The sequence below is a fragment of the Mus musculus genome, chromosome 7 (assembly GCF_000001635.26).
Source record: "Mus musculus strain C57BL/6J chromosome 7, GRCm38.p6 C57BL/6J".
Classification (NCBI taxonomy): domain Eukaryota; kingdom Metazoa; phylum Chordata; class Mammalia; order Rodentia; family Muridae; genus Mus; species Mus musculus.
The window spans coordinates 141,419,260-141,553,916 of record NC_000073.6 but is presented as its reverse complement, the minus strand read 5'-3'; the positions used below and the strand labels follow the sequence as shown (position 1 = coordinate 141,553,916).

The window sequence follows — 134,657 nt, the reverse complement described above, 5'->3', positions numbered from 1 at the left end:
AGGACAGCCAGGGCTACACGGAGAAACCCTGTCTGGAAAAAACAAAACAAAACAAAAAACAAAACAAACAAACAAACAAACAAAACCCAGAACATTGCCTAACATGTATGAGGCTCTGAGTTTGATTTCCAGCACTGTAGAAATTAAAGTCAGCATTTATCATGTATGGTGTCAAATATATGCAATCCAGCACTGGGGAGATGGAGGCAAGACTCTGAAGATCAGGACTCTGAAGGCTAGCTTCAGTTAAGCAGAAAGTTCAAGGCCAGACCAAGTTACCACAAACCCTGTCTCAGAAAACAAACACAGGAGCTGGGCATGGTGGCACAGGCCTTTTAATCCCAGCATTCGGGAGGCAGAGGCAGGCAGATTTCTGAGTTCGAGGCCAGCCTGGTCTACAGAGTGAGTTCCAGGACAGCCAGGGCTATAAACCCTGTCTCAAAAAACCAAAAAAAAAAAAAAAGAAAGAAAGAAAGAAAGAAAGAAAGAAAGAAAGAAAGAAAGAAAGAAAGAAAGAACAAACAAACACAGAGCTGGGGAAAGCTGTGTTCAGTTGGACATTTGTTGAGCTAGCCCCTGGGTTTCAATCTCTAGAAACCATATGAAGAAGCTAGGCATGGTGGCATCCATAATCCTAGTACTGAAGGGGCTGTCTTAGACAGAGTGACTATTTCTGTGATAAAACACCGTGACCAAATGCATCTTGAAGAGAAAAGGGTTTATTTGCCATACACTTCCATATCACAGTTCATCACAGAAGAGAGTCAGGACAGGCACTCAAGCAGATCAAGAACCTGGAAGCAGAAGCTGATGCAGAGGCCATAAAGGAGTGCTGCTTACTGGCTTGCTCCTCATGGCTTGCTCAGTCTGCTTTCTTTTCTTTTTTTTTTTTTAAAGATTTATTTATTTTATTATGTGTGAGTACACTGTAGCTGTCTTCAGACACTCCAGAAGAGGGCGTCAGATCTTGTTACAGATGGTTGTGAGCCACCATGTGGTTGCTGGGACTTGAACTCAGGACCTTTGGAAGAGCAGTTGGTGCTCTTAACCACTGAGCTATCTCACGAACCCTCAGTCTGCTTTCTTAAAGAATCCAAGACCACCAATCCAGGATGACACCACCCACAGTGATGGGTGGGGGAACTTTCTACATCAATCACTAATTTTAACAATACCCTAGGGGCTGGAGAGATGGCTTAGCGGTTAAGAGCACTGACTGCTCTTCCGAAAGTTCTGAGTTCAAATCCCAGCAGCCACATGGTGGCTTACAACCATCTTTAACGACATCTGACTCCCTCTCCTGGTGTGTCTGAAGACAGCTACAGTGTACTTACATATAAAATAAATAATAAATAAAATCTTTTTAAAAAATACCCTATAGGCTTGCCTACAACCCAATCTTGTACAGGCATTTTCTCAATTGGTGGTCCTTTCTTTTGTGTCAAGTTGACATAAAACTAGCCAGACAGAGGTGAAGATAGGGTGATCCCTTGGGGTCACTGGAGAACAAGTCTAGCCTAATTAGTGAGCTATGGGCTGATGAGACCCTTCCTCAAAGGAATTAGCTTGAGTTTCTGAGGTTCAAGGTTTTCCTCTGACTTCTATACACACACACACACATTCACCAACACAGACACACACACATACACTCACACATGCATAAAAATATACAAAAACAAACAAACAAACAAACAGATAAATACCAAGAGATCAAACCTTGTTAAAGGACATAAGATTGCCTACAGGTTGGCCAAACCTAAACTAGAAAACAACAAAACCTACAGTTATACAAATCAACAATCCTATCATGACTCTTCCCCACATCCTCCCCCCAAAACAGGGTTTCTCTGTATAGCCCTGGCTGTCCTGGAACTCACACTGTAGACCAGGCTGGCCTGGAACTCAGAAATCTGCCTGCCTGCGCCTCCCAAATGCTGGGATTAAAGGCATGCACCACCACGCCCAGCTGTTTAGATTTTATAACAAATAAAAATATACAGTTGTGGGAAGCCACATGTGCCATTGCAGAGTGGCACTGACTACTGCTGGCCACCATGCATAAGTTTGGACAAACAACCAATGTGTACATATGCAGTAAAGTTTTTTGCAAAGACACTGCCTGGCCTGGGCATGATAATGAGGCTTTGAGAGTATAACCAATCAGATGTGAGACGTGCAAATGAGGTATGATAATGAGGCTCTGTGAGGTACAGAGAGAGAGTAGCCAATCAGATGAGGAACATGCAAATGAGGCGTAGTGCATAACCAATCCGGGTGTGAGACACACCTCTCCTAGGCCTATATAAGCAGCACCAGTCCTGGGCTTGGGGTCTCTTCGCCTCTGCAATCAAGCTCTCCCAATAAATGTGTGCAGAAGGATCCTGTTGCAGCGTCGTTACTGCTGGCCAGTCCGGCGCACGCAAGATACAGTATGACTGGGCAGTGGTGGCACCTGCCTTTAATCCCAACACTTGGAAGGCAGAGGCAGGCGGATTTCTGAGTTCAAGGCCAGCCTGGTCTACAGGGCTACACAGAGAAACCTTGTCTCAAAAAAACCAATATATATATATATATATATATATGTATGTATATATATATATATATAGTATTACTTTTTGACATCTGGTTTATTTCTCCTAGTATGATCTGCTCAGTCCATTTATCTATGTTGTTAAGACAACAAAACCTTCATTTCTCTCCACCTTTCCTAGAGCACTCTTACAGTTTTTTATTATGAGTATGTATACCTGTTTTTATGTATCCATGTTTGTGTGTGTGTGTGTGTGTGTCTACATGCACATGCATGTGGAGGCCAATGGAAGACTTTGGGTGTCATCCTCGGGAATGCCATACACCTTCTTCTAAACAGGGTCTGACAATGACCTGGAACTCATTAATTAAGCTAGCCAGGCAGACCAATAAGTCCAAGCCATCCTCCTGCCTCTTACCTCCTCAGTATTGAGCTTATAAGCAAGCCAGTTTTGTATTTTACATAGATAGCTGTGTCAAGGAAAGGTCCTCAGACAAGCTATTTAGTGACTGAGCTATGGCCCCAGTCCCTCAATCTTATAGTTTACAGAAAAGAAATGAAACAAACAGAAGTATGTAAAATCAGCCATGAGACAAATCGATGCCTCTTCCTGGGGAAGGACAGCTCTTCCTGTGGTCATGTCCCAGGCTGCCCCACTATCAGCAGGGATGTTAGGTTTCACTGCTAAAATTCTCCATAGATCAGCAGTAGTTTCCTTGCTGGGAACTCCAAGAAAACATTCTTCTTCAGCAGCAAACCTCATCAGCTCAGGCCCACACCCATAGCTGTTGACGTGGCTAAAAGCCTTTTGTTTCCTCAAATGCATGAGAACAGAGGCCAAGCTAATAAACAAGGAAACTTCAGATAGAGTGACTTAAATAAGAAGCATGTTATTGTTCCCTTATGGAATGTCCACTGGTCCACATGGCAGGGCTAGGGCTAGCAGAGGGTTCCGTGTTCCCCAACACACATCACTTGTCTTCTAGATAGAAGTTTCACTGGTTGTTCTCAGACAGCCGAAAAGGATAGAGCTGGGGGTTTGCAGATCGTGCACAAGGCTCCAGGATGATCCTTAGCACTATGTACACAAAACTGCACTCGTGGGCACAGTAGTGTAAGTCTGCAATCTCAGCAGTTAAGTCAGGAGGACTTGTCACAGATTCAAAGCTTGTCTGGCTACCTGAGATCCTCTCTAAACAGAACGGGAGGGCTGGAGAAATGGCTCAGGGGTTAAGATTACTTGCTTTTCCAAGGACCCAGAATTGATTCGCAGTGCTCACAAGGTGGTTTATAACCATCTAGTTCCAGGGAATCCAATGTCCTCTACTGGCGTCTATGGGCACCAGGCATACATATGGTGCACAGACATTACCTGGAGGCAAAATACCCATACATGTAAAATAATTTTAGAAAGAAAAAGAAAAGAAAAGACAGAAGAGATGGAGAGATGACTCAGCAGTTGAGAGTGAGTGGCGTTCTTACAAGGAACCCAAGTTAGGTTTCCATTCCCCATACTGGTAGGCTCACAGCAGCTCTGGGGGATCTGACACCCTCTTCTGACCTCTAAGAGCATCTGCATGCACATACACATTCACACACACACACACACACACTCAGGAAAGTGTGTGCACACACATTAAAATAAAAATTTTTTTGTAAGAAAAAGTTCCCTCAGAGCCACAGAAGAGCCACTCCTGAGGCCTCTCTGCAGAGTTGAGTTACTGAGATATTTGTTTGTTGCATCACCCCACAGCCATTACACAAAGAGGACCTGCTGAGCAGGAAGTAACGCCAGAGCCCTGGGGAGTCTTGCACACCAATGGTGGATATTATAGTTGATTCCTAACACTAGATTGTCCTCTTTGCAATAAGTGAACTCCAGAGCCTAACCCTAGGTGGACATGCCACCACCCAGAATGGAGACTTCCCTGTCTTCTCTGCATCTAGGCATTGCCAGGTAATAACAGAGCACGAAGGATGATATTAATTTCTTGTGCTTTCATAACTAGTGGTACAATGGGTTAGATTAAATATAGCAAGCCCTGCTTCTTGCACAGTCCTGGAGTTCTTTCACACGGTTAGAATTCCAAGATAAAAAAACTGGCTCCTCCCAGGGCTTCTCTCTTTGGTCTGTAAGTAGCATCTTTTCCACGTGCTCTCACATGGTATTGTTCTGTTCATTTGTATCCTGTTCCCTCTTCTTATAAGAATTCTACCAGGAAAAAGGAAAAAAAGAACTCTACCATGGCTAGTAAGATAGGTCAGTGGTTAAGAGCATGGCTAAGGGTTCACTTCCCAACACCCATATGGCAACTCACAACTCTCCATAACCCAGTTCCAAGGGATCTGATACCCTCTTCTGGCCTCCATGGGCAACAAGCATGTACATCATACACATGCATACATGCAGGGAAATACTCACATACTCAAAAGTGAATAAATCTTAGTTCTACCATATATGACAAGGAACCGTCTTTCCGAGTAGATTCATTTGAAATAGTTCTGCCTGCCGTAATCCTGTCCCCTCATTCTGCAGTACTAAGACAGGAGCTCAACACGGGCCATGAGAGAGGTGCTGTGTGAATATTTGGAGACATGATTTGAGCGCCTAACCTTTCTTTCTCCTAACCCCCTCTTAAAAACCTGATGCTTAAGACTGGCTTGCTTGTGTTTAACATTTAATTAACTAATAAATTATTTTGTGTAGTGGGGCAAGTTTGTAGGGGAGCCACAGCACACGTGTGGAGGTCAGTGGACAACCTTCAGGAGCCAGTTCTCTCCTTCTGCCGTGTGGTGCTGGGAATTGAGCAAGGGTCCAGCAAGTGCCTTGACCTATAGAGCCTTCTAAACCAACCCTGCTTGGCTTTTTAAAAAATATATTATTTATTTTTATTTACGTGTATGGGTGTTTTGTCTGCATGCAAGTCAATGCACCATATGTACACAGCGTCCTTGGAGGTCAGAAGAGGGCAGCTGATCCCCAGATCCTCTGGGAGAGAGGGCAACCAACCCCGAGCCAGCTCTTCAGCCCCCAGGTTGGTTGGGTTGGTTAGTTAGTTTGTTTGTTTGTTTGTTGAAATAAGGTCTTATGTTGTATCTCAGATTGCCCTAAACTCACTATGTAGCTCAGACTGGCCTCAAATATTTGGTAATCTCCTTTCTCAGGTAGACTGAACTTCAACTTCTGATCCTCCTGTCTCTACCTCCAAAGTGCTGGGTTTGTGTGAGTCAGCATGGTTAAAAGCTCGCTCTTTTTGTGGTTGCTGGGAATCAAACTCAGGACCTCTGGAAAAGCAATCAGTGCTCTTAACCACTGAACCATGTCCCTAGCCCTTAAAACCTTTTCTTACAAGAAGGAACTACCACGAGAGAGAGAGAGAGAGAGAGAGAGAGAGAGAGAGAGAGAGAGAGGAGAGAGAGAGAGAGAATCTTCAGGCCTCCTCATTTCCATAGAGCAGAGACCCAGGTCTCTGGGACCCTGGAGAAACTTATCTAGAAATATTCCATTTGACCTCAAGGGCAGGCCCCTATGTCTGGCTCTCTTCGGGCCCAATCAGGGCCAGCTAATAGACTCATTTTAAGATTGACCTGAGAAAAGGTGCTTCTGGAAAGAACACAGAAAGGTATCTAAGTATCTTGCTAAGGTTCCTTTCTTTTCTTTTTTCTTCCTTTCCTTTCCCTTTCTTTCTCTCTTTCTCTCTTTCTTTCTTTCTTTCTTTCTTTCTTTCTTTCTTTCTTCCTTTCTTCCTTCCTTCCTTCCTTTCTTTCTTTCTTTCTTTCTTTCTTTCTTTCTTTCTTTCTTTCTTTCTTCTTTCTTCTTTTTGAGACTGGGTCTCTCTTTTATGTAGCTCTTGCTGTCCCGGAGCTTGCTTTGTAGACCAGGCTGTTTTCAAACTCACAAAGATCTATCTGCCTCTGCCTCCTGAAAGAAAGAAAACTAAATTCCTGGAATTAAAGGCATGTGCTACCACACCTGGCTAATTGGGTTTTTTGCTTGTTTGTTTTTTGGCTTTTCGAGACAGGGTTTCTCTGTAGCCCTGGATGTCCTGGAACTCACTCTGTAGACCAGGCTGGCTTCGAACTAAGAAATCCGCCTGCCTTTGCCTCTGAAGTGCTGGGATTAAAGGTGTGTGCCATCACACCCTGCCTAATTGGGGTTTCTATTGCTGTGATAAAATACCATAACCAAAAGCAATTTGGGAGTAAGGGGTATATTTCATCATACAATTTATAGGTAATCATGAAAGGGTGTCAAGGCAGGAACGAGAGGCAATAAATAAATAAATAAATAAACAAACAAACAGAAGTAAAGAACCTGGAAGGATGATGCCTTCTGGATTGCTCCCATAGCTTGCTCAGCATGATTTCTTACATACACCAGACCCACCTTTCCAGAGCAAGGGTGACACCACTCACAGTGGGCTGACTCTCACACATTAATCACTAATTAGGAAAATGTCCCATGGGCTTGCCTGAGGTATTTTCTTAATTGTGTTTCTTTTGTTTGTTGGTTGGTTGGTTGTGGTTTTTGTTTGTTTGCTTGTTTTGTTTTGTCTTGTTTTGTTTTGTTTTTTGAGACAGGATTTCTTTGTATAGCCCCGCTGTCCTGGAACTCACTCTGTAGACCAGAATGTGGCCTCAAACTCAGAAATCTACCTGCCTCTGCCTCCCAAGTGCTGGAATTAAAGGGGTGTGCCACCACTGCTCAGCCTTAATTGTGGTTCTTTCTCAGATAACTCTAGCTTGTGTCGAGTTCACATATAAATAACAACAACAAGAACAAGAAAACGCCAAGACACTGGGAATAGTGCTTTCTGCCTTTTTTGTTGTTTTGTTTTTCGAGACAGGGTTTCTCTGTATAGTTCTGGCTGTCCTGGGGCTCACTTGGTAGACCAGGCTGGCCTCGAACTCAGAAATCCACCTGCCTCTGCCTACCGAGTGCTGGGATTAAAGGCGTGCGCCACCATGCCTGGCTCTCTTTGTGCCTTTCAACACCACTGAATGATTTCCTGGAGCTGTTGAGATACGGACACCAAATTGGATGGGAAGGCCTCCATGGGCTTCTATGCTTGAATATTTGGTCCCCGGTTAATAGAACCCTTTGGGAAGGCTCAGGAGGAGTGGCTTCCTTGAAGAAGCTGTGTCACTGGGAGTGAGCTTTGAGGTTTGAAAAGACAGTGTTCTCTTTCTCTCTGCATTTTGGTTGTGAATCAGCAAGTGAACTCTAACTGTTCCTCACTCCACCATTAGGGGCTCTAACCCTCTGAAGCTGTAAACCAAATAAAAACTTTCCATTTCTAAGCTGCCTTGGTCATGGTGTTTTATCGCAAAAATAGAAAACTAAGTTAAGACTGAAGTTGGTACTAGGTGTTGGCTGTTGCTGTGACAGACCTGACCATGTAGGATGGGTTGTTTGTTTGTTTGTTTTGTGGAAAAGTAGAAGACTTTTCAACTTTGGATTAGAAAAGCAATTGAATACTGTAAACAGATCTTAATGCCCACCCCAACCCCCTTTTAGGCTTGGAAGACAGCAGTGCTGAGATCTACGTAAACTGTGGAGGCCCACCTGGAGAGGTTTCAGATGAGAACAATATTAGTAATTAGGCTAGAGACATTCTTGAGATATTTTGGCCAAAAAACAAAAAACCATGTAATTGCCTTTTGCCAATGTCCTAATACTTTGCCTGAAGCTTAACTGAAAATTAATGGACTGATTTCTTTAGAGGAGATTTCAAGGCAGCTTAATATCAAGTCTGTTGCGTGGCTCCTAGTAATCCCTCTTATGCAGATCTACCATGAAAAAAGAGCAGGTTGGGTGAAAAGAAATACAAAATGTACAATTTGAGAAGGAAAATAGTACCAGGAAATTCAATGTTGAAACCAAGGTTTATGCTGAAAGGGGTGATGAAATCAGAGAGAGGCCTGACTCAAAATGGAAGAGAGGACATGGTGCTCTCAGGGTATGACCCCAGCCAGCTAACCCTGTGATGGCGAGAGGAAAAGGACCTAAGGACCTAAGGAAATGTATATATACTCCTAAAAAGCAATAAATCAAAGCCTTTGCAAATGCGATTCGAGGGGTCCAGAGTTCACTCCAAGTCTCTTGTCAAACTTGGCAGTGTCTTCTTTTTTTTTTTTTTAAAGATTTATTTATTAATTATATGTAAGTACACTGTAGCTGTCTTCAGACACTCCAGAAGAGGGAGTCAGATCTCGTTACAGATGGTTGTGAGCCACCAGGTGGTTGCTGGGATTTGAACTCTGGACCTTCGGAAGAGCAGTCTGGTGCTCTTACCCACTGAGCCATCTCGCCAGCCCTTGGCAGTGTCTTCTAAGTGGCTCAGGCCTTAGGGCCATGAAAGATATGTGAGTAAAGGAGTCGTCCCTTCACAGTTCAGGAGAGCCACTGAGGCCAGGTGGATGGCGGGGGAGTCCTGCATGGAGGCTCTGAAGGGCCATTGTGTGAAGCTGCGAAACTGAAGCCTGGATTGTGTTGGAAATCTAAGGTGTTAGAAGTTCCAGAGCTGTGGGATGCCTGCCAAGTGGAGCTGCACACAGTGGGTGGAACTGGCTGGAAAGAGAGCAAAGCTGGAAAAGAGCCATCTAATAAGCCCTTTGATATTGAGTATATAGGCACAGTAAGAGAGTTTGCCTTGCTAGGTTTCGGTTTTACTTTGGCCCAGTTTTTTCTCATTAGGCCTCAATTCCTCCCTTTAGGAATGGTAATGTATATTCTGTATACCATGGTAAGTCGGAAGTACATAATTTGCTTTTTTGGTTTTACCGGGGGTTTCAATGAAAAGATTTCCATCCACCTCTGAAGATACTTGGACTTTGGGCATTAAAAGGGTGTTGAGACTGAGAAAGACTATGGGGACTTTGGAGTTGGGCTAAATGCATTTTGCCTTCTGATTTATATGGCCACGAACTGATGGGGACAGGGAGTGGAATGTGGTGGTTTGAATGAGAAGGCTCCCCTCAGGTTTCTACGGTTGAACACTTGGTCCTCCGTTGCTTAGATTGTTTGAGAAGGATTAGAAGGTATGGTCTTGTTAGAGGAGGTATGTCACTAGAGGAAGGCTTTGAGGTTACAAACCCGTGTGTGGGTTCTAGTGCTTGCTCTGGCTGAGCCTTGTGGCTGTGGATCAGATTCGATCTCTCCGCTCTTCTTTCACTCTGCCATCATGGACTGTGTGTCTTGGTCACGGTGTTTTATTACAGCGACAGAACAGTAACTAAGATAGAATGCTTACAAACAACAGGAGTTGTTTGGAGGCCAGAGTCTAAAATAAAGCTAGCTACAGCTGGGGTTCTCCTGGAGGTCTTGAGGTAGCTGCAAGTGGCTGTTGGGCATTCCTGGCCTTGGAATTGTGTTACTCCCTTCTGTCCTCACCCTTCCAGAGCTTTCAGTCAGCCTCAAATCTCCCTCTCATCCTCTTATAAGGACAGCCTCTCCTCACAACACTGGATTTAGGGTCTACCCTAATCCTTAATTTAAGATTCTTAATTTAATTATATGTGCATAGTTCTTATTGACAAATAAGGTCTCGCTGAAAAGTCATAAGAGTTAGGACTTGTACAGTGTTTTGAGGAGGGGGCACCATTCAACATAACCATCCAGTAAGAGGTTTGCCTACGGTTGCTACCCAGCCTCCACTTCTCTTTAGTTTGGGGTTTTAAGCTAGTTTTAGAATACTAAGAAGCATAGAAAGTCCCCTGCAAGCATGTTGAGGCAGCAGCTCTTTGCAAAGCCCAAATGCTGTAGGTATAGAGCTACATGGATCCCAGATGGCTGCCCAGCTGCTGACACCTATACACAGCAACCATCATGGCCAAGGTCAGCCAGGCCAGCCGTGTGGGACACAAACAATTTGCTGTGCTGGCCCTGGAGCTCTTTCCAGAAGCTTCCTCCTTCCTTCTTTCCTGGAATTGCTTATTCCAGCACTGAGAGAGGATGTCTCTGTCCACAGTGGGAGAGGGATCTGCAACACAGAGTGCTGGGATGCATCCATCCTTCTGAACTTCTACCCTTTGCACAGGGATGTCTCTAGATCCAGGCATGGTATGAAACACATACCTTCTAGATGACCCAGGCCAAGGACTTTGGTTAGAACATAGCAGAGACGTGGGTCTCACTGTCAGGCAGGGGCTTGTTGGTGCTGATTTGGCAAATGAGTGGCACAGAGCCACTTTTAAAAAAAATTTATTATATGTAAGTACATTGTAGCTGTCTTCAGACACTCCAGAAGAGGGCTTCAGATCTCATTACAGATGGTTGTGAACCACCATGTGGTTGCTGGGATTTGAACTCAGGACCTTTGGAAGAGCATTCAGTGCTTTTACCCGCTGAGCCACCTCACCAGCCCACAGAGCCATTTTCAAGACTAGGACTGTACCTTCACCCCACTGGGATGCTGTTGAGGACACCTCTTAGGTTGTCCCCAGGAAGCAGGCTTAGGCTGAAGATCCTTAGCTGCCCATGTGCATGAGGGTGGTATGTTCCCAGAACAAGACCAGAGATCCCATTGGTAACAGAAAGCCCACTGGGTGGACAGCAACTGCCCTGCTCTTGCCCACTTTCCAGTGCCAACTGCAGACAGATGGTGGCTCAAGACAAACAGCGTCATAATACCAGCCTGGGACCCACGGCTCAGGGTCAGAGCTTGGACCTTGGTCAGGACATCCCACATTGCTGTGGTAACAAAGACTGAGAAACTGACTAAGGTCTGGTTTAGTGCTCTGGCCAGGGGAGTTATACTCAGATTTACACTAAAGTTAAAAGAACTAGGAACAGGGGCTGGAGAGATGGCTCAACGGTTAAGAGCACTGACTGCTCTTCCGAAGGTCCTGAGTTCAAATCCCAGCAACCACATGGTGGCTCACAACCATCCATAACAAGATCTGACACCCTTTTCTGGCATGTCTGAAGACAGCTACAATGTATTTACATATAACAACAAATAAATCTTTTTTAAAAATTAAAAAAAAAAGAACTAGGAACTAAGATTCAGTTTGCTTGTTTATTTATAGGCAGGGTCTCAGTTAGCCCAGGCTGGCTTTGAATTTATTGACTATCAGATTTCAGTTATGAGCCACCATGCCCACATTTTTACAGTGACATTTTTACAGTCACTTTTAGATGCCTTTGTATAATATTTTACTCCACTTCAAACACAATTAAATAAGCATTTTCAAACTCTTTCTCTCTCTCTTTCTCTAAATATATACATATACATATATATGTAGATAGATAGATAGATAGATAGATAGAGTGTGTATGTTGCTATATAACCCAGGCTTGCCTTGCACTTATGGCCATCTTCCTTTTAAGTGCTGATATTATAGCGCCATGCATCATCACATCTGGCTTCAATTTCTAAAATGCCCCGCATTTTAGTACTTTGTTTAAATGAGCAACAATATCTCAGGAATCCCAAGAATTTGAATTTTTAAAAACATTAATTCCTTGGGCCAAGGGGCTGACTCACTGGGTAAAGGCACTTGATTAGAAACCTGACAGTCTGAGCTGGATCCCCAGAAACCACATGGAGAAAGGAGCGCCAATTCCCAGAAGTGGTCCTTTGACCTCCACATGCCTCCTACTGCTGCTTGCTACACACACACACACACACACACACACACACACACGCACACCATATAATAGATAAGTAAATAAATAAAAATTTAAAACATCTTTTTCAAACAAAAATAAATAAATGCAGAAAATCTAAAGTTACCTCAAATACTGCAGAAACATTAAAATTGGAATGGATTCACTAATACGGAGTGTTAATGCTTTAGTTCTGATTCTCTTGGTCTTTTCTATCCATCTTTCTGTATTTTCTGTGTGACTAAAAGGTGGCTAAACACTTGAAATCAGTTTGGGGCTGGAAACATAGTTCATTGGTAGAGTGTTGGCCAAGTAGGTGTTTAGTCCTGAGTTCACTCCTAATACCGTGGAGGGGAGAGAAGCCAGTGTTCACCTACACACACATACCAGAGATCTGGGGCACCCTTTGTCAGGCTGTGCAGGTGAGGGCAGGGCAGACTTTGTGGGTACAGCTCAACAGGCTCCTGAGCATCTGTCTAATGGAACCCTGAAAGGGGCTGGTCTTGAGTTCTGTTTTTCTCTCCTTTCTGTTCTTAAGAGTCTGCAACACAGACTGGGAGTGGAATCCTTAGTGGACTTTGCCAAGTCTTTAGCTCAAAGACCTCTTACATCAGTCAGATCCAAATGCCTTCGCTGGTTTAAAAGAATGATGGTCTCTTTAGTATTGCTTGGACTGAACAATTCTCAGGACATCCACCTCTCCAGAGTTCTGCCCACTTGGAATCACTGTTCTGGGCATTTGTTCCTAGTAGGGTGCTGAGCTGGATGCCAGGAAAGCAGATGGTGATGCACAGCATGCCTTAGCATACACACCCAGCCCCGCCCCTGTAGAAAGGCTTGGGGGACAGCTGGCAGAAAATATGGGGAAGAGAAAGGAGGAAACGTGATTCGGAAGGAAGAACACGAAGCTCAGCTCAGTGAGAAACCTCTGCAGCAGCAGGAATGGGGAAACAGCCGCACTGCAAATCCTGGAACAGACCATAGTGGAGTGGGCCAGAGGGTTTAACTGGGTGTGGACAGGCCAAATGTGGTTTCTGCAGGAAACTGCTGGGAACAGCAAGGGATGGGGGTGGGGACTAGTCAGCTTGATGAAAAATAAAAATGCTGGTCACGTGTGCTTTCAACCCACTCGAAGAAGTGTCTGGGCTCCTCTTGCTAAAGCTGAGATGGGGGTGGGGAGCGTGGTGTCTGCCTCTGTGGGTTCTAGCTCCTACAATTTGCAAGACCAAAAACGAGGACCAAGACAGCTCTGGGATTTAGGCAGATAGAATGTTCGCTGTGCTAGGCCATCTGGAGAAGGATGTTATATTGCCTGGAGCAGTGTCTCTACTGGAGACAGTGTAGTGGGCACTGCAAACCTATAGATAGTGACAGAAATGTGGCAACTGGGATAATGTGGAGGTTCAAAGACTTGGCGCACAGTCTGTCCTGACACATCTGGGAGACTACGGAACTGACTATGCGCATAGTGACCCACGTCCCCCATACTTGACAGGGATGGGTTCCCAAGACCCTAAAGGCCTTGGTGGTCACATAAGTGGACGTAATGTAGACTTCAGCACAGTGCTGAGGCAGCCAGCCATCAATCCCGGAGAGGGGATGTTCAACATCACCACCAACTTCTCTGGGAGGATTTCGGGATCTGACCCCACTATTCTGCTGTACGACAGGCCCTTGATCAATAGAGGGACTGGCTGCAGGAGCGGAAACAGCACCTACGGCTACGAAGTACACGTTCCGCACACTCAGCTCTGTCTTCATCCAACTGACGGTCCCGATCCACTCTCAGCCCTTCTCCAGCTCGCCGGTCGCTACGAGGCTCCACCTCTAACTCCGCCCTCCAGCCATCTCGGTCCCGCCCCATCCCAGCGTGCCGTGCGCAAGGCATCTAGGAAGCTGGCGTGGCGCAGCGGGAGCTTGTGGAGGCCAGTGGGCGGGACTTCCGGTTGATTAAATCGTCTTCCGGCCGTGCTTGATGGGTCTGGCCGGTCTCCTGACATGAAGGTGAGCCCGGCTGTGGCGGCAATGGGACTGCTTCATCTTCCGCGTCACAATGCGGGAACGTCGGGCAGCGAGGCTCTCCCCGGACAGAACGGGCAGAGTGTGAGCGGGAAGGAGAGGGCACGGATGAGAGCAATATGGGAGCTATGAATGTGAGGGCGAGGAAGTGAGTGAGGATGAGAGGGTTTGAGGGGGAGAGCGATCGTGTCAGTGTGAGAAGAAACAGATGTGAGGGTGAGTGGGAGCTCGTGCGGAATAAGCAGATGTGAGGGTGAGCTGGTGGAAGAAACAGATGTGAGGGTGAGTAGGTGTCAGAAAGCAGGTGTGTCAGCCTGAGAGTAAGGGCGTATGTGAGAGAGCGAGCGGGTGTGAGGGCCCGAATGGGTGAGGGGAGATGTGAGAACATGGACTTTATTAGGGGTGAGAAAGCGAGTGGGGATGAGTATGAGCAAGGGTGAGAGAGTGTTAGGGTGAGAGCAGGTATGGGAGAGAGTGTGACATTGTTCTTTAGTAGAAGTGTGAGCGCCAAGTGTGTGACTGTGAGGAAGCTTTCGAGCCAACAGTAATCTGAGAATATGAGCGAGCACAGGCCGTTGCATAAAATCAAGAGAGCCCGTAGCGATGGCTTTAATCCTAGCACCCGGGAGGCAAAGGCTGGCAGATGGATCTCTGTGAGTCCGAGGCCACCCTGGTCTATAGAGTGAGTTTCAGGTCAGCCAGGGCCACATAGCAAGACCCTGTCTCCAAAAAAGAGTTTGGGGGTGGGGCAAAAGAAGCCGCAGGAAGCACGTGTGAACAGCACAGTAGTGAATGTGTTAAGTTTATGTATGTGCCAGTGTAGCTGGATATGAAGAAACATGGGTGAGTGGTGTATAAAGGAGTATAAACATGAACCAGGATGTAAGATAACGAAGTCAGAGATTTCAGATATGTGAGTTAGTGTGCATAGCTTGTGGAGCCACAAATGAACGAACGATGACATGAGTGTGCAAACGAGTTAGCAAGGCCAGAGTGGCTGTCGGGCATAGAGAATGAGCTCTATGTGGAGGGCCCAGCCTCAGGTAGGAGGGTATACAGCAAGTTGTATGGGTTCCTTCAAGTTTGCTAGGTACATGAGGCCTTACCCTCAGCGCAGCCTCAAATCTTGAACACTCTGTGATGGAAAATTTCCAAAGAACTTTCCACAGATCTCTAGACTGGAGCCCAGGGAGGCCCAGAGACAGTGTGCTGGTGACAGAACTATAACTTGAGCCATCTTATCACAGTCCTGTTTGCATTGCATTGTATAGTTGGGATGGGATGGTAGCCACGTGCCCCATGGCTTGGTGGGCTGCCCCCTGTGTTGGTTTCCTTATCTGTAAATGGGAATAACATTTATGCCTGCCTGAGTCCTGGTCTGTGGAGAGAACTTGTGGATAATTCACCAGGTTTGGCATGCAACATATGGTCAATAAATGTCACCTGGGGTTGTGATCATCCTGCTTCTTACGTCACCTTCATTTCCAACCATACACTCACCCACCTCCTCATATGAACAGTTCACTCCAAAATGTGTTCTCAAAAATGAAAATGTAGGCTGACCATCATACTTGCTGTAAGAGCAGTGAATCTATTAGAACTGAAGGCTGAAAGTATGGCCCAGTATTTTCTTAGTATATGGAAAGCCATGAGTTCTAATTCCCTGCTCCTACAAAACCGATATTAGGCAGCAATAGTAAAAGGTGCTCAGGATACATCAATCGGCATCCCACAAATCCTGCAATACCAAAGCAGGAGCTTAGTGTGAGAGCCAAAGACCATCTCTGTTGTTATTGTTGTTTTGAGATAGGGTCTCCTGTAGCCCAGCATGGCCTTGAACTCAACTACATCGCTAGAAATGTACAACTACATAACTGAGAAATGACCTTGAACTCTTAATTTACCTACTTCTACCTTCCAAGTGCTGGGATCACAAATGTGATCCACTATGCCCCATTTAAAACTTGTTCTTTTAATTTTTAAAAAATTGTTTTTTATTTTATGTTCACTGGTGTTTTGCTCAAAAGTATGTCTATGTGAAGGTGTCATCTCCTGGAACTGGAGTTGTAGACAGTATGTTACACACATAAATGACCTTGAACTCCAGTCCTCTGGAAGAATAATCACTCTTAATCACTGAGCGATCTCTCCAGAGTCCCTCGTCCCCATTTAATGTTTTCACCAACTTATTTTTATATGTATGTGGTTTTTGCCTGAATGTATTTATGTGCTCACAGAAGCCAGAAGAGGGTGGTGAGCTGCCATGTAAGTGCTAGGAGTTAAACCCAGATCCTCTGGAAAAGTAGCCAGTGCTCTTAACCGATGACCATCCCTTTGGCCCCCACAGTTAATTCTTGTTTTTTTTTTTTTGTTGTTGTTGTTGTTTTTGTTTTTTGTTTTTTGTTTTTTGTTTTCTTCGAGGCAGAGTTTCTCTGTATAGCCCTGGCTGTCCTGGAACTCACTTTGTAGACCAGGCTGGCCTCGAACTCAGAAATCCGCCTGTCTCTGCCTCCCAAGTGCTAGGATTAAAGGCATGGGCCACTACCGCCCGGCAGTTAGTTCTTGAGAGAGAGCTGAAGTGGACAGTGCACCACAAAATTAACACCAATTCGATTCTTTAACTCTGCACATGCACAGCAGATTGTACACATAATTTATACACATTAATGCATTTCTTTGTAAAAAGCACCTGACATGTCTTGCTTTGAGTCTGCTTGAGAAACATTTGAAAGCTTCTCCTATGACTTGTCAGCCTCACTAAGACAGTCCTTCCAGTGGGGAATGATTTGTAACCCCAGAGTTACGAGAAGTATAGCATGTTCTCCGTTGTTAGCTTGGTATAAGCAGAAGCCAAGACTCAAGTAGGCCGAATTTATAACATTCCACCCTGTGTACAGGGTGTGCTGCCCAAAGGACAGCCATTAATGCTGGAAGACAAAACACATTTTGATGTAAGAATGCTATGAGACCCTAGGAGTCTGCTATGTGAAGAACATGACAGAGAATGTGCCCTAATGGTCGTTTGGGCAGTGGGAGCCATGGAAGGTGCAGTAGCTTGGACACCCTTTATATCATTATACATGCCTCACCCTTGTATACCCTTAGTAGTCTAGAAAGTTGGGTCACCCCACCCCTTCTTTTTAACAGGGTTTCTTTGTGTAGCCTTGGCTGTCTTGGAACTTGATCTGTAGACCCAGCCTTGGAGATCCACATTTATGAGCGTCTAGGAACATGGTGGTAGCATTGATTTTTGTTCTGCTCCACTTCAGACACAACCCAACGAACCTATCTTCCTCTATGTGTCCAGAGAGACCCCCACCTTTTTGGTATTTTGGGGTTTTGTTTCTGGGTTTTTTTGAGATAGGGTTTCTCTGTGTAATTGCCCTGGCTGTCCTGGAACTCACTCTGTAGACCAGGCTGGCCTCAAACTCAGAAATTTGCCTGCCTCTGCCTTCCAAGAGCTGGGATTAAAGGTGTGTGCCACCACACCCAGCTAAAAGGATTTATTTTTTTAAAGCACGCGTATATGTTTGTGTCTCTGTATGAGCATCTAAGTGTAGGTATTTATAGAAATAAGAATGGAGCATTGGATCCCCTGGAACTGGGGTTATAGGTGATTGTGAGTACCTAACGTGTGCTGGCAACCTATCTCTGGTCCTCTACAAGAGTCGTATGTACTCTTATTTGCTGAGCCATCTCCTCAGCACATCCCACCTCTCTTTGGTCAGTGGGTATTTGGGGTAGTGCCCAGGGCCTCATGCGTTCTAGAAAAGTGGATTACTGAAAGAAATTCCCAGCCCTTCCCCCCCACCCCTTTTATTTTGAGAAAGGGTCTTGATAAGTAGCCCAGGCTGGCTTAGAACTCTGTAGTACAGACAGACCTTAAACTTCAAGTTCCACGTGGGATTATAGGCCTGGGCTACCAGGCTAGGCCTTCCTTCACCCTTTCTGCCTGTAGGTATAAAGTCACAGGTCAGGGAATAAGGAAGTGTTTGGCAGAGGGACTTTAGACTATGTGAACAGTGAGCAGCTGCAAGTCTAGGCAACAGATAGATCAGTAGAGACTCAAGATCACAGGCACCTGGACATACTCTCAGTCCTGGACAACTTACATCAAGTTTCTTACTTCTTTCCTTCTGTGACCCAGTTTTTCACCCAAGGGACAGAAGCCTTGCTTATGTAGGAGCTAAGGCTAACAACATCCCTGTGAGCTAGGATAATCATAGTCCCACTGGCCAGGCAAGGTGTGGGTGGGTTTTTCTGGGTTACTGATCTCAACCTCATACTGTGGTTAGGATTTCCCATTCCCTGGGGGTATGGGCCACATAATCTAAGCGTCACAATTGTGAGGGCCAAGTGGTAAGCTTGGGTAAAGTGAGATACAGGGAGTTATTTTCTCTTATTTCTCATTTTGTTGTAGGAGAGAAGCTGGTGGGGTGGGAGACTAGGGTGAGAGAGTCCTGGATCTTACTCCTCTAACCAGCCAGCTTTTATAACAATCACTGCCTTTGCTGGAGGCATCAACCATCCAGCATTATTTTATATATAGTTTTTTTAAGTTCTCAGAGCCTCAAGTCTAGGCTTTCTTGTGGTCTGCCCATCTTCTAGTAGAATCTTCCTGGCTTGCCTTACTCAAAGACCACTTGTTAGTCATAGCTTCATACATGTGTGTTGGTGTTCTGGAGTGTCAAAACTTGGAGGCTTATTGCCACAATCCCAGCTTTCCTCAGGTCGCACCAGGAGCAGCGTCAGGGAAGTGACAGCAAAAGGAAACAGGAGGCCATGGGAACAGGCAGTGGGGCATCAGGGTGGACCTGCCTCTATGCTGCAGCTAATGGCTCATACCCTGCCTGGCTGGGCTTTCTGGAGGCTTTCAGCGTAGGCTCTGGCATCCCTAGGTGCTCTTGACCACAGGGGAAAGCTTTATTGCTCATCTGTTGGGCAGTGGTCTGGGTCAGCCTCCACAGAATGTTCCTGGGCTTTTGCAGCTCCCTCACTTGATCTAGTAGACTATGTGTTACGAGGGACACGAAACTAGGTGGATACACTTCTGCACACCTTATCTTGAAGTCCCATTGAGGGAATGACAGCCCACCTGGGCAGTGTCTATCCAGAATTTCCTAAGATCTAAAAGTGAATTATGCAACTAAAAAGAAATGACCAATAGTTCCCTATCTGCTTCTGGTTTTGCTCCTTAGATACTTTCCTGTGTGAACATATGGGCATAAAAACAAGGCTGTTAGGCTTAGGAGGCTGCAGCAGGAGGATCTTGAGTTGGAGGCCAGCTGAGATGTTCCTAGCACGATCCTGTCTCAAACAAACGAAAACCGACTCTTCTGCGGAAATGCAGTTGTGTGGTGTTTTTTACCTTGGTTGCAGACACCTCCATGCTTGTCTGTGTTCCAGTATCAGAAGTGCCCAGTCCCTAAGCTCAGTTCCTGTGTGTGGGACATCCTTGAAGTGGAACTTGTAATAGGAAGGAAGTGTATGGTGGACACTGTGTTTATGGCCACATTGTCATTCAAAAAAAAAAAAAAAAAAAACCCTTTCCCAGCTGGAATTCCCACTTAGCCCAAGAGTTAGTTTTCCCAGTTAACCCTTCACACACTGATTGGAGACACCATCGTCTGTGTTTGCTTCTTTCATTTCTGGGGCTCTAAGTATCTCAGTATTTGAAACCTGTTCTTGTTTTTATAGTGGGGTCTTGTTTCCTGGGATGTCTTTGTTTATTTGTTTGCTTATTTATTTTTGAGACGGAGTTTCACGTGGCAGGCTGGCTTCCATATCCACATGTGGCCTTGGGACTCCTGATCCTCTTGCCTCTAACTACATCAAGTTCTGGGTCACAGACATGTGCCACCACACCTGGCTTTTTTTATTTGTACTGTTTCTTTGAACATTGTGGATAGGAATTTGTCAAATGTGTCCCAAGTTAAGTTTTTCTGACTAACTTGTCTTTAAATTTGCCTTTTATCTCCTAAATAAACATTTTACTTTAAATATTTTTAAAATTTGAAACAGAGTCTTGCTATGTTGCCTCAGCTCTAAGCTCCTTGGGATCAAGTGAGCTTTTTGTTCCAGTCTCTCCAGCAGCTAAGGTTATAAGCACTTAACACAGTACCCAACTTTGAAAGTTACACATTTTAAAATTTTTATTTCTTTTTATTTCATGTGCATTGGTGTTTTGACTGCAGGTATGTCTGTGTGAGGGTGTCAGATCTCTTGGAACTGGTTTAACAGCTATGAGCTGCCGTGTGGGTTCTAGGAATTGAACCTGGGACCTCTGGAAGAGAAGGCAATCCTCTTAACCTCTGGGCTAACTTTCCAGCCTCAAAAAGTTAAACATGTTTAAATATTAAACTTTGATAATACTCTCTTTTTTATTCTCTCCTTATTGATATACTTGAAAAAGACTTTTCTACCCTGGGATTACATAAATAGTTGCCCATCGTATGTTTGAGTACCTTCTGTGGCTTCATTATTTTACACTTCAGCCCCATTGTTGCTGAGGTTTCTTTTGTTTTGAGGGGAATGTGGGAGCCAATTTTCCTAGATGGATGGCTGCTTATGGTCGGAAGGATATCTTTGGACTGCCTTTGGTTGTCTGAGGGGACCTGGTGATCCAGGCAGAGAAGCCTAGAAGTGATAGAGATTTGACTTCAGTAACCAGGGCTGGCCTAAGGGCCCTAAGGACTCAAGCCCTATTAGCATAAATATACTTGTCTGGTTCATGCCACACGTCTGTGCTAATCATCTGCCTTCGTGTATGTCTTTCTTTCTGCAGCCCCCCTAGGCCCAGAGGTTGGTTCCTGCTGTGACATGCCTGCCATGTGGCCACTTCTTCATGTCCTCTGGCTTGCTCTGGTCTGTGGCTCTGTTCACACCACCCTGTCAAAGTCAGATGCCAAAAAAGCTGCCTCAAAGATGCTGCTGGAAAAGGTAGGGAACTCAAGGTGACCACAGAGGCCACAACTTAACCTGTCCTTTCTGGCTAGGATCTTTGTGAGTCAGAACATAGGAGGGGCTTGGCTCCTTACACAGTTTTCTTTTTACTTACTTATTAATTAATTAATTGAATGTATGTACACTGTAGCTGTCTTCAGACACACCAGGAAGAGGGCATCAGATCCCATTACAGATGGTTATGAGCTACCATGTGGTTGCTGGGAATTAAACTCAGGACCTCTGGAAGAGTAGTCAGTGCTCTTAACCACTGAGCCATCTCACCAGCCCTCTTATACAGCTTTCTGAGAAGCTAGCGGTGTCTCAGCAGGCAGCCTGTGTGGCTCTGGAGATGGATCTTGCTAAAACTGTGGGTTTACAGCCATTACCTTCCCTGCTCAGACTCTGTGTCCTGTGACAATTTCCATCTATCTGCCTTTCCTATCCCATGGTTGTTGAATTCTCTCATCTTTACAGCCCAACTTGTGTTTTCATCAGAGCCCTTGTTCTGTTCTTTTGGGATATTCCCAGGGATTGCAAACCCAAGGTTAGGTCCCCATCCAGCTTACTCCTTAGGCCCAACAGTCCCCATACTGCTGGGCAGGCTGCTGACTTAGAACCATACCTATAACTCAGATCTGGACTTAGAGATGCTCTGTTCCTTGGGGCAGAGAACCCATACAGTGGGCATCTCTGTATGTGCTAGGTGGTTTTATGTCAATTTGACACAAGCTAAAGTCATCTGACAGGAGGGAATCAATTAAGAAAATGCCTCCACACCAGGATGGTGGCGGTACACACCTTTAATGCCAGCACTTGGGAAAAAGAGGTAGAAGGATCTTTATGAGTTTGAGATCGGCCTAGACTACAGAGTGAGTTCCAGAGGCTACACAGAGAAACCTTGTCTTTAAAAGAAAAAAAAAAAAAAAAAAAAGCCTCTATAAAATGGGTTGTAAGCAAGCTTGTAGGGCATTTTCTTTCTTTCTTTCTTTCTTTCTTTCTTTCTCTCTCTCTCTCTCTCTCTCTCTCTCTCTTTCTCTCTTTCTCTCTCTCTCTCTCTCTCTCTCTCTCTCTCTTTCTGCACAAAGTCAATTCACTGTGTTTACAGCTTTTGGGAAGCTCCTTGCTCCAAAACCTTGAGCACCTGACCCTGTCAAAGGGCCTTTGGTCACTCTGCTTGGCTATACGGCTCCTTCAGTGGTGGCCAGGCTTGCAGGCTGCCTTTGTTAGAGTACACCCTTAAGTTCTTCTCTGGGAAGAGCCTGCTGCTGCCTAAGTAATTGCCTATTTCCGCATTTTCTTATTTATTGTGGATGGTGCCATTCCTGGGTTCTATAAGAAAGCAGGCTAAACGCTGGAGAAGGTTAAGAGCACTGACTGCTCTTCCAGAGGTTCTGAGTTCAATTCCCAGCACCCACATGGTGGCTCACAGCCATCTGTAATGGGATCTGATGCCTTCTTCTGATGTGTCTGAAAACAGTTATAGTGTATTCATATACCTAAAATTAATTAATTAACTAACTAATTACTTTTAAAAAAAGAAGCAAGAAAGCAGGCTGAGCAAGCCTTGATGAGCAAGCCAGTAAACAGCACCCCTCCATGGCTTCTGCATCAGCTCCAGCCTCCAGGTTCCTGCCCTGTTTGAGTTTCTGCCCTGTCTTCCTTCAGTGGTGAACAGTGATGTGGAATTGTAAGCCAAATAAACTCCTTCCTCCCCAAGTTGCTTTTGGTTCTGATGTTTCATCACTGCAGTTAGAAACCCTAAGACAGTGTCTCTTGAGAAATGACCAGGGAACCAAATGCTAGTAGGGAAGTCTGAGCCAAGCCCCCAAAGAGTGGACAGAACTGGTGAGGTGACCTGCTGGAGGTCATCTAGAGCAGGTCAGGGAGAAGCAGACATACCAGCTTCCTGGTCAGGGGACTCAGGGTGTGGCTAGTAGTATAGCATGTACTTGACATGTCCTCAGTGTAGGACCTGGGGTACCTTGACGAGTATCCAGTGGTGTGAGTACTAAATATCAAACTTCAGATGTAGAAGGAACCACTTCTGTCATATCTCCAGCCCAAATTAAGGGCCGAATAGCCCCTGGAAAATGCTACTGTCTTACTGGGTGCTAGAACCCTTCTGAAATAAATCACCTACTGGGCTGGAGAGATGGCTCAGTGGTTAAGAGCACTGACTGCTCTTCCAAAGGTCCTGAGTCCAAATCCCAGCAACTACATGGTGGCTCACAACCATCCGTAGTGAGATCTGACGCCCTCTTCTGGTGGATTTGAAGACAGCTACAGTGTATTTAGATATAATGATAAATAAATCTTTAAAAAATAAAATAAATCAGCTACTATGGCCTTAATCCTCTACCTACAAGGGTAGATCAGCAGTGCCATGTTAATCTAGAGACACAGTCCATCGGTGGCTGAATGAAACAGACTTGCTGCTGTCACTGTTGCCTCGAATGCCACATTCCGCACTGAGAAGAGAGGTCAGATGGCCTGTTTCTCTCCCTTTGTCTCAGACTCAGTTTTCAGATAAACCTGTCCAAGATCGGGGTCTGGTGGTGACGGACATCAAAGCTGAGGATGTGGTTCTTGAACATCGTAGCTACTGCTCATCAAGGGCTCGGGAGAGAAACTTTGCTGGAGAGGTCCTAGGCTACGTCACTCCAGTAAGTCAAGAGTTTTGTGGTGCAGAACAGGGCTGTCCTTGTGGCTCTTGTTCTGCTCTCCGTGGCTGCTGCTAATATGAAACTGTAGGAGAGATACTGACATGAAGATGTCAGAGGGAAGGGTACCAGGGTTTTCTTGGGGCTTGCTCCTTAATGATTTCAGGCGACCCTCATCAATGCTTCCTGATGTAGAGGAGAGCTCTAGTGCTGTCTAGTTCATGGTGGGGGCTTGTAGAACCCTGGAGAAGGGACATCAGCCCCGATCCCAGGCAGTGGACTGCAGAGTGGAAGAGGGAAGCCCAGGCAGGGGACTGGTGGCAGCTCAAGTCCAGCACTGTGATACTGACGACTGTCCTGGGCATGTCCAGAGCATCAGGTGACAGCATCACAGCAGTGCAGGTGACATGTATTTACTTGTTCTCTGTCTGCCCTCTCCTTCCTCTGCCAGTGGAACAGCCATGGCTACGATGTTGCCAAGGTCTTTGGGAGCAAGTTCACACAGATCTCACCAGTCTGGTTGCAACTGAAGAGACGTGGTCGTGAGATGTTTGAAATTACAGGCCTCCATGATGTGGACCAAGGTTTTTCCACTTCCTTTTTATCTATACGCCCCCTGAGGGCTGAATATGGTAGTGTGAGTGTGTCTTTGTGTCTGTGTGTGTGTGTGTGTCTGTCTGTCTGCCTTCTCCCAAGTGCTGACATTAAAGGTGTGAGCCACCACAGCTAGCCAGGTTGTGTATTATGACTAATGAGTAGCAGTGTGAATGTATATAAATATATCAATTGTGACTCTGTTAATAGGCCTGTAATCTCTGCTGCTCAGGAGGCTGTAGCAGTAGAATTAATTACAAGATCAAGGTCTGTCTGTGTGTGACTCTGGATATGATTGTAGGGGTGTGATGGTGAGAGATATCACGTGTGACTAGGTTTGTAACTGAGTGTGAATATGATAGACATGTAGTTTGCTGTCTCACACCACACCGCTGGGCTCAGAGTGGATCTAGGTGTACAGAGTGTGAAGAATGGCCTGCCAGGTAAAGACAGTCCCTGGGGCAGTCACCACCGTGAAGTCTGCAAGGCTGGTCAGCTACAGGGGGTAAGATACTGTCCTAGGGATGACAGATTGAAGGGCACTGGGGATTGGTGCCGTCTCCTTTCTTTTCTGTCTCTAGTGCCAGGAGCTGTTCAACGTTCCTTCTCTTTAATGTCAGGGCTGCGTGTGAGTGGAAGGCAGGCAGGCTCCGAGAGACTTGTGCATCTGGGCAGTGACTGGTCGGCTCTCCCTTTTCTCTCTTCCCTGGTGCTCTGCATTTGGTGTCCAAAGAAGAAAATAGGCTGGGTCAGGGCACGTCACTGATGACACACACTGGGACTAGATAAGCTACAGGGCTGAACCATATTTGGCCTCTGACAGAATTAACAGGGTTGACTGGGTTTAGAGTTCTGAGACCAGGAGTGTTCTTTCCCGATGCTGTGAAGATCTGGGAAAGCTGATGGGAGAAGGGACCAGGACAGGAAGAGGGAGTGGAATATAGAGTGGAAGGGGGATAGGAATGACTGCAAGGTCGCCCTGGGCCAGGAGAGGAGTGAGGAATGGTCTGGACATATGCCCTCTACTGACTGTCCCTTTCATCTCTGACAGGGTGGATGCGAGCTGTCAAGAAGCATGCCAAAGGTGTGCGCATAGGTGAGTTCAGCGGGCCTGGGGATGGTCAGAAGAGCAGCCGTAGCCATACCGTGTAGATGTACAACTTTGCTGTGGGTAGACAGGTACCCTAGGTCCTTGCATGTTCCTTCCAATCTCAGATGTGCTACTTGAGGGTATATCTCTCCCCTGAATGCTCTGAGCAGTCAGTTGAACTTGGTCACCAACACCTCCCTCCGTGGCTGGTGGTTTTCCTGCATACTGCTCCCTTTTCCTTCTTTCTTCCTGTCTTGCAAGCGTTACCGAGTTTCCTGGTGCCAGACCCCCCTAGGCTGGACCTGAGGGTGATGTTGCCCCTACCCTGCCTGTGCCTCTGAGGCTCATAGCTGGTATGGGAAGGAAAAATTTCCCAAGGGACAGCAGGAACCTGAGGGCAACAGAGGAGCCTATGGAGCTCAGGGGAAGCTACTGGAGGCTCAAAAGCAACGACAAGAGAGGACCTATCATTCCACCCTTGTGGTACAGGAGTGGAAGCCATCAGGTCAGATTGAGATAGACAAGGTAGTAGCAGCAAAGATCCAGATGAACTGGGGGTCTAGCCCAGCCATTTTCCCAAAATCTGGGCCCTAGGGATATTTGACAAGTTAGTGTCTCCTTATTCCTTCCTTCCTTCTGCTAGGCTGTGTGGGTATAGAATGTCTGCACTGAATAGATCCATGACTGCCTCGGTGGCCTCCCTGCTGGTCCCTGCTCATGCAGACAAGCCATGATCTTTCTGTGTGTTCTCTCCTGCCATCAGTGCCTCGACTTCTGTTTGAAGACTGGACTTATGATGATTTCCGAAACGTCTTAGACAGTGAGGATGAGATAGAAGAGCTCAGCAAGACTGTGGCACAGGTGGCAAAGGTGAGACCTGTGTGCTCCTGAGGACCTCAAGGCTCAGACAGAGCTTGGAGCACCAGCCACCAGACCCCCTCTCCTCAGACAGGCTGTACAGTCTACTCCCAACTTTCCTCCTTGTCTTGCTTTGCTTTCTTCTCTGACTCAGGCTCCCAAAGGTCCCCACCTGCAGCCTTCATTTGTTTCTTTTTCAAGACAAGTTTTCTCTGTGTAGCCTTGGCTGTCCTAGAACTCGCTCTGTAGACCAGGACGGCTTCAAACTCATTGAGATCCACCTGCCTTTGCCCTCAGAGTGCTGGGACTAAAAGTGTGTGCCACCACTGCCTGGCTTCTCCTCTTTTTTCTTTAACATTATTTTTGTGTGCATGTGTGTAGAGGAGGAAATGATGTAACATGTGTGTAGAGGGCAGAGGACAGCTTGCTGGAGTTATCCTTTCCTACCATGGGAATTCCAGGAATCAAACTCAGGTTTTCAAACTTGGCAGAAAGCCCCCTTACCTACTAAGCTATCTCGGTGGCTTTTTTTATTTAAATTTTTTTTGAGACACAATCTCACAATACCCAGATTGATGTCTGAATTTATTATGTAGCTGAGGCTAGACTTGAACTTCTGACCCACCAGCCTCTACCTCCCAAGTGCTGAGATTACAGGTACTATGACCTGGCTCCTCTTGCTTGACTTTTTTCTTGGGTATCTTCTTATTCAAACCATGTCTTCCAGGGTGGATAGCATAAACCCCACTCAGGCTGTACCACCTCTTGCTGGTAGCTTTGGGAGTTCCAGAGGTGGGAAAGTTTTTATCTCTGGGGCCAGAAAACTTCCTTTGGCTAAAACTCTATAACTTCCAGAGGTGAGACCATCCCTGCTGGCCATCAGGATGCCTGGGCTACTGCAGGGGTGGAGAAGTGTGGGCAACTGAGCACCTCTGCCCTCTGGCTGCTATGGCATACCCCCTCCCCCTGCTGCCTACTTCAGAAGAACTAGTGCAGACTGGAGTCTTGCCTCATAAGTGACTGGGCTACTTTGCCATGTGCCGAGCCAGTGCCGCCTCTTCTGTCTTGCCCAATCCTCCTAGATTCCCATTTCTCCTCACCTGCCCATTTCTTTCAGAACCAGCATTTTGACGGTTTTGTGGTGGAGGTCTGGAGCCAGTTGCTGAGCCAGAAACATGTGTGAGTGGGGATGTGGGCAGCTGCTTAGTTCTCTTTCTGGCCCCTATGTTTGGAGAAGCCAGAGGAAGAACCAAGGGAGAGAGAATCTGCCTGGAAAGGCCTTCCTTCCCCAGCCTCTGGGCTCTGGGTTGGAGATGGGACCCTATAAAAGGTGGAGGCCTACCCAGAGAAGCCATGAATAGCCACAGGGCAGACAGCTTGTCCTGACCACATCACTGTGCTAGTCTGGAGGTCCCTCTAGGATGGCTAAAGGAAATGGGGGATCCTCACCCAGGAGGACTGAATGAGAGAAGGGTGGCTGGGTCTACGCTATAGATGATCAGCTTAAACCCAAGTAGATTTCCTCACTGAGCACAAAGGAGACTTCCTGGGACATTAAAAAGAGGCTGATTGAGTGTGGCCAACACCTGGGGTGTGATGGTCACAATGTTTCCCGGGGAAGGAATGTCCAAGTGCATATGAGCAGTCTGCTGGGAGGAGGCCGCAGAAGGCCTCATGTCTCCTTGCTGCCACCGTCCCAGCCAGCAGCCAACGCATCTGAGACTCACAGGAGTGAGACCAGGAAGGAGGGACTTGTGCAAAGTGCCAGCAGCTCACACAGCCTAAGGCTGGCTGCTGAGGAATGAGCCTTCCTGATCTTTAGCTCAGGGTCCTGAAGCAGGGACCTCTGCCACATTGGGAGTTCTACCCTAGAGAAGGTGACACAAAAACATTTTTCCCTGCATAGGACTGACGCTGTCTGGGTACACCCTCAGTAGAGGTTTACACAGTTCATAGCAGATGTTTCGGATAGTAGAGGCTCTGGAATCAGCTCCATCTCCTTTTCTTGCATAAAGGAGTTTGTTTGTTCTTTTTTAGCCACAGCTCAGAATTGGCTCCGCCAATTCTCCTGTCATTTACTGTCTCAGAGGTTCCTCCTTCCCCTTTGTTACCCTTAGAGACTTTGCTATTTGCAGAGACTGTAGGCCTCAACTCTGTCCACTTGGAGGCAGCATCCCCACACGAATCTCTTGTAGCCTGTGAAGGAGGTTCTGGTGCACTCACTGTAGGGGTGGGAATGAGGAAGTCATTTGATGAAGGGATGTTCATTCTGGGAGCCAGAGGGTGTACCTAGTGCCAGGTGTGCCTGGGCCTTGCCCTTGATGAAAGACCCCAATCAGAGGCCACAACAGGGGAGAAGTGTGCCCGTGAGTTAGTAGGGAATCTTCTGCCTGCAATACCCCTGAAAGGACCACAGCTCTGGTCTGTGAGTTAGGCCAGAGACTGCCCCAGACTCTTAGCCATGTTATATCTCCAGACCCAGCTTTGTGTCCTTGCTGGGCAGAGGGCCCACCAAAGCTGACTGTGCTGCCAGACATCCTTTCTTTTAATTCTGGAGACTACAGATCTATTAATCAGAGATTTGCTATAATTTATTTGTGTTTCAGCACATTAAGTAGGCAGCGAGACACAGCTGCATTGTGTCTAGGCTCCCAACGGATCATTAATATCAGATGGGGAGGTCTAGGGGTGGGAGGCTCAAGAGCCTGCAGTAGGAGACGTGGCAGTAGGAGCAGCCTCCATGAACCTTTGTGCTCAGGGAACAGTGCAGAGCTCTTTGCAGAGCAGGAATGGGACTGAGGCATAGGTAGTGGCCAGGCTCCTGAGCCCCAAAGTCCATCTAGTTTATGATTCCTTTGGACACTGCCCCAGGAGGAGCCTGGTTGCTGTAAGACACAATAGAAATATAGAAGGAGAGCACTGCTCTGGTTGCCGTTCCCTGCCTCTCAATATTGTAAGTATCTGTGTGGATTTGAAGAGCTAAGTCACATGTTTGACACATACATGTTTACCCTTAGTCTAAGGTGATGGTAGGGCCCATGACTCTTGGTTTCAGGAGACAGCCTTTTCTCCAGCTTTCCCAGAGTGTAGTGGATGTGTCGAGGGACTGTGACTCATCTCTCGGGACTTTTCTTCAGATTGCCATGTCGAAATATTTGCCCTTAGGCAGAAGCTGCTAGTCATGGTAGGAGATGCTATGCAGGCAGCCTTTAGGGCCTCCTGGTCTTAGGGTCCTATGAGAGCAGGTCCCGCCAAATATCCTGGTCTGCTTGGGCTCCCCATCAAAGGCTCTTCTTCAGGGCTTTAGCCAGCCTTATTCAGGATAAATTCCATTTACTGGGCTCATCCCAGCAAACACCACAGGTCTTGTAGTAGTAACCTCTCTAAAATGTGGATGGCAGCAGTGGCAGGGAAGTGATGGCTGCTGGAAACAGTAGATTTTTTTGGGTAACCTTGTGTAACCTTGTCCCTGGAAGATACTGGTCCCTCAGTGGAAGAGAGACTGCTAATCAAGAGCCTATATTCTCTGCCCCCATTGCTGTCTCATCCCAGTGGCTTCTGGTCACATGCATTGGCTACTTGGCACAGGCTTGGAGATATGCTGCCTGCAGGATCTGTTGGCTAAGTCTTTTATGGGCTAAGTCTACTGCCAGTCCCACTAAAACTCTGTCTGGGGTACTCGTATAGAATCCCTATGTCTAGAGTGGCTGTAGTGTGGGCCCTTGAGAGGAATGAGGTAGGCGCGTACTTGTCTTCTGAAAGCCCCTGGAATGATCTTAGACATCTCTGAGTCCTTAGGTCTCATATGCCCTGGGGAAAAGATCATCCTGCTGCTGTCCTGCAGCCCAGCAGAAGGGTCTTCCTTTGGTGGGCTTGGCTTTCCACATTACTTCAGCACATGGGCAGCATTCTTCTGGTTCACCTGCACAAGAGATGTATTGCCTGCAACCTGCAAAGTGTATACCAGACCAAAGAAGGACAGACAACTGGGACTTACTGCCCTTTAGCCCCTCATTGCTAGAGTTGTTACACTGGAATCCCTGATACTCAGGTTGAAAAGTTATAGCTCAATTTGGGTCACATCAGGAGAGTGAAGCCAATGCTGTCCAGAGCTGGCCACTGAGAGGACTCTAGACTGTCCCCAGAGATGTACTAGGGGCAAGTCTTGCAGCCAGTAGGGTACTCAGCTTTGGCTGAGCAAATGTAGGACTTGTCAACCTGTCTGCAGATGGAGCTGTTCCTGAAGGTCCAGGTGTATAGGGAGGGAAGACTTTCTTTACAGCAGTAGCAGAGCCTCCTTGAGTGAGCATAACATAACAGACCTGACCTCACAGCCGTTGCATTGGGCCAACTCCTTAGGACGGCCACCTGCAGGGAAACAGCTGGTGTAGAACATGCTACGGGCAGTCCACTAGAGGGGGAAGGGGAGGGCGGGCTCCCAGGCCATGTGGGGAGAGAAGCTGACATTTGTCCTTGAGGTATACCACCAGCTGTCTTCTCTGCCTTGTCTGATTTCCCCATCTCTTGCCCCCCTGCTCTCTCTTAGTATCTTCTCCAAGTATTCTGCCCCATCTTCCTTCCCTATCTGGTATGTTGCTCAAAGTGTTTTGTGGTATTCCAAAGCTTGAAGGTGACTAGGATTCTCTGGGTCAGTGCTTGGCCCTTCAGTTCCCTGAAAACACCACTTTCCTGGGTATCCCCAAGTATGAGGAAAGGCAGGCTCAACTGGGGTACAGAGTCTCCTTTCCCTCAGCTTCCCTCATGGATTCACACGAAGAGCAGTACAGAAAACCCTGTGAAGGGCTTGTAGTTCTGCAACAGGGCCTAAGGCTGGGGCTCCATCTGGTATGTTCTTGATGCAGTGGGTGCCACAGTGCTCTGGGCTAACCTTGCTTCTTGCGTCTTACAGAGGCCTCATTCACATGCTTACTCACTTGGCTGAGGCGCTGCACCAGGCCAGGCTGCTGGTCATTCTGGTCATCCCACCTGCTGTCACGCCGGGGTAAGTGCACTCTTAGGGTGGAAAACAGTTAGTCAAGGGCCCAGACCCTCTCTTATCAACATGGGCTCCTCATTCAAAAAAAAAAAAAAAAGGTTGTAGGGGAGGGGAAAGCTGACCTACAGTTCTGACCTATCTTGTCCCTCAGTATAGACATCTACTGAGGAATTCATCATCATGAGAATCCACAAGTTTAGACTCATTATCTAATGTCCCTGGGGCTCTGAGGTACCTAGTTCAGTTCTTAGGCTATCAATACTTAATTGCCTATAGCATATTGCACTATAGCTGGGCAAGCTGCTGCCAACTGGAGCCACCGAAGGGATCTGGGCCTTTGTTCCAGACTCTGGCTCTTTCCCATTCCCAGCCATGTGAGGCAGCTCTTTTGGAACCTTTGGGACAAGATGTAATGACCTAGGTACAACTGGAGCCAAGGCATTTGGACTCCCATGTCTACCCTGCCTAGAGCCTCTCTTAGAAATCACCAGTGTTTGACTTAGAAATAACAATACTGTGAAGTAGGAGACTCAGAGTCACCCAGGGATAGACCTGGAGTACAGCAGGCAGGAACAGGTATGGAAGGCAGGTAGAACTATTGGGTAGTAGTCCTAGGAATCTTCCTGGTGTTTAAGCTTCCAAGGGCAGCCCTATCTATTTGGCCTTCAAACTCTCTGATGGATGCTAAGCTCCCTGGTCTACACAGTAGAAGAAAGTGTCCTTCTCTCTGGTCATCTCTGAGCCTTCAGCTCTTTGAAATGATAGTAGCTGGATATAGTTGGCTATGCCTCCAGGGCTTGAGGTGCATTGGCAACTCGATGGATCCTTATGAAAGAAATTACTTTTCTGTGAATTTAGACTAGCCTGATCTACATAGCAACTTCTGGGCCAGTCAGGGCTACATGGTGAGACCATTGTCTCATATAAAGGTGAAAAGCCGAGTGGGGTGTATATATCTTTAATTCCAGCAATCATGGGGCTGAGGAAGGTGGATCTCTGTGAGTTTGAAGCCAGCCTGATCAATATGATGAGTTTCAGGCCAGCCAGAGTTACGCTGAGATGTTGTCTCAAAAAAACCCAAAACAAACAAAGAAAAGAAAAACCCGAGTTAGCCGGGCGTGGTGGCGCACACGTTTAATCCCAGCACTCAGGAGGCAGAGGCAGGCGGATTTCTAAGTTCGAGGCCAGCCTGGTCTACAAAGTGAGCTCCAGGACAGCCAGGGCTATACAGAGAAACCCTATCTCGAAAAACCAAAAAAAGAAAAACCCGAGTTAATATAGCACCTGCAAGGTGCTTGGGCAGCTGACAGGGACGCTAGTTGCTGAAGACCTACTCTGTGTCACTTAGTGTCACCTGTCACTACAGGTGCTACTATAGAGGCAGTTCAAAGCTTAAGACCCACCAGCTCAAGGTAGTTTTCCCATCCCAACCTTGAGTGTGCCAAGGCCCCTGTGTATGGTGTGGATGTCTGCCTGCTGTCTGAGCTTTCTCAGTAAACTTCCTCGGCTCTCAGCCCATTAGTAGGGACTGCTGAGCACAACAGCAGGCCCTGCACATTGATTTCAGGCCTAGCCTGCTGCAGAGAGTATGCCGTGGGGTCTGGTGCCTCTAGGTAGGAACCTGGAAAGTAGAAAGCATGAGAGTTGTGTGCCACTCTGCTCAGGGGGAGCTCTAGAAGTGCTAGGTGACACAGGGTAGGTCTCAGCAGCTAGTGTCTGTGACAGCTGGCTGCTCAAGTACCTTACAGGTGCTAAATTAGCTCAAGTCACTTTTGTTGTTGTTTTGTTTTGTTTTATTTGACAACATCTCACAGTATCCCTGATTGGCCTGGAATTCACTGTGTAGACTAGGTTACGTTTTAATGTGTGGGGCCTGTGTGTGTAGTGAGGCTCCGTTCTATACTTTTTCTTCCTCAGCTGACCAAACAGTCTTGCAGACCTAGGTGGAAGAGACAGCAAGGGGGTCACATACTTCCAGAAGGGCCTCCAGAATTGTGGTATCAGCTGCCTCTGCCGGGTGCTCATTTCTGGATCTCTTGGTATACAGTGTTGGCTGGGGTGCTATAGCTAGGCGGAAACTTGGAGTGGACAGTTCAGAAACCTGTGGCAGGTTTTGGTTCTGTAGAAGCTGCTCTCAGATTCTGGTCAGGCTTGGGGTGTCATATTTTGCAGAGGACCTCTCTGTCCAAGCATCTCCTCCCAAACTCCCAGCCCTTTGCCTGAAGTGGATCTTAGAAGCAAGCCAAGGCCAAGTCTGTCACTCACTTTGCAGTGACTGAGGCACATAGTTCACCTTATGCAGCCATGAGGAGAGGGATTCTGGAGGGTACCCAGAGTGGGGGTAGGGGACGCATCTGCAGTGGCTGGAAGAAGGACCAAGAGTGGCAAGAGTCTGAGGGGAAGCAGGGCCCTTAGCTGGTTGAGGCCTTGTGGGATTGGGGATGACCCTTCTGCCTTGAGTGTAGTGGGGCTCTGTTGACACTGCTCCAGGGCATGGGGTGCTTACTGTCCTCCTTGTTTGTCCTCCCCAACCCTTAGTAGAGAGCCACCTCTGCAAGGGAGCCAAAACAGCAACTGTGCCCTGCATCTTCAGCAGGACATAGTCATGTTGTCATTTGCCTCATAAAGGCTGCTCTAGGAAGACAGCTGTGGTGTGTGGGGGTGGGGAGTAGGGGTGGCTTCTAGTCATCAAATGAAAATTCACTTATGTCCTTTGTCACCAAAGGCAGGTTAAGTCAGAGCTGCTACAGAAAGGGCTGCCACAGCACTGCAGACCCTCGGGGTCCTGCCCTAGAACTGGGCAGCTATTCAGCCATGCTGACCTTGAACACTTCTTCCAAGGTTACTTGCATACACTCAGCAATATAAAAACCAGGGCAGAGTGGCAGCCTTGAAGATGTAGTTTAATTAGATCCCCATACCTACTGGGGCTAGCAACATATCATCTTAGGGACATAGGAGATATCAGGTTTGCTTCTAGCCAACCTCTTGGGTTTCTCAAAAGCCAGTAACATACAATCCAGAATGGCAGTGAGGGATGTGACAAGTTAAAGTCAGGTCAATCTCTAACCTGCCTTTCACATTTCCTTGGCCTCACTAGCTCTTAGGGACCTCTTAGGTTGGTGACAGAGATCACAGGAACAACAAGGCCAGGCAAGATGGGCAACAGAGACTTAACTGTAGGGTAAACTGGCAACCCATTCTGTTGTCCTGGAAGAAGTAGGGGCCTGGCTTCACCCAGGGGCACGGAGAGAGGAGTCAGAGGAAGCGAGAGTCATAGGGACAAAGGCATAAAGCTTCAGAGGAAAGCTGTGGGACAGTGCCAGGAAGGGTTGTCTTTAAGTCTGGGTACCTTCTATCTGGCTGTAACTCCAATACTATGGTGCCGTCAGCTATAGCTGGTGTTAATTGTGGACTGGAGGAGGGAGGCACACACCCTGTGGGCTGAGGACAGGGAGTTAAAGTTTGTGTGTTGGCATCCCCAGGGTAGGAAAGAATGCTGCATTGCTGAGATAAGGTAGCCCTAGGGTATGCACGGTTAAGAGTTGACAGCTTCATTGACCTCCCTGAGGTTGCAGGTGGTGAGGCTGCTGGGCCCATAACTCTCCCCACGTTCATCAGTATTTTCTGCAGGCTATAGCTGCACAGTGTGCCCTGGCACCATCTGGGCATTTTTCCTAGCTATAGGGTGTCTGGATAAAGGACCACATGGCTGGAGGGCCCCAGCCCAGTGTCATTACAGTTCTGCTCTCTGGAAAAGAGGGTCTCATCATTGGAAAGGATGGGTAGCCTGGGCTATGAGCATTGCCCCATTTTAGCCCTCAGTGGGCACTTAAAAGTGTCTCCCTGCCTGGGCTAGGTACTTTCTTCTTTGCCATGGGAAGGCCCCAGCTGCATGGGGCCTGTCCAAGACCCAGGCACTGAGTAATGTGTTTTGTTATATTGTTTTCCTCCCTCAGAAATTAATTCAGAACATGAGGTTTTCAGCATGAACAGTAATTTCTGTTTATTGGAAGTCATGCCATGTGTGGCCTATTGGCAAGCTGTTTTTATGTCTCTCGCGCATGGACTCATTTTATCCTGGTGCTGTGGGACAAAGAGAAACAGCTCAGTGGCCGGGCTCCCCAGAGGTTTGGGGCAGGAGCAGGGCAGGCTGGGAGGGTTGGCTTTAGCAACAGCTTCTGCATAGCCTTTCTTCCTCAAAGACAGAAGGACAAAGGACATATTCCCAGAGAAACCCCAAGGACATAGCCGGGAGGATGGAAGTAGGGAGGATAGTAAGAGGCCCAGTAGTGTCCCGTCTTTCCTGTTGATGGCTACCACCCTAGAAGGTTGCTCCATTTCAGGAAAGTGTTGGCTGTGTTCCTGTTTGTCTTCATTTTGTCTTAGGCTGACCACTTAAGAATAAGGCCATTCTGACATGTGGGCTGTTCTTAATGGCTCAGCCTGTGGAACTGGGTTGCATCAGTGAGAAGCTGAATATGGGAACCTCTGGGAATAATGTATGCTTCAGGAAAATAGGCCCCACAGGGTCCATGGTCTTCCCAAAGTTCCCACCCACGCCTGTCCCTGTATTCTGTCTCTCCCACCTTGCACCCTCTCCTATGGTGTCAGAATCTCTGACCTGCCCTGTTTTTCAGGTGCTCGAGCCTCTGCCCACAGCCCTCATTATCTCCCCGTTCATGCCTGCCCTGCTCGGTGTTCCAGTAACACAGTGAGGGCAAGTGCTATGGCAGCCTGCCTGGAGGAGCTAAAGGTGACCATGGGGATCTGTGCCTAGAGACAGGGAACCCAAAGGTCAGATGATAGCAAACAACACTGTGTACTGGGGCCAGCTGTGCCTGGGCAGAATTGTGTGGTGATCAGATCTTTGTAACCTACCTTGAACTCACAGCATGCCCTCTGGCCTGCCCGCTCCTCTGGGTGAGGTCTAGCTGATAGGTGAGCTGGTCCAAGAATCACAACTAGTAGGGAATACCGTTTGAGGTCTCAGGACTCCAGGCAGTGGGCAGTGCTGTTACCTAGAGATGGTAGATACTGTCTGCTTTGACTAGTCCTGTCTACAGTTCCCTCTGAGCTTCTGGCCTGGGGTCAGAGGGTGCTTACAGCCTGGCCAGTGGGGTTTAGCAGAAGAAGTTTTTCTGGGAGCCTTCAGATAGGATCTGTGCCCGCTCCCTGTGCAAGGTCTGTGCAGATTTATCTTGCCGTTGGGAGATGTGTGCTTTTTCTTCACTGTATCTGGGCATTGAGTGACACTGACGTAAGTCTTCAGGGAGAAGTGTTCTTCCCCAGCCTGGAGTGAGGCCACAGGGTGGGACTTTGCCAGGTGTAGCTACTCTGCTTGGAACTTTCTAGGCCCCAGGAGCTTCTTCTTGCCCAAAGGCTTCAGCCACACCTTTCTGAACCTTTCTGAGCCTTCTTCCTGCACTTGTGCTGAATCCATAACACAAGGTGGGACTAAGAAAGGCTGCTCCTCTGCCAGCCTCTAGCTATAGCTCATGCCTTTCTTGATGAGCAATCAGATCTAGAAACAGCAGGGCCTGACATACTAGGAGTCTATAAACATTGGCAGGTTTAGATGAGGGTCCACCTAGGAGCAGGCAAGCTTTTGCCATAGAAGCCCATCTTAGTCTTGGTTTCTATTGCACTTCTGTAAAGAGATAGTATGACCTGGGGGCTGGAGAGATGGCTCAGCAGTTAAAGAGCATTGACTACTCTTCCAGAGGCCCTGAGTTCAGTTCCCAATAACCACGTGGTGACTCACAACCATCCGTAATGGGCTTGCTTCTAGTTTTAGGTTAGGCTGTGATAATAGTTGTGAGAAGCAAACAGTCATGGAGCTAGAATAGTAGTAGCTGGGATCTTTATATCCTTACCCATAGGCAGAGGGGGATCAGGGACTGGACCTGGTATTGGCTTTTGAAACCTCAAAGCCTGGGAGCTGGTGAGATGGCTTAGCGGGTAAGAACACTGACTGCTCTTCCGAAAGTCCTGAGTTCAAATCCCAGCAACCACATGGTGGCTTACAACCACCCATAATGAGATCTGATGCCTTCTTCCGGCGCATCTGAAGACAGCTACAGTGTACTTATGTATAATAATAAATCTTTGGGCCGAAACTAGTGGAGTTGACCTGAGCAAGCAGAGGCCCTAAAAATTCAATTCTTAACAACCACATGAAGGCTCACAACCATCTGTACAGCTACAGTGTATTTATATACATAAAATAAATAAATCTTTAAAAAAAGACTTTCAAATCCTACTCCTAATGACAAACCTCCTCCAAGACCACACCTTCTAATTCTTCTGAAACAATTCAACTAACTGTTGACTTACTATTCAAATGAATGAGCCTATATATGAGTGAACCCTTCTCACTCTAAGGACACCACAGAGCCACAGTTCTAGATTGAATGATTGGGCTCCATTTGGGAGCAGGAGTAGGAAGAACTGTTCTATTATGGGGCCAAGATAATATGTTTCGGAGGCCGGGGCCCTGGGGACACAGGGAAATGGTTCAGCCATGTCTGGGCAACTGGGACCTCTATGAGTCTGTCCTCTTCTATGTTCCCACTGTGGAATGGTTCTGGAACAGGGCGGAGTGCTAGGTAAGCTGTACAGCTCTTACCCCTCTTTCTCTCAGGACCTTCCAGGGGGAAGGAAAGAGGGACATCTTTGTTTGACTTTGGCCCTCATCCTAGCACCCAAAGTATGTATGACCCCAGCCAAATAGCACACTACTGAGGGAAAGTAGCCTGGGGTCCTCCTAGAGCAACAGTTCTCACCCATGGGGGGTGTCAAACAACCAACCTTTCCATGGGTGTCACCTGAGACCATCAGAAAACACAGGTATTTATATTACAATTCATAACAGTAGCAAAACTATAGTTATGAAGTAACAACCTAAATAATTTTATTGTTGGAGGTCACCACAACATAGAGAACTGTATTAAAGGGCCATAGCATTAGGAAGGTTGAGAACCACTGTCTTAGAGGAAGGAGAAGGGGTACAGGCTGGGAACCCAGACAGCATGCTTGTTCTGACTCTTAGTGAGGAAGGCCAGCCATCCATACATAGTAGCTCAAAGTAGGTATGCTTGCCTTGTCACAGGACTGACCAGCTGGGCATGTTTACACACAAGGAGTTTGAGCAACTGGCCCCCATACTAGATGGCTTCAGCCTCATGACATATGACTATTCCACGTCACAACAGTGAGTATGGGCTGGTAGGGCACTGTATGTACAGTGGGTCCTCAGGAAGATATAGACCTGCACCTTGGTCTCTTAAGCTGACATCTGCCTATGGGCTCTATGGCTCAACACCAATGGGCAGTCACTTTCTTCACACCAGATGCTGCCAGATGGAAGCTAATGGTGTTCCTGCCCCTTTCTCAGGAGAGCTGATTCTTTGAGAAGACCCTGCCTAGGTGGAACTTTGTCACCAGTGACATAGGCACAGTCTGCCACTTCTGTTTCCCTTGGGCATTGGTCCCAGCTGCATGTCTGCTGACCCTTCCTTGCTCAGTATTTTAGACCTGTTCCTAATTCTCTAGGGATGGGGAGGTTACAAGTAAGTACTTGCCCCATGCAAGGCACCTGTGGGTCCCCTCAAAAGGTGCTAAGACCACTTTGTCTACAGTACTTAAATGAGGTTTCTGGTTGTGCCCCTTTTAAAACAATTTTGTGATGTGTTCAGTGTCTCATTTTTCTAAGATTTATCTTATAATTTTTAATTATACATGTATGGGTCTCATGTGGGGGTATATGCATGTGTATGGGCTCTCAAGGAAGCCAGAGGTGTTGGATTCCCCCGAGGCTGGAGTTACAGCTAGGTGTGAGCTTCTGTGTGTAGATGCTGAGAACTGAACTCAGGTTTTCTGCAATCTTTCCAGCCCTTTTTTTATTTTTATTTTTTATTTATTTTTTTTTAAGTATAAGCCCTCACTCTGTAACCCAGACTGGTCTGGAACTCACTTTATAGTCAAGGCTGGGCTTATACTTGTAGCAGATGTGTGTCACAATGCTCAACTTCTTCCCAACTCTATTTTTTTTTAAGATTTATTTATTTATTTATTATATGTAAGTACACTGTAGCTGTCTTCAGACACACCAGAAGAGGGCATCAGATCTCATTACGGGTGGTTGTGAGCCACCATGTGGTTGCTGGAATTTGAACTCGGGACCTTTGGAAGAGCAGTCGGCACTCTTAACCACTGAGCCATCTCCCAGCCACCCCCCCCCCCTTTTAACTTTTGTTTTATCTTCATTGGTGTTTGACTATATGTATATCTGTGTGAGGGTGTTAGATCCCCTGGAACAGGGACAGTTGTGAGTGGTCATGTGGGTGCTAGGAACTGAACCCAAGTCCTCTGCAAGAGCAGTTAGTGCTCTTAACTGCTGGACTATCTCTCCAGCCCTCAGCTCCCATCCCTTTTTTTGTTTGTTTGTATGAGACAGGGTTTCTCTATGTATTCTTGGCTATCCTGGAGCTCACTATATGTAGACCAGACAGACTGGCCTTGAGCTCAAAGATCTCCTGCATCTGCCTCCCAGGTGCTGAGTTTAAAGATGTGTGCCATTAACCTGGTTTCCCAATTCTTGAGAGGTATTTGCCATAACACTGAAGGAAATGGGCCCAAGTAGATGACCTAGAGGACCAAACTAGAGTCAGACGCAGGACTTCCTGCCTTCACAGAGTGGCTCCATTTCCCATTGAACTTGCAGGCCTGGCCCTAATGCTCCCTTGTCATGGATTCGAGCCTGTGTCCAGGTCCTAGACCCCAAGTCACAGTGGCGAAGCAAGATCCTCCTGGGCTTGAACTTCTATGGCATGGATTATGCAGCCTCCAAGGATGCCCGTGAGCCTGTCATTGGAGCCAGGTGAGCCCAGGGCCCTCCTGGTCACATTCCAGGTGTGGCCAGTCAGAGATGTGGGTTTCAGTCCCTGGGAAAGGGAGGGAAAGTTGGGGCTGAGAAGGTTGGGGTAGCTCCTTTTGGGCTTTTCGAACTGTGGAGTCTGTGATATGGGTTGGGTAGAAAGCTCCAGTCCTCTGTTGGACACCCCCCAGGCCCTTGAGGGTTAGCACCTCACCCACAGTGTTGTTGCCTTAGCCAAGATCTGCATCCATGGTGCAGTTGTCCTGTACTGGGGAGAGGTTTGGACATGGCTGGCTGGATTTGACATGCTTACATATTTCCTCTGGGCAGCTCCTGTGTCTAGTGGACTTGTCTAGGACTGCTCTTCTTTTCTGGCCCTATCATTTCCTCCACTGAGGGTCTCCTCCAGTGTCTTGGCTCTGGTTTTAATAGTGTGAACCCAAGCACCTCTGTGGGTTTTTTTGTTTTGTTTTATGTTTTGTTTTTTAATTTTTCGAGACAGGGTTTCTCTGTGTATGTAGCCCTGGCTGTCCTGGAACTCACTCTGTAGACCAGGCTGGCCTCGAACTCGAAATCCGCCTGCCTCTGCCTCCCAAGTGCTGGGATTAAAGGCGTGTGCCACCACGCCTGGCCACACCTGTCTTTTAAAGCATTGTTTCTACTTCCTCTCTCTGCTTTTCCTGTTTATAAATCTCCTGACTGCCTCCAAGCTTCAGTGCTAGCTGTTGGGTCTCAGCAGTTTGATGACTTCAGTCACCTGTGCTCAGTGTTCATCCAGCTCTCCGTGGGCTGTGTGCTCACTTTTTACTATGATTGGGAGACATTCGGAAGTTTCCTCAGCTCTCATCCTCAGCTGTGTGGTGTGTGCCGGCCTGATGAGGAGCCCTGGGCTCCTGAGATGTGATTTTCTTTTGATTTTAGTTATTTTCTGTTGCTGTCTCCAGGAGACTGGTTTCTTTCCCATTCCTTCTCCTCTGTTAACCCCACCCAGGTTCTTTTCTTCTCACATCTACAAGTTTTCTAATTCGTGATTTACCTTTCCGTGGATTCAGTTGTGGTGCTGCTCAAAGTCTGCCTCTGCAGGTTCTGACATCTGGGTCAGTTCTCTGGCCTCCACATGAGGGAGTGGGGGCTGTTGTGGAGCCCCATCTGAGGATGTTAGATGTAGTGAAGTTCACTTTGTTTTAAGATGTATTTATTTATATGAGGGCATTGTAGCTGTCTTCAGACACACCAGAAGAGGGCACTGGATCCCATTACAGATGGTTGTTGTGGTTTCTGGGAACTAAACTCAGGACCTCTGGAAGAGCAGTCAGTGCTCTTAACTGCTGAGTCATCTCTCCAGCCCATGAAGTTCACTATTAAGTGCTAGATATTTTAACATTCATACAAATCTGGGGTCTTTATTCCGGGTTAGTTGCTTAGAAGCCTAACTAGGCATGATGGTAGATACTTTTAGTTACAGTACTTGGAAGGCTGAGGCAGGTAGATTTCTGTGAGTTTCAAGACAGCCTGGTCTGTATATCAAGTTCCAGGCCAGCCAGGAATACATACTGAGACCCTGTTTCAAAATAAATAAATAAATAAGCATTTAAGCTGCCCATTTTCCTAGTGGCTTTCCATGGAGAATGGCATCCAGAAACAGAGATTTGGGTGTTGTTGCCCACTGAGTGCGGCCGTTTCTTTCTGACCCGTAGGCAGGTGCAGTCTATGGAAGGTGCCATGCATGCATCACCCAGGGCAAGTGAGCCGAGGCCAGGCCGCCCAGCCTGTACTAAATGCTGATGTTCAGTTCTATCGACGCTTCAAGATTCTCTCCGTCTGGGCCCAGACAAAGCCAGAGCTGACTTACTTGCCCCTTAACGGAGCTTGTATTTGAGTGGGAAGGTTGGGACCCGTCTCTGTGGCCCTGGTTGTTTGTAGTCTGTGAAGGTACACTCATCAGAGCTGAGACCACCTCTCATTCAAGTCTTCCATTGGTCCTTCCATGGTGGGGCATTAGGGTGGGCCATGCTTCAAAGCCATGGATGTGAATTCTGTCTTCCCTACACATCTGCACTCTTCAGGATCCACACAGCTTGTTCCAGCGTCTGGGGTTCATCACAGACTTGAGTTAATAGCTGTTGTAGCCCACAGTGCTGCTGCCTTGCTTTGTCATGAGCCTTTGGTCTAACATCAGACAAGGGAGGGCAGGCTTACTGACCGAGAAGGACCCAACATGGGGCAGACAGGGTGGGACGCTATTAAGGCTTTGGGATCTGGCCACCTGCTGTTTTCCAGGAGACTGTTAAGGGTCCTGTCAGTCTCTTACAGCTGTCCTGTGCCTGAAGATGTATGTGGCAGGAACTAGACATGGGGGTGCCACACAGGTGAAGGTACTTCTGCTCCACTCGGGAGCACACATATCCACACAGGCTGTTCTTAGTCTCCTGGCCTTTCTGAATTTTCCCAGCTAGGGAAGGAAGGCTGTGCCTCTCAATCCTCATTTCGCTAATGATTCCTATGGGGCGAGATGAGGGCATGCATGCTCCAGCCTGGACATGGGCCCACCCAAGGGAGACAATTAGATGGAGAAAGTCGCTTTCCTGGGGCGAGGCCTGGCAAGCTGATCGATTTTGCCAGCCCGTCCATGCTCACCTTGTCAGGGCTGCAGAATAGATGCCCACTCAGCAGGGACACTTCCTTCCCCAGGACTGGAACAGATCAGCAGCCAGGCTTCTCATGGCTGTAGAGCCAGCCAGCATTAACCCTGCTTCAAGGGTAGGCATCAAGGAGCATGCACTCCTCACCTTGGTCCTGGCCTGGGGCTGCCCTGCAAGGAGAGAGACTTAGGAGGACACAGCAGGAGCCCACAGGCACTGCTGCCTGCCTGCCGGCCATCTGATGCTTGGTGACTGCTAGAGTCTTTTCTTGGCAGGTCTCTGGCTCAGGAATGCTGACGTTTCCCTGAGTGAGCACAGCGCCTGCTCACAGTTGTTGCTAGGCCTTCAGATCCACAGAGTGCTTTCCCAGACCCTACCTCAACTCCAGTGACGTCTGACCTCTCCCTGCAGACAAGCTTCCTGTGCTCTTTCCTTACTTCACCATTAGACCTTTCCCCTTACACCCCCATGGGCAAGCCTCAGCTGTGTGGTGTCCACTCTTGACTTAGAATTCAGCTTTCTAAGAGCACAAGGTAAGATAGGCCTCCTATTTGGGGGTGTCCTGTAGGGTCTTCGCCTCCAGTGCCTGAACCCGGGGCTAATCGTCCTGATTTCTGGAAGCACTTATGCTTTCAGCTCAGAGCCTTTCCTCAGTCTCCACCTACGCCTTCTGTTGTTGGCACCAAATTTCTGTTTCTCACTGATACCTCTGTCAACTGCAGTTGGACCTATGCCTTGGGTAAAGCAAATTGCTACTCCCAGCTCACCCTTCACACTGTGTATGCTGCTGGGTGACATTGTTTATCGGGTCCCCTCTCAGGCCATGTCTTTCCAAAGTGAAGAGCTCTCATCCTTTCATCCTGTTTGTCTTCTCAGACAAATGGGATGTGTGTAAAGCAGGTGGCAAGACAGGACAGATCCAGTACTGTGGTTCTTCTTTGTCCCTGCTGCCAAAATTCACAGAAACTACCTGTTTTCTTCCTTATCTCATTCTTACTACTTTTGTTTTCTTTTGTTTGGAGACAGTCATACTCTGTAGTTCAGGCTGGCCTAGAATTTATTGCCCTGGAACTTACTCTGTAGCCCAGGGTGGCCTCTGTCTCATAATAATCCTCTTATCTCAGTGAGCTAGCTCCAGCTTCCAGATCTTATGCCTTCTATTTAGTTTCTAAGTATTATCTGACAAGCAGTGATGTGGATGAAGGATTCCCTTCCCCTCAAGGTCCCCAAGTTGTTATTTTGGGCACCCTGGCATTAAGTGGCTTTCACTGACCAAGTATAGACTTCAGGCATGAGCCCCTCTGCCAGAACAGGTCTGATAGCTCAGGCTTGTCAGCAGTTTTTGTCTCCATTGAATGGAATGGGATAGCACTCCATGGGGACCCCCATACCAGAGGCATGAGAAACCCCCAGAGGACGCTGTGCCTCTGCTGAGAAGCCAGTAGAGATCCACCTTGAGCTGAGAAAGACCTTTAAACCTATGAAGCCTTGGTTGTCTGACCTAAGGTTTTGTTGTTCCCAGGGGAGGTTTGGAGGTGGCTCTGCCATCAGCCATCTCCTCCAGTAGTTCTGAGCATTGGAAAGAGGAGGGTCTTGCTAGTGCCCTACCCCAGCAGGTCTGGGTCTGGATTCAGAGCTCTGGACAGAGCTAGGAGGCGCCAAAGAAGAGCCTCTTATATACAATTTGAGCCCAAAAACTAGCACTGGGTAGGGGTAACTAAGTATAACATAAGTATAAATATAACAGTACAAGGTGTCTTCATACCTATATCCCAGTGAGTGTGCTCAGCCCACAGGCCTGAACATGCCCTGTTTTCAATGATGGGTCTCATGAGGAAGCACCAGTTCTAGCTGCAGTGCATCCTCATATGCCAGGGCCACATTTGATTAGCTTTGGCCATAGGTAGACATAGGTAGTAGGAGGTCAGGCAAGTCTATCATCTGCACCTGCTGGCTTTACTCAGTGTTAATCCCTGCACTATGAAAGCAGTACCCCACTGAGCATCTCAGCTTTGCTCCTGAGGATGCCAAACCTCACCTTGCCTTGTAATCACCCAGTGACAGCAACCATTTGACATTGCCAACAAAATTCTTCCTTCCTTCTAGGGCTCAACCCTGCCTGCTGCTCACAAAGTGAGTTCCCATAGATCTCCATATGGAATCAAAGGGCCTCTCACAGACAGGGCCTCTCAAACACAGGGCCTCTCATATATAACCCCTCCATAGACAGGGCCTTTCACAGACAGGGCCTCTCACAGACAGGACCTCCATAAAAAGAGCCTCTCACAGACAGGGACTCTCACAGACAGGGCCTCTCACAGACAGGACCTCCATAAAAAGAGCCTCTCACAGACAGGGACTCTCACAGATAGGCCCATTCACAGACAGGTACTCAGACACAGCCTCTCACAGACAGGGCCTCTCACAAAAAAGGCCTCTCAAACACAGGGCCTCTCACAGACAGGGCCTCCATAGACAGGGTCTCTACAGACAGGGCCTCTCACAGAGAGGGCCATTCAGACAGAGCCTTTCAGAGACAGGGCCTCTCACAAAAAGGGCCTCTCACAGACAGGGCCTCTCACAGAAAGGGCCTTCACAGACAGGGCCTCTCTCAGACAGGGTCACTCTCAGACATGGTGTCTCACAGACAAGGCCTCTCACATACAGGGCCTCTTATAGGCAAGGCCTCCATAGACAGGGCCTCTTATAGGCAAGGCCTCCATAGACAGGGCCTCTCACAGATATGGCCTCTCATAAACAAGGCCTCCACAGACAGGGCCTCTCACAGACAGTGCCTCAATAGACATGGCCTCTCACAGACAGGGCCTCTCACAGAAAGGGCCTCTCACAGACAGGGACTCTCACAGATAGGGCCCCTCACAGAAAGGGCCTCAAACAGACAGGCCCATTCACAGACAGGGCCTCTCACAAACAGGGCCTCTCACAGAAAAGGCCTCTCACAGACAGGGCCTCTCACAGACAGGACCTCTCACAGACAGGACCTCTCACAGACAGGGCCTCTCACAGAAAAGTCCTGTCACAGACAGGGCCCACATAGAAAGGGCTTCTCACAGGCAGGGCCTCCATAGACAGGGCATTTCACAGACAGGGCCTCCATAGAAAGTGACTCTCACAGAGAGGGACTCTCACAGATGGGCTTCTCACGGACAGGGTCTCCATAGAAAGGGTCTCTCATAGACAGGGCCTCTCACAGACAGGGCCTCCATAGAAAGGAAGGGCCTTTCACAGACAGGGCCTCTCACAGAGTGGCCCTCCATAGAAAGGGCCTCTTACAGACAGGGCCATTCAGACAGGGCCTTTCACAGACAGGAGCTCTCTCACAGAAAGGGCCTCTCACAGACAGGGCCTCCCATAGAAAGGGCCATTCACAGACAGGGCCTCTCACAGACAGGCCCATTCACAGACAGGACCTTTGTCACAGAAAGGGCCTCTCAGCCAGGCGTGGTGACGCATGCCTTTAATCCCAGCACTCGGGAGGCAGAGGCAGGTGGATTTCTGAGTTCGAGGCCAGCCTGGTCTACAAAGTGAGCTCCAGGACAGCCAGAGCTATAAAAAAAAGAAAGGGCCTCTCACAGACAGGGCCTCAATAGACAGGGCTTCTCACAGACAGAGCCTCTCACAGAAAGGGCCTTTCATAGACAGGGCCATTCACAGACAGGGCCTCTCACAGACAGGGCCTCTAACAGAAAGGGCCTCTCACAGACAGGGCCTCCCACAGACAGGGCCTCTCACAGACAGGGCCTCCCACAGACAGGGCCTCCCACAGACAGGCCCATTCACAGACAGGGCCTCTCACAGACAAGGCCTCCATAGACAGGGCCTTTCACAGACAGGGCCTCTCACAGAGTGGGCCTCCATAGAAAGGGCCTCTTACAGACAGGGCCATTCAGACAGGGCCTTTCACAGACAGGAGCTCTCTCACAGACAGGGCCTCTCACAGACAGTGCCATTCACAGTCAGGACCTGTCACAGACAGGGCCTCTCACAGACAGGGCCTCCCACAGAAAGGGCCATTCACAGACAGGGCCTCTCACAGACAGGCCCATTCACAGACAGGGCCTCTCACAGACAAGGCCTCCATAGACAGGGCCTTTCACAGACAGGGCCTCTAACAGAAAGGGCCTCTCACAGACAGTGCCATTCACAGTCAGGACCTGTCACAGACAGGGCCTCTCACAGACAGGGCCTCTCACAGACAGGTCCATTCACAGACAGGGCCTCTCACAGACAAGGCCTCCCACAGAAAGGGCCATTCACAGACAGTGCCTCTAACAGAAAGCGCCTCTCACAGACAGTGCCTCTAACAGAAAGCGCCTCTCACAGACAGTGCCTCTCACACACAGTGCCATTCATAGTCAAGGGCCTCTCACAGACAGGGCCTCCCACAGACAGGGCCATTCACAGACAGGGCTTCTCATAGTCAGGGCTTCTCATAGACAGGGCCTCTCACAGACAGGGCCTCACACAGACAGGGCCTCCATAGAAAGGGCCTCTCACAGACAGGGCCTCTCACAGACAGGGTTTCTCACAGACTGTGCCTCACACAGACAGGGCCTCCATAGAAAGCGCCTCTCACAGACAGTGCCATTCACAGTCAAGGGCCTCTCACAGACAGGGCCTCTCTCAGCAGGGCCTCTCTCAGACAGCACCTCTCTTAGACAGGGCCTCTCACAGACGGGGCCTCTCACAGACAAGGCCTCCATAGACAGGGCCTTTCACAGACAGGGCCTCTCACAGAGTGGGCCTCCATAGAAAGGGCCTCTTACAGACAGGGCCTTTCACAGACAGGAGCTCTCTCACAGAAAGGTCCTCTCACAGACAGGACCTCTAACAGAAAGGGCCTCTCACAGACAGTGCCATTCACAGACAGTGCCTCTAGCAGAAAGTGCCTCTCACAGACAGTGCCATTCACAGTCAAGGGCCTCTCACAGACAGGGCCTCCCACAGACAGGGCCATTCACAGACAGGGCCTCTAATAGAAAGGGCCTCTCACAGACAGGGCCTCTCACAGACAGGGCTTCTCATAGACAGGGCCTCTCTTAGACAGGGCCTCTCACAGAGAGGGCCTCCATAGACAGGGCTTCTCATAGAAAGGTTTTTATGACTTTTTTCCCCTTAAAGCAGAATTTCTTCTGGGTTGGTGTCACAGAGCCATGGGTCACAGTCTCTTCCATGTTGTAGTCCAACCCCTCTGGTGGGATTGAATCCAATTAAGAGAGGTAGCTGTGAGAGAAGCAGACCTGCCCCTCTTCTGGCCAGTCCAAATGAAATCCCTCTTTCCCCCAGACCAGGCACAGCATGTAGGGGAAAGTTTTAGGGGACTTACTGACTAGGTTTTAAGTGCTCCTCAAGAACATAGATTGGCAGGATACAACCCCTTCATATCAGTTACCACATGTCTTAGTTAGGGTTTTACTGCTGTGAACAGACACCATGACCAACATTAAGTCTTATAAAACAACATTTAATTGGGGCTGGCTTACAGGTTCAGAGGTTCATTCAGTCCATTATCATCACGGTGGGAGCATGGCAGTATCCAGGCAGGCATGGCACAGGAGGAGCTGAGAGTTCTATGTCTTCATCCAAAGGCTGCTAGTGGAAGACTAAACTTCCAGGCAACTAGGGTGAGGATCTTATGCCCACACCCACAGTGACACACCCATTCCAACCAGGTCACACCTATTCCAACAAGGCCACACCTCCAGATGGTGCCACTCCCTGGTCCAAGGATATACAAACCATCACATTCCACTCCCTGGTCCCCATAGACTTGCTCAAAAACATGAGTCTATGGGGGCCATAGGTAAACATAGCATAATGCAAAATGCATTTAGTCCAACTTTCAAAGTCCTCATAGTCTAGGGCAGTCGCAACAATGTTAAAAGCCCAAAGTTCAAGGTCTCTTCTGAGATTCATTCAACTTAATTAACTGTAATCCCCAAAGCAAGGCAGGAAACCAGCTGGGCAAACTCCAAACTCTGCATCTCCATGGCTGATGTCAAAGCGGTCTTCAGATCTCCACTCCTTTTTCATCTTTGTTGACTGCAACAAACTGCTTTCTCCTGGGCTGGTTCCACTCCCTGTTAGCAGCTTTCCTCAGCATGTATCCCATGGCTCTGGCATCTTTAACATCTTTGAGTCTCCAAGGCAATTTCAATGTTACAGCTTCTTGTTTCAGTGTCTGGGATTCCACTTGAACTTTTGGACTCCTCCTAAGGCCTGGCATCACTTTTCCAGCTCTGCCCTCTGTAGCACTCTAAGCTCAAGTTGATCCACTCCACTACGGCTGCAGTTCTTGGTGATCACTCCATGGTACTGACATCTCCAATACACTGGGGTATTCCACTCCAACTAGACTTCACCAATAGCCTCTCATGGGCTCTCTTCAGGATGCCAAGCCTCAAATCCTTTGCATGACCCCTTCAGTCCTAGGCCATCAACTACAGCTGAGGCTTCACCTTCCCCAATGGCCTTCCCTGGCCTCTCACAGTGCTAAGCCTCAGCTTCTCTCCATGATCCCTTCATTCCTTCACAAGCAGTACCACCTGAGTGACTCTTACACATTACCAAGTCCAGCTGCAGCAAGAGGTACAACCTTGGGTATCTCTGGAACACAGCTTCTTTGTGCTCCCAGAAAACACTTTCCAGAAGATTTCACCTCAGTGATGCTGGTCTCTTCTTGATCACTGCTAATTCCTTAGCTCCAGCTAACAAGCATCAATTTTCCCAGTAGTTCCTTCCATTCTTAACTCTAGAGCCAGAGCCACATGGCTGAAGCTGCTGAGTTCTGTGCTTGCAGGAACTAGAACATGACCCCCTTGTACTATTACATCGTCACTGGCTTTCTGTTTTCCAACTCCTTCACTGCCTAAGCTTGGCTCTCCTGGATCTTTCTCTGTAGATTGGCCTTGAACGTGGAGATCAGCATGCCTGTCTCCTGGGATTAAAGATGTGTACCACCATGCCTAGATCTAATTAAGCTGGGTAGAATCTTGCCCCAAGGTCCCATTCCCTTAATCTTTTATCTCCTAGAACACAAGATTTTGCTCCATTTCACTTCCTGGTACCCCTTTAATACTCGAATCATATATTTTATATTTTTCCTTTCTAAGCTTGCTATGCTTGTTCAAACTTCTCTTCATAAGACTTAACCAGAGAACAAAGTCTCTGCTGAGCTTTTTTGAAACTTTTGTCAATGCAATTAATTCAAGTCTCTTCACCTTAGCCTCAGGCAAACTTTTCAGACAAGGGCAAAAAGTAGCCACATTCTTCACTAAAATACCACAAAACCAGTCTTTATGCCACATTCTGAAATTCTTCTCCTTTGAAATCTCTTGGGCCAAGTCAACACAGTTCAAATCACTCCCAGCAGCTAAGTCTTCCATATTCCTACTAGGATGACCCATTAAGCCCCATTTAAAGCATTCCACTGCCTTCCAAATCCAAAGTCCCCAAATCCACATTCTTTCAAAGAAAAGCATGGTCAGGCCTATCACAGCAATACCCCACTTCTGGTACCAACTTCTGTCCCACTTCTGGTATCAACTTCTGTTTACTGCTATGAACAGACACCATGACCAACGTTGAGTCTTATAAAACAACATTTAATTGGGGCTGGCTTACAGGTTCAGAGGTTCAGTCCATTATCATCACGGTGGGAGCATGGCAGTATCCAGGCAGGCATGGTACAGGAGGAGCTGAGAGTTCTATGTCTTCATCCAAAGGCTGCTAGTGGAAGACTAAACTTCCAGGCAACTAGGGTGAGGATCTTATGCCCACACCCACAGTGACACACCCATTCCAACCAGGTCACACCTATTCCAACAAGGCCACACCTCCAGATGGTGCCACTCCCTGGTCCAAGGATATACAAACCATCACACCACAGGTACCTCTGTTAATGGCCCCACGGGGCAGATAATGACCTGGTGTGAGATGCAGGTGAGCTTCTTAAGCTCCTTTGGATTCAGTGCTCCCCCTTTAAAGATTTACTTATTTTTACATGCACTGATGTCTTACCTGCATATATGCTTGTGCAAGGGTACCAGATCTTCTGAAACTAGAGTTACAGACAATTGTGAACTGACACGTGGGTGCTGGTACTTGAACTCAAGTCCTCTGGAAGAGCAGCCAGAGCTCGTAACCACTGATCCATCTCTCCAGACTTAGAGTTGCCATGTTTATGGAAATCTAAGCATGGTCTCAGGATGATCTGCCACCCCATCTTAGCCTCTAGAACAGAGTCCTAGTCCTTTCCAAGACAGACATGGTTCAGCCACTTAACCATCTGTTCAGCTGTATATGGAGCCAAGACCCTGTGATAGGAGCGATTGGCCGGCCCACTCAAGCCAGTGACCGTGGTCTGTTTGCCTCTACCAGCCGTGCAGACCATCTGTGCCTTTCCTATGGTAGGATCTGCAGAGTAGTGCCCCTTCTTGGTATGGCCCCAGACGACTTCTAGTGAAACTCTGAGATGGCCTGCTCATTGCCTGTCTTGAGAGTTATGGTACCTCACAGTAGCAGAAAAAGGTTCAGGATGCCTGTCCTGGGCCCTCGCTTGGCTGACTCAGCATAATTAAGCTGATTAAGCATGATAGCTAAGTAACTGCACATACGTGGGCTCTCATACACTTTCTGACAGCTACCTCCTCCCTTCTGCCCCATGAAAGCTGAACTCACTTGGGCTGTGTCTTCTGACTCCACCCTGCTGCCAGGCCATAGACTCAACCTCGTGATGAGCCACAGTTTCCTTGGTGATGTGAAGATCAAGGCCAGCTGGCCAGCAAGTGTGTGGGATCCTTCCAGCATGGGCTATTGATGCTCCCAGCATGGAGATGCCATAGTTATCTTGTGATCCATTTGGAAGCTATTATGGTCCAAGCAGTCTGTCAAGTGAAAAGCCAGCCTTGGTGCAAATGAGCATTTCTACCCTGTTCCTCTTTACCCTGCAATGCCAAGGCAAGATCCATTATCAGTATATCTGATAACTGTGCCCTGTGGTGAGAAGCTTCTATCCATGGCAAGGATAGAAGCCAGATGAAGACGAGGCCAGCGGCATGGCCCTCACTCCTACCCATCCTGTGTATACTCTCGCAGCCTAGACAGCCCAAGAGAGACCCTGGGCCACGTCCTCTGAGTTCCTCCTTACTTGCCCCAGCTGGCTCTGTGTATGTCAGCATGTCCAGAACATTCTGATCAAGCCTGCTTATACAGCCCTGCTTTTTGTTTTATTTAACTTTCATTAATTTATTTTTGGGGTGGGAAAGCACACACAGGCCACGGCACTGTTGTGGAGGTCAGGGACCAACATGCAGAAGTTGGTTCTCTCCTTTCACTGTCTGGGTTCTGGAGATCAAACTCAGGTCATCAGGATTGTAGCAAGCTCCTTTACCCACTGAGCCGTCTCACCAGCCCTGTTTTGTTGCTTAAATTAATTGTTAATTTGTTTTTATTTTTGACTGTATGTATTGGTGGGCAGTATATGAACACAAGTGTCAGAGATACCGGGTCCTCCTGGAAGTGGAGTTATAGCAGGTAGGTGTGACTCACCTGTGTAGATGTTGGGCACTGAATCTGGGTCCTTTGCAAGAGCAGTACACTCTGCATCCTTATCTGCTGAGCCGCAGTTCCAGCCCTGGTTTTTGCTTTGTTTTGTTTTGTGTTTGGTTGGGGTTTTTTGAAACATGGTTTCTCTGTATCGCCTTGGCTGTCTGGGAACTCACTGTAGATCAGGCTGGTCTTAAACTCAAAGGTTCACCTGCTTCTGCCTCATGAGTGCTGGGACTAAAGGCATTGGCCACTACTGCTGGCTTCCAGGCTCTATGTTTTTCAAGTAAATTTTTAAAAATTTTAATGTATATATTGTATATTGATCATTTCCCCTTCTTGTTCTCACCCTCCTTTTCCTCACCCCTTCTGCCTGTTTTTAGTCTCTCTGTCCCCTAGACAGTTTGACTTCCACTTTCATGTCATTCACACACACACACACATATATATGTGTGTGTATATATATTTATATATATATGTGTGTGTATATATACGTTACGTACACACATATATATGTATATATATGAAAATAAATATATATATAAAATAAATAAATTTAGGATCACAAATAAGAGAAAACATATAATACTTGTCTGAGATTGACTTAATTCACTAGTATGATTATCCGATTGTACCCATTTTTCTGCAAATGATATGATTCATCCTTGTGTTTGACTGCCCTGGTGTTTAGGAGACCTCTTGAGCAGATCCAAGAAAAAGGCTTTCTCTCACTTGCCAGCTCTGCATGGTCAGCCTACGACACTGGCCTCACTCAAGGCCTTTCCTCGGCTCAGATGTCATGTGAGAGATAACCAAGGGAGATGAAGATGATGGGGCTCCCTCTTGACTGAGCTTTCAGGATTGGATCTTGGGCAGGTCAGAGTAGTGGAAATGCCAGACCTTCTAAGTTGGGGTGACTCCAACTTAGCCTTAAAAGATTTACTTATTTATATATTTTTTACATTATTTTATGTGTGGGGGTGTTTTGCTACATGTGTGTCTAGGTACCACATGCACACCTGGTGCCCACAGAGGTCAGAAGAGAGCACTAGATCTCCTAGAATTGGGGTTACAGACAGTTGTGAATTGCTACGTGTGTGTATGCTGAGAATTAAACCCAGGTCCTTGTTCATAACTGCTAAGCCATCTTAACCAGCCCCCTATTTGTTTATCCTTATGTGTATAAGTGTTCTGTCTGCATGTCTCGTGCCCATAGAGGTAAGAAAAGAGATCCAAAGCTCCTGGAACTAGAACTATGGACAATTGTGAGCTACTAGGAGCCAGTCTTGGGGTCCTCTGCAGGAGCAGTAAATGCTCTTAACCGCTGAGCTGTCTCTCTAGCCTGTCCCAACATACCTTTTGTTGGTACTTATCTGGCAGTGTGTCTGGCTGCAGTCAGTTCCTCATGGAATTCTGGGTTTAGTGGGATGTCAGAGATAAAGGACCAGGGCCACGATGTCAGCTATGCGGGGTTGTCACCTTGTTCTGAGTTGTTACTCTAGGCCCCATCATGGAGGCTGAGAGTCCCACTGCAGCTGAGAGTGGGAGTTCCTTTCCAGTCTCTCAGCGTTTTGTCCTCTGACCCTGCCTATAAATCACGGTGGACTCATTAGGCTCTGGGCCAAGAAGGCCTGAGAACCTTCTTATCACTGGAAACAGGTAGGACACCCTCTGTTGCTGGTGCAATAAGCTCCTCTGGAAAGTGTCTAGGTGGGTTCACACACGGCTCTGTCGGCATTCCTGACTCCTTCATCCGAGGCCTTGTGCCATGGACATTACTCACCCCGCACTTCAGAGCGTGTAAGCAGTGAGTGCACAGTTACAGAACCCTTTCATTACCCCAAAGAAGCCTTTACCCTCACAAGTCACGCCTCCGTCTCCCCGCTCCTGTTGACATGGACCCTGGGTCATGTCCCTTAGGGTCATGTGCCTGCTGTGTTACATGAAAATGGAATCGTTCGTTCACTGTGTGGTTAAGGCTTTTCTTTCTTTCTTCCTTTCTTTTGTTTGTTTGTTTGTTTGTTTTTCAAGACAGGGTTTCTCTGTGTATTCCTGGCTGTCCTGGAACTCACTCTGTAGACCAGGTTGGCCTCGAACTCAGAAATCCGCCTGCCTCTGCCTCCCGAGTTCTGGGATCAAAGGCTTGCGCCACCACCGCCCAGCTGGTTAAGGCTCTTCTTAGCTTAGGGAAATGCCTAGTCCTTAATCCTTCCTTGCAGTGGGTGTTGTGTCTCCGAGCTGGCCCAAACCCCTAGACTCAGAAGATCTTCCAGACTACAGACATTCCAATCTCTTCTGTCTGTCCTACGGATTTCCTGTACCTTCCTGTGGTTCAAGTGAAGCCCATGACCAATGCCCCACGCCATCCTCTGGGCTTGTTTACCGTCTCTCTATCTGCCCCTCCTCTCCTAAGGCCCCATACCCCATCACTGCATGTTGCGCCTCATCTCAGAAAGGTGTGGTGACCCTTGTTGTGCATGGCAGCCTGGCCCTTGGGTGGAGCTCGCCCTTCACATGATGTTCCACAGGAGTCACATAAGCCCTAGCGGGCTCCAAAGCCAGACCTTGATTTCTGCTATGCTCAGGAGTTGAAGTGTCCAGCAACCAACTCAGGCATCTCTGCCCATCCTCCAGTCATCTTCAGACTGACTTCCATAACAAGGTCAGGGGGCCTTGTTAACGAGGGGGCCTAGAGCAGAGGCATGCACAGGAAACCCTTGGCTGTTGCAGCTACACCTGGTTCCCAAGGCAACCCCACTTGACTCTTCCCCACACCTTCCCCTGACTCTCAATCCTTTGTCTTCAGAGCCTGCTTAGAGGAGCAGTTCCTAGCGTTCATGTTAAAGGGAAGCATAGGGTCCTCCTTTTCTGGTCACACTCGCTCCCAAAGGGTTGAGCATGCACATGCACTCGCATACACACACACAAGCTGAAAAGGATGACCCAGTTCTTTAGAGTATATTGACTGAGAGGCAGCTGGTCTTGTAGGTGAGGCCACAAAAGCCAACATGAATAATGGTGTATGTGGCCACAGGCCCAAAGGGCCCCAGCCCTATGGCCTCTGTCTCATGCCCTACACATCTCAGGTTCTTTCAAAGAGCATCTCAGCTGACATTGTGTGGAAAGCCAGAAACCGTTAGTACCTTCAGTGGCATTTGAATCAGGTGGCCCAGTAGTATTTGATGATCCTCTTCAGGGAGTAATGTTGCCTGGGTAGTCCTGAATTCTCACCTGGCTGGATATGTTTCAGATAGGACCAGTAAGGACCAAAAAGACATAGCACTGCATAGAGGACAAGCTAAGCAAATGTGTCCATAAAGCCATGTGTCGTAACACAGGCCTGTGATCTTAGCACTCAGAGGAGGACTGTGAGCCTGAGTCTAGCCTGGGCTACGTAATGAGATTGTCTCCAAAAATAAGCATCCACAGAACCATAGTGCACTGTGTAGGGAAGACTGCAGCACTCGGGGTAGATAATGTCATGTGCGTAAAGGTGCCTCAGTGTCTTGCAGCAGCTCTGACGGCTGGGTGCCCCTGCCACACCTTTCCAGTTCTCCTGCCTTCATTTGCTGTGGTCTGCATGTGGCCGCTCCTCAGTGTGGGGGTATTGCTTAGGAGAAGGGACAGCGGTGCTCTCCTAAGCATGGAAGGATGGAACTGTGACCACAGGCTTGCAAAGAGAGTTCAGTTTGAGCTGAGAGGTGGCTCTGAGCCAGACTGTCTATTTATAACTATTTGTTCCCTACTTACCCTGCCTTGTTCCTTTTCCTGACTTATTTGGTATATTGCAGGCCCTAATACCTGCATAGTAGCTCCCACTCCATGTTCCATGAGGCCAGGGCCACTCTCCGGAGCACTGCTAAACAAGATGACAGCTGTTCAAGTCTCCAAGATACCTTGGGGGCTGCTGGGGCTCAGCACTGTACCCTCCTTTTGTCAGGAGCCTACGACCAATGCAATTCATATCTAGAAGGCAGCTCCTCTGCTGGAGGGTCCCATGCCTTATCCACCAGGATGCTGGAGCCTCTGCTGCCCACTGTGCCTTCTCTCAGGGCCCCGACTAGTAGCCATGAAGACCATCCACTTGAGGGTCCTGCCGCTGCCTGTACCCACCCTCCCACAGCAGGTCTTGATTGTGCTGCTGGATCAGGGGACCCTGCACCTGCAGACTCCTAGCAGCAAACAGAGGACAGTCTCTCAGACCGTCTATTAACATACTCGTGGCCATTATAGCCTTTATCTGGGAGGGATACTGTTCTGGTCTCAGATGTAGAGCATGTGATTGGCTGTGTGTCATGGGTTCTCCTTGCATTGTTGGAAACTGCAGTCTTCGCCCAAGCAGTTGAGAACAAGCCTTCTTCAGGAAGGGCAGCATTACTGCAGCTCTGGAAATGAGGCAGCAGTGGCCAGCTGAGGAAAGGAAAACCTGGGACACTTAACCTATCAAAGCCAATGTTTCTGCCACTCTCCAGGCAAGAGCCCTGTCCTTTTATCCTTGGCCCACAGCTTGGTGGAGCAGTTGAAGTTTAGACACTGAATAGCTTATTATCTGGGCTCTGGGTAGAGCAAGGTCAGAGAGCATCAGGTGGTCTGTCCATTGGCTTCAAGAAGGCTCACAAAAGGTGCTGTTTCCTAGTGCAGGACTTGTGTACAGTGGGACTTGGAGGTTTGACCACCCAAGCTTACTGGCTGAACATAACACAAAGCACTGCTGGCTCACTGTAGGCCTTTACGAACAATGTATTGCTCACTCTTTTTGTGGTATCCATAGCCACATAGAAGCTGGGGCTTAGGGGTGATCTGGGGTATGTGGCTAGCTCTCACACCCATAACCTGATCTCTCTAGGTACGTACAGACGCTGAAGGACCACAGGCCCCGAGTGGTATGGGACAGCCAGGCTGCGGAGCACTTCTTTGAGTACAAGAAGTGAGTGACTTGTAGCTCACCAAATTGTAGGCAGGAAGCCTTGTGGGGAGGACACTTAAGTGGGAGCAGCAGGGGATGGGGAACAATGAGGGGCCAGGACTGGACCTTAACCCCGGTGGGAGAAGAGTGTAGTCCTTGACCTAGCCAGGGCCAGAAGGCAGGGCTCATGGTCCCATTTCTCCTGCAGGAATCGCGGCGGGAGGCATGTTGTCTTCTACCCAACTCTGAAGGTATGTGCCATGTGCTTTGACTGTCAACTATAATGCTGTGGTGGGAGTGAGTTTTGGCCAGATGACATCAGTGGTATCAATACTTGCCATCTGCATTTGAGGTCTGTTCTGTGGGCTTGATTCCAGGTCACACATTGCCCCCATGTCTAGGGTAATTTGGGATATATTGTGGGGGTAGTAAGGAAATGGGTGGAGCAGGTGCCTACACCTCTGTCTGCCCCCAGTCTCTGCAGGTGCGGCTGGAGCTAGCCAGGGAGCTTGGCGTCGGGGTCTCCATCTGGGAGCTGGGCCAAGGCCTGGATTACTTCTATGACCTGCTGTAGGCTGGAAAGCAACCCCCAAGTGACTGGACTTTTCTAAGCCATGGAGTGACTGGTGAAATATAGGCCTTTTCTCTGTTTACCATGAGACAGCTGCTATGGGTCCACACGCATGGGTGTCTCCTAGTCCAGGATTTGAATCGGAATCCTTTCTACTCACTACTCACTGCTGCCTGCTGTGGGCCAGGTGAAAACGCAACCCCCATCCCCTAGGACAGCCTGGCTCTGGACTCAGGCCTCGAGTGCTTTTCAAGGCCTGTGTGGGATGTGGGTTTGGAAGATGTGAACAATCACAGACTCTTCTAAACAGCCCTTCTCAGCATCACCCTTAAGCCTGACAGGCCCTGCCTTCATACTATGATCACCTGCCTACCACAAACACGGGTATATTCAAGGTACCTGATACCTGGAGCAGGTTCTACACCTACCCCCACTGGGCTTGATGTGACCAGGTTGTGCGATCATGTTGGAAACTGGCCCAGAGAAGCTGGACTTACTTCTGTGAAACACCATGGGCCATAGCCCTGACTGTCCACCAGATAACAGGATAGGATCAGCCCATGGGGCAGCAGAAGGACCTGTGGGCTGAGTGGGACAGGTATCATGAGATCAGAAGGGATCTGTCTATCTTAGTAAACAGCAACAGGCTGATCCAGTGCTGGGGAGATGTCCAAGACTTCTAAGGCACCAACAGGTGAAGAATGGCTGACCTACTTATTTCTTCACTCCTTCATTCCAAGTGCCCTCATCCCCTGCTGGATATGATCTCAAGGTAGTGATCTCTGGTGCTGCGGGCCATTGGGTGGAGCTTTCTAATCCACTAGCCAAGCCTGAGCCATAGAGATCATAAACCCTAACTAGGCTTTTACCCTGTGAGTTTCTGAGATTTGTGGCTCAAGATCCTTAGTGTTAGGAACGGGGAGGATGCTAAAACAGCGGGCCTAGGCCTGACTCAAAAGGCTGAACCTCTCCCACTCTGGAGTGGGTAGTCCTACCTACGTCAGTTGAACCACCTATTGACCTTAACCTACTGGAATAGAGGTATCCCTGAACATTCACTGAGCTCAGTGTGACCAAGGCTGAGAACCTGGGATGCTAGGTCAGGGGTTCCTGAGATGGATAGACTCTGCCAACTATCTGATACCTGTAAAGGCCTTGGGGGCTACACTGACCCCGCTGACTTTGAGAAGACACAACTCTACAGACCCCAGTTAAGGATAGTCAGGACAAGAAGGCCAGTGTGAGGGACAGAGGCATCTTGACCCCCCCATACTATAAGAAGTGGTCATCAGTGCGCTCATGTGCTATGTGTGGTATGAGGTAGTAGACGTTGGAACACTGGCTGGTACGGTGGGGCCATGAGCCTGCTCCCACACTGGCTGCTCAGCCAGAGCTGAGTCCTAGCCTTGAGTCCAAGGGTTTAGTGGATGGGAGTAGTCTCCGAATATAAGAAGTGAGTGACATGGAGTTCTCCTAGTTGTGGGCAGAGCACTGGTGAAGCAGGCTGGGGAACAGCCTTCTGCAAGCAGATGGAGTGATTAAGGTGGCATGGGGGACAAGCAGAATAGGTCAGAGTGCCACAGTCAAGGGTCCTGCTGGAGAGTCAAATGATAGAAGTAGATGGGAACTTGGCTGAGTTCTCTGGGGCCACAGAAAAGTGAGCAGCCAGCTCAGCCTCTTGGCTTTCTTTCCCTCATTGATGCTGGAGATTGACCCCAAGCACCATGCAGGGACATCCGCACTGAGCAGTAACCTTCAGGTTCTGGGTTTGAGTCAGCAAAGTTGAGGTATGCAGAGATGCTGTCCAAGAGCTAACAGACTGGTAGATAGAAATTCAGTCAGAGAGTGGCAAGGTAGTCAGTGGCTATGGTGAGCTGGTGACCATGAGCCATGGATGGCAGCTGCTTAGCTTGGGGAGGAGAGGGGAGAAAGGGCATCCTGGGACTTGAGGAGGGTCAGCACCCCACTGTACTTTGAGTACAACTTCTCAGTTTGGCCATCTGTAAGTAACAGGTTTTTTTGCTAATTAGCAGCCTGCCTGGAGCAGCTGACTCCACAGTTAACTCAGGGTCCTATGGCTTCTAACTAGAAAGACGACAGTGGGCCACAAGGACTCAGCCCAGAGCCAGAGATATCTGGGTCACACTCAGGTGTGTGAGTCACAATGACTCCTAATGAGGACTGTGCTCAGAGTAGGCTCCTCACACAGCAGGGTGTGGAGACTGAGAGTCAGATGGCTCACAGCTCCTGAGGGTCCTGGGAGCTCATCTTAGCCTGAACCCCCAGAGTACCATCCCTATAGTCAAAGGCCCTCACCTATAGCTCTTCTTTATCCCCTAGTTAAGAAGACACTGCCTTTGATGTCTTGATGGTGGCTTGATGTTCTATATGACTCTAACTCTGGCCAGTGGCAAAGGCTCTGTGTCTCCTAGTGTTGCAATTTGCAGTCTCTCCAGACTAATCCAGGGGCAGAGGTACTAGGACAGAGATACAAGAGTAACTGAGGTAGCCCAGGAGAAACAGGAGAGAACGGAGGCCACCCCTTCCCCCAACTAAGAGGTTAGCAGTGTTCCCCTGAGCTCCGAGCTCTGCTGACCCTTGGAAAATGAAAGAACTTCCTCAGTTGAAGGCTGTACAACCTTTGTGTGTTGGCAAGACCCACAGTCTGCTCACACACTTTATTAAGATGCATCTGGAACCACGACACTGTCATGGAATGTGGATCATGGGACCTGGCCCTGCCTGGAGCACCAAGATCATCGTGGGCCTTGAGCAGACTGGGCCTGCCCCCAACCTAGCAACCATGCAAGGCTGGGAACCCCATCCTGTGTGAACACTGGAAGGTATATATGGATATAAAAAGTGTCAAAGTTCCCTGGGCCCTTAGCCCTGGGTGCCATTTGGCACCAACTCTATAGTCTGGTGTCTGCTGCCACCCAAGCAGAGTGCCCTCAGGTGCAGGGATGGATGCTGGGTGCTCTGGCCTCCAGCTCTTCCCCCTGCATTCAGCAGAACACCAGTCCTGCAGGGGGAGCGGGTTTGGACATCTTCCTTCCCGTGGGCGGGTCCTTTGGCAGAGAAGCAGAGGCTGTGAGACCTATGCACAGTAGGTGTCCGCCTTTACCACCTGGCAGTACATGGTCATAGCGAAGGTGAGGCCCAGAATCTGTGGAGACAAGAGGTCACAGGCAGAGTAACCAGGATTCAGGGAGAGGAAGTGGATAGCAAGTATCTCAAGAAACCAACCTGTAAGCCAGGTCCAGCCAGTCCAAACACATGGCTTCCTGTCTGGGTGAGCCCACTGTCCCACTCCCACATGTCTGGGCACCTGTACTGGGCTGAGGCCAGGCTGCTCCAAGGGCCTCATGAGCCCTAATCTGCCACAGAGGTCTATGCTCAGTTCTGACTATGCTCAGAATGGGCTTCCTGGGCACCCTGGTATTATCCCACTCTTGCAAGTCATCCCCAGGGTAAGTTGCATTCTGTGTATGAGGTTGCACCCCTCTGCATACCTGGCCTGAGCCCTGCTGCCTATCCTACTGTACCTCCTTGCCCTAGCTAAGGCCAACTGATATCTGTTTGCCTGATGGATTGCAGATCTGTTCCACTTAGCCTGGAACACCATACCGCCAATACTCAGCAATTCTATCGATGGCTATAAACCTAAGAGGGAGGAGCAGGGCCTGAAGGCAGCAGGGTATCAAGTGCCACTCTCATTCTGCACTGGGAAGTCCCGTCACTACCAACCAATATGGCTGCCTGGCTGTGTTAACCCAGTAGGTGACAACAGGCTCTGCACAAGGAGTACTGCACAGGGCAATACTTGGTCCTCAAGGTATCACGGGTTACCTCCCCTAGTGAACTTGCTCTGTGAGACACTGGCCTCTTGCAATCTGCATTGCTATCTGCCAACCCAGGTAACAGGCTCCTGAGCAAGTCCTCTGCCACTGTGGTCAGGAGTCCCAGGCACTGCCCTTCTCAGCTCACCTGCACCAGTGCCGTGCACAGTCCAAAGATGCCCACAGCTAGCAGGTTCTCCTGGAGCCAGGCCTTCACTGTCTCATAACAGGGCTGCAAGAGAGCCAGGATCAGCTGGGGGGACCCCACCCCTGCAACCACCCACCAGAGGAGGGAAAAGCTCTTACCGACTTCCACCAGGTACCAGGTTCATGTAACCCACAGCTATCACTGAACTCCAGACAGCAGGAGTCAGGCACACGAGTGGCATTGTATACCTCAAACCAATCAGTGTAATTGGAAACTCCACAGCATCGGAACTAGAAGCAGGAAGAAAGCCAAGGACTGGGTGAAGAGGTAGCCACAACACCCACCCTGCCAGCCTGTCCCGCCATACCAGGAAGGCTGCCCAAGCCTCACATCAGTCTGGATGATGCTCCAGGCATTGGTGAGGCCCACGTTGCCCTGTGTGCCATACAGATGCAGGCCCTTCTTCAGGTCTTGTTGGGCATAACTGTCAATCTGTTAACAGACCACCAGTTAGTACCCTCTACACCAGTCCAAGATAGGACAGTATCCCTCATCAATACCCCATTCCCCCTCTACCCGAACCTCTTGCTTGTTTCCTGAGATTACCCATTACCCTACCACCTTATCACACTCAGAACACAGTCCAGGCTCATGTCCTCCCAGAAGCTTCAAGAACCCTGGTGCAAGCCCTTGCGTCTCATCTCTATAGGCTCCCCCTGTTGGCCAGGGGAAGACTTCAGTCTACTTGGTAGTATAAGCAGACATGTCTGCTCTACAGCTCCTCTACAGCTGAGGGTATGGGCAGCATTCCTAGATCTCCAGTAAAGGAACTAGGGCACTGAAGGATAGCTCCAGCTGTACTGGGAGCCTCCAAGGGGTACTTTACAGAAAGGAGGCCCTATGGGGAAGTTGGGGGCACAGGAACTGGGAACTAGCTATAACTCAAGATCCTAAAATATGTCCGTAAACTCAACTGTGTGACCAGGCAACTAAGTATGGGGAACAACATGTGACACACAGTAAGCAGCAATGTGGGTTGGGGTGGTTGGGACAGTGTACACTTAGCAACCTGTATTCAGTAGTGGGCCCTGGCCATGTATCCTAGGAATTAAGAGTGATGCTGTCCCACCCATACAACCAGAGCCACAGCACAGATCCCTGGGGCTCTGGCCCTTTCTGCACTGAGTCTCTCAGGACACCATGCACTTTCCATTTGCAGCAACATACCTTGTCACTGTAGGCAAAGAAGAGCACAGCAATGGTGGCTTCCAGCAGGAACACTAGCAGCAGCAGCACAAAGAACTGTAGAGAACATGTCCCTTACTCACAGCCCTGCTGCTGGAGAGCCCCAGAACTCCTACCACACCATGAACTCAAGAGCCAGGCCAGACCATCCCCGAGCCTAAATGGACTGTTAGCCAGAATTTTACCCCATGCCTGATTTTAAAATCCCCATGTGCGTGTATGTCCCTGTTCCCCAGGCTCCTGGCCTGACATCTCTATTTGTGACTCTCCTCACACTCCCCACTCCCCATACTGGGCTATATGTTAGACAAATACTCTACAACCACAATTTGAGAATTTAAAAGAGATCCCAAATATCACCTATCAAAGGCCTATAAACATTCTGCAACAGCCCCTAAAGTACTAAGAGGTCAGTTTGTCTCTCTCTACAAGGGGTTGAGCCCTGAGCAAACTCCTATCCCAGGAAGAGGAAAGGAACCATCCAAAACCTCTCGGTGTGGAGCTTCAGGCCTCTGCCAGGCACATCAATTTGTAAGATCCTCCAGGACTCCTTTCCTAATTACCTGAGATTAACTTTATAAACTGTGGAGGAGGAAATAGCTTCCTTCCCATAAACATATTCCCAAGGCCAAATGGTGCTATGAGATTTCCACAGAGGGTGGGGCCAGGGGCAGGTCCAGGACAAGGAGCTGGGGTAGAGCCACCACAAGGATGAGTATCTGAGCAGTTTGGTAAAGGACACTGGTAGGTATGCCTAAGTTCTTGGGTCTGTGTCCTGCCAAGAGAAATCCTTCTAAGCTCTGGTGTGCTTTCTTGTATGTGTGGTGTGAGACTTGAACCCAGAGCCTCATGCATATCAGACAGGCATTCTTCTAGACCTGTATCCCCAGTGCCCTACCCATTTTAAAATATATTTTGAGATGGGGGGTCTTACTCTGTACTCCAGACCCAGCAACCCCTCCAGCCCCACCTGGCCTGGAAGACCCCACAAAGCCCTGTACTAGATAGGCCTCAGAGGTAGAGCTGAGATACAGGTAGGGAGAGAGAGCCACAGAGAGGGGCCCGACAAACTCACAGTGAGCAGTAGGCACTTGTTCTCCTTGAGGGCCCCAATGCAGCCCACGAAGCCGATGGCCATGACGAAGGTCCCGGTGACGATGAGCAGGTTGGCAGCCGACAAGGATGGAAATGAGGATGATAAGGTGGCAAAGTTTCCCTGTGTGGCAGCCAACCAGATGCCAACACCCAGGACACCACAGCCACCCAGCTAGGACCACGGCAGTATGGGAAGAGAGAGAGAGACACACACAGGGTGAGGTTGACTGGCAGGGCTCCTGACCCCTAGGGCAAGGCTCTACCCACAAGCTCAGGCCAAAATTGTCAGCCTGAGGACCACCAGAGACAGCTTGATTCCTGCAGCAGGGCACCACTCCTCAAGTCCCTTCCCTTTGCCCCCTTTGACAGTGGCCTGTGACAGAGTACATCTCCCGTGCCTGAGCAGAAGGGTTCGAATCTCCTTTGGCCCTCTGATCCTGCACCTTCCTTCCCCACACCCTATGTAGGCCATGGCAATTGAGTGGCCTACCCACTGGTATGGCCCCCTTGCCCCTGGCTGTTAGTGTCCTGGGCTACCTGTAACCCTGAGCAGAGAAACCCTGGCTTGGCACACTACTGCTCATAATCAAATTGCAGTAGCTCTGTGGTATACCAACCAGAGGATCTCACTGGAGCACCTGCTACCGCCAAGCTTCCCCAAACCTTCCCAAGCCTCCGTGAGTCTCATCACTTTTTTTTCTTCATCTTTGGTTTTTTTAATTTTTTGTTTTGTTTTGTTTTTTTGAAACAGGGTTTCTCTTTGTAATCCTGACTGTCTTGGAACTCGCTGTGTAGATCAGGCTGGCCTTTAACTCAGAGTTCTAATTGCTTCTGCCTCCTGAGTGCTGGGATTAAAGGTGCATGCCACTGCACCAGGCTCTCATCACTCCTTTTTATAAAAATCAAGCCGGGCAGTGGTGGCTCACACCTTTAATCCCAGCACTTGAGAGAATTTCTGAGTTCAAGGCCAGCCTGGTCTACAGAGTGAGTTCCAGGACAGCCAGGACTACACAGTGAAACCCTGTCTCGAAAAACAAAAAAACAGGGGCTGGAGAGGTGACTCAGTGGTTAAGAGCACTGACTACTCTTCCAAAGGTCCTGAGTTCAAATCCCAGCAGCCACATGGTGGCTCACAACCATCTGTAATGAGGTCTGACGCCCTCTTCTGGTATGTCTGAAGACAGCTATAATAATAAACAAAATTTTTTTAAAAAATCAAAATAAGAGGAAGCAGTGAAGGAAGGCATGTGGTGGCTGACTTAGAGTGGATTCATCATGGCATGGTGACAGGGACATCTAGTCTGTCCAGGGTACAGGGCTGCCAATGGTAGGGGAAAACTATGGCCCCATCCTCATATGAGTCCTTGGGCTCTGTCAAATGAGGAGGAAGGAAGATATATTCATTCCAGGAAGCTAGTGATGGACCAACACCTAGGCTCTAGGAAAAAGCTTGACAGCCCAATAGAGAGCTGGACAGGACATGACACAGGAGCCCATGATGTAGGCTCTGACCTAAGGTTCTGAGTTCCAGGAGAGACATTACTGTAGAGCCATCAAGAAGCAAGGAAACCGGAAATGCTGCCCATTCAGGAAGCTCTGGATCCTGGAGAAGGTTCAGGGAACCTGCCAGGACGGGGTGTGCACGTGCCCCAGCTGATTTATACTGAGAGATCGACCCTCAGAGCCACAAGGTAGCTCTGAGGAGCCAAGCTACAGAGATGCCTCCTTTACAGTGGGAGGGAGCCCTGCAGGGCTGCAGTGGCTGAGAGGTAGTGCTGTCTATGGTGTTGACCAAGTAAGACAGTTGGATAGGATGGGTACCCCCATTCAGCCTGAGGAGAGAAGCCCCCCCCCCCACTATCTTCATGTGCTATTTCCATGGTCTCCAGCCATCCCAAGCATGAGGTCTTCCAGGATGCAGTAAGATGACTCACAGGCTATGGAAGGGCCTTCATGGCCCTCACACTGCTAGACAGAAGTAATACCCTGCTTGCTACCTTGGACTAGATCAGAAGTACCAAGACTGAAGTGAGGACTCCCCACCCTCGCTCCACACTGCACCTGCTCTGAAGAGCTGGAACTCAAAAGCAGCAAGAAGCCTCAAAAGACACCAAGCCACAGGGCTGACCTCAGGCATAACACTCTCCCAAGGGAGCCATGACCCCCCAAATGAGTCACATCTACAGGGGTCATATCAAAGCTAAACACTCATGCTTATGTTAGCAGGTCCTAAAACAGGGGAGAGGGGAGATGCTAATACAGCAATGATAAATGTTACTAAGACCCAAGCTGTCTGCACCACCCGCCTCTGCCTTCCAAGGACAGCAGACGGCTCATGTCAGCAGGAAAATGAGCTGTTGGAGCGCCCCTGGCCCCATGGGACCCCGAAGGGCATGGAGAGGACACTGCTATGCAAAACAGCTGTCACCACTGGGGGTGGAGGGAGATGCCCCATTCCAGGAGGCCAGGAAGGTATAATCTCCAAGGCAGGACTGGCAGGAAGGTACACCACACCCAGAAGAGAACCAGTCTCCTCCACTGACACGGTGAGACAGCATGAAAGACATCCACTCGCTTGCCACGTAGCCTGTCACCCTCACTGTGACAAAGATGAACACCAGCCCAGATGCTCCCCTCTGCCATCCGGGTGTCACATGCATTGTCACAAATGAGCAGTACACTCAGAGCCACCACTATCCTGTAGGGCCACCCCTCTCAGAAATGCCACAAGCATAGGTGCACTGATGTGAACTGTGCATGTGCTAAGCGTACTGTACCTGTAATTTTGAAAATGTTTCAGTGCATGAAGCTTTTTAAGACATTTTGGCAGGAAAATTACAGCTTCAAAGCGCAAGACAAAATGGGCCCATTAGATTCAGAAGATGAGAAAGGCAGGACTCAGGGCTGAGCCCTGATGGCCTCCTCAATCAAAAGTGGGGATGGGACTGAGACCCCACCCCCCACCCCAGATCTACACTGGTCCCCCAGAACCCTGAGCACCATCTCCTGAGACAGACCACCTTGCATTCTTGCCTCACTCCTCTGCAGCTGTGTCCCCAGGCTAGACAGAAGCCCAGGTCGGAGGCAGAGCCCACTCCCCACAGCAGTCTTTAAAAAAGCTGGAGTCCTGAGCAATAGATAGTAGCTGGGGACATCACTCAGGGGCAGCTTTGCCTGGGCTGTCATCATTGCAGCCTCAGTACTTGCTTAACGCTGTCCCAAAAGAAAAGGTACCACTGGGCACTGGGATCTGCCCCCACATTGGCAACAAGTTGCAGGGCACATGCCTCATTAGGCTCTGGGTGTCTGTTGTCTTTGATGAGCTGAGATGGTATCAGATGGACAGTGGTTCTATTGTTAGTCTCTGGCACTTTCAGTCTGGTAGATGAGGGGACTAGGAAATGGCAGAGGGCTCTATGTTCAGTTCCTTGGAAGAACCAGGACACTCAGGGACAGGGAGATCCTGTAACAGCTTATATTTGTGATATGGGTAGCAGGGAGCTGCCCAATGCAGGAAGCCATGGTCTTGTTTGTTCTTTGGGATGTTGGTGGCTCTGGCAATGTCCTGTGTTGGGCGAAAACAAATGATATTTTTTTTTAAGTTATTTGGAGACTGGCTTCCCTTACTTATGATGACATAACTTACGGTGACTTAACCCTGCTGTCTCCACCTGTCCAGTCCCAGGAATACTGGTTTATATGGCACTGAGTATCTAACCCAGTCATGCTTGGCAAACACTCCACTAACTCAGCCACATCCCCAGGCGTATATTCAATTTTAAGTGCACAAACTCACCCCACTGGGATAACCAACATCCTAGCCAAGATGGGGAAGGTTCCTGCCAGCCTGGCAGGAGACAGACTTCTTGACATACCGTTGGCTTATACAGGGGCCCCAGCCCATCCACCTCCACCAAAGATGTGGCTAGCTGCCCAGCCATCTGCTACATTGAGCTGTGTATGGCTGAAGGGGTGGTGGGCAGAGGCCTGCTGGCACCCACCTCTGTGGACCTGGACAGGCACATTTGGTGGGCACCCAGTACCATATGGTACTCAGCCTGAGACTGATCCAAGGGGCTAGAGGCTAAGGCACCTGCTGTGCACAGGTTTGGGTTGTGCCTGGGTAACAGCTCATGGCCTCAATCCCCTCCCTGAAGGAAAGACAAACGAAGCCTGACCCCTGTACCTCCCCCGACTCAGAACCTCTGCTCAGCTGGTCATCCATCTGGAGTCATCACAGGCCACCTGGGTGGGAGCTGAGGGACCCTGACCCACAAACCTTTGGATCACCTTGATGACACAGTGTGGTCAAAATAGAGAATCTGAGACCCTAAGAATACAGAATTTTCTCAGGTCACACAGTATCTGGGTGGCAGGCATGCTTCCAACCTCCATCTTATCCACCCAGACACTGACCATGCAGGGAACAGCTGTACCTTTGCTAGACTGAGGAATTGGGAGGGACACCTGCCTGGAAACATTAGAGGAAGGGCCTCAGACTGGTCAGTCCATGTATGGGAAGAGCCAACCACATGGTTCAGGCCTGGCTAGCATCTCTAGAACCTGGACACAGAAGAGGCATGGGAAGGTCCTCACCCTACTCCATGTGATCAGCCCCACTTACACTAACCCTTACACCACAGTAGCTGCCCAGGAAGGTAGATGCTCCGAAAGCCCAGGGCAGGGGAGGGGAAGGCAAAGGAGAGAGGAGGCAGGAAGAACCAGGCTTCACCGACTCCCCTTGGTCCCAGGAGACCTCAACTTCCATTACAGGAAGAGCTTTGCTGGCAGAGGCCCAGCTGACAATGCAGCCTCAGAGGCCTGAGACAGGGGTCCCAGGGGCTGCTCAGCCCCCACTCCCTTACTGCCAGTGGCCAGCACCCAACACCACCTACCCACTTAACTGTGTTCAGAAGCTGTATACTCAACCTCACTTCCCTGAGGCACTCCCAGCTAACCAGCTAGTCCTTACCCTGTGCACATCTCAAAGGCAGGTTGAGCAACTGCCCAGTAGAATTGGGCATCACTGTTGGCTGAAGGAGGGCAAGGGCTCATTGGGTCTCCACACACCCAGGTCTAGGGAGTCAGTTCAGCTTTGACTCCAGCTGCCTGGTTAACTCCAATAGTGACTGAGGCAAGACACATGGCAGAGGCCTGTCTGCTAAACGTGCATTGTAAGTGCCAAATGGAGATCAAAGCCTCTCCTACAAGAGGAGTCAGGTCTTGGGTAGGTTATGCTGTGGCCCTCCCACTAGGGCCTGTCACCAGCAGGAGGGGAGTTTAGTTCACAGATGCCAGGGACAAGGTGGACTGACATCATACTGACCAGGCCAAGTGTGGACTCTCACACTTGCTAGCCCAGATGGACTCTGCCAAGCGCAGCACAGGTACTTCTAAGCAAAACCATGTTGTTCACAGCAGCACCCTTTGCTTGGTTGCCTCTAACCCCTCACTGGGAATCAAGCTGGAGGGAGAAGCCACAATGATGCTGAGGCATGAGCCCGTTTGCAAGGCTGGAAGTATGTGTGGATAACAGAAGGATACTGGGTTTTTCAGCACAGGAGTCCCATGGGATACTGATTGTTTATTTCTCGGGTAGAGGATGTTACCCAGCGGTCGGTCCATGGAATGTGCCTGCTCTGTAGCCAGTGCCCCCTCTCCCTGTGACCAGGTGTTCCGATCAGGAAGAGAGTGATAACTACAACAACCTTGACCTCCCCCAACCAAACACTACCTAGCAGCTGCCCGGCCCCCACACTCCTACCTCATAACCCCCTTCTACCACCTACACTGCCTGCTACCATCAGACTGACCTATAGCTGTCAGGTGTGGACAGTGTTATACTTGTCTACCTGTCACACTGTCATTTGTAGGTCCTGGGCCTTTTCTACCTGTTATAATTGTCTGCAATCACTCTCCCCTCACAAGCTCCCACCCCAAACTGTCACAATGTCAGAGCCACCCTACCAGTCAGTTGTTCCTGACCACACACTAGTGCCCACTGAAGTCCATTAAACAGAATCATCTACCTCACATGGGCTGGCTACAGCTTCAGCCCACATCTATCTCTGATGCCCACCTGATAAGTGAGTACTCCCAGACCTGGGCCCACCCCTCTTAGGAGCCTCAGGCATAGAGCTCTTGATGGGGGTAGGGAGGAGATGGGATGCGTAGGGAAGCAGAGACCCAGCAAGTCCCAGCTCCTGCCCTGGGCCAGGGCTATAAGAAAGGAGAGGTCAGAAAAGTGGACCTAGGTTTCTGCACATTTGACTTGACCTGGACTGCATGCAAATGAGCTGCAAGGAGGGATCCCAGTGATGGCCCTCATCTTCACTCCCAAGCTGCACTCTCTCTTTCCCAACCACACCCCTCATCCCTCAGTCGCACACACCCACTCCCAGAAAGTTGGCTCAGGAACCAAGGCAGAGTATGGAATGACCTTGGATACTGTTCTCCAAGTATTCCAGCTAGTAAGCGAAGGTCCAGGCCATGCCCAGGTAATAAAGGGTCACCTCTAATCAAATCTAGCACGCCCCACTCAGGCTCCAGGCTCAGCCAAGCCCCAACACCAAGTGGTAATCAAATGTCATCCGTTCCCCATTCCACGGGGGGGGGGGGGGGGGTTTAGTGTGTGAACACTGCTCCATCCACACTGGAGGGGCCCATCTTCTGCTCTATCATCATGCAAGCCCCAACTGAACATTACCCCATGCAAAAGTTAGAGGCTCTGCTGAGGTGGCAGGGAGCCAGGTGCCACCCATGTCCATGGAAAGAGTCCCTGACCAGTGTCTGGTATACTTCCCTAGGCCCTGATAGGTCAAGCAGTGCACACAGCCTTCCTTGGTCTTCTGGGTCCTGGAAGACCAGGACCTTTTAAGTCAATCTCCCAGAGGGGCAGAGTGTGAAGGGGGTGAGGCAAGGACGTGGGCTGTCAGAGGGAGGGCAGGGAGAAGGCTGAAGGAGGCACCCGTGGTTCGGTGCACAGAGACTCTGATCAGTTCTGCGCCTGGAGCCCAGGAGAGGCAAGGCTTTGGTACTGCCCGGTCCTGTGAGCACGTGCGCACACACCCTGTCTCCACAGCGGAGAAGAGGGGAGAGAGCTCCTGGAAGTCAGTAAGAGAGCAGCGAACCCCGGTCCTTCAGGTCCCCACACTCACCCAGAAGAGCAGGTTGAAGGCGAACATGAGGTACTTGACGCCCTGGAGGCAGCCGCGCGCCATGCTGCAGCGCTTCAGCTCTAGAAGGAAGATGAAGGAGAGGTCTAGGTAGAAGACCACATACTTGTTGCCCTTGGGCGTTGTATAGCGCGCCTGGGCTGCCTTGGGGCCCGGGTTCGAGTGCAGGCCGAAGAAGCCGCCGCCAGCATCCCCCGCGTCCCCGGCGCCCGCGCGCCCATACAGGCTGCTGCAGCGCCGAAAGGGGCCGCCGCGCGCAAAGCCTGGCTCCTTGCTCTCCGGAGAAGGGCTGCGCCGGTACGTGGATTCGTCCGTGCTGGAGCGGCGCATCGCGGTGGGGAGGCTGGGCCCCCGCCGCCACGCTCACTGGCTACAGTCGTTGTCAGCGCTCTGCACCCGTGGCTACCGGACGCTCCATCCGCACCACGCCGGCGAGCTCCCGCACCTCCCCGGACCCGCGGTAGCAGCGAGCGGGCTCCCACCCCGCGGCCAGACACCTGCGGGCCGGCCCGCTGCGCCCCGCGAGCGCCCGGCCAATCCAGCTCGGCCCCGCCCCTCGAGGACCCCGCCCCACCGGCCAATCGCAGCGACCCCGAGCCCCCACCTCCCAGTTACCCTCCCGGGGTCTCCCAAGAAGATGCAGCTGAAGGACAGGGGAAGCGTTTGATGGCACTGGGTCGGGAATGACACCGCAGCAGCTCTCGACCCCAAACCTGCACCCCAGACTACATCCAACAGGCCCGCTGCCCGTTCGGCAGCAAATCTCCAAGCACATCAATGATGTGCAAAGCCCCGAGGAAATGAAGACGTGACCCAATTGCTGTTGGTGGCAACTTGAGCGGCTTTAGCTTTCAAGCGCCTTAGGGAGCCCGCGGTGCCTGGGAGGGTGAGGTGTCCACGAGGTTTTCTAACTTAAAAAAAGAGAATTCAGTGACTAAAGTAGCAGCCGAGAGATGCCAAAGAAGAACCCCAGATGGCCCCCTGCTGGTCCAGAGAGCTCACGGAATCAGCTTAGCCTCTGGTCCAGTCCATTCTCCTAGGGGTGGTGGGAGCAAGGCCAGATTCTATCACGGTCACGGGCCATTTTGAGAGTCCCACTGGCGCCATTCTGCAACTCTCAATAACTGCAGAACCAGGGACCTGTAATTTCACTTTGACCAGCTCAGGAAGAATCAGCCTATGACTAATGAACACCATCTCATCCCAGGCAGACAAGCACACGGTAAGTGACACCTTGCAGTTGTGCCCAGATACACACTAGCCCATCGATCGAAGATGAGATGAGATGATAGCCTCTTGCTGGGCCCCATCCCTCAATCTCTGAGCCCCAACCCTATCAAAGGATGCAAAGTGTGGGCCAGGTACTAACATGAGGTTGAGGTTCCCCTTCTGATCTGCAGCCTACATGACAGGACGGAAGGCAGAACAAGGGAAACCTTTTGCTGAAGGTCCAGAGTGAGGCAGCAGAGGAAGTAGAGACTAATAAAAGAAGAACGGAGGATGTCCATGGCTAGTGCTGAGCAGCTCTTAAAGGGGCTGCACCGTAATGGAAACTTGAGGTTTGCAGCTCCCAGCCCAGCACCTATGCTCACTGCACCAGCCTACTGCTGCCTCCCAGAGGTCACTATGGAGAACTGCAACCTCAGCTTCGGTCAGATGTGGGTGCATGCATGGGAGCACCCAGAATGCAGGAAGCATGCCTGGAAGAGTCCGGTCAGCCTGGGATTTATCTCACACACACGCCCCACCTTGCCATTTCCCTCAAGTTTTATTTGATGTGTCTGGATCCCCAAGAAAGGGACAGAGGTGACCACATCTATAACCCAGCAGAGACTACAGACTGAATGTTCTACCTAGTGAGCAACTGGCAGCTGATAACTTCTAAAAAACCCTTGTGACCCGTGGCCGCTGGCCCTGCTCCCTCGGCCTGATTCAGCCAGACATACACCTCTCAGGGCTAGAGTGGAAGGGTGCCTATAAATGATAGTATGCGTGTACAAGGCCATTACATACACAGTGTCTAGACACCAGGAGAGAGAGAAGCCATAGGGTCCAGGGAAGATCCAGAACTGACCAAAAAAACTATATCCCCACCTTGGACTAAACATCACCCATACTGACAATCACTCCAATGGGCTTAGCTACCAAACCACTCCTCTGAAGGTGACCCTGAAGACCTGCGTTCCCAGTAAAACAAAAATAAGTCTGCTGTCTACTTGATCATTTTATCCCCTGGATATGAGGCTGGGGCTCAGGTTGAAATTCCCCATGATGTACTGGGGTCGGGGGGTGGCATCAGCTGGAGGTGTGAGGAGACCAGGAGTCAGAGTGGCCAGGCTGAAGGTTATATGCAAGGGAATTCAGGGACAGCCATCTGAACTCCAATTCTCGTCCCTCAGGAGCAGTGGTGGTAGTTAGTCTTTTGTCAACTTGACAAGCTAACAACGTTACCTGAGAAGAGGGAATCTGAACTGAGAAAATGCCTCCATCAAACTTTGTTTCTAAGCTGGCTATGGTGACTCACGCCTTTAATCCCAACACTTAGGAAGCCGAGGCAGAGGAACTTCATAAATTCAAAACCTGGTCTACAAAGTGAGTTCCAGAACAGCCAGGGCTATACAGAGAAACCTTGTCTCACCCCCCCCCCCCCAAAAAAAAGAAAGAAAGAAAGAGAGAGAGAGAGAGAGAGAGAGAGGAAGGAGAGAGGAAGGAAGAAGGAAGGAGGAAGGAAGAAGGAAGGAAGGAAGGAAAGAAGGAAGGAAGGAAGGAAGCAAGCAAGCAAGCAAGCAAGCAAGCAAGCAAGCAAGCAAGCAAGCCAGCCAGCCGAGTGAGCCCTAAAGAGCAGGCCAGTAAGCAGCTCTCCTCCTTGGCCTTTACTTCAGTTCCTGCCTGTAGGTTCCTGCCTCCAGTTCCTGTTCTGACTTGCCTTCATAATGGATTATAAAATGAAATCTCACCCTGTAGACCAGGCTGGCCTCGAACTCAGAAATCCACCTGTCTCTGCTCTTCCAAAGTGCCCAGCAAGAGAATAAATGTATTTTAAGTGCAGCCTATAACTTAAAAAAAAAAAAAATGGGGCCGAGCAGTGGTGGCGCACGCCTTTAATCCCAGCACTTTAATCCCAGCACTGAGGCAGAGGCAGTCTGAGTTTGAGGCCAGCCTGGGCTACAGAGTGAGTTCCAGGAGAGCCAAGATCTACACAGAGAAACCCTATCTTGAAAAAAACAAAACAAAACAAAAAAACAAAAACAAAACAAACAAAAAAAAAAACTCTGTCTCAAAAAAACGGCGCCGACTGCTCTTCCGAAGGATCGGAGTTCAAATCCCAGCAACCACATGGTGGCTCACAACCATCCATAATGAAATCTGATGCCCTCTTCTGGAGTGTCTGAAGACAGCTACAGCAGTGTACTTACATATAATAAACAAACTAACAAATAAATAAATAAATCTAAAAAAACCAAAAACAAAATCTCTCGAGCAGTGGTGGTGCACACCTTTAATCCCAGCACTCCGGAGGCAGAGGCAGGCGGATTTCTGAGTTCAAGGCCAGCCTGGTCTACAGAGTGAGTTCCAGGATAGATATCCAGGGCTACACAGAGAAACCCTGTCTCGAAAAACCAAAAAAAAATATATATGTGTGTATGTGTGTGTGTGTGTGTGTGTGTGTGTGTGTGTATGTGTGTGTGTGTGTGTGTGTGTCTCAAACTGCTTTGGTCATATTCTTACAGCAATAAAAAGTAGCTAACACCCAAATTAGAAAGCGGTAGGAAGGGCTCCCAAAGTTCTTGGGGCGAAGGAGAGCCAGTCCAGTTCTGCTAAGATGCTGTCCTCTGAACAATGTGTCCCTCTCCTGCCTAGAAGTCCCTGCCTGTAAAACCCACAAGAACAGGGACTTATCTAGCCGACTGAGGGCCAGGTCCATGTCTGCTGCCAAGGACAGAATTCACAGGGTGTGGTGTGCAGACTGATCTCTAACAGTGAAGGACCAAGGCAAGGCCACCCTCTCTGAGCCAGAAAAGGATGCTTTCCTCAACACCGTGGCCAGTGCCCAACCACAGTGGTCTGGACATAGGAGACATCTGCCAGCAAGGCTCCAAGATAAGGGTACAAACAAGAACCCCTGGGGAATGAGCCACACACCCACCTAGCCAGACCTGTCCAATTTCTAGACAGAATTTGACCATGTCTTGCTCGGGGCAAGTAGCTGTCAGCAAGCAAGCATTTGGACCCCTCAGTGTGGCGCCAGCGTGAGTTTGCCCAGAAGCCTGTTTGGACCCCGTAGTAGCTACTCCTAGCCCAGCTAGCTCAGGAGGGAGAGAGTACAGAGCAGCACCACCCACCCTGTCCCGGGGCTGAAGCTCCACAGCTTCTTTGAGGAGGCAGAGAGAGTGGTGCCAATACAAACAGGCTGTGGTGTCTGCCTTCCTGCTGCGGCTTCAGCCCCTGCAGGGCCCCAGTGCCTGCCCCAGACCCCCACCCTGGGCAGGAAGACCACAAATTCCTGGTCCAGTAGGCTGACACCTCCCACCAAGAAGCAAGCAACCAAGGGGTTGCACACAGAGCCTAACCAGGAGCTCTGAAGACACACCTCTTGCCTCCCTCCACTTCAATAGGGATGGGGGTGCAGGGTCCTCTGTGTGAAGCCAGCAAAAGGGCCCATATTTCTTCCTAGACTCTCTGGTCATCCCAAATAGTATCTTCCCCCCACTTCCTGCCCGGCACCCTCAGGTATTTCTCTGTCAGAGCCCCTGTGGCAGTAGAATAGAAAGGACCTACTTGAGACTCAGAATGCTTATCCTGTGAACAAAGCACACCTGCATTGCCATGTTGGGGACACCCCACCCCTACCCTCAAGCACTGAGTCCCAAATGTCCCAGCCTCAATAACCCAAAGGGTTCTTGGGCTAGTTACTTCAGTTTCAGCCACAGGGTCTCCAAGAGCTATTTGGACAACATGTACCAAACACATTTAGTGTGTCCACACAGATATGCCCTGAAAATGAGGTGTAGGAGTGTGTATGTTCACACTCCATACCCTCAGGGTGATATAAACTGTCCTACATGAGCAAGCCAGAGGGCACAAGGCTAGATAGAGTTCCTCAGGAGAAGTCACTTTCGACCACTTCCCCTAGCTCAAGGCCAGCTTTTAGTGGAGGAATTAAAATCCTTCCCACGGATGCTTCAGGTCCCAGCAGAGCTTTACAAATGGGGAAACTAAGGCTGTGACCTAAGGCCAAGGGGTAGAGCCAGCTGGAGCCCAGGGCTCCAGACCACAGTACAGCACCCTCTTTTGGCTGGCTGTTTTCAGGGCAACACCCAGGGTGGGAGGGGCCGGGCAGCTAACACTTCAATCATCGGTTTTCCTCGTCCCCTGCCCTGAAGTGACCCCCTCCTCTGGCAGGAACTGTGGCAAATGGGTTAAAAACTGCGTATGAGCACATCTCGCTCAATGCGCCCTCCACCCTGTACAGTAGATTGAGCATCCATTTGCTAGGCAGACACTGGTCAGTTTGCAGTGGGGAAACAGCAGAGCTGAGACTGTAAGTATCCTACATCTCTCTCCCGCCACTGGGAGTTAAGAAACGGTAGAAGTAGGGGCAGAAGCTGAGCCTGGGATCCCTGCCAGGGCTCTGGAGAGAACTGACCCACAGCATATCCCCCCCCACTCCACCCCCATCCCACACAGCACTCCAGGATGAGCAAAGTCTGGGTGAACAGCCTGGAGTCCTCTAGCCTGGGCCATTTCTGGGAATCCAGGGAGCTGGAGCAGGAACTAGGGGAGGAGAGGATGCCACCACCCACGATAGCCACTGGAAACTGTGGGCTTGCGCGCGCGCGCGCACACACACACACACACACACACACACACACACACACACACACACACACGGGAATTCCAGGAATGTCAACTTGGCACAGGCTTCTACTCCCCAACTCTCCCTAAGTAAACAAGTCTTCCAGGGGCCGGACCGAACTGAGAGCCCCTCCTCCAAGCCTTTGGCCTCCACCCCATCCCCTAGGGCAGACCCTACAGACCATCTCCTATCCCACTCCCCTGCCACCCTCACCTCTGGCCACCAGCAGTCTTCAGTCCAGATCTTGAGCCTGATCCCAGGCCACAGTGACTCACAGGCCCCCACTGCCCCCTCTGGCCAGGGCAGGATGTTGGGGGGAGGGGACAGGACCGGGAAGTCGCCTAGCTCGTGGCTCTGCACGTGGCTCCATGGGGGATGGCAAAAGCTGCCAGGGAGGCTGTCCAGGGTGACATCGGGGGCACAACCACCAAGCTGGCCAGTGGCTCCGACCAGCCACACTCAAGACCCAGGAGACCCCTCCCGACCTCCCCTCCATCGTTTGTTTCCCAGAGGCACCTGGAAAATGTCTAGGACCCCCCAGAGCCTTCACTGTAACCAGATCTCAAACTTCCCAAGCTCTATCGAACTTCTCCAGCTTCTCACTGCAAGCTGCCTCGTTTTCCTAAGGGTAGCTCCCAACACACAAGAAGGCGGCCAAGGTGATACACTCCCCAGAAACCAGCTCCTTGCCCATTCCCTTAAGTCCTTAAGTCACGTCCAGGTGAGGCAGACCTGTGGCCACTAGCAGTCTCGCACGCAATCTCCGCGTCTGAGCCAAATATCCCGGGAAAAAGAGGTTAGAAGGTCTGTTCATAGGGTGCCTCCTCCATGACGCCTTCCCGGACCACCGCCCTGCTCCTCTCCCCAGGAAAAGACCCTTCTCAGAGGAGAGGACTGTACTGAGCGCGGGAGGCCGCCGTCGGGGCTCGGGACACCGTACCGCCGACGGTTCTGCAGCGGCCGAAGAGAAGGACGCCCCAAACTCCAAGGCCCGGACTCTGCCTGGGCACCTCGGGTAAGGGCTCCAGACCGAGACCCCTTGGAGTCCGGGCCAGGAGGCGGGAAGACCGCCTTGGCCGTGGACAGTCGGCAGCCCGCTCTCCGGCTGCGCCACCACCACTTGTTAACCACCTCTTGGCTCCAGTCGGCTTGCGATCCGGCCAGCGGGACCCCAGCCCGCTAGAACCGCCGTACCTGTGCGCGCCGCCGCACGGCGGAGCAGCTGTCAGTCAAGGCAACACGAGAAACGCGAACCGCCGGCCGCGGACCTTTCGGCCTTGCTCGGACGCCGTAGCGCCGGGATCTACCACCACAGCGGGAGGGGGGGGACCGGGATGCTGCCGCGGGCTCGGAGGCTCTCGGAGCCCCGGGTGGGCACGAGCAAGGAACACCGCCGCTTCAGGGTAATCATGGGAGCCGGGGCAGGGCTGCGGCGGGATTCAGGGAGATGCGGGGCGGGGCTCTGGATCTTACGGGGCGGAGCTAGGGCGTAATGAGCCCCGCGCTATGGGCGCGCCTGGGGCGGGCCTTGAAAAGCTACTGCCGGCAGCCTGCACGCCAGACGCCGCCATGATCATCCCGGTGCGCTGCTTCACCTGCGGGAAGATCGTCGGCAACAAATGGGAAGCCTACCTGGGTCTGCTGCAGGCCGAGTACACGGAGGGGTGAGACGGCGGGCCGCGGGGGATGGGACAGGACGGGAAGGCTGGACTGGGGGCATGAAGTCGAGGGGCAATGGGGAGGGTTCTGCGGCGGACCGGGAGTGAAATTGAGGTGTCCTGGGCCGGGGGTAGATAAGATTTCCTATGGAGAATTGGCAGGGCAGGGGTTGTGGGGTCTAGTGAGAAGACTGGATGTCCTCCAGCCCAGACCTGTGATGTATTCCCAGAAGAGTGAGTCTTTAGTTTGTTTTCGAGGCAGGATTTCGGTGGCTGACCTGAATTCTCTATGTAAAGCAGTCTGGTCTGAAACACTTCGAAATCCTGCCTGTCTCCTGGATGTTGGGATTAAAGGCGTGCAATATCACGCCCAGGCTCTCAGAAGTTTGGAAGGTGGTTTTCTTCAAGTTGCTGGCCTTTGGGAAACTTCTAAGCATCCTTCCCGTGGGTGACACCTCAAGTCTCTTCCCTGTCGACCTACTCTCTATCCTCTATCTGCTTTCCGACCTACCCCTTATGTACTTCGAACCTCGTGGGCCCTTTAAAATGCAGGACAGGCTTTGTGGGCATCGTCTTGTGCTCACTACTATGACTGTCCCCCAAAATAGACCTCTGGCCACCATGTCAACACCAAGGGGTTCTCTTTCTCTGCACAAGCCATAAGTCAGTGGGGCTTAATGAGCAGCTATTAGATCAGCTCTGATGAGTAGCTGCTAGCCTTCTGGGACCCTCTTTCACTTGGGCAGGAACCTCTCAAGCTGTCTAGGTCCCAGAGAAATTAAATCTAGTGTGAGTTCAAAGCCTGTGGGGTAGCAACAACCAGTTCATGGCGTTTAGTCAGAGTCCACCTGTGGGGCCTGGAATTGTACTCCTTGATGAGGGGATATTGGTCTCCTAAGCTTTCCCAAATAACCCTGGAAGCCCATAACCCTGGGTACAAGAGACAAACGCAGAGATACAGGGGGTTAGAGAGATGGCCCAACTGTTTTTTTTGTTGTTGTTTTGTTTTTCAAGACAGGGTTTCTCTGTGTAGCCCTGGCTGTCCTGAAACTCACTTTGTAGCTCAGGCCGGCCTCGAACTCAGAAATTCACCTGCCTCTGCCTCTACCTCCCAAGTGCTTGGGATTAAAGGTGTGCACCACCACACCCAGCTAGATGGCTCAACTGTTAAGAGCACTGGCTGTTTTGTGTGTTTGGTTGTTTGATTGTTTTTTAAGAGGACTCAGGTTCCGTTCCTTGAAGCAACATGGTATCTCGCAAGTGTCCGTAACTCCTTTGGGCTTTGGGAGCATCAGGCACCCATACACATAAAACGAAATTTTAAAAAACAGGTGTAGGCAGAAGGCTGTTAAGGATGGATACAGGATGCTATGGGAGAAGACTGGCACATGAGCAGGTGTAACTTCTAGGTGGGGAAAGGGTCACCTGGCTCCTCCCTGAGCATCTAGATACATATTTCAGAAATCTCCAGGCCATTTCCCTATGGCCTGGTGTCAGGTTTCAATCGCTGATTATGTAGATGTGCTCTGGTAACCCCTATCCACACGAATACCCAGAGGCAAGCTGGAGGTGGTTCCAAACCTATCCAGACTCTAGAGACCACATCCAGCCTCACTCTTCTCTTTACAGGGATGCCCTGGACGCTCTGGGCCTAAAGCGCTACTGCTGCCGCCGCATGCTGCTAGCACACGTGGACCTGATTGAGAAGCTGCTGAACTATGCACCCCTAGAGAAGTGACCGCTGGAGCCTGCCCTCCTCTGTCTCCTGCTGGCCACGGGCAGCCTGTCGTGCTATGTTCAAACTGAGCTATTGGGGATGTTGGTGTATTGCCTGGCTGTGGCCCTGTGGCTAAGTCCTGTTACCCTGGAAGGAACTGTTTAGTAAAGATGTTTGCAGAACCACCAACAGGTCTAACTTCCAAGGTGCTCCATGTCCATGTCTGTGCTGTCTCTGAGGCTACCTGGCCTGCCTCCAGTCTTTCCCCTAGGGCTGGTCTCCTTCCCCTTCATCTGACTGGGAGTCTCGTCCTGTGGAGGAGTACCCTGCTTCCGTTCCCCGGGGCCTTGACCACTTTGATCAACGAGGTAGCCCTACAGTAGTCTTGTACCACATTGCTTTAGGGCCTCTCCGCTTCCTGCCTGTGTTCAGGATGGGCATAATGGATGTGGGCACCACACCATCCACAGGTATGGATGGGCCCAAGCCTGGTGACAATATTCCTTTGGAATGCTGAGCGTGCTTGGAGGTCCCAATCCTTGTGCTAGGGTTATTATGCATTTGGGTATTTGGTCTGCTTATAAGTCTTTGTATCACTGTGTCCCCACAGAGGCCAGATCCCCTGAGAGTAAAGTTATAGAATGTATAAGCTGCCATCAGGTATTGGGAATCAAACCCAGATTTATTTACCTTTCATTTTCCAAGACAGGGTTTCTCTGTTTGGCCTTGACTATCCTGGAATTCAACTCTGCAGACCAGGCTGGCCTTGAACTAAAGAGATCAGTCTCTGCCTCCCGAGTGTTGAGTTTAAAGGACGGCTTGTGCCACCCAACCAAACCCAGATACTGTAGGAGTACGCCCAAGGCCACAGGCCTCACGAATTTCTTGGGTCCTAAAGCCCATCAGCTGTGTGAGCCTATCTGCTGCCCATGCCTGAGGATCTTGTTTCCAGAATCTTCCCAGGCCCGACAGCTAGGCAGCCCTGCCCCTTGACCCAATCCCCACAGCATGTAGTCCTAAGAAGCCTACTCTAGGCCAAAGGAGGTGGTGTAGTGCTTTAGCTCCTAGGCATCTGCATCAAGTACCCCGGGTTCTTTCTAGCACATTGATCCCTTTGAGAATTTTGGTGGGTTTTTTTGTTTTGTTTTTTGAGACCAGCTTTGGCTGGTTTGAAACTCACAACAGTCAGCCTGCCTTTACCTCTTGGATTCTGGGATTAAAGGTGTGTGTGGCATAGCATACCCACCCTACCCCACCCCTGGTTTTTTGTTGTTTTAAAGAAAAAGGCGGGCTGGTGAGATGGCTCAGTGGGTAAGAGCACCCAACTGCTCTTCCAAAGGTCCAGAGTTCAAATCCCAGCAACCACATGGTGGCTCACAACCATCCGCAACAAGATCCTCTTCTGGAGTGTCTGAAGACAGCAACAGTGTACTTACATATATTAATAAATAAATCTTTAAAAAAAAAAAAAAAAGAAAAAGGCTTTGCCTTAGGCTAGAGTCCAGAGAACCCATAGTGGCCTCCTCCAGCTGGCACAGAAGACTGTGGGGAACAAAATCAGCTTAGGACCTCTTCTCAGCTGCTTAGATGAGCTAAAGCCAGAGAAACAGGAGCCAGGGCATCCCCAACAGGCCCTGGTGCCTCCCTTGCCCTCTGACCCTAGCAAGGCCTACAGACTCTTCCTTGAGCATGGACAAGTCCAGGCCACAGTGGGCTGGGGGGATGTTCCAGCTACCAGTGCTCACCCTAACTGTAATTGCCATTGGGCTTCACCAACCTTGACTCTTGTGAGTACTCCAGCTACCCTGGACCATAAGGTCCTGTCAGCAAGCTGATTCGAGTGCTTATACATTTACATTTATTGAGCACCTGTTACATAGCAGGAGCATTTGTGGGCAGCATCTGGAATACAGCAGTGAGATGAAAACAGCCATGCTCCATTCAGAGATGCTCCAAAAGGAGACAGTGTACAGGAACATGGAGCATTTACATGATGCTATCAGTAGTGAGAAAAGGCCAGGGCTGAGCTGTTAGGAGCAAGAGGCCTGTGTGGAGAGGACAGAGCATCAAGTGTGGGGTTGGAGTTTCCCTCAGCTTACACCATTTGTTTGGGGCAAGCAGATCTGAGAGTTCCTGGTAGCAGGCATGAAGGGTGCCTAATCCAACCAGAAAGGCCCCACCTGCTTTTACCCAACGTGTAGTGGTGTACTCAGGTTCTCCCCAGACTTACTGCAGATCACAGCTACCCAAAGGGAAGCAGTCTGCATAAGAGGCACTTCTGTCAAATAATCTAAACCCTATTCTACTAGCCAGGCCTAGCCCAACACTGGCATTTGAACCCCCCACCCCCCCCCCCCTTCTTAATGCTGGGGCAAGTACGCTGCTTCGAGCTTTGGGACTTTGGTGTGCAGTGAAAGGCACTTGAAGGTGCATGCCCCTGAGGTGGCATGCCAGGGGGGGTCATGGCGATGGCATGAGGGTAGCTACCTCTGGCAGTCAGCAGTCTAAGTCAGTAGTGTTCAGTAGTGGGGCTGGGACATAGTGCAAGGCTGGCCGCCCAGCCTGGCATCATCGTGGTCAGTAGTGCAAGGCTGGCCGCCCGGCCTGACATCATCGTGGTCAGTAGTGTTCCAGCTTGAGGCTTCGGTACAAGCAGCAGGTGAAGATCATGCCGAAGACCTGCACACAGGCGATGCCAATGCCCACCGCCCCAATGACCCGCAGGTGCTCCTGAATGAAGGTCTCCAGCTTAGTGATACAGCCACCCTAGTGGGAGAGAAGGGTGGTGGGCCAGGCTGCCTGAAGACCAGTCCGGCCTAGCCCCGCCCCTTGCTGAGAACCCACCTACCTCCACTTTATAGATGTTGGAGGCATGGTCCCGCTTACCACAGCCAGCTACCATAGTCTTACAGCAGCTGTCAGGAACCACGCGGCTGTCTGCCTCACCAGAGCGGATCCACTCGCTGTCTTGCCAGTCTTGAGAGTTGTTGCTGCCACAACAGTGGAACTACAAGGGGCACATGGCTGAGCCTCAGCGCTTGCCGGCACACGGCACCATGCCGAGAGGGCGGGCAGTTCTAGGGGCACCCACCTCTTGCTGCAGCTTGTCGACAGCGCTGCTCACACCCTCGTGGCCTGACTGGTGGTATCTCTTGACCATGGTGTCCTTCAGATTCTCCTTGAGCTCTGTGTTCAGCTGTGGGTAGGATCAAACTCTGGGCAAAGGCAAAGCTGGAGCCAGGACCTCCAATGGGACTGACAGGGCCATGTTCTAGGCACACCCCATGGCCTGTCCAGGCCCTTACCTGCTGATAATAGACATAGGCCAGGATGCCAGCAATGATCTCCAGGAGGAAGATGATGAGGAGCAGGATGAAGTACTAGGGAGCAGGGACCCAGTAAGTGGGGGGTTGCTAGTGCCAGAGTACCACAAAGCCAAGCCCCCAACCCAGGAGGCCAAGCAAGAGGAATTCAGTTAGGAGCTACACTCTGGGGCTGCCTAGCTCCTTCATAGTTCTGAAGCTCGTGTCTGCCCCAACAGGGACAGCCTGCAGTAATACACTCAACCAGTTAAGTCCCCAGAACCAGTACCAGAGGCCCCCTGAGAAATCCATGCAAGGCACCCCTAGCCCCACCGTGTGCCACCATGCCCCACTGACCAAGCGTAACAGGTTCCGTCGCTCCTTGAAAGTGGCACAGCAGCCCAGGACTCCAGTCACCATGACAACAACACCAGCCACCACTAAGATGTAGGCCGTGGCTAGGTAAGTGCTTGAGGCCAGCAGACTAATGTAGTCACTCTTGAGGGCCAGTGTCCAGATGCCCACTGCCATGACAGCCAGGCCGGCCAGCTGCAGAAAGTATATACTGGTCACCACATCTGGCCTGGGTCTGGAAGCTGGGACTGAGCCCCCCAGGCCAGGCCTCCAACATGGGGACTAGGGATGCAGGGAGAAATTAGCTCTTCTCACCCAGAAGCAGCAGTTGTAGGTAAAGAGCAGGTACTTGAGGCAGACTGTGCCACATGTTGCCTTCTTCTCATTGAATTCACCCATCCTGGGCCTAGAGGAACGGGGAGGAGGTCAGATGGCCTGAAGCACCAGGCCTCCAAGTAGGAAGAAAGCTATCTACCAACGGAGACAGGAGGAGATCCAGCAGTCCCCGGATGATTGCAGTTTGGAGCTCAGCCAGCTATCTGCCCTCAGAGGAGCATTCCCAGGAACCTTATGAGTCACTTCCTGAACTAACCTCCTCACAGCCAGACACATGGTGGGTTATCATGGAGGACCCCCCAACATCTGCTGACTCACTCCTGCTGGCAACAGGGGGGGAAGCACCAGCAGACCTTCAGGGTACATTCCTGTTGATCGGCACCCCCAAGCATTCCCTGAGTCCCACAATCAGGCTGCTAGGTACTTACCACTCATACCCGTTCCCAGATATGGCAGAGAGCTCAGGCCACCCTAAGGGACAGTTTGTGAGGACTCTGAGCTGACTCTACTACCAGCCAGGGCAGAGACAATAAGATGCCGGTAGGTGGAGCCTGTACAACCAGCTCTCCTCCCGACTGTAGGGGGAGGTCCCAGTTCCACATATGTGAATGTGCCACTCCTCCAGGAGTCCCCTAGTCACACCCTGCCCTAGACACACTATTGTCTGACTGAGGACAGTGTACAGACCTCGGCTGACGCAGGTCAGATTCCCAGACACACACCTAAGCAGAACTGTTAGCCAGGGGCCTTGAGGCTCTGCCCAGGCACCAGCTCTCACCTCTCAAGTCAGGACCAGCAGGTACAGGTCAAAAGTCACTCTCTGCCCTTCACCTAGCAGGTGGGATCTTGCCACTCCAACTACAGAAGCTTAAGCAGTGGTCAAAATGGTTCTCAGAGCCACCAGATCTGCAAGGAAGCATAACAGGCAGGCCTGCTGTTTTCTACTGGACGGCGGCAGGCCAAAGAACATGGCTGACCTGCCTGATCTAGGGAGGGACCAAATGCCTTCTCCAAGTGCCCCACCTTCCAGTCCCATCCATCACAGTCCCTCCCCCACCAAACAGCAGCGACCGCAAACTGAAGGAGGATGCATCGACTGTCCATTTTGGAAAGTGGGAGAGATTTCAGAGCTCTATTTGGAGATGGGACCCAAAAATGCATGCTGCCTCACTGAAAGCGGGCAATGACATAAAGAAGCCTGGCCACAATGCAAACCCCCGGGGCCAGGCTCTAAAAGCCCAGAATCTATGGGCTTTTAGACACATCCATCAACCTAAGCCAAGAGACAATCAGCAGACTGGATGTAAATTCTCTGTGAAAGTGCCGGTGTGAGAGCCTGGACCAGCCAGAAATAGCTCCTGCGGCCTGGACACAACCGCCCTACACTTAGCTCCTGGACCTGTCCTGGGCCTTCGGCACCCGCCCCACCGACCCGATTAAACACTGAAGTGGGCTGGGCGAGGAATCCCCGCGTCACAGAGATGAAGTCACCACCGCCCCTGCCGCCCTCCCCCGCCCCGTGCCAGTGGGCGGACCTGCGGTCTCAGGGGAGGGAACCGGTGTCCAGGGACAATGAATAGGGTGGTCAGACTTTTAAATTTCTGGGTTTCTGCACGAAAGAGACCGTCAGGCCTGCTCAAGAACCACAGAAGCTCTCTCCCTCACCCCTCCCCCTCCGGCCTTCTAACTGCCCGGCCCCGGCGTCGATCTTCCGGAAAGGAGTCTGCAACCCTGTCCTACCTCAGGCTCTGCCTCCTGGGCGTCCCTGAGGCCAGCTTGGAGACTAGGAACACCAGTGAGCGAGGAACTCAGGACACTGCTCCCCACACCCTCCGGCTATGCTTCACGGAGCACTCACCAACCACGCTTTGAAATACCAGCCCCGGCAGCCACGGTAGGAGCGATCACTCGGAGTACAGAGAACGCTCGGCCCGGGGCCTGCGAGGACACGCCCTGCGCGCGACCCCGCCCCGGGCGCAGCCCCGCCCACGGCCGGCCTGGGCAGGCAAGTCCTAACTGGTTTGGTGCTAAGGCGCGCGCCAGAGAGACCTGTGGGTCTGTAAAGTTAGTTTAAAGGTGCCCCGTTTGTCATCAAAAGCCCCAACTCGCCCAGAGACAGAGGAGCTAGACCAGAGGTAGAACCCAGGTGGGGAGCGAAGAGGTGGGGAAGGTGGCACCTAGCCCACCAGAGGTCCAGAACTGAGGTCAAGACCAGTTTCTCTAGTCTAAGCCGGGAGAACCACTCTAAAGCTGCAGGTTCTAGCGGCTGAAGAAATGCTAGAGGGGAAACTCCAGATACAGTGTGGAGGGTGCCAGAAGATTCCATAGAGACATGAGGGCCCTGCGAGAGGTGCCCAGTGTGGGTGGCATATGGTCTGGCTAGGAACTGTGCCAAAGGATGATGGATAAAGGACCTGGACCAGAAAGCTAGCTGACCACGGAGGTGAGGAGCGGGACCTTCCACGTGTGGACTAGCGTGGGAGCGGACACCTGTTGAAACCTGAGTCCTGGGAGCTTCAGCTGGGAGGAATGGGTGAGGGCTTGGTGAATATCCAGAATCACAGAACACACACAAGCACACAGGAACCCCCAGCTGCAGGAACGAAGGGGTTAATGTGCACCTGTAAACCCCTCCATGTCACCTTGTGCCATGGATACCAAGCATGAACCACAAATGCACCGTGGCTCCCAAACACACAAGAGCCAAGGAGTACACAGTATACAATGGCCTTTATTGGTCCTTCAGACAAAGATTAAGGAAGACAGGATAGCCGGGCGTGGTGGCACACGCGCCTTTAATCCCAGCACTCGGGAGGCAGAGGCAGGCGGATTTCTGAGTTCGAGGACAGCCTGGTCTACAGAATGAGTTCCAGGACAGCCAGGGCTACACAGAGAAACCCTGTCTCGAAACCCCCCCCCCCAAAAAAAAGGAAGACAGGATAAAGACTGAAGGACTGAAGGCCTTGACTACTCTGAGGTTAGCTCCTTCAGGCATGGGATGCCTTCTGGGTAGAGCCACACACTTAGCAAGTATCCGCCACCAAGACCAGTCCCTCCTAGGGGCAGTCCTCTGGATAGGGAAGTGAGTCACTCGGGGCTGGTCATCGGGCACTAGGAAGATGGCCAGAGCCTCGTCTGGGGGGCCGAGCCCAGCCACAGCAGCAGCAGCAGTAGATGGGTCCGGGCTTGTGGGCAATAGCTAGAGCCTTCCTGTGGCTACTGCCCAGCAGCTTGGTCTCACAGGCATCTCTCTCATCTCGAAGCCTCAGATTCAGCTCCCTAGAAAAGAGAGGTAGGAGACCGAGGAGGCTAAGATCTAGAGGAAAAAGTGCATGGGGGAGATGCCTTCCCTGAGTCAAGAGGACTACAGAGCCAGCCGCATGAAGGCTATAGGGCAGACATAAGGACTTCCAGCAACATGGGTAGGAGCCAATACTATCTGGAAACTTGAAACCACTTCCCATTAGCCCAGGCAGGCCTGACCCACCTCAGCAGCTCCAGCTGCCTTAGGAGGCTGAGTTTCTCTTTCTGCATATTCCTGGAGACAGCAACCACATCTCTGTGGACAGGAAGGCTGTGATCCAGATGTGGGTTGGGGGGACAGACCCTTCTACCCTCACCACAGGCACTTCACCACACCTTTGGGTTTGCTCCTGCCGACCCTGTGCTTCGCCCTCCAGTCGACTGAGCTGCTCTTGGGCCTGGTCCAGCTGTGCCCGTATGGCCTCATAGGCCCTCTGCAGCTGGATGTGCTGGGCCTGTGCCTCTAGCTGTTCTGCAGCCCGGGCCTGCAGCTGCTGTTCCAGCTGGGGAATGGTGGAATGCTGGTTGGCATGCCACACCCCTCTGGTCCCAAGCTGACCCCTCACCCCTGTGGCTCCTGGTTGAGGACCCCAAGGCACAGATAAACCCGCCCGCCCCCCCCCCCCCCCATGCGAGGACACCAACTTGAACTCAATACGGCTTACCTCCCGCTGCCTCAGGCCTGCGCGCTCCAACTCCTGCTCACGGGTCTGCAGCTCCAGCTCCAGGTGGCCCCTCTGTTCCTCCCGGGGTAGGTTCTGGGATGTACAGCCGCGCTAGAGCCTTCGTTCCGGGCTCAAAGGAGGCAGGCAAGGGTGGGTAGCGAAGGGGTGGAGAGTGCGGGAAGGGGCACTTGCTGAGGCAGAGCAGAGTTCCCTGGACTTGGGGCAGCTTGGACTCCCAGAGGTGAGTCCTCTGGGGAGGAACCAATTCGGGGAAGGCGGAGCCAGAGAGGCGAGCAGCAAGGCTGGGCGAGGCGTGCGCGGGCCCACCTGGCTCTGCCTGCGGTGTCGCTGCTCCCCGAGCTGCTGCTCCAGTTCTTCATACAGTCCGCGCACCTCCCTCTCGTGTTCACTCTCCCGCCTTCGAGGAACCGGGATATCATAGACATGATCATTTCCGAGCCAAGTCTCTGCCCCCTCCGTGAGTCCCCAGACCCCAGGCTAGGCCAGCCCTCACCGTCGCAGCGCTTGCTCAAGACCTTCGCGTTCCCGGGCCGCCGCCTCCAGGCAGGCCGATGCGCGCATCAGAACTTCCTCTAGAGAGCCCAACAGCTCAGGTCGCTCGCGCTGCAGCCCGACCCAGAGGGTTCTCACAGCCCATTGCCTGGAGGATGCGATCAGAGACGGGAGCTGGTGGGTGAGGGTTTATCTCCCCATTGCGGACAGTGAAACAAACCCATGGAGAACCCAGCAGCCCAGAACTACACCCCTCGCTTGGTGCTCTTATGCTTCCTTGGCCTCTGCAAGTGTAAGGTGCCCTGTATACCAAGTGCTGGGCCAGTGCGTGCCTAAGGTGTCTGGTGGCACCCCGCCCCGCAGAGCTAAGGCTTCCTGAAATGCAAATTCCGAGGAAAATCACGCCAGGCCACTCTCCCAGACAACCACAACAGACAAGGGATGGACTGACAGGACCTAGGGGTTCTGTAACAACAGACAGGTGGGCAAGGTGGACAGACTGTGAAAAGAAGAGGAAACATTCTCAAAAAGAGAGTGGGGTTCAACTCACTCGCCCAGGACCCGGGCCACTCCTAGCTTCTCCAAGGAAGTGTAGAATGTCTCAACATCCTCCTCCTCCTCCTCCAGAGAGCCCCCTGTGCCCGACTCAAAGGTTTCCTCAGAAGTCCTCAAGGGGGACCCACCTGGGGCCGACTCCACCCCCACAAACTTCCCTGCAGACATGGGAGGAGAGAATATCAGGGTTGTGGGTTAGCACCCTGGACCTACCCAACTCCCTCCAGCCACATACAACATATCCTGCCCACTCTCAGGGCCCAGTTTCCTGTTTTTCTTCCTTGTTCTGGTTCTATTGGCCTGGGAATGGGAAATGACAGCCAGCTCCCCCGCCCCACCTTGGTTGGCAGAGAAGGGATTGGGGGAGGGCAGCCCATCCACTGTAGAGTAGCTGTGGGAGGTACAGCTCAGAATGCGCCTGTTTGTAGATACCAGAATGGCTAGGAAGTTGTGAATGAAAGGCACAGGCTTTCATAAGGTCTCAGGGCACCCTGAAGAGGGTCTCCAGGTGACTGGGACCTGCTCACCCAGGCCTAGACAGAACTCCCGGGCTGTGAGGAAGCCAGTGTGGGCCTGGTCCAGACTTTCAAATACAGCCTCCAGCTGTTCAGGCGTAAGTGGAAGATCACTCTGCAGACCCTGACCAGGCAAGAAGGACCACGGTGAGCAGCAAAGGTCGGCCTTGGGTCTAGCAACCTCTTGGATCTGGGGCTCACCTGCAGATCCTGACGAGTGATGAAGCCCTTGGCATCCTTGTCGCATAGTAGGAAGAGTTCCTGGGCCTGCTGCAGCACCTCTACTCCATGCCTTGCCGAGACCCCTGTTGTCTCCTCTCCCTCCTGGCCCTCCCCAGATCCAGGCAGCCCAGGGCTGGCCATAGGAGCGAGCCTTGGCTCTTGGAGGTGCTGTGAAGCAAAGGAAAGCTCAGCTGAGACAGGGACGCTCCAGGGTCACTGCGATGGCATGAAGCAGACCCAGTACCAGAGCTGCTTCTCAGGAAGTAGAGATTCTGGGAAAGGCTGAATCCCAGGAAGAAGCCAGTGCAAGAAAGGGAAGTGAGCTGGGTATGGTGGCACACATATTTAATATTTAATATTTAATCCCAGCACTCGGGAGGCAGAGGTAGGCAGATCTCTGTCTGTGAGTTTGGGGCCAGGCCGGTCTACATAGCAAGTTCCAAGACATCCGGAGCTACATAGAGAGATTCTACCTCAAAACAAAAAAAGAAAGTGTGACCAGGCGTTAGTGGTGCATGCCTTTAGTCCCAACACTCAGGAGACAGAGGCAGGTGGGTCTCTGTGAGTTTTAAGGCCAGTCAGGTCTACAAAGTGGGTTCCAGGACAGTCAGGGCCATATAGTGAGACCCTGTCTCCAAAAAAAAAAAAAAAAAAAAAGTGTGACCTTACTCCAACAGTAAAAGCTCTTGGCAGCCAGCAGAGATTCTGTAGTGAACAGAGAGTAGAGTCTGCCACATCCTGGACTTGGGAGATCCCAAGCTAGGACTGCCTAAGGTTGAGAGCTAAACCACTTCTGACCAAGACCAAGTCCTTAGCCTCAGGCCTGAGCCTGTGATACCCTGGACTTCTGACAGCTGGCAAGCAAGCTGCGAGTAAACTCCATCAGTCCCTCCCACCTGCCACTCAGGCAGGCCTTAAGGGTGCAGGTGCAAGGTCCCAGGCTTGGGCACTGGACAGCTTTTAAGAAACACCCCCACATCTTGGTTTAACACAGTCTCTGCAGCTTTCTCCTCCCCTGGGGCCTCCCCTCTCACCTCCTGGAATGGACATCCCACCTCTAATTAGAGCCACCTGTCAGTCCCACAGTGTATTAACCCCACATTTCCCAAAGCTACAACTCGGTGACACTGACCGATTCCTATCTCACTTTTCAGTCTTTGAGGTCATCTTCCCCCTACCCATATTCGGGGGGTGGGAGGAGGAACAACAAGCAAACGTGAGGAAGAGCATGGTAGGGCAACCTGGAGTAATCATTGGCACCCCTGATGGCTACCCTCACTTCAACCAGGCACGGTCACCACCCCACCAACCGCTCCAGTGTTCCTCGGGACCGGAGGTCCATCCTGGCCGGAAGCCGCGCTGCCGCCAGGCTCCAGGGAGTCCAGACGAAAGGCAGCGGGTGGGCCCACAGGCAAATCTCATCCACGCACGTCTGGGCTAGCTGCCTTCACCCGAGGAACACAGCCGTTCCAGACAGAGATGCGTGCGATGGCTGCTCTACACAGCGCTCGGAAGGTGCGACCACTGGAGCTAGGGGCCCGGGGTTGGGGGTGGGGAAGCCCAGAGGGCGCGGCGCTGGGACCCCAGTCGCGGGACCTGCGAGCAAATAAATGCCTACCTGCGAGCCGCGCCGCCGCACCTGCCGCAGGCGGGCCGCTCCTCCCGGAAACGCGCGCGGCGCGCCCCGCCCCTGCCTGGACCCCGATAGCCCGCGAGGGGCGCGTACCCAGAGCGACCTTGCGGCCTTACAGGCCCGGAGACCCCGGGATAGCACGTCCGGGTGGATCCTCCACCAGAGCGCTGCTGTAGTTTTGTCCCGCCTCTCTTATCCTGGTGACCCGACCCAGAGTGGCTAGCTCTCCCCGGAGAGCCACAGGGGGCAGCAAAGTTGTATCCCTCACTCCCACCATCTCCCCAGCTCCCCCCAAGACCCTTTTAGAACAAAATCAAGGCTGGGGAGGTGCAGATGCCAACCCCCACCCCGCCCGGAGTATCCAGACTTAGGGTGCCAAGAAGTGTTGTGTAGGAAAATGCGGAGCAGGAAATAAACCAAATACTTTCAGTGGCTGTATCCAGGGCTGTGGACACTAGACTTTCTTTTCTTTACTTTCCCAATTTAGAGTCTTCTAAGTTTTAATACTAGAGAATGACATATAAGTTAGCAGCTCTCCTGTGTGGGGGAAGTGAGTATGGGACCGGGCGAGACCACCTCAGTCTGCCCTCAGCACTCCTCATGGGGCACAGTCCTAATCGGGGGCTTCTCTGGGCCTAGAGGAACTTCTGAAGATGCTGCCAAAGTCCTACTTAAGAGGAAACCCATCTATTTCCAAGAGTATGCCCCCAACCAAGCCCCCAAACTGACCTGAAAAGCTGGCCTGGCTATCACAGGCTGCAGAGGCGCTGGGGGCCCTGTGCGTCTCAAGCAGAACCACAACAGGCTTGCTGTATGGGACAGGACCTGGAGACAAGGGGCGGCCCCTGGCACCTAGGCCAGGGACCTGCCTGGCCGGCTCGCCCAGTCCTGCTGTCCCAGGTCCCATAACCAGAACAACCGTTATTGTTGGCTAGGGGCTGCAACCGCAGCCACTGTGCTCCTTTTGGGAGGGGCAAGTGGGTGCTGAGCTCGGAGGACTAAGCTAAGTTCTACAAATAGACAGCTAAGCCCACCCCTTTGGGAGGAGCAAGTGGGTGCTGAGCTCGGAGGACTAAGCTAAGTCCTCCAACTGGACAGTTAAGCTCACCCCCACTCAGAGTTCCCCTTCCTCCAAGACTATTACAACACACACAAACACAGCACAGGATACTTCAGGAAACCATGGTGAACTCTACTTTGCCTCAGTACTTCTGATCTCTCCCAAGGTTCTGGCGGGAAGCAGGTATGGTTACAGTACAGGAAAGGGCATATGCACCTGGCAGTGGAGCATGTGACAACCAAGAAAGAGGAGCCAAGCACAAAGTTCTGGGCAAGATGCCCCAGTATGGGTCAGGAACCAATCTTCCCGGGTCCCCAGACCGCAGTTCCAGAAGCTTCGCCCTTCACAGGGATCCACGCCCTCACTCGCTGTGTCACATGAGGAGCGGATGTGTGGGTGACACCTTTTGTAAACATTTTCCCCCTAGTGCTTGAGATGGAATCCGGACCTGGTGCATATTAGACAGCTGTTCAACGGCTGAGCAACTCTAACCCACCACTTTAGTTTTTTTATCGATACTAAGGGGCTCAAACTCCCAAACATATCTGCTGGCCCAAGAGACAGGCAGCAAGCCTCAGAGAGAACAGAGCAGCTTACATGTGTCCTTGCCAGAGGACTGACCTTAGGAGACGGTCCCCAGCTGCCAGGACTCAGAGAACCCCGTGAAGCCCAACTGTTAGCTACTGAGACACCAGTTCACTGGGAGAAAGCTCTGTCTGCTGACCACAGTCGGAGGCAAGGGTAACATGCAGAAGTGAGGAAGGCAGAAGCTGAGCTGTGGCTTTTATTAGATCTGCTTTGGCAAAAATAAATAATTCTTCACACACTCTGCAAGGAAACTTGGACACCAGGGAGCAGCAGCAGATGTGGAGTTCTTAAGACTGACCCTGCACTGAAAAGGTGGTGGGCAGGAGTAAGGCACAGGTGACGTGACGGGGGAGGGCTCTGTGGGCTCCGGGGGAGGGCGACTCCCCATCCCTCCCCACCAGGAGTAGCATAGTGAGTGGCTGGTGAAAGGTTTCACATCGAAAGCCCACTTGCAGCTGTGCAGGGTCCTATGTCCTCATTCCACAGCATGTAAGGGGGAGAGCCGGGGCAGACAGGATCTTGTTCCACCCCGGGGCTCCTCTTAGTGGGGCAGGACAACTTGGAGCTTGGCTGGTAGCCGGGCGATGTGGGAATGGTGATTCTCAGCAAGGCGGGAGGCCAGGTGGATCCTGTGGGGTGGCAGGATCTGCGGCAGTGGGGCTGGCAGGTGCGCGCATGCGCAAGGCATCCGGCGGGAAGGCCACATTGGTGCAGAAGAGACCCAGCAGTAGCTGACGCTGGCATTCTTCCCACTTGGCCAGCGCGTCCCCCAGTGAGAGGTTGTTTCGTACCCAGTTGGGTAGGGCCTCACTGTAGGTGGCGCAAGACAGTGGCACAGAGGGCAGAGACTGGGCACGTCGCAGTTCCACCTGCTCAGACAGTCTGCAGGTGGGGAGGAGACATGGAGGAAAGGAAGGCTTAGTGGAGATCTGCCATTCCAAGACTCAGGACCCAGGGGGCCAGGCGGTCAGAGCAGCTCACCTGGAAGGCAGATGGTCACCCAATTTCCTCTTGGCCCTCATCACCAGATACTGGCAGATGCTACCCGTCTGCTCTTTCATCCACCGGATATCTTCAGGGACATCAGGCAGCCACTCCAACAAGCTGAGAAGGGAGCACCGAGAGCATGAGCTCAGAAACACCAGGCTGGGATCTGGTGCTCCCTTGCCAGGTTCTGAAGACCTATCCTCCCCAAATCTCCCAAGGAGCCCATTGCTCATGGATGATCCGGGACCTCTGTCCCTGATGTACCGGTTGATGTGTCCTCCCCCAGACTCCGTTCCCCACCCTCACCGGATGGTGAAGGACACTGCACTCTCCAGCGGCAGAGTATAGGGCACCATCATGGCCGTTGCCAGGCGCACTGGTAGCATGTTGGAAAGGGTGGTCATCAGGTCCTTTGGTTCCACACAGGCCTCCAGCAGGGCTGCAGAGAGGAAGGTGGCAGTCAATCAGGGAAGTGGGGGCCTCCTAGGCCTCCTAACTGAGCTTCCCTCCCCGTGGCGGCGCACCCTCATTGAGTCTGGCAGGCAGGTGCTCTAGAATTCGATCTTTTCTATAAGGCTGCAATTGATCCTCCTCTCCAGCCCTCTCCTCCACCACAGCAGCTTCCTCTGCATCCTCTTCCTGGGGGACAACTGGGGGCAGTGCCAGCAAAGGGTTGGGTTGGTTCAGTAGGCCTGTGGGGGGGGGGGGGGGGTCAGAGAGATGCCATCAGAGGTTATGGCCAGCAGGGGGCACTGCAGGTCCAGCTTCTTCCACCCCAGGGCTGCCCACACACCATTCCTCCTAAGGAATCGAAGTCCATCTCTGTAGCCCTGTTTGCACATCTCTCGGAGGACCTGTGGCGGAGGTATAAATCAGTGTGAATGGTGCGGTTGAATTACTGCTGTAGAGTCCCTGTAACTGCCACTTCCACCAACAACCTGCCCTGGCTTGAAGTCCTGCCAACCTTGGAAAGCATCCAAAAGCCCCACTGTCATCCCAGGGCTCAGAGGTCCCCAGGGTTCTCTCCCCTGGTGCTGGCTTAGTCAGGACTGGGTGTGTGCGGGCTCACCATGGGCTCTGGCGGGAAGAGAGCCTTCGAGAGGCGGTAGAGATTGCGAAGGTTGAACTGGATGCTGGTGTTGGTGACGCGAAGCTCGTGGATGTTGGTGGAGCTGTCCTGAGGGCAGATGTCACTCTCGCCTGAGAATGGGGACACTGTGATGGTATTCTTCAGCTCATAAAGTGGCAAGTTGTCTGAAATGCCGCCATCCACATAGCGCTTTGCAAGAACACACATTCATAGTCACACACTGAGGGGCTGCAGGGTGTCCTGGCAGCCCTACTCGGTTCCACTTGAGCCTTTGGCCCACTACGTATTGGCCACTGGGGACTCCTCAGCAAATGGCCAGACAGATGGAGTTGAGATGGGCACCAGCCAGAGGAAATCTGAGCCTCCCCAAGACTCCCCTGAATCTTGAGTCATGAGAAGTCAAGCAACAGGCAGTGAGGGACTGAAGATGGAGAGAGGCACCCCAGTGGCCTTTCTCCTCCACCCCCTTTTCCTGCAGCCCAGAGACAGTACATGATGCTTCTCGTTCCAGGGCAGGGCCAAGCAGAGATACTTACCACCCCTTGGAGGGTAGGAGGAATGAGGCCACAGTACACCGGGATAAATGTGCTGCAGACATTGGCCTGAAGAACAAGACACAGGGTAGTAGACAAGGCTCTGCCTTGAGTTAACTCCCTGCCGCCGCCAACACGGTGTCTGCAGTGCCTACCTGGATGAGCTCATCCTTGGAGCTAAAGTGGGATATGATGACGTTCTCTCCGTCTGAAACACGAGTCAGGGAGATGCCCAGGCGTCCATTGGCGCGCTCATGGCAATCAGCAGGCAGGGTCTTTAGTAGACAGCCACGGATGGTCTTCACCAGGTTGAAGGAGGGATGCAGAGGACCCAGGAACCGCTTCCGGGCCTCCTTGGACACCTCAATAATGTTGGCACCTGCTTCACCTGGGAGAGCAGGGCCGGGATCAGGGACAGCATTCCCAGCATTCCCAGCTTAGTAACCATCTGTCCTCCAGGACTCCACACCCAGGATATACTCAGATGGATGACATTCCATTGACTGTGAAGACACCTATGCCCACACTGGGGGCTGGCTCACAATTGGGACTTTGCCACTTAAAGAAGAAGGCAGACCACCACCCTGGAGATGGCGTACAGCAGGAGCTGGCCAGCTGCGATTAAAACCTGCCCTGTGCCTGGTATTTCCCAACTGCCTGTCCCCATGAGTCACTGTGCCTAACATGGTATGGCACGTGGCCTAGCATGGGAAGACGGAGGGTCAACTCTGACCTACTTCAACCATCACCTACTTGGCCAGATCTAAGTGGGTGGGCAGACCCACGAAGCCCAGCTCAGCCCAAGAGGTGCACCCTCAAGAACAGTAGCTTACAGCGGAGGGCCCACTTCCTGGGAAGACATGGTCTCACTTCTGCCAAATGCAAGCACTCTGACACTTAGGAGGCCCTTGATGATGACCCAGAACAATAGTACGGTGGCCAGAGAGAGGAGAATCTAGGGTTTGTTTGTTTTCCCCCCTGAGGACCCATGCCCTCCTCCAAGATGCTCACCTTGGCAGGCATGGGACATAAAGACCAGGGGTTTACAGCAGACAGTAGGCAACCTGTCATTGTTCTAGCTGCTCAAGATCACCTGTGCAAAGTATTGGTAGTAAGTGGTTCTGTGGGAGTGGCATCCCTAACTCATTCTCAATTCAGGTATGGTCCTCATGTCTGTCCTGAGACCACCTACCCACTATACCCACTCCTCTGAAAGCCCCCATGAGAGCCAGCGGGCAAGATCACAGGGTGAACTTCAGGGACCAAGAACTAGAACTGTATTCCTTCTCCTCTTCCCTCCTCAGGGCAAAGGTGATGGGAAAGAGACCGCAGAAAACCCTAGACAATCTCCTGCCGATGCCCTTGTCACCTTGCCTGACCTATGGGACGGGGGGATGGGCAGCACTTCCCAGGACTCCTAAGGAGGAAGAACTTTGTGTGCTGTAAACAACAACCCACGTGGTAGCCGGAAGTGTGAGACCCAGCCCCCCTTCCCATCTCTGTACTCCCGAAACCCTTCAAAGCACAGAAGTGTGGCCACCCGGTGAAGTGGGTCAGCTGGCTACAGCTGTCAATCACCATGGACCGAGCAAGCAATTATGCCCAGCCCTGGCTCCAGCTGCGTTCAGAGGTCCCCTTTAGGAACCATGACACAGTGTCCAGATGCCCATTTGAGGAATCCTTGTACTAGGCCCCAGAGTCACAGCAGTTTGTAGCGGCAGAGCCTCAGGACACAGTGACCGCTGGCAGCCAGTTCGGGGAGACCAATGCCCCTCCTCTCTCCCTCGCTCATAGCTCCGCCCACGATTTACTTTCTCTTTCCAATAACAGTCGAGTGGCACCTGCTGGTCTCCAACCTTTGTGCCCCTTAAGGCGGGCTACATGGGCACCAAGAGAATGCCATGAGCCAAGAGCGCGCCAGGCCCCACCCCAGTCCCTAGACACTCTTAGAACAAAAACAAACCAGAACAAAAACAAACCAGAACCCGCCCCGGACCGGAGCTCAGAACTGGACTTTCGGTCATAGTTCCGGAATACAGGCAGAGATGTCCCTCTCTACCGCTTCTACTGCACTAACTAGTTACTGGAACAGCTTCCCTACGCCGGCTAGGCGTGGGACGCTAGAGCATCCACCGGCCTGCGCGGTCCCCACCCCATCCTGCCCAACTTCCGCGCAGCTCGGCTCACCCAGGCAGGCCCCAGTGACCAGCGCTGTGGCGGTGAGCGCCCCTGCCGAGGCTCCGTAGATGTGAGTGGCGTTGGCCACCAGGAAGGGCGCGTGCTCACGGAGGCAGGAGGCCACGCCAATGTGGTAGACCCCGAGGAAGCCGCAGCCAGCGAATGAGATGTTCCACTTGGTCTCCCTCGGGAACATCGTGACTCGATGTCCTGCGGGCAGTGGGTCCCGCAGTCTCGATACCTTGGGGTCTCCGCCGGCGGAGGCGGAGACGCTGTGCCGGGAGGCAGAGGAGGAGGTGTTTTAGTGCGGGGTGAGGGCGGGGCCTGGTCGGCAGGGGGCAGGACCTGGGCGCGCGATCCAACTGGATCAAGCAGGGAACGGCCGCGCCCCCGAGGCCCCGCCCCTTCGTGACACCTGCTGGGCAAAGCCATCTGAGAGACCTGGAGAGGGGATTCCCAGGCTTCAGCTTCTCTCTCTCCCCACAGCTTCTTCAATCCCACAGCTTCTTCAATCCCACAGCTTCTTCAATCCCACAGCTTGGGCAGCCCCTGGACTCAGGGAGAGCCGAGCACATGGAGAAGTGCAAGTTTTGTACAGATCTGGGTACCAGGAGTTTGTGAACAGGTGTCTCCTCCTTCTCCAGGGATACCCACCAGGACACAGATGAACTGGACAGAACCTGGGCGAAGTCGCAGATAGTACCCCCTATGGGCCTGAAAACCTGGGCCACTCAGGCTAAAGCCCCCAAAACCAACAGGCCAAACAGACTGACACTGGCCCAGCAAATACTGTCACAGACTCAAGTCCTGCTCTTACCATCATAGGGGCCCTCGATACCCTAGCTGCTCACTTGGGTTTTAGCTGCCTGATCCTGTGGCTCCTCCGATTGTGGGGTCTACTTGGTCTCAGAACAAAAGCCTCAACCCAACTGATTGTTCCAGGAAGTGGTGTGCGCCTGGGTAATGTTACCCTCTCACCCTTTTCCCCGGACTAGAATTCCCTTAGCTGAGGGACAGGCTAAAACCTAGCCCTCGTTTTACCCCACCCCAAACAAGGTTGGGTTTATGGGTGACAGTGTCTTTTTGCCCAGAAATTCTCACTCCCAGCTTAGCTCTAGACCTATCACAACAGAAGTACAACTGTATTGTCAACAATTCAACCTGAAGATCTCTGAGCCAGTGCCTTTTATTCAGGTGACCCGGGACCTTGACATACACCGCAAAGAACTTCAAAACCAGCAAGAATGAAATTAGTTTATTAAGCATACATGAGAGGCACTTAAGAGGCAAGTCCAGGTCTTAGAAATGTGCCCAAGTACCTGAGCAGTAGTTATATACATAACTTAGAGGGGTTTTGAAGCTGATTAATCTAAAAAGTTTATTTTTGATACAAGGTAAAGGATCTATTGTATACTATGGACTTCAATCCTAAACTAGAAACCTGCCTCCATCTCCCAAATGGTAGAATTAGAGGCCCCCAGCTTAATTGCCTTTTAAAGATACACCATGCAGGCTTGCAGCGGAAGAAAGTATGTTGAAAATAAGGGGATCCTCACACGTCATGAGGAAGCTGTTTGAAGCAGTTTAGTTTATTAGCCATTTTGTTTGTGAAGTTTTCTCAGAAAATGGAGTACAGTTCCTTGGCAGGTGGTCTGGTCAGTTATGTTGAAAACCCTTGGATGTGAGCCATCAAGAGAAGGAAGTGTGCATCAGCAGAGTGAGAGCTGGGTGAATGGTGCCAGGGCTGGCTTTAAAAATCTCTTTAGTGGTCCCAAGGACAAGGACTAAACTGGGAATGAAGAAGGAAACATGGTAGGGTTGGTAGATGTAGGGAAATAAGTTTAGGTCATAGGTCCAAGGGGTCCTGGAGACATTTCTCTAAAGTCACAATGTCCCATCCTGTAGTGGGCCATTTCACACCCAGCATAGGTGCATCAATAGGTGAGGTCAACGGTGTCCCAACCCATTGTACAGTCAAAAGGTGGGGTATTTCTGGGGCTACTGAGCTGAGCTCTGGCAATCAGTTAAGGACAGAGCATCCAAGGTGGGTGAGCAGTCTCTGTGGCCCTGGCTGTCCTGAACTCAAGACATTTTACAGCTCCTACTCATCACCTTGGACCACAACAGCTTCTACTTAAGATCACCTGAGTGCAGGTACAGAGGCAGGAAGAGACCAATCCCCAGAGCTAGAGGACTCTGAACCACCAAGCCACCCAATACCCAATATGGATACTGAAAAGAGAGCCGGGGTCCTATGCTAACAGTGCTTTTAGCCACTAAGCCATCTCTTTAGTCCCTGATTTTAAAAAAAAAAATTATGTACCCAAAAATCAAAGGGATGCAGAACCCTATAGATTAGGAGGTACAGGTATTTGTGTGTCACCCAGCTTAGATGCTGGGATCTTAACTTCAGTCTGCTGATAACATTCACTATTTCCACAATTTGAATTTTTAGTTGAAGATCCTGGGGTTTGAACCTGGGGTGTCTAGGCAAACTCTGCCGCTGTACCCAGTTCAGAACTTACCTTTTCTTACTCAGCTGCCTCCACCTGCTGATCATGGGATTAAAGGTGTGAGCTGCCATTGCCTGGCTCAGAATTTTGATTTTTTTTTGTTTTTTTGTTTTTTTGTTTTTCGAGACAGGGTTTCTCTGTGTAGCCCTGGCTGTCCTGGAACTCACATTGTAGACCAGGCTGACCTCGAACTCAGAAATCCACCTGCCTCTGCCTCCCGAGTGCTGGGATTAAAGGCGTGTGCCACCACCGCCCGGCTCAGAATTTTGATTTTTAAAGGTTCTTTTTTGTTTTGTTTTTTTTTTGAGACAGGCTTTCTCTGTGTAGCCCTGGCTGTCCTGGAACTCAACTCTGTAAACCAGGCTGGCCTCGAACTCAGAAATTCACCCGCCTCTGCCTCCCAACTGCTGGGATTAAAGGCTTGTGCCACCACACCAGGCTTTTAAAGGTTCTTTATGCTAGGTAAACTTGTTCTATGCTGGCTTGGCCCACACACTGACTGAGACCAAAGGTTGTCAAGGTGGAATGTACACCGGTATGTCATGATTAATATGACTGAGTTTAGGGTAGAAACAAGTCCACAGTAAGCCCAGGGCTTATCCTGGTACACACAGGAAGCTAACGACTTAAGGTCCTCTCTATTTTTGTTCCAGTAATGGGCCTGAGGGACAGTGCTGCCCCAGCTCAGTAGGACCTCTGCTCTCATTTCCACAGAGGGTAAGGCTGTTTGGGCACACACCCTTCAGGCTCCTGGGAGATGCTGGTGCCAAGAACAGGGCTGGCCTTTCTCAGAATCCTGAGGCTGGGTCAACTCCCATGAACAACCTTATAAGAACCTTAAGCAGCACAAGCCCCTCCCTTCCTTCAGGGTACAGGCTACAATTGTGCCCAGAACCCTGGACCCTCCTACCCCTACCCCCATCTCTACCTGCTCCCTTATAGCTCACCTCAAAGGGTGTTAGCTGTCTTTTCTACATCCACCACCCTTCCTGGTTGTGGCCATATTTTATTCCTTGCCACAGGAAGCAGAGTGATCTCCATCCTCTGTGTAACACTCAGCTGTCTACCTAAAAGACTGACAGACCAGGTGAGTAAGAACACTGACTGCTCTTCCAAAGGTCCTGAGTTCAAATTCCCGCAACCATATGGTGGCTCACAACCATCCATAATGAGATCTGATGCCCTCTTCTAGTGTGTCCGAGGACAGCTATAATGTACTTATAAATGCAAAATGTAGAGAACCAGCCATTAGAAAGCTAACACTCTGAAAAGTTATCTGTACCTTGACACCTCAATCCTTATAGGGAAACTTGGGGACACCCTCACTGTCAAGCTAAGTGGAATAGTGACCTATGAACCACTCTTACAGCAGAGCAGTGCTACTCAAAAAAAAATTTTTTTTCAATTCAGGCTCACTCATATTTCCCATAACTTGTTTTCCCAGAATATTTAACAAAAGCTGCAAGGAAACACCACACAGGGCCTGACAGTTGTCTAAAGCCAAGGCCCTACTAAGTAAAGGGGCCTAAGGATCCTCTTTCCCCCACTGACCCAACTCTGGGTGGAGCCTAGGCTGAAGACACAGCATGTCGCATGTTGACAAAATGTTTAAAGGCCACTCAAGATACATAAAAAGACTTTATTTGCAGGGGAGCAGGAATTTAATCAAACAAGCCAAATCCCATGTCGTCATCCGACTCCTCGGACTCCTCCTTCTTCTCATCTTTCTTCTCCTCTGCTGTGGGGGAACACCATAGTAAGCACTGCCCCAAGAATTCATCTAGGTTGTCCCAGGAGCCCCAAGCAACAATAAACCTTGAGTACCAACCCCCTTTACCACCCACTCACTCATCAGACCTCCATTTACCTGCAGCGGGGGCAGAACCAGCAGCAGGTGCTGCAGAGCCAGGGGCAGCAGAAACAGCCACAGCCCCACCAGCAGGCACACTGGCCAGCTTGCCAACACCTACACAAAATAGAAAGAACATGAGACCAGAACCCAGACCCTGTGAGGGAAGTTATCACACCAGCAGGACGACTGCTCACTTAAAACCACTGCCACCTGCTTTCACTCCAAACACAAAGCAGCTTTGCATACATCTAGGAACATCTAATACCATTGAAGACTTCTTTCCCCACATTCTGATACACTAAAGAAAAGAAACTGGAATTAGCACCACTCTGACCTCCACCTTAAGAACAAGATGTGCTGGGCGTGGTGGCACACGCCTTTGATCCCAGCACTTGGGAGGCAGAGGCAGGCGGATCTCTTGAGTTCGAGGCCAGCCTGGTCTACAGAGTTTCAGGACAGCCAAGGCTACTCAGAGAAACCCAGTCTCAAAGAAAAAAGAAAAAAAAAAAAAAAAAACAAGATGGACAAGCTAGGCATGTCTTTAGTCCCAGTAGGGGATCCGAGTTCAATGCCAGCATGGGCTAAACAGAGACACCTTGTCTTTACTGCTGTCTCAAAAACTTTAAAAATCACAGGAACAAAATAAGCTGGGAGGTGGTGAGACACATCTATAACCCAGCACTTAGAAGGAAGAGGCGGGTAGATTATGAGTTTGAGGCCAACCTGACCTGACCTTATACAATGAGTTCCAGGACAGCCAGGGCTATTCAGATAAACCCTGCCCCCAAGTACATTTTAAAACAAGTTCTGGACACTACCCCTTTTTGGGATTGGGAACAAAACACCCATGGAAGGAGTTACAGAGACAAAGTTTGGAGCTGAGACAAAAGGATGGACCATCTAGAGACTGCCACACCGGGGATCCATCCCATAATCAGCCTCCTAATGCTGACACCACTGCATACACCAGCAAGATTTTGCTGAAAGGACCCTGATATAGTTGTTTCTTGTGAGGCTATGCTGGTGCCTGGCAAACACATAAGTGGATGCTCACAGTCAGCTATTGGATGGAACACAGAGCCCCCAATGGAGGAGCTAGAGAAAATACCTAAAGAGCTAAAGGGGTCTGCAACCCTATAGGTGGAACAACAATATGAACTAACAAGTACCCCCCAGAGCTTGTGTCTCTAGCTGCATATGTAGCAGAAGATGGCCTAGTAGGCCATCATTGGGAAGAGAGGCCCCTTAGTCTTGCAAACTTTATATGCCTCAGTACAGGGGAATGCCAGGGCCAAAAAGTAGGAGTGTGTGTGTCTGTGTGTGTGGTTTATGGGGGACTTTTGGGAAAGTATTTGATATGTAAATGAGGAAAATACCTAATTAAAAAAAAAAAGTTCAAGCCAGGCGTGGTGGCAAATGCCTTTAATCCCAGCACTCAGGACAGAGGCAGAGGCAGGCGGATTTCTGAGTTCAATGCCAGCCTGGTCTACAAAGTGAGTTCCAGGACAGCCAGGGCTATAAGGAGAAACCACAAAAACAAACAAACAAACACACACAAGCTCAGCTTGGTGGTGCACACTTTTAATTTCAGCAGCCAGGAGGCAGAAGCCTGTGAATTTAAGGCCATCATGGTCTACAAAGTGGGTTTACAGGCCACATGGGTTCTTACTTTTAGTTATTTAGAAATCTTAAAATTGAACAAACAGCCGAGCGTGGTGGCGTACGCCCTTGATACCAGCACTCGGGAGGCAGAGAAACCCTGTCTCAAAAAAACAAAAACAACAAGGCAAAAAAAAATAAATAAAAATTGAACAATCATTTTACCATGAGGGTGCCCCAGGCTGATTGCAAATAAGTACTAGTCCGGTGGTGCCAGAAATCTGTATGCCTTAGTTAAGAAGGAACCTGTGGCAGGGCTTGGTGGCACACACCTTTAATCCCAGCACTAGGGAGGCAGAGGCAGGGAGATTTGAGTTCAAGGCCAGCCTGGTCAGTTCCAGGACAGCCAGCTACACAGAGAAATCCTGTCTCAAAAAACCGAGAGAGAAAGAAAGAGAAAAGAAGAAAGGAAGGAAAGAGAGAGAACACCAATTTTTAGCATCCCCAGTCCCTCCTCAAAGGAAAGGTTTTCACACATCCTCGTAGAAACCATAAAGTGACCCCATTGCCAGTTTCTGAGGGTGTTCTGAAGCGCTGCAGGCACAAGCCTAAAATGAAAAGGCCTTGCACAACTCTGGCAGTGTTTCTAGGATGCTCTGGTCCACAAGCGAAGCCTGGCAGATCACTGGCTGACCAGCAGGTATTAGGATGGACCACAAACAGGCCAACTTCCCAGGAACTCACCCTGAGCGATGACATCCTCAATGTTCTTTCCATTCAGCTCACTGATGACCTGGGGTAGACAACCACAGCTAGCAGTCAGCAATGCAAGGCACGGGGAAGGTCTCCTGAGATACTGGACCTGCTCTCAACTCCCAGGAACTACCTATGAGATAGTGCTGGGTCTTCTCAACAATGATTTTGGCAAAGGAAGTTTTAGATACTAAAATTCTACCGTTCTGTGAAGTTTAGGTTCTATGTACAACCTAGGTGGGTGGAGTGGGAACCCTTTCTAGAAGAATCTTAAGGGGCGATGAGATAGCTCCACTGCTAAAGACTTGGACTCTAACATATCCTAGAGTCCCAGCACTATAGGTCCAAGGAGACACAGATGCCTCTGTTGGCATCTACACACATACATCCTTTACTGCAAAGCTAGTTTAAAAAAAAAAAAGTTAGAAAACTGGTTTACACAGTGAGTTCCAGGTTAGCCAGAGCTACACGGTGAGGCCTTGTCTCAAAAAATAAGATCACACAACATGAGTTGTATTAAACTTCTATAAAAGCACGATTATCACGACTGACTTCTTCGATTGCACAAGGACTAAAGAGAAAACTATGACTAAGATGGGTGTAGGCCTCCTCCATCCATCCTTTTCAACAGGTTATCTACAATTTTTCTTAAAAGTAAAATCCGGACATAATAGGATAAGGACCGCCGCTGGTAGACATTTGGATCCAGCGGGTCCAAGCAAGCAGCATGCTACCTTGTTGAGCCGATCATCGTCCGCTTCGATGCCCACGCTGTCTAGTATTTTCTTGATGTCTTTGGCGCTAGGAGAGGAGTTGCCCCCGAGGGCGGCCAGCAGGTAAGAGGCGACGTAGCGCATGCTAAATGGGGCAGGGAGTGGGTACAGTGGTGAGGTTATCCGAGAGGCCTTCTGCTTCCCCCTCCATTTTAAGCAGCAAGTGAGGCCACGTGAGGCGCCAGGCCTCCGGTCACAGAATGCTGCGCCACCCTCGCCTCCCGGCCGTCATCCAACCCCGCAGTCCCCACCACTGTTCGCGGCCCAGGCGGCCAGGCTACTCACTCGGCTGCGGGGGACAGACCTCACGCGTGCGACCTCGGCGGCGTCCGGCGGCGAAAGGAAGACGCTGACGCAGTGGGCGGGGGTAAACCGCTACCCAGAAGCCCCCGGGACGCGTACGGCGGCGCACGGGGACGCCTCCCATTGACGAAAAGGGTGCACCGGAAGGAAGACATTTCCCTGTCATGTCTTCCCCACAACAAAAACGAGGGATTTTTCAAGTGCCAGGGGCCTCTGCAACATGGACGAGAGTCTCCCGAAATCCATGCGGGCACGGGCGTAGCGTTCAAACCCCTTTAACGCCTCGCGTCCCCAGCATGCTACTCGGCTCCACAGCTCCCAAAATGCAGCGCGAAGGCCCCGCCCTGGTCTTATTAAGGCGAACTACAAATCCCATGACGCTTCACTGTAAGACCTTCATACCGGAAGTGTGCTCCCTTCTAGCTTTTTCTTGTTGCACGTGGGCTGGGTGGGCGGCTATTGGTTCAAACTGTGGTGCTATGGGTCCTTCCTGTTCTTGGGCAACAGAGGTCCTAAGTTGGGCTGGGGCTGATGGCTCCCAAGTTCAGCTGGTTTGGAAAAGTTGGGCGAGCTTTCTGGGTCCTAGTGATTACGGCCATATCTAGAAACATCCTCCTTTTTTTTTTTTCTTTTGAGACAGGTTTCTCTATATACTCTTGGGTATCCTGGACCTCTATGTAGACCAGGTTGGCCAAGAACTCACGAGATCGCCTGCCTCTGCCTCCAGAGTGTTGGGATCAAAAGCTTTTTGACTGGAGAGATGGCTCAGGGGTTAATAGTTTGGACGTTGACTGCTCTTCCAGAGGTCCTGAGTTCAATTCCCAGCACCCACATGTCACAACCATCTGTGATGGGATTTGATTCCCTCTTCTGGTGTGTATCAAGACAGAACACTCATGTAAAACAAATAGGTAAATATTTAAAAGAAAAAAAGTAAACCTTTGCCTCGTTGGGAGAGGGTGTTGCATGCCTTTAATTCCAGTACTTGGGAGGGAATGGCAGGTTTAGGATAGCCAAGGCTACACAGAGAGACCCTGTTTCAAAAAAACTGTCTCTACACTAGGCTCTGGAGACCTCTCTTCCCCTTCTCACTTCCATTCCCTGAGATCCACAGGATCTGCCTCTTTAAAAAAAAAAAAAAAAAAAAAGCTGGGCGTGGTGACACACACCTTTAATCCCAGCACTCACTCTGGAGGCAGAGGCAGGCGGATTTCTGAGTCCAAGGCCAGCCTGGTCTACAAAGTGAGTTCCAGGACAGCCAGGGCTATACAGAGAAACCCTGTCTCAAACAAACAAACAAACAAACAAACAAAAAAAAAACCAAAACAAAACAAAACAAAAAAAAAAATGAGCAGTCGGTGCTCTTAAACTGCTGAGCCATCTCTCCAGCCCCAGGATCTGCCTCTTATGTGCCGGGATTAAAGGTGTGGGCAACCACACCTAGTGATTTGTTTAAAAGATGTGAATGTGTGTGTCCCACCTTGGTTTGCATGTGCACTACATTGTGTGCAGTGCCTTTGGGAGCCAGAAGAAGACATCAGTTCCCCTGGAATTGGAGGTACAGGCAGTTGTGAGATGCCCGTTACTGATGCTGGCCACTGGACCAAATTATTCTGCAAGTGCTCTTAACTGCTGAGCCATTTCTCCACACTTCTATTTTCTTTAATTTTGAGACATTGACCTATCATGTAACTTTGGCTTGTCACAGAAATCCACTTGCCTCTGCTTCCATAGTACTGGTTGGAATTAAAGACACGCACACCATACCTGGCATGATTTTTTTTTTTTTTTTTTTTATACAAGACAGGGTTTCTCTGTGTAGCCCTGGCAGTCCTGGAACTCACTCTGTAGAGCAGGCTGGCCTCGAACTCAGAAATCTACCTGCCTCTACTTCCCAAGTGCTGGGATTAAAGGTGTGCGCCACCACCGCCAGGCGATTTTTTTTTTTTTAAGGTTTATTTATTTATTTTAACACCATTGATCTCTTCAGACACAGCAGAAGGGGACATCGGATCCCATTACAGATGTTTGTGAGCCACCATGTGGTTGCTGGGAATTGAACCTCTGGAAGAACTATCTTAACCTCTGAGCCATCTCTCCAGCCCCTGGCATGATTTTTTATGTTGTGACTTTTCTGTTTGTTTAAAACAGGGCTGCTCTGTGTATCCCTGGCTGTCCTGGAACTTGTTCTATAGACCAGGCTAGCCTCTAACTCAGAGATCCACCTATCTACCTCCACCTCCAGAGTGCTAGGATTAAAGGCATTAGCCACCACCAACTGTCGTGAATTTTACTTATTTTTATTTTTTGGTTTTTCGAGACAGGGTTTCTCTGTGTAGCCCTGGCTGTCCTGGCACTCACTTTGTAGACCAGGCTGGCCTCCAACTCAGAAATTCGCCTGCCTCTGCCTCCCAAGTGCTGGGATTAAAGGTGTGTGCCATCACTGCCCGGCTGTGATTTTTTTTTTTTTAACTGTAAAATAATACCCAAAATAGCTGGAGAGATGGCTCAATGGTGAAGAGCTCATTTGCAGATTAAAGGCAAATACCACCATGCTCATTAATATAAACTTAAGGAATATTCCTAGGATGATTGCTTTTGAGACAGGTCTTGCTGTGCAGCCCGGGGCAGCAGTTCTCCCATCTCAGAAAGGCACTGCACTTGAGGTGAGCACAATTAGACTAAGCCCCTGGGGCTGGTTTTTATAAAGCACCATCTGGCACCTTTATGGAAACAGTGAGAAAGAGGCAGGTGCTAGAATGGAAGCAGAGAGGCCTTGCAGGAAGCTTGCCCATCACTTAGACTGTAGAACAGTCACTTGGTCATTTCCAGTCCACCAGCTCCACTGAGGATTCTGGGTGTTGGCTTCAATATTAATCAACTAAAGGACTTAGGCAAGTTCTTTTTTGGTTTTTCTAGACAGGGTTTCTCTGTATAGCCCTGGTTGTTCTGGAACTCACTTTGTAGACCAGGCTGGCCTCGAACTCCCGAGTGCTGGGATTAAAGAAGTGCCCACCACGCCCAGCAGGCAAGAACTTCTATCTCAAGTTTGTTTGTGTTGAGACCCACCTAAGTCAGGGAGGAAAAGCCAGGCAACTCACTGCCTAGGTAGGGAGTTGGCCCACAGTAATGATCAATGGTTAGCTCCAATAAGCTGGACTTCACTGCAAAGCCTGAGATGGAAGTCCTGGAGACTCTGAGTCTCAACCTTCCTAATGCTTTGACAGTTCCCATGATGTGGTGACCCCAACCATGAAATTATTCCTGCTACTTCATCACTGTAATTTTGCTAGTTATGAATCACAGTGTAAATATCTTTTGGAGATATAAGTTTGTCAAAGGGGTCGCGACCTACAGACTGAGAACTACTTTCCTAGAGCGGTTCCCCCCAGGAAGCCAGCATTCAAGGTTCTAGCTTCTAGCAAGGAGTGTGACAATACTCTGTTAACCCAAAATTCCTGTCTTAGAATGCACTTGAGACCCAGACTATGCAGTGCCACCACAGGTCTGGGGTTGCAGAGATCTGAAAGTGTAAGTTTTCCTGCGGGTCACCGGCTTCCCTTAGTGCGAACAACAGAAAAGGAAGGAGCCATAAGAACCTCGGAGAATTCCTACTGGCTAGCCCGGAGGGGCGGAGCCCGACGGGTGGCCCGCCCGGAAGCGCGCCGGCGGGAAGGCAGCACAGAGCGCGCCTAGACTGGCGGGGAGATCAGCGTGGCAGGTACTCAATGGGAGGCGGGAAGTTTGCTCCAGAGGCGGGACCAAAGCGATTCCTCACCTACCGAGACCCCCTCTGCTTTCCCCATTTGACGGAGGTGTGAATTGGGAATTGTGGCTCAAGAGTGTCTACTAGGGACCGCGATATGGGACCCTAGCACAAGAACCCCAAAGTCCTCTTGGCTCCCCTTCGCACTGTTTACTGACCCTCTCGGGCACAGTGAACGTCTGCAGTGGAAGAAGGTTCTGGGTTCTCCCCATGCATTTGGGTGTGAAGATAGAAAGTGTGTCCTTATTTCCAGAGCCCTGTAGGGATCAGGGATCACTTGGGCAGATTCCAGAATTGAGGTGGAAACCCTCTCCTTGTCCTTGATCTAAGCAGAGTTCTCCAAGCTATGCTGTTCAGAGTCGCCCTGCCTGGTGCCCCTCCCAGGCAGAAGGATCCAGCACAGATGCAAGCCGTAGGGCTGCAGTGACCACTCCACTCACTACCCCTTGTGCCCAGGGTTCTTGGGCTGGTGGTCTCAAGAGCTCCCGGGTTTCCAAGCTGAGTTATTGTTGCTCTGACCTGGAGGGGGAGCTGGTCCCCTACAGCCTACTCCTCCCCCTGCTTCTCCAGCTTCTATCAGCCTTGCCTAAGCAGGCTTGCTTGGCAAGCTGGGACATGTCTGGTCCCCGAGGACCTTCCATGGGTGATGGCTGCAGTGTTGGAGGGGCAGGAGCCGGAGGAAACTGCAGCTGCTGCAGAGGATGCTGCAACATCCACCTTGGAGGCTGTGGATGCCGGGCCTGGAGCACCTTTTCTCCCGGCTGGGAACCAGTTGAACTTGGACCTACGCCCAGGGGGCTGCCATCGGCTACAGTACCTGTGTTCCCAGCAGCCCCCACAGCTGCTGCAAGTGGAGTTTTTGCGGCTCAGCACCCATGAGGACCCTCAGCTGCTGGATGACACCCTAGCCAAGGTTCCGTGGAGTCTGCTGCGCCTTCGCTCCCTGGTCCTCAAAGGTGAGTACCCTTGCTCCTTCCTGACCCTGTCCTCATCTCTGTCCAGCTTTGACTCTACTTCTTGGACACAAAGGCCATCCTTGTCCCAGCCCTAACTCCAAACCTCTCTTCTCCCCGCACATCAGGTGTGAACCCCTACCCCACAACTGTCCCTTGTCCTTAGCCCTATCACCTTCCTCCCCCAAAGTGAGGCTCGCTGGGCTCTGTCTCCTGAGCCTAGAACCCTGAATGTGCCCAGCCGGGTCTCTGTAGATCCCAGTTTTCCTGGGGTGATGCTGTCAGCTTCTACGAGCTGGTGTCTTCTTTGTCCCTCTGGCTGGCTTAAAAGGGAGGCTTTCTCTGACAGCGCTGAATGGGGGAGACTCCAACTCTTGAGGGCTATAGCTGTCTTCCCCACTTCCAGGTGGCCAGAGCCGGGGTGCCCTGGGTGCCTGCCTCCATGGAACCCTGACCACTCTGCCTGCTGGCCTGAGTGATTTGGCCTGCCTGGCTCACCTAGACCTGAGCTTCAACAGGCTGGAGACGCTGCCTACCTGTGTCCCGGAACTGCACGGCCTGGATGCGTTGCTGCTTTCTCACAACCATCTCTCAGAGCTGCCCGAGGCCCTGGGGGCACTGCCCGCCCTTACCTTCCTCACCGTGACACACAACCGCCTAGAAAGACTACCCCTAACACTCGGGTCCCTGTCCACCCTTCAGCGTCTCGATCTCTCTGAGAACCTTCTAGACACCATACCCTCTGAGATTGGAAACCTGCGCAGCCTCAGTGAGCTCAATCTGGCCTCCAACCGGCTGCAGAGTCTCCCAGCTTCCCTCGGTGAGTAGCTACGGTGTCAGCTTTGTTTCACCAACCAGTACTGAGCGACTCTCAGCTACTGCCCAGAGCGCCACTCCCATGTGCCCACCCCCCCTGCAACCTAAAGTCTTAGGACCCTGTCCCCCCTTCTTCCACAGAGGCCCCTGAACCGTGTGCTCTTGCCCTGGGAACCTTCACTGCTTCCAGATGTCCCTTTTCTTTCTACCTCTTGGTTGCCTATAATTCACGTGTGTCATTGTCCCACCCTGTGATAGAGCCAGAAGCCTTTAGTTTGAGTGTTCTTGTCACAGGGCCACCATGAGTAGCCCTAAGCCAGCACTTGCCTGCAGCGGGGCTGCGGTCCCTGCGGCTCCTTGTTCTGCACAGCAACCTCCTGACCTCAGTGCCCACTGGCCTGGTCCACCTGCCACTGATCACTCGGCTTGACCTGAGGGACAACCGGCTCCGAGACCTGCCTGCTGAGTTACTAGACGCTCCCTTTGTGCGCCTGCAGGGGAACCCTCTGGGCGAGGCCTCTCCAGCACCCCCAAGTCCCCCAGGTAGGCTTGGCATGGGGTATAGCCAGGCTGTGAGAGGGTGAAGGCACATCACCATTCTGACTGTCACCTGTCCCTTGTGCAGACATATCCCAGGTTCCAGAAATGCCCAGGCTATTGCTGACCTCAGATTTGGACAGGTATTGGTGGGAATGTGGCTAGAACACATCGTCTCCCCTGCCTCCCAGGCCACACTGGGGTACCTTGTCTCTCAGCCCTCTTACCTCTCTTCTTACTCAGCTTCCTTGTGACTCCCCATGGCTGTTCTGTGACCCTGGCCTGTGGTGTCCGCCTACAGTTTCCAGCAGGAGCCACCACCACGCCTGTCACCATCCACTATCGACTCTGGTTGCCCGAGCCAGGCCTGGTCTCTCTGGGACCTCATGACTTCCTGCTTAGTAGTGTCCTGGAGCTGCAGCCCCATGGGGTGGCTTTCCAGCAAGTATGTCCAGGATGGGTAGGGAGCAGGTATTGCCTAGTCCTGGCCCCGTCTCACACTATTGTGGCCTACAGGATGTGAGCTTATGGCTGCTCTTTGTCCCTCCACGAGTCCGTCGCTGTCGTGAGGTAGTTGTGAGGACACGGAGTAACAACACCTGGAATGACCTAGAGACCCAACTGGAGGAAGAGGCACCCAAGGTGACAGCTGCCTAGGCCTTTGGGAGTGAGGGGAAAGGAGCAGCTTGCCCTGACACCACCCACCCTGCCCACTGTCTCCTGCCCTGACTCTCTCTTCCCCCGTGTTCCAGAGGCTCTGGGCTCGCTGCCAGGTGCCCCACTTCTCCTGGTTCCTGGTCGTTTTACGCCCAGTATCCAACACTTGCCTTTTGCCACCAGAGGGAGCACTTCTCTGCTCCTCAGGTCATCCTGGGGTCAGAGTCACTTTTCCCCCTGGGGTTACAGAAGAGCCTCGGCAAGTCTCCATGCAGGTATTGACAGGGTAGTACCAAGGGTGGCGGGAGGTGGTGCCTCAGCAGACAGGAGGGCACTGAAATGGTTCTCTGTCTAGGTAGTGCATATGGCTGGACTAGAGCTGAGAACCCTTCTGGAAGAATCAGAGGCATCAGTAAGCCCTCTGCTGTGCCTTTCACAGAGCGGCCCCCCCAGCTTCCTACAACCTGTCACTGTGCAGTTGCCCCTGCCTCCTGGCGTTACAGGTGAAGCTGCACGCCACAGGACTAAAGGTGGGTGCTTAGAGGGGGGAATAGCATTCAGAGGGGCTTCAGCCTTCTGTCATTTTCCATCCAGGCTTCAGTCTAGACCGCTCCCACCTGCATCTGCTCTACCGAACACCCCTGACAACCACCTGGGATGATATCACCACTCAGGTGGCACTGGAATTCACCCACCTGTATGCACGCTTCCAGGTCACGCACTTCTCCTGGTCAGTGTCCCCTAGCTTCCGCAGGACCCCTTCTGCCCTTCCTCTGTATGGCCACACCTCAACTCTGGCACTTCCAGGTACTGGCTCTGGTATACCACCAAAACCTGTGTGGGGGGCCTGGCCCGGAAGGCCTGGGAACGGCTGCGACTGCACCGTGTGAATCTCATTGCACTGCAGAGGCGCCGAGACCCTGAGCAGGTTCTGCTGCAGTGCCTGCCACGGAACAAGGTGGGGCAGCAGGAAGACAGAGGGGTGACCTGAAGGCCAGGCTGGGTACAAAGCTTTGGCCTCTGATCCCTGGTGGGTGCCCCACAGGTAGATGCCACCCTGAGTCGGCTGCTGGTTCGCTACCGTGGCCCTGAACCCTCTGAGACTGTGGAGATGTTTGAGGGTGAGAAGTTCTTTGCAGCCTTTGAGCGGGGCATTGATGTAGATGCAGGTAGGTCTCTTTTCCAGGGTGCCCTGGGGAGTGACACTTTGGCCCCTCCTACTGATTTGCTTCTCCCCCCTGCCTCCCCCAACCCCCCGCCCCCCCCACCAGACCGTCCAGACTGTGTGGATGGCAGAATCTGCTTTGTCTTCTATTCACACCTGAAGAACGTAAAGGAGGTATACATCACCACAGCCTTGGACCGGGAAGCTCAGGATGTTCGAGGACAGGTGGGCTCATGTGTCAGGATCCTGGACTGAGGTGCCTGGATCCGAGGTCAGCTCTGAACCCCGCATGCTCCTTCCTCAGGTGTCCTTTTATCGGGGTTCACTTCCTGTGGAGGTACCTGCAGAGGCAGAGGCTGCCCGGCAGAGGAAGGGTACAGATGCACTGTGGATGGCCACCTTGCCCATCAAGCTACCGGTGAGGCTGCAGAGGCTTCAGCTGACAAGAGGAGACAGTCCCAGGGTGACCAAAGATAAGAGAATGGGTCCAAGCTTTCTGTATCCTTGCCTCCTGACAGAGACTCCGGGGTGCCCAGGGGAGTGGGCAGGGGACTGACTTCTCCTTGATGCCTCTGAACCTGGGTGATGCAGAAACTGGATTCCTGACTCAGAGCAACCTGCTGAGTGTGGCCTCACGCCTAGGTCCTGACTGGCCAGCTGTGGCCCTGCACCTAGGCATGCCCTACCATAAGCTACAGCGTATCCGGCATGAATTCAGGTGAGCTTCAGGAGTTCTAGTGATCCTGCTGACTCCCAGCTTCAGGTTCAAGGCTGACATCTCCCCCACCCTCCACCCCTGCACATTAGCTGAAAGATTTCAAGGAGGTGGGGATAGAGCAAATACCAGCCTGGAAAAGGAGGGTCTGGTCACTAGCCCAAGGAACTTTTGAGGTATGTTGAGCCTCTGTGTGTGTTCCTGGGCAAACGTCTTCATCACCACCCCTCCAGGGATGACCTGGATGGCCAGGTCCGACACATGCTCTTCTCTTGGGCTGAGCGCCAGACTGGACAGCCTGGAGCTGTGGGACACCTGGTACAGGCCTTGGAACAGAGTGATCGGCGGGATGTGGCTGAAGAGGTGCGTGCCATCTTGGAGCTTGGCCGCCACAAGTACCAGGACAGCATTCGACGCACAGGGCTGGCCCCTGAGGATTCTACTCTGCCTGGCACCTCGGCTTCACAGACTCCAGAGTCTGCACAGGCCTAGGCTTACAGACTTAATTAAGATAGCTTTAAACTTGACTCGACCAGTGGGCAGAGCCCTATCCTTCTACCTCACCCGTGTGCTCCAGTGCCCCAGCATACAAAAACCCACTCACTGTCTAGCCCAAGCTAGCCTCCAACTCACAGTGAGTACATCTCAGAGATTGTTTTACATAAAGGATAGAGAGCAGGTTGCCCATACTTGCTACCATGCCAGGCCCTTCTGCTAAGATGGGAGCAGAGAAGGCCTGGAGGGAGAGATGGCTCAGTAGTTAACAACACTAGCTGCTCCTTCAGGGAACCTAGTTTGTTTCCTCTACCTACCTGATGGCTCATGACAATCTGTAACTCCAGTTCTGAAGGGTCAGCCCCTTCCTCTGGCCCCCACAGACACCAGGCACACATGTGTGCAGACAAGTATGCAGGCAAAACATCCATACAAATAAAATAAAAGCTATTTATTGTGTGTGTGAGACAGAATACCTTTGCAGAGATCATTCTCCCCCGTCTATGTGAATGAACTCGGGGTCACTCGGCTTGGTTGCAAACACCTTTGCTCAGTGAGCCATCTCTAGGCACTGATGAGTAATATTCCCCAGGGGTGGGGAGGAACTATTCTACATAGTAACCCTGCAGCAGGTAAGGATACAAAGTCATCTGTGACAGAATGCTGCATAAGCCCTGCCCACCAGAGTCTTATGGGCGGTGTCTAAGGAGCATCTCTCCTAAAGCTCCGGGACCAAACCTTCCCCAGACCGTCCCATCCCCATGCTTCCCTCCTACCTATTCTCAGTCTTTCAGGGCTTTGAGATAGGAACAAGGAGGGCCTAGGGATACGCCAGAAAGCCCACTCCCTCAAGGGTGGCCTGAGGCTGTGGTAGTGGCCACGCCGGCCGGGAGGGGGAGCCGAAGGCAGCAAAAACTTAGGGCGGAGCGGGCGCGCCTCCGAGAGACGCGCCTCCCCGCCTAGGTGCAGGCCCCGCGCGCGGCACAGCGGGGAAGCGATCCCGGCGGCTGCAGTGTGGTGAGTGCTAGCCGGTCATTTCCCGTGGCGCCCACTCAAATCTGGCTGGGTTGCAGGGAGGAAAAAGGGTGGCATTGGTGGCTGGGAGAGGTGACATCTGCTCAGACACTGCGGCTTTGGCGGAGCCTGAACCTAATGGGTACATCGACCGGCTGTCTCCGGGTGTGGAAGGCCGTGCTCGGTCCCGGCTCTGCCGGGCGCGCTCCCCGCGCACACGTGTCCCAGCAGTGTGGACGCTCCAGAGCCGAGGCTGGAGTTATTTCTGCCAGGGGTGGGGGGTGCTGCACACGTGAGAGCCCACTGGACTTGCGTGGGCACGTATATGGTCAGAGTCCGCGTTGTCTGTCTGGAGATAACGAGGCCAGCTGAGCCCGGACCTTGGGGTAAAGGGCATGATCTGGCCTGGAACAGAGGATGTGCCCCATACTGCTTTTCCTTTGTAGGACAGCTGGAGTACCTTTCTGTGGGAAACCTCTTTGTGGTCCTCCTAGCTAGCAAGACAAAGCTAACCTCCCTAAGAGGAAGGGGCAAGGGAGACTGGATTGGGGGAAGGGCACTCAAGTGGTGAGGCTCAACCCCAGTCCAGTCTCTCTCTCTCCCTTCTCTTCCCCCCCCCCCCTTCTTTCTTCCAGACAGGGTCTCTCTATGTGGAGCTAGTTGTTCTGGAATTCTCTATAGACCAAGTTGTCTTTGAACTCACAGACAGCCACCTGCCTCTGCCTCAGAGGGCTGGGATTAAAGGAGGGAGCCTCCAGTGTCACCAGCATTTCTTTTAGGTAGGAAACAGGCAGCTTTATTCATGAAAATTGAGGAAGAAACTGTATGGAGCTGTTAGCCTCTGTATGCTAACGGGGCTTTTCTCAGTTGGCCTGTGGCCTGACAGGGGAAGAAGGCAGAAAGCTCTGGATCCTCAGTGGCCTGACTGGACAATCAGGTTTCTATGGTAACATAGACAGCATCGAGGGAGCCCTGACATGTGTCTCAAACTGATGAGAATTAAAGAACACACACACAACACACACAAGCCAGGAGTGGTGGTGGCACATGCCTTTAATCCCAGCACTCAAGAGGCAGAGGCAGGCAGATCTCTGACTTTGAGGTCTACATGTTCTACACAGTGAGTTCAACCAGAGCAATCTTGTCTCAAAAAATCCTATATCAAAACCAAACTCTTTGGGTGGGGGAGGCGGGAAACAGACCAGACGGTTCCCTTTGTGTGGTGCTCCAGGCAGCAGAACCCCTTTGCTCTCAGCTCAGCAACTGTTCTCTCTGGTGTCCCGCCTGTTTTGTTTAGTTCAGGGTACAGGGCTGACTAAGCCCTGGGGATCTCAGTGCCTACCTGGCTCTTCCCCATGGACTTCAGACTGTCTGTCTGACTTCCAGGATACACACAATACCCAAGTCCCCAGGTCGCAGATATGTAGGAGATAGCATCTCAGGGACAGCAGACTGAAGGTAGAGGCATAAGGAAGGATGGGGCTTCTCCTAAAGATGGAGTAGCGGAGAGCTGCTGTATCTAGTTTACACTTGGAGCATGGCGTGGAGAGCAAGAAGTCAGACTACAGTTCAAAGGTCAGGCCTGCGCCACACACAAGGGCTAGGAGGGACAGGCACTCTTCCATTGAGACCCCTCGTATGCAGAGGTCAGAGGGCACCTGGAGTACCGCCTCCATGCTCTCTGGTCCCAAAAGGTGAGCAGGGCCTGCTGTGCTTGGTGGTGGTGGCCTTTGAGGGTCAAGCATCCCTTCCTTGTCCTTTCCAGAGGACAGGTCTACTTTCTTGTGCCCTAACCTGAAGTTCCCTGATAGGTACACTCAGATCTCACAGCACAGTGGTTGGTTGTTGACCCATTTCTCAAAAGCACTGATGGGTCCATACAGGGTATCCCATTCCCTGGGGCTCCAGGGCTGTAGACAGATCTGTGCTTATTCCAGATAGAAACCTACTGAGTGGCCCGGAGCTGGAGTCCCTATGGGTAGGCAACCTGGTTGGTTCTCAGGGCTAGTCTGTTCCTTCTTTAGCATCCAGGCTGGGTCCAGCCCCAGAACCCCAGAAGTTGTCTTATCCTTCTCTCCTTTTCCCATAGCTGCAGAGATTACCATTTAGCCCAAAATGAAAGAGAAAGTCCTCCCCCCAAGGCCCGCCCCGCCCCGCCCCTCCGCCAATCCCCGTAGGCTTTTGTCTCCTCCCCCTGGCCAGCCTCTTTATCTCCTCGGTGAGCGTAGTTGTTGGAGCGGCGGAGGTGGAGGAGCAGTTGTCCGCACTCTGGGGTGCACTCAGGGTGAGCGGAACCCCGTGGACTGTGGGGGAAGAGGCGGGTAGTAGATCCAGAGTCACAACTCGTCTGGGGGCTTTTTAGCGTGAGGCAGCCATGTGATCCCCATGTGGCAGCACTGAGGATACATAGCCTGTGTGTGACAGCTGACCTCTGAGGGCTCGGGAAGAGACACAGGGAAGGACCAGGACTGGTTTTTATGATTGTGTCCCTCATGCCTCCCCCCTCTCCCAAGGCAGGCTCTTGTTGCCCCTTCTCCCTCTCTAAAGTTATGGGGTATACCAGCCACAGATGCTTCAGGAGGCCAGCATCCCTCTTACACCATTTATTCTTGTCTTCTCTTCCCCAAGTCCTCATTCCTAGGCTCCTGTGTCTTTTGGGAGTGAAACACATCCCTGGGAAGCTGACAGGAAGATGGGCAACCAGCTCGGTGTGGGTGGGAATCTTGCTTCTCTAAGGGAAGGGGCTCCGTGACCCAGTGAGCTGTTAGGGAACTGGGCCTGCTCCGCCCAGGAGCTCCACAAAGGAGAAACCACTACCACCCATCCCACTGAAAAAACGGCAGATGCTAGCTAGCTGCCTTTGATCAAGGGTGGGAACTGGTGATCACAGCTCAAGTCCAGGGTCCAAGTACCACTGCATTAAAAGGCATCTGGCCCTTTAAAAACTGGAGCTTGCCTTCTGTGCGTGAGCATCTGCGTGTGAGCGTGAGTTCCTGGCTGCCTGGGAGGACGCCACGGGGAGGGCATTGAAGTGAATCCAGGTGGCCCCAGGGATGGGTGGCCTCCCTTTCTTCCCCCACCCACCCCCCTGTGTATCCTCTGGGTATCTTGAAGGCTGCAGCCTGACGCATGGGGTCTAGGGAGTGAGGGACTTCACGCCCTTGTGAGATGGTGGGCGGGGAGAGGGGCTTCTTTTTCTGATAGGCCCCTTTTACCACTCATTCTGTCCTTCTTTCTTTCAGGTGGCACAAGACTTGAAATTGCTTTGAAGGTGAGGACATCCCCTCCCCCACCGCCAGCCACCACCACCAGCCACCTACATCGTCCTCATCAGCCCCTCCCCATCAGTGCCTCCACCAACATCACCCGGCCTGACTCCTGCTTCACTTGGTGTAAATGGCTGATAAGCAGATCAGGTCAGAGGGACCCCAATCCCTGGGCTTTTGGTCTTGGCTTTTGGTCACCCCCCCTCTCCAGCATGACCTCCCTATCCCCCTGTCCTGTGGGTGAGGATGTTAATCCTGACACTTGACCCTGCACACACAGCCTGCCGGCCAAGCTCATCAATGGTGGCATCGCTGGGCTAATCGGGGTCACCTGCGTGTTCCCCATCGACCTGGCTAAGACACGGCTGCAGAACCAGCAGAATGGCCAGCGCATGTATGCCAGCATGTGAGTGAGAGCTGCCTAGGAGGGGTGAGGGTGCAGCTGCCACCTTTTATCTCTGCTCCTGCACCCCTGAATTTGATGAAGGGGGAACAACACAGGGCAGACCTGAGAAAGATTCCCCCACCCTACCCTGACCCTGACAGAGTCTTTGGCTTCTCTGTCAGCCTTGGATGAGCATAGTGGGTAGAGACAACACTGGCTGCCCTTGCCTGACTCGGGGCCAGGGTCCAGCTGGCCACCACTTATTGCTGTCCCCTTGACTACAGGTCTGATTGCCTCATCAAGACCATCCGCTCCGAGGGCTACTTCGGCATGTATAGGGGTGAGGCCTGGGAATGGGTGACAGATGGGTCTGGCTGGGAGCAGGGACAAGGGATGCATGTCTGGGCTTGGTCTGTAAGTATAGACGTGTGATACTGGTAGCACCTGAGCACAGTGGGGGCACCTGCCATCCCCTCATGCTGGGGGGACTGGATGTCTGGGGGGATAGTTCTTCTGCAGGGTGGCAGGTCTCAAACCTCACCTGAAACACCCTGCTGTCTTCTACTGGTACAGCAGGACAGAGGTTGTTTCTTTTTCTCTATTGTAGTGGCTTAGGTCTCCTCCACTACTTTCTGTGACAGGCAGGACCACATCTGTGCCTAGAGACCAGGGGCATTAAACAAAGCAGCTTAGGAAACAATCCCTGAGGGTGGATTTGCCCAGATGCTGTGTAGCCCTGAGCCCTCAGCTCTGATCAGCCATCCACAGCCTTCTCTGAGCCCTGACCCATACTGTAGTCCTGCCAGTGGGAGCACCTGTCCCCAGGAGGGAGGACCCCCCCACATAGTCTTTGGAGGCTTGCTCCTCATTGCCTCTCAGGAGAGACCTGTTCTGCCAAAGCCAGAGACAGATGGAGGTGGAATGCTGGGGAGGGAGGACACAGCGCCACCCCATCCCGCCTGGTTCCCCCGCCTGCCTGGCACAAAACAAGCCCATATGTGGGTGAGAGGGCAGGAGGCTGCAGCCAAGGAGTGCCAGGCAGGGCTTTGCCAGTGTGGAGCAAAGTGCTCTCCCAAAGCTTCCCTAACCCAAGCTACCCAGCGAGTCTGTCCCCACCCGACCTACCTGTGTCCCCCAAGCCTTAGCTGACCCTCAGATGCCCCACAGGAGCAGCAGTAAACCTGACCCTGGTCACCCCGGAGAAGGCCATCAAGTTGGCAGCTAATGACTTCTTCAGACACCAGCTCTCTAAGGATGGGTGAGAGGCTCGGCCACGCTGGCTGCTGGGGCCCAGGTCCTAAGGAAGGGTGTGTTGCTAACCCCACCCATCACGCCCCAGAAGTCCCCTAGACTGAAAACAGACCCCAGAGGCTCTTCTACCTCGGTCCCTTTGCGCACCATCTCTGACCTTGTGGGGGCGGGTGCTTGCCTGCTGCCCACGTGAGGAGGTGCAAGGCAGCTGCTGAGTCAGCAGCTGTTGGCCCCTAGCCACCATCTGCTGCCAGAATTTGGGGGCATGAAGCAGTTACCCCATGACTGGACTGTGGGGCTGCAAGGTTGGCCCCTTCTCTTCCCCATTTCTCTTTATGAGCCCTTACGTGTGAGACCATCTGTCCTTTGGGCTGGACGCCTGTTGCTGGAGAGTCTGGAGCCCGAGGTTGTGCCCCTGTGGGACCTCCACAGTTCCCATCCCCCTTTACACCAGTGAATCAGACTGTCCCTGCCCCATGTAGGGAGTTGTTTCTCATCACCTCAATCATAGTCCTGCCCCCGCTCTATAGACAGAAGCTGACCTTGCCTAAGGAGATGCTGGCAGGCTGCGGGGCCGGCACCTGCCAGGTGATTGTGACCACCCCCATGGAGATGCTGAAGATCCAGTTGCAAGATGCAGGCCGCATTGGTAAGGTGCAGGGAGGGGACAGAGCCTGGGTGGGGACAACAGCTAGACCCTGTCCCCTGCCCCTTCCCCAAGCCAGGAGGAAGAGACCAGAGATCCTTTCTCACCAGCTGCTCAGAGGAAGATTCTGGCTGCCCAGGCTCAGCTCTCAGCCCAGGGAGGTGCCCAGCCCTCGGTAGAGGCTCCAGCCCCTCCTCGGCCCACGGCCACCCAGCTGACCCGTGACCTGCTGCGGAATCATGGCATTGCTGGCCTCTACAAGGGACTGGGGGCCACGCTACTCAGGTGGAGAGACGGGCGTATGGGGGGAGGAGGTCTGCCTGCTGGTTCCTCCCCTCCCACCAGCATCACTCTTCCCTCCCCACAGGGATGTTCCCTTCTCCATTGTCTACTTCCCCCTGTTTGCCAACCTGAATCAGCTGGGCCGCCCATCCTCTGAGGAGAAGTCGCCTTTCTATGTGTCCTTCCTAGCAGGCTGCGTGGCTGGGAGTGCAGCCGCTGTGGCCGTCAACCCTTGTGATGGTCAGTACTTGGGTGTGGGCCCCACCGGTGGATGGTGGGATAGGAGCCCCCACGGTGACTCATATGTCCCTTGTAGTGGTGAAGACTCGGCTCCAGTCCCTTGAGAGAGGTGTTAATGAGGACACTTACTCTGGGTTTCTGGACTGTGCAAGGTGGGCCAGGTCCCATGAGCTGGGACAGGGCTGGGACGGGGCTGGGATGGGGCTGGTCGGGCACCATTTCTGACCTTTTCCTCCCTTTCAGGAAGATCTGGAGACATGAAGGTCCCTCAGCCTTCCTGAAAGGCGCATACTGCCGTGCGCTGGTCATTGCCCCGCTGTTTGGCATCGCCCAGGTGGTCTACTTTCTGGGCATTGCCGAGTCCCTGCTGGGGCTGCTGCAAGAACCCCAGGCCTGAGCCCATGGCTGCTTCTCTCCAGCCTATGGGCAGGGGCCAGAACAGGGTGACCAGCACAAGCCTGAGGAGGAGTGGTCTCTCCCCGGTCCTCCTCATTAAGATGGGAAGGCAAGGGGAGGGTGCAGGGTCCACATGGGTGATGCACACATAAGCCCCTGTGTGGTCCTGAAGGGACAACAAATTGGGATCAAGGTCTTATTTATGTAGAAAATGCAGAAATCTGTACATTCCTCAAGCCAGTTCTGTCCCATCCTTGTACCTCAACCCAGTCCCACCTGGCCTGAACACCCCATGAGACAGAGCTGGTCTCTGGGCTGGGGCCCCCAGGCCTGGTTTGGGCAGGCAGACCCTACCCTGTAGTCCACTGGCTCTGGTCTCTGAGGCTCTCCTGGTCTACATAGGGGACCCACACACACCCAGAATTATTTATTGAATTTTCCGTGCCCATGTGGCTCTCCTGTCCTCCGTCCATCAGTCTTTGCCCCTGCTGCTCTTCCCACCTCATCCAGGACCCCACTCTGCCTCCCCAGCCAGCCTTACAGGAGGCCTGGAGGGTCTTAGCCTCATGTCAAGCTAGGATTCCTAGGCTGGGTATGTTGCCGTAATCAGGTGTCATCCCAGGCACCCCACACATCCACTTCCCGCTGAGCCTTTGGACCCCCACCATGTGGGACCCAGGTTGCTTGAGGTCTTTGTGTGCCTGCGGTGGGCAGTTGCTCCCCCACCCCCAGCAGTCAGCTGGCCAGGCTGCTTAGGGATGGGGACCCATAAGGGTACAGCTGCCTTTTCCCGTGGAGTCAGCCACCCTGTGCTTGTGTGCTGTTTGTGCCTCAGGACTCTTCTGCTGACCCCGTCCAATAATTTAGTTCTCCAGCTTGGTGACTCTTCTGATAGAGCCCTACTCCTGGACAGAGATTGCTTTTGGGAGGTGGAGTGGGGGCTTGAAGGTCAGGCATGAAGGCCAGTTTAGCGTCTGGGCCTCCCAGCTCTCTGGGCCTCTGTCCATGTTTGGAAAGCCCCACCCCTACAGCCCTGGATCCTCTGTTCAGAATCAAAGCAGCCCTTCCCTGCCCCGGCCATGTGATTGTGTTTGGTGATTGACTGAAGTGCTGGTGCTGTGTCCCTCAAGCCCAACCCCCTCCATGGAGGCCCCTTCCCAGTGACACTACCTGGGGCTCCAGTCTGGGCTGCCCCTAGTTCACCGTTGCTCCTGGGAGCCACCCCTCCTCTTACGTCTGTACCTTGAAAGCTGCTGCTGCTGCTTACAGAATTATATTTTTTTCTTTTGAAGAGTTTTAAGAAGTTGTAACTTTTTGTGTCTTGTCATGTAAAAAATAAATAAATATTCTAAATAGATGCTTGCTTTAAGAGTCTGTGCTTGGATGGGACGGTGGGGAGAGAACAGCCTGCGACAGTAGCCAGGCTTTCTGTGCAGACCAGCACTACCCTGGTCTCCACCCTTGCAGACTCCGAATTCACAGTCTGGATTGGATACAGGATACAGTCAGGCAACCTTGCTCCGCCTTCCGGTTGAGTCTCCTTAGATGTGAGAATTGAAGCTAGGCATAGGCACATCCCACTTCACCTCTACCTCCGGGTTCCCAGGGTGTAGCAGGCGTGGCCCTGCTTACGCAGCTGTCCCCGCCCCTTGCCTCTGGTCCTCCTGTCTTGCGCCCGGAGTGGTGCATTGTGGGAAACTCCTGAGCACTCCTCGGTATCCGCAGCCACCGCCCGCTGTCATCCCGTGAAGCGAATGCGCAGCGAGAAGCTGGAGGGCCCAAAGAAGACGTAAGGCTACAGGCCCTTCCGAGGGCGTGCCAGGACGGGGAGGTAGGGTGGAATTGGGGGCGCCGGGTCTTGTGGCCAAGCAGTAGTGCATTGGCCTTGAAGGTCACTGGGGTTGTGGCGTGAGCTCCTTACTCCCCTGGGCTTAGCAGCCCTGGGGAGGCAGAGGAGGCAGTTGGAAGAATAGGATGTAAGTTAAGCAGAAAATAACCCAGGGCAGTTAACTGCTCTGTGTAAACTTGATGTTCAATGGCTAAGGCCTTTCCAGAAATGTAGCGTGGAGGAGCTTCCTGGGAGGTGGGCAGTACCTGGGTTTCTGCACTGGTTATCTACATCACGGTGTGACCTTCAAATGACCTTCAGTGTATCCGCTGTGCCTGGTGGGGGGCTTGGAGCTTGAGCTTCTGCACAGAGGCCATTTGTCCTCCCAGGGTGGGAGGTAGACAGGTGGCCCTAGGTCTTCCAGACAGAAGCCTCTGTGCAGCAGGGTGGCCGGGCCCCAGTCTCCCCAGCTAGGATGCAGAGACTCAAGGTGAGGTCTTTACTCTGCAGTACCCCCAGGCAATGCTGTCAGGGACCCTCTTTGCTCCTGTAGCACAGCCTTGATCCCAGCGAGGAACTCTTGCCCTTGAGTTGGATAAAGCTGTGGCCTGTACTGGGGAAAGGGCACTGGATCTAAGCTGGGTGGGGCAGATGGCTGACCAGAAGAAGCACTGGCTAGCAACTTCCCTAATGGCTTCTCTGTCTCCATTTTATCACTTCCTAGTGACCTGGATCCACTCTCCCTCTGACAGAGTCTGAGAACCCAGACTGGGCTCCTTCCCTGTCCTTCCCTTCCTCTTAGATGCTCCTCAAACTGAGACCAAGGCACCACAGCGTCCCATTCTGTAAAACAGCTACAAGCTCCCAAGATAGCGTGCAGCACTTAGCTCTGTCAGCGCTCACCATGATTCCTGCCTGTCTCCTTTGAGCAAATACTCTCTCTTTCAGTTTGCAGGGTTAGATCATATTTCTACAACAGAGCCTCCCTACCCCCACTGTAGGATAGACACAGTGCGTGTGAAGCAAGACTAGATTATAGGTTAGGAAACTGAGGCCTCTGGTCTCAAGAGTTGATGGGGCTTCTCCAAGAATTATCATTAGCTGATAGAGGCCAGGCCTTGGGAAAGGAGGGATTGGGCCCAAAGGATGTTCCTCAGTTGGAGCTCCTAGAGAATTCAGGGAATTGGGGATGTTATCTCTATGGGGCAGAGGCAGATAAGCTATACAGAAGGTGTGCTGTCCCTTGTCACCATCTCACTTGTGTCTCCCTCCAGACCCATATAATGCCCAGAGGTGAGCTGTCCTGAGCCACTGTGGTCTAGCCACCTGCCAGTCACACAAGCCCCAAACCAGCTGCCAGCAAAAAACCATCATGGAATCCCGAGGAAAGTCAGCCAGCAGCCCCAAGCCAGATACCAAGGTGCCTCAGGCCACAGCTGAGGCCAAGGCCACTCCAGCTGCGGATGGGAAAGCTCCCTTGACCAAGCCTGTGAAGAAGGACACCCAAGCAGAGAAGCAGGAGCAAGCAGCAGCCCCTGGGCCAGCCGCTACGAAGAAGACACCAGCCAAGGCAGATCCTGTACTTCTCAACAACCACAGCAACCTGAAGCCAGCTCCCACAGTGCCGGCAGCCCCCAGCAGTCCTGATGCAACCTCAGAGCCCAAGGGTCCTGGGGATGGGGCAGAGGAGGACGAGTCCAACACTGGAGGCCGAGGTCCCTGGCCTTGTGAGAACTTGACCCCTTTGCTGGTAGCTGGGGGTGTGGCCGTGGCCACCATAGCTCTAATTCTTGGTGTGGCCTTTCTAGCCCGGAAAAAATGATACCTGGTGTCCAGGTCGGGGCACAGAGCCACTTTCTGTACAGACCTGAATATATAGTGCATGCAAGGTCCTAGATATTTATCTATACATATACACCTAACAACACACACACAACACACACACACACTCACACGTATATGTATGCTACATACATCCGTGCAGCAGGAAAGAAATAGACAGTGAGCCCACCTCCACTCACCCCAGCACACCCTCTCCCAAGTTCTGGGGCAGGAGCCCAGCTCTGCAGTTTGCAGGAAGCACTAGCGTGGGGCAAAGGGGAGAGATGCTGGGTGTGGTCTCTGAAAGATAAGTGATGGAGTGCGCTAGCCCTGTGGGGACATTAAAGGGCATGGCTGTCTTACTCCTCTCACTTGTCTTTTGAGCAGCCAGGAGCAGTCTGTCTGGGCCTGATGCCGGGGGACTGACCTAAGGGTGGGTGGGATTCAAATCTGCAGAGCTACCTCTACCCATTGTCCCTGTCCTGGTTGGATGGAAAAGGCAAAGTTAACAGCTGAGTTTGGGATGGGGTTCCCACCTCTTCCCTCTGTCAGTGTATGCCCCAGGAGAGCACCGGAGGCTAGGACCACCTTACTTCCTGCCCAGAGCAGCCAATTGTTCCGGGGAGGGGGTGGTTCTGAAAGCCTGGCAGGGAGGCAGGAAGCACGAAGGAGCCACACTACAGTTCTGCCTGCCCAATATTCCCCAATACTGTCCTTCCTGCCTGCACCCAACACCCCCCCCCTTGAGTTTAACAGCGTATAAATGCAATAACACAGGTAGAGTAGAACTGCCCGGTGAGTGGCAATCGCTCACTGCCTGCAGGAAGACCTGCTGTGCAGCCCCTCTTTAGTGCATCTGGCCCCAGCTTGCCCCTTGGTGTGGTGACAGTGAGCAGCTTTCCGGAAAACTGCAGTGGGCTCTAAGGAAACATTGCCCTCACCTGGCCAGTGGCGGCGGGGACCTTGGGCCGGAGTGGAGACTGAGTTTGAAATAAACCGTTACAATATAAAGGCTGGGCTGCTGTCCTCACCTGCATGGACCTGGGAGCAGTAAAGACTTCCTGCTTGGGTACTCGTGGGCCACAGAGTGATCATGTAGGCTTTCCAGGGAACAGGGAGGAAGTCTGGGGTTCTTCATGCCCTGATCATTATGGGCTATAGGTGCCTTCAGCTCCAACCAGACCCCTCCCCATCCCAGGTGCTCCCTCCCTGGCCTCTGTGGGAGCCTGAACCCAGATGAACATTTAGGAGCTTCACAATGATAATTGTGTCTGTTCCCCACCCACCCAAGGCCTGGGCTGCCACTCACAGTGCACTGGGACAGAAGGCTTTGTTCCTCAGAACCTGTGCCAGCAAGGAGGGCCCCTTGACCCATGAAATGCAGGAGAAGCTAAGGTTGGGTTCCTCCTCTAGTCCCCTGGATTCCATAGCTCCCTGAGCCCATTCTGCCCTGGTGTGTTCAGCACATGGGAACTGTGACTGAGGCTGCAAAGAACAAGGCTCATTTGGGGTTATATCATCCTGGGACCCGCCTTTACACCCTAGGGCCGCTGAGGCTTGCAGGCAAGCTCCTTGACCTGCTCCTCCCCAGGCGTTCTTTGAGCTGGTGGCTTTTTCTTTCCAATCTCTTGGTAACCACCCTGCTCAGAGTAGTAGCTCTGCCTGCATAACACACCCCATCCAATTCTGGACAACTCCAACAGGATGAAGGCATCTGAAATGAACACTTAGCCTTGTTCAGACCACTCTTCCTGGTCTCCCTTTTGACCACTGTCGGTAGAGACTGCCTCTTTCAAGTCCAGCTGGTGCCTGCCTGATTCAGGGATTCCTGAAGAGGGCTCTGGACATGCGGGACACACAGCCACCTCCAACTCATCTGTTCTGCGGGTGCAGAGGCTACCCTGCCTGTTGGGACATTTGCTACCTCACCCAGTACTCCCACCCATGCATCCTCTGCCTTGCACTTCAAACACAGAGCGAAACTGGGCATGGTGGCGCAAGCCTTTAAGCCCAGCACTCGGGAGGCAGAGGCAGGCAGGCAGATTTCTGAGTTCGAGGCCAGCCTGGTCTACAAAGTGAGTTCCAGGACAGCCAGGGCTATATAGAGAAACCCTGTCTTGAGAAAACAAACAAACAAACAACCACATAAGCAGGGGTGGGGGTGGGGGAAAACACACATAAGCACCTTAGGCATTGCATTGCACTGGGAGGCTGCAGAGGCAGCTGTGTCTGCCGTGGTGAATCGCTGAGAGCTGACATTTTTAAGTGATATTCTTCTCATGCTGTTACTCCTTGTTCTCTATTGAAACACTTTTAGTTTGTTTTTAAAATATTGGTGCCTGGGGCTAGAGACTTGGCTCAACAGTTAAAAGCATTAACTGCTCTTCCGGGGAACCTGGATTTGATTCCCAGCACCAACATAGTGCCTAATAATCATTTGTAACTGCAGTGCCAAAGGATCTGATGCCTTCTTCTGGCCTTCCCAGGTAATGGGCACACACATGGTAGGTACATCGTGTACGCATACAGGCAAAACACCCATTTGCATCAAAATTAAATCTCAAAAGAGAACATTGGCATCTTTACACAGGGCAGGAAAGAAAACCTTGGAAAGCCTTGCTCTGGTTAGACCTGGAAGGTTCTTAGTAGACACTGTTGTACTGCAGCTCGGCGAGGGGGAGGGGGAGGGAAGGGGGTGGGGTCAGCTGCTATGCTACTGGAAGGTAGTGATGACTTTAAGGGTAGAACTGGGTATGAGGACTCCAGATCATCCAGGGGAGTTTATTTGTTATTTGTCTATGATTGTTAATTTCTAAGCCAGATGTGGTGGCACATGCCTTTAATCCCAGCACTTGGGAAGTAGAAGCAGATTGGTCTTTGTGAGTTCAGTCAGGGCCAGCCTGATCTACATAGTGAGTTCCAGGATAGTCAGGGCAACACGAGAGACCCTGTCTCAAAACTGTAGTTACAAACTGTTGTGAGCAGCCATGTGTGTGTGCTGAACTGAGTTCTCTGCAAGAGCAACAAGTGTTTTTGGCCACTGAACCTGGCCTGTGTGCCTGTTTTCTTGTTTGGGGTTGTTTTTTTGTTTTTGTTTTTTTCCCTTTTATACAGGCTCTTACTATATAACCCAGGATGACTTTGAATCTACACTCCTGCCTCAGCTTCCTGAGTACTGGAGTACTGAGATTACAGGCATATAATGCCATTCCTGTCTAAAACCAATCTTGTACATGAGATAGGAGAGAGAGAGAGAGAGAGAGAGAGAGAGAGAGAGAGAGAGAGAGAGAGAGCTTAAGCACTGTTTAGTTTATCTACCTTGTTTTCCACTTTTACAGTTTTACGTCTATTTTGCCAGCATGCATGTCTTTGTACTACCTGCATATCTGATGTCGAGAGGTCAGAAGAGGGTGAAGTATCTTTTGGAACTAGAGTTACAGATGTGGAACTAGAGTTACAGATGGTGTTGTAAGTTGCCCTATGTGTACTGGGAATCAAATCCAGGTCCTCTAGAAGAACAGCCAGTGCTCTTAACTACTGAGGCGTCTCACCAGCCCTGACCTACTTTGTTTTTGTTTTGTTTTGAGGCAGGCTCTCTCACTGGTCTGGGACTATGTAGGCTAGGCTAGCTGATGGGCAACCCTCGGGAATTCCTATTTCTCCCCAGTGCTGAGGTCACAGTTATGAGCCACCATGCCTGGCTTTGTCTGTTTTGCTGTTTATGGGATTTCTGGGGATCCAACTGGGGTCACCTGACTGAACTATGTCCCACTTACTTTATTACTCATTTTGCATTGAAGCCTTTAGTGCTGCTGCTTATTGCAAATGATTTCACAGTTGGTGCAGCAGAGGTTTGTCAAATGTCACACTGTCTGTCCCCTTGCATTCTGGAATCTTGGATAGGAGACCTTGCCATGCTATGTAGTGAAACTATCTCACCATGTTCTCACACTTAATCCTGTTGGGCAAGTAGGTTCCCTGTGGATGGCCAGCCAGGGCTCTGAAGGTGTTTCTGTTCTATCAGAGCCAAGATGGCCTCAGCCTCAGGCAGCAGGCAGACCTCTACCACCGACTTGTGACACCATCTCCTCTTGTCCTTAGCATGGCCTGTGCTAAGCTTGCATCTGCCACCTATGACTGTGACTCCTTCCTTTGCTTTTCCAGTCTCCTACTTGTGCTCACTCCAGAGCAACATTAGAACCAGGGAACAAGATAATCACATTTATAATCTCAGCCTTTAGGAGGCAGAGTTAGATGGAGGAGAGTTTGAGACAGCCTGGGCTATAACATGAGACCAGCTTGGGACTAAAACAGAAAGGCTGGGGCTGGAGAGATGGCTCAGTTGTTAAGAGCACTGGCTGTTCTTTCAGAGGTCCTGAGTTCAAATCCCAGCAACCCTATGATGGCTCACATCCATCTGTAATGTGATCTGATGCCTTCTGCTGGCATGCAGGTATACATGCAGATAGAGCACTCATATGCCTAAATTTAAAAAAAGAAAGAAAGAAACCGCTGGAGCTGGAACAACTGGCCCAAGTCAGAAGGATCATACATGTGAGGACAGCCTAAACTATAAAGGAAAGCTTAGTGAAGTCCCTGTGAAAATGAGGGTTGGGCTGTCACCTAGTAGTGGGACACTTGCCTACCTTGAGGAAGCACCTGAGATGGCAGAGGTCCTAGATGAGGGGCTCTAATGCTTCCCAGGACTTTTTTTTTTTTTCCTTTTTTTCAAGACAGTTTCTCTGTGTAGCCCTGGCTGTCCTGGAACTCACTATGTAGACCAGGCTGGCCTTGAACTCAGAGATCCGCCTGCCTCAGCCTCCCGAGTGCTGGGATTAAAGGCGTGAGCCACCACGCCCGGCTTTCCAGGACCTTTAACTTAAGTAAAGTAAGGCGCATCCCAGAAAAGGAAACAAGCTTCACAATTATCAGCCGTGGAACAGCCGATTTAAATTATTTTTATCACAACTTTCATAGTCTAAACAAATGGAGATATAGAAAATACTCAGTATATTAAACAAACAAACAAAAAAAACCCAAAACCAACCCATCACCAGGCTGTGGTAGTACACACCTTTAATCCCAGCAATCAGGAGACAGAGGCAAACATATCTCTGTGAGTTTGAGACCAGCCTGTTCTACAAAGTGAGTTCTAGAACAGCTAGGGGTACAGAAAGATACCCTGTCTAGGGAAAAACAAATAAACCAAACCAAACCTGCTTGTGAATGCCAAATCATACACAGATCCACAGAACTGAAATGTTCTGATAAGATCATGTCACCTTCACAGAGGTGCCCTTGGGCTGGACACTGCTGGGGGCAGCCAATCAGCAACTACCCCAACATCTGGCCTGGGGCTTACAAGAGATGGGGGGGGAAATCCCTATAAGATAACCCTCTCTCCCTTGGGGTACAAACCAATCAGAAGTATACAAATAGCCAATACCATAAACTTAAACAATCTTGATTAAGGTGACCCAACCACACCTGGAAAAACTCTAACTGGCTTTTTTTTTTTTTTTTTTTTTGGCTTTTTCGAGACAGGGTTTCTCCATATAGCCCTGGCTGTCCTAGAACTCACTTTGTAGACCAGGCTGGCCTTGAACTCAGAAATCTGCCTGCCTCTGCCTCCCAAGTGCTGGGATTAAAGGTGTGTGTCACCACCGCCCTGCCTAACTGGCTTTAAAAGGGGGCTGTGAGCTTCCCTCAGGGCTGCCATTTTGCTTGGATGGTTGCTCTTGCATGCTGGCTGTTTCTGCAGAACAAATACTCTTTGTTTTTACATAATATTCAAGACTGGATTCTTTTTTCAGTGATTCTCAGACCCTTACATCCTTAGATGTAGATGGGGAGGTGGAGTAGGGGACAGGGAGAAAGAACAACTTTGCTTAGCCCTGAAAACTCAAGATCCCGTAAAAAAGCCACACTGTTAAGAGAACTGTCTGGCAGGACAGTGGAGGCACGTGCCTTTAATCCCAGCACTTGGGAGGCAGAGGTAGGTGGATTTCTGAGTTCCAGGACAGCCAGGGCTACACAGAAAAACCCTGTCTCAAAACAAAACAAAACAAACAAACAAACAAAAAAACAAAAGAGAGACAGAGAGAGAACTGGCTGCTCTTCTGGAGGGCCCTGGTTCCATTTCTAGCATCTCCATGTTAGCTCACAACTTTGTGTGTAACTCCAGTGCCAGTGCCAGGTGAGCTGATTCCCTCATACAGACAAAACACCAATGCGAGTCGGGCGTGGTGGCGCATGCCTTTAATCCCAGCACTCCGGAGGCAGAGGCAGGCAGATTTCTGAGTTCAAGGCCAGCCTGGTCTACAAAGTGAGTTCCAGGACAGCCAGGGCTATAAAGAGAAACCCTGTCTCAAAAAAACAAAACAAACAAAAAAACAAAAACACCAATGCATTAAAAAAAAAAGATTCTAGGGACTAGAGAGATGGCTCAGTGGTTGGGAACACTGACTGCTCTTTAGAGGTCCTGAGTTTAATTCCTAGCAACCACATGGTGGCTTGCAACCATCTGTAATGGAATCTAATGCCCTCTTCTGGTGTGTCTGAAGACAGCTACATTGCACTCATATACATAAAAATTTTTTTAAAGATTTATTTATTATACATAGGCACACTGTAGCTATCTTCAGACACATCAGAAGTAGGCATCTGATCTCATTACAGATGGTTTTGAGCCACCATGTGGTTGCTGGGAATTGAACTCAGGACCTCCGGAAGACCACAGTCAGTGCTCTTGACCACTGAGCCATCTCTCTAGTCCCGATAAATAAATCTTTAAAAAAAAAAAAAAGATTCTACAAGGCACAAGGCTTATGAACAAGCAGGACCTCATGATTAATGTGTAGAGTGGGAACATCCCAGATCCAGAGCCACATTATCTTGGGTTATCTTTAGCTCCCTTTGTAGTTACTCATTGTCCACGCCTGTCTGACCTACCATCCTTCTATCAGGAAGAACCTTTGGACTGATTAACTCTCCGTCTACCAACTGAAAAGCAAAGAATGTTATCAGACAACATCTGAAATCTACAGCAGAGATTCCCCTGATATCTACCTTCCTATCTGGTGTCCCTCCCATACCAACGTATCTGGCAAATGCCTCCATTTATGACGTTTTGTCTTATAACTAATGTTCATGTACCCACGCCTACACAGGAACCCATTCGAGGCAACCTGACTGGTGTTCCTGGACCATGGTTACTTACGTTTGGTTTAGAACAAACATCTCTTACTCACTTTGAAGTGAAAGCCTTGTTTTACGTCAGCAGCCTTACCAAACTGTTTGGTTCAAAGTCTGGCCTTTGACAGGCCTAACAAGCCATCCTCAATATGCCAGCTACAGAAGGAAGAGAAAAATAAGGAGCTGGGAAGTTAGCTCAGTGAACAAGCACTTACCTTGAAATCCTAAGTGCAACCCCAGAATTTAAAAAAACTAAAAAACTAACAAACAACATCCCCCCACGCCCAAACCCAGGACTAGCAATCTCTCTCTCTCTCTCTCTCTCTCTCTCTCTCTCTCTCTCTCTCTCTCCCTCCCTCCCTCCCTCCCTCCCTTCCTCCCTCCTTCGATGGTGTTCAGAGGCTTCCCAAGTCCATCTCTGGGGTCCCAGCAAGAAATTTAGGTTTAGAGGGTCAGAAATGTGCATAGGTGGTGGATGGGGTGGAAGGGAAGGACTTGGAGGAAAGGAGAGAGAAGGAGGTAAATGAATGGGGCTGGTGAGATGGCTCAGCGGTGATGGCTCAGAGGTTAAGAGCACTGTCTGCTCTTAAAGAAGTCCCGAGTTCAATTCCCAGCAACCACATGGTTGTTCCCTCTTCTGGTGTGTTTGAAGATAGCTACAGTGTACTTACATATAATAAATAAATCTTAATAGATCTTTTTTTTGTTTTGTTTTGTTTTCGAGACAGGGTTTCTCTGTATAGTCCTGGCTGATCCTGGAACTCACTCTGTAGACCAGGCTGGCCTCGAACTCAGAAATCCACCTGCCTCTGCCTCCCGATTGCTGGGATTAAAGGCATGTGCCACCACGCCCGGCTTAATAAATCTTAAAAGAGAGAGAGGAGAGAGAAAGGCATAACTAACAAGATGTGGCTCTACTCGTTGAATAGGCCAGTCTCAGAAAAACAAAAAAAAGCTGGTTCACCTGCACATTGATGTGCTCTGGAGCAGCTTGCAATACATG

The 134,657-nt window shown here is 51.1% G+C and overlaps 10 protein-coding genes, 1 long non-coding RNA gene and 1 other non-coding gene across 46 annotated transcripts; 6 read left to right on the top strand and 6 right to left on the bottom strand.

Annotated features, from left to right (window-relative positions):
• The first annotated feature begins 14,011 nt into the window (after window positions 1-14,011).
• Window positions 14,012-60,781, top strand: Chid1 (chitinase domain containing 1). Of its 7 annotated transcripts, none has more exons than NM_001142681.2 (13): window positions 14,089-14,144; window positions 20,944-21,098; window positions 23,618-23,767; window positions 24,216-24,348; window positions 25,410-25,454; window positions 26,212-26,318; window positions 27,424-27,485; window positions 31,216-31,308; window positions 38,414-38,515; window positions 40,028-40,183; window positions 57,236-57,316; window positions 57,504-57,546; window positions 57,771-60,781. In NM_001142681.2, the coding sequence occupies exons 2-13, from the start codon at window positions 20,988-20,990 to the stop codon at window positions 57,867-57,869; spliced, it is 1,182 nt and encodes a 393-aa protein (NP_001136153.2). In that variant the 5' UTR covers window positions 14,089-14,144; window positions 20,944-20,987; the 3' UTR covers window positions 57,870-60,781. The 7 variants fall into 7 exon arrangements, with proteins under 7 accessions (XP_011248152.1, XP_006536294.1, NP_001136153.2 ...); NM_001369351.1 differs by having other exon boundaries at window positions 14,141-14,243; NM_001369352.1 differs by lacking the exon at window positions 14,089-14,144 and adding an exon at window positions 14,217-14,307.
• On the bottom strand, window positions 60,490-78,681 carry Tspan4 (tetraspanin 4). 4 transcript variants are annotated; one of them, NM_053082.3, is made up of 8 exons: window positions 78,420-78,681; window positions 71,351-71,430; window positions 64,174-64,365; window positions 63,081-63,155; window positions 62,244-62,345; window positions 62,012-62,143; window positions 61,854-61,937; window positions 60,490-61,032 (listed from the first exon to the last, which is right to left on the bottom strand). In NM_053082.3, the coding sequence occupies exons 2-8, from the start codon at window positions 71,411-71,413 to the stop codon at window positions 60,964-60,966; spliced, it is 717 nt and encodes a 238-aa protein (NP_444312.1). In that variant the 5' UTR covers window positions 71,414-71,430; window positions 78,420-78,681; the 3' UTR covers window positions 60,490-60,963. The 4 variants fall into 4 exon arrangements, with proteins under 4 accessions (NP_444312.1, XP_006536287.1, NP_001239517.1 ...); XM_006536224.4 differs by having other exon boundaries at window positions 77,958-78,440; NM_001252588.1 differs by lacking the exon at window positions 78,420-78,681 and adding an exon at window positions 77,439-77,537.
• Window positions 78,682-78,763: 82 nt separating this feature from the next.
• On the top strand, window positions 78,764-82,057 carry Polr2l (polymerase (RNA) II (DNA directed) polypeptide L). The gene is made up of 2 exons (NM_025593.1): window positions 78,764-78,889; window positions 80,513-82,057. Exons 1-2 carry the CDS (start codon window positions 78,795-78,797, stop codon window positions 80,619-80,621), a joined length of 204 nt encoding a protein of 67 aa, NP_079869.1. The 5' UTR covers window positions 78,764-78,794; the 3' UTR covers window positions 80,622-82,057.
• Window positions 82,058-82,435: 378 nt separating this feature from the next.
• Cd151 (CD151 antigen) lies at window positions 82,436-86,555 on the bottom strand. 3 transcript variants are annotated; one of them, NM_009842.3, is made up of 8 exons: window positions 86,333-86,555; window positions 85,371-85,498; window positions 84,572-84,662; window positions 84,260-84,451; window positions 83,906-83,980; window positions 83,692-83,796; window positions 83,449-83,607; window positions 82,436-83,366 (listed from the first exon to the last, which is right to left on the bottom strand). In NM_009842.3, exons 3-8 carry the CDS (start codon window positions 84,653-84,655, stop codon window positions 83,220-83,222), a joined length of 762 nt encoding a protein of 253 aa, NP_033972.2. In that variant the 5' UTR covers window positions 84,656-84,662; window positions 85,371-85,498; window positions 86,333-86,555; the 3' UTR covers window positions 82,436-83,219. The 3 variants fall into 3 exon arrangements, with proteins under 3 accessions (NP_033972.2, NP_001104519.1, NP_001104520.1); NM_001111049.1 differs by having other exon boundaries at window positions 86,451-86,555; NM_001111050.1 differs by lacking the exons at window positions 85,371-85,498; window positions 86,333-86,555 and adding an exon at window positions 85,021-85,128.
• On the top strand, window positions 86,146-92,436 carry Gm10575 (predicted gene 10575). Of its 2 annotated transcripts, none has more exons than NR_152219.1 (2): window positions 86,146-87,035; window positions 91,654-92,436. It is a non-coding gene; the product is annotated as a predicted gene 10575 (long non-coding RNA). The 2 variants fall into 2 exon arrangements; NR_152220.1 differs by lacking the exon at window positions 86,146-87,035 and adding an exon at window positions 90,013-90,290.
• On the bottom strand, window positions 87,304-93,042 carry Cracr2b (calcium release activated channel regulator 2B). 5 transcript variants are annotated; one of them, XM_006536174.3, is made up of 10 exons: window positions 91,984-92,182; window positions 90,345-90,533; window positions 90,156-90,267; window positions 89,624-89,786; window positions 89,075-89,221; window positions 88,888-88,978; window positions 88,561-88,653; window positions 88,232-88,398; window positions 88,080-88,151; window positions 87,304-87,871 (listed from the first exon to the last, which is right to left on the bottom strand). In XM_006536174.3, the coding sequence occupies exons 2-10, from the start codon at window positions 90,504-90,506 to the stop codon at window positions 87,694-87,696; spliced, it is 1,185 nt and encodes a 394-aa protein (XP_006536237.1). In that variant the 5' UTR covers window positions 90,507-90,533; window positions 91,984-92,182; the 3' UTR covers window positions 87,304-87,693. The 5 variants fall into 5 exon arrangements, with proteins under 5 accessions (XP_006536237.1, XP_006536235.1, XP_006536236.1 ...); NM_001025103.2 differs by lacking the exon at window positions 91,984-92,182 and adding an exon at window positions 92,728-92,823 and having other exon boundaries at window positions 87,315-87,871; XM_006536172.4 differs by lacking the exon at window positions 91,984-92,182 and adding an exon at window positions 92,728-93,036 and having other exon boundaries at window positions 90,156-90,533.
• Window positions 93,043-93,173: 131 nt separating this feature from the next.
• Window positions 93,174-98,729, bottom strand: Pnpla2 (patatin-like phospholipase domain containing 2). Of its 3 annotated transcripts, NR_028142.1 has the most exons (10): window positions 98,444-98,729; window positions 97,268-97,349; window positions 96,412-96,644; window positions 96,260-96,325; window positions 95,703-95,912; window positions 95,427-95,487; window positions 95,158-95,325; window positions 94,940-95,072; window positions 94,628-94,750; window positions 93,174-94,528 (listed from the first exon to the last, which is right to left on the bottom strand). NR_028142.1 is itself a non-coding variant. In NM_001163689.1 (9 exons), the coding sequence occupies exons 1-9, from the start codon at window positions 98,628-98,630 to the stop codon at window positions 94,249-94,251; spliced, it is 1,461 nt and encodes a 486-aa protein (NP_001157161.1). In that variant the 5' UTR covers window positions 98,631-98,729; the 3' UTR covers window positions 93,174-94,248. The 3 variants fall into 3 exon arrangements, 2 of the variants coding, with proteins under 2 accessions (NP_001157161.1, NP_080078.2); NM_001163689.1 differs by lacking the exon at window positions 97,268-97,349; NM_025802.3 differs by lacking the exons at window positions 95,158-95,325; window positions 97,268-97,349.
• A 3,828-nt stretch (window positions 98,730-102,557) lies between these two features.
• On the bottom strand, window positions 102,558-106,266 carry Rplp2 (ribosomal protein, large P2). Of its 3 annotated transcripts, none has more exons than NM_026020.7 (5): window positions 106,210-106,266; window positions 105,886-106,009; window positions 105,143-105,191; window positions 102,815-102,913; window positions 102,558-102,685 (listed from the first exon to the last, which is right to left on the bottom strand). In NM_026020.7, exons 2-5 carry the CDS (start codon window positions 106,006-106,008, stop codon window positions 102,609-102,611), a joined length of 348 nt encoding a protein of 115 aa, NP_080296.3. In that variant the 5' UTR covers window position 106,009; window positions 106,210-106,266; the 3' UTR covers window positions 102,558-102,608. The 3 variants fall into 3 exon arrangements, with proteins under 3 accessions (NP_080296.3, NP_001347587.1, NP_001347586.1); NM_001360658.1 differs by having other exon boundaries at window positions 102,558-102,682; NM_001360657.1 differs by having other exon boundaries at window positions 106,229-106,266.
• On the bottom strand, window positions 104,981-105,114 carry Snora52 (small nucleolar RNA, H/ACA box 52). The gene has a single exon (NR_034049.2). It is a non-coding gene; the product is annotated as a small nucleolar RNA, H/ACA box 52 (small nucleolar RNA).
• An 85-nt stretch (window positions 106,267-106,351) lies between the features above and the next one.
• Window positions 106,352-115,804, top strand: Pidd1 (p53 induced death domain protein 1). Of its 8 annotated transcripts, XR_001785592.2 has the most exons (18): window positions 106,352-106,614; window positions 106,868-107,138; window positions 109,695-109,948; window positions 110,564-110,949; window positions 111,353-111,766; window positions 112,096-112,305; window positions 112,388-112,442; window positions 112,543-112,744; window positions 112,816-112,941; window positions 113,052-113,231; window positions 113,312-113,459; window positions 113,551-113,763; window positions 113,864-113,914; window positions 114,002-114,125; window positions 114,228-114,346; window positions 114,426-114,539; window positions 114,640-114,839; window positions 115,070-115,804. XR_001785592.2 is itself a non-coding variant. In NM_001360524.1 (16 exons), the coding sequence occupies exons 5-16, from the start codon at window positions 112,408-112,410 to the stop codon at window positions 115,326-115,328; spliced, it is 1,794 nt and encodes a 597-aa protein (NP_001347453.1). In that variant the 5' UTR covers window positions 109,892-109,948; window positions 110,564-110,949; window positions 111,353-111,766; window positions 112,133-112,305; window positions 112,388-112,407; the 3' UTR covers window positions 115,329-115,804. The 8 variants fall into 8 exon arrangements, 4 of the variants coding, with proteins under 4 accessions (XP_011248151.1, NP_001347453.1, NP_073145.1 ...); NR_153591.1 differs by lacking the exons at window positions 106,352-106,614; window positions 106,868-107,138 and having other exon boundaries at window positions 109,892-109,948; window positions 112,601-112,744; window positions 113,396-113,459; window positions 113,551-113,686; window positions 113,764-113,914; NM_001360524.1 differs by lacking the exons at window positions 106,352-106,614; window positions 106,868-107,138 and having other exon boundaries at window positions 109,892-109,948; window positions 112,133-112,305; window positions 113,551-113,686; window positions 113,764-113,914.
• Window positions 115,805-116,042: 238 nt separating this feature from the next.
• Slc25a22 (solute carrier family 25 (mitochondrial carrier, glutamate), member 22) lies at window positions 116,043-124,168 on the top strand. 7 transcript variants are annotated; one of them, XM_030242948.1, is made up of 11 exons: window positions 118,560-118,629; window positions 118,974-119,330; window positions 119,588-119,761; window positions 119,892-120,017; window positions 120,281-120,336; window positions 121,164-121,254; window positions 121,778-121,896; window positions 122,004-122,178; window positions 122,261-122,415; window positions 122,492-122,567; window positions 122,659-124,168. In XM_030242948.1, exons 3-11 carry the CDS (start codon window positions 119,742-119,744, stop codon window positions 122,810-122,812), a joined length of 972 nt encoding a protein of 323 aa, XP_030098808.1. In that variant the 5' UTR covers window positions 118,560-118,629; window positions 118,974-119,330; window positions 119,588-119,741; the 3' UTR covers window positions 122,813-124,168. The 7 variants fall into 7 exon arrangements, with proteins under 7 accessions (NP_080922.1, NP_001347653.1, NP_001347652.1 ...); NM_026646.3 differs by lacking the exons at window positions 118,560-118,629; window positions 118,974-119,330 and adding an exon at window positions 116,043-116,348; NM_001360724.1 differs by lacking the exons at window positions 118,560-118,629; window positions 118,974-119,330 and adding an exon at window positions 116,043-116,348 and having other exon boundaries at window positions 121,759-121,896.
• Window positions 124,169-124,354: 186 nt separating this feature from the next.
• Window positions 124,355-127,471, top strand: Cend1 (cell cycle exit and neuronal differentiation 1). Of its 2 annotated transcripts, none has more exons than NM_021316.5 (2): window positions 124,355-124,600; window positions 125,914-127,471. In NM_021316.5, exon 2 carries the CDS (start codon window positions 126,012-126,014, stop codon window positions 126,459-126,461), a length of 450 nt encoding a protein of 149 aa, NP_067291.1. In that variant the 5' UTR covers window positions 124,355-124,600; window positions 125,914-126,011; the 3' UTR covers window positions 126,462-127,471. The 2 variants fall into 2 exon arrangements, with proteins under 2 accessions (NP_067291.1, NP_001347414.1); NM_001360485.1 differs by having other exon boundaries at window positions 124,355-124,642.
• The last annotated feature ends 7,186 nt before the right edge of the window (window positions 127,472-134,657 follow it).

Coding starts and splice junctions, on each gene's coding strand:
- Cd151 (NM_009842.3), bottom strand. CDS start 84,655: ATGGGTGAATTCAATGAGAAGAAGGCAACATGTGGCACAGTCTGCCTC. Junction 83,608..83,691: donor TCGACAAGCTGCAGCAAGAG/GTGGGTGCCCCT, acceptor TGCCCCTTGTAG/TTCCACTGTTGTGGCAGCAA. Junction 83,367..83,448: donor CCAACATCTATAAAGTGGAG/GTAGGTGGGTTC, acceptor CTCTCCCACTAG/GGTGGCTGTATCACTAAGCT.
- Pnpla2 (NM_001163689.1), bottom strand. CDS start 98,630: ATGTTCCCGAGGGAGACCAAGTGGAACATCTCATTCGCTGGCTGCGGC. Junction 96,326..96,411: donor CCAAGGATGAGCTCATCCAG/GTAGGCACTGCA, acceptor CTTGTTCTTCAG/GCCAATGTCTGCAGCACATT. Junction 94,751..94,939: donor GCAGTGTCCTTCACCATCCG/GTGAGGGTGGGG, acceptor CTCCCTTCTCAG/CTTGTTGGAGTGGCTGCCTG.
- Tspan4 (XM_030242865.1), bottom strand. CDS start 71,698: ATGCGCCGCTCCAGCACGGACGAATCCACGTACCGGCGCAGCCCTTCT. Junction 62,346..63,080: donor TCTTTGCCTACAGTGACAAG/GTATGTTGCTGC, acceptor GTCTGTTAACAG/ATTGACAGTTATGCCCAACA. Junction 62,144..62,243: donor GGAGCATCATCCAGACTGAT/GTGAGGCTTGGG, acceptor TCCTGCTTCTAG/TTCCGATGCTGTGGAGTTTC.
- Cend1 (NM_021316.5), top strand. CDS start 126,012: ATGGAATCCCGAGGAAAGTCAGCCAGCAGCCCCAAGCCAGATACCAAG.
- Pidd1 (NM_022654.2), top strand. CDS start 110,640: ATGGCTGCAGTGTTGGAGGGGCAGGAGCCGGAGGAAACTGCAGCTGCT. Junction 113,232..113,311: donor CTCGGCAAGTCTCCATGCAG/GTATTGACAGGG, acceptor TTCTCTGTCTAG/GTAGTGCATATGGCTGGACT. Junction 113,915..114,001: donor AGTGCCTGCCACGGAACAAG/GTGGGGCAGCAG, acceptor GGTGCCCCACAG/GTAGATGCCACCCTGAGTCG.
- Rplp2 (NM_026020.7), bottom strand. CDS start 106,008: ATGCGCTACGTCGCCTCTTACCTGCTGGCCGCCCTCGGGGGCAACTCC. Junction 105,192..105,885: donor ACGATGATCGGCTCAACAAG/GTAGCATGCTGC, acceptor TGTCTACCCCAG/GTCATCAGTGAGCTGAATGG. Junction 102,914..105,142: donor TGAGGATGTCATCGCTCAGG/GTGAGTTCCTGG, acceptor TATTTTGTGTAG/GTGTTGGCAAGCTGGCCAGT.
- Polr2l (NM_025593.1), top strand. CDS start 78,795: ATGATCATCCCGGTGCGCTGCTTCACCTGCGGGAAGATCGTCGGCAAC. Junction 78,890..80,512: donor CAGGCCGAGTACACGGAGGG/GTGAGACGGCGG, acceptor TTCTCTTTACAG/GGATGCCCTGGACGCTCTGG.
- Cracr2b (XM_006536172.4), bottom strand. CDS start 92,905: ATGGGACCTGGGACAGCAGGACTGGGCGAGCCGGCCAGGCAGGTCCCT. Junction 90,534..92,727: donor TAGCCAGGCCAGCTTTTCAG/GTCAGTTTGGGG, acceptor TTTGCTTCACAG/CACCTCCAAGAGCCAAGGCT. Junction 89,787..90,155: donor GGAGTTCTGTCTAGGCCTGG/GTGAGCAGGTCC, acceptor CCATGTCTGCAG/GGAAGTTTGTGGGGGTGGAG.
- Slc25a22 (NM_026646.3), top strand. CDS start 119,742: ATGGCTGATAAGCAGATCAG. Junction 120,018..120,280: donor CAGCGCATGTATGCCAGCAT/GTGAGTGAGAGC, acceptor CCTTGACTACAG/GTCTGATTGCCTCATCAAGA. Junction 122,568..122,658: donor GGGTTTCTGGACTGTGCAAG/GTGGGCCAGGTC, acceptor CCTCCCTTTCAG/GAAGATCTGGAGACATGAAG.
- Chid1 (NM_001142681.2), top strand. CDS start 20,988: ATGTGGCCACTTCTTCATGTCCTCTGGCTTGCTCTGGTCTGTGGCTCT. Junction 38,516..40,027: donor GACTATTCCACGTCACAACA/GTGAGTATGGGC, acceptor TTGAACTTGCAG/GCCTGGCCCTAATGCTCCCT. Junction 57,317..57,503: donor CACTTCTTTGAGTACAAGAA/GTGAGTGACTTG, acceptor TTTCTCCTGCAG/GAATCGCGGCGGGAGGCATG.